The sequence below is a fragment of the Grampus griseus genome, assembly GCF_964374135.1.
Source record: "Grampus griseus genome assembly, chromosome: 10".
NCBI classification, from domain to species: Eukaryota; Metazoa; Chordata; class Mammalia; order Artiodactyla; family Delphinidae; genus Grampus; species Grampus griseus.
This window is the reverse complement of record NC_139004.1, coordinates 57017125-57143245: the sequence shown is the minus strand read 5'-3', so window position 1 is coordinate 57143245 and position 126121 is coordinate 57017125. Positions and strand designations below refer to the sequence as shown.

The following is a 126121-nucleotide window of genomic DNA, read 5'->3' as shown; positions in this document are numbered from 1 at the left end:
GGGCTCTAGAACGCAGGCTCGGTAGTCGTGGCACACGGGCTCAGCCGCTCCGTGGCATGTGGGATCTTCCCCGACCAGGGCTTGAACCCGTGTCCTCTGCATTAGCAGGCAGATTCTTAACCACTTCACCACCAGGGAAGCCCGATAGCTCATTTCTTTTTAGCGCTAAATAACATTCCATTGTCTTGTTGTATCGCAGTTTATTTATCCATTCACTTACTGAAGGATACTTTGGTTGTTTCCAGACTTTGGCAATTATGGATATAGCTGCAATAAACATCTGTGTTCAGGTTTTTGTGTGGACCTAAGTTTACAAGTTCTTTGGGTACATACCAAGGGGCGCAATTGCTGGATCACGTTTAGTTTTTTAAGGAAGCGCCAAACTGTCTTCCAAAGTGGTGACCATTTTGCACTCCCACCAGCAATGAATGAGAGTTCCTGTTGCTCCACATTCTTGTTAACATTTGCTGTTGTCAGTGCTCTGGATTTTAGCCATTTTAATACGTGTGTAGTGGTAGCTTATTGTTGTTTTAATTTGTGTTTCCCTGATGACATATGAGGTGGGGCATCTTTTCTATGCATATTTGCCATTTGTATATTTCTTTGGTGAGGTATCTGTTCAGGATGTTTCCCCATCTTTAATTGGGTGTCCAGCTTCCATTGCCCACAAGTTTACAGAGAACCTTCTCTGGGAGGTAGACAATACTGCCGCAGTTGTACCAGAGACCCAGCTTGACTTGTTGGCTCAGGGAGAGGCAAGGGCAATGGGAAAACTGACTCTGTGCTACCATCTCCTCAGGCGCCCAGGGCAGGAGGGGAAAAGTGTAGTGGTGCACAGCTGGATTGGCGTAGGGAGGAGAAGGCTGGGAAGGACTGCGAGTGTCAAGGCAGGACAGATGGTTTGTGTTCTAGGACCCCACACTGCAGATTCAGAGGATCCAGACTTTGGAGAGAATGGAGGCTGTGATGGGCTGAGGAGCAAGAGAAGTTATGGCTAGACTTGGGAGAATTTGGGGAAACAGCTACACGAATACAAAGTTCGGGGTCCCATCCTACAGCTGAGGAACTTGGTCAGCTCTCCCCCAGCAGCTCCTGGGACCAGTACTGTGTTAGCTGTTGCCAGTATCTAAGGAAACGTTCAGATCAATGATGATAACTCAATGGTCCCTTCTGTCCCAGCTTCTGGGACCACATATGCCTAAATCACGTTAAACTTGGGGCTGCCATTAGCCTAGAATGATTGTGGGGCAATGGAGGATTCCTAACCTCAGGCCTGGACAGACGCCTTCCGTCTAGCCTTTCTCCTGTCTGAAAGACTTCATGCATAACTTGGGAGAAGCAGTAGGTTGGTGAGAGTAGATGTCAGTCAAAACTGTTTCCATAGCAATGTGAGACTCAGAAAGCAAGAACCTCTGGAGAGACAGGGCCCAGGACTGGGAAAAGAGCCACAGAAGTGGAAGCTTGAAAACTCAGAAGACATGTGTCTTGCTTCCTGATTTGACTGCATTGCCCTGGTTATCTTGAGCCATGCAATCAGATATGATTGCATTTTGCACTGTTTTGTGTCAAATGTGAAAATACCTTTGACCCTTACAAAGTGCCAGAGACTTCCTCAGGAGTTGCAGGACTCCTAATGAGTGAAAGAAAAAATCCTGTTTACTCCAATAATACCTAAAACTACACTGTCCAATGGAGTGGCCACTAATTACATGTGGCTATTTTGTTCTCTTTTTTTCTTTTAGCTGCACCGTGTGGCTTGTGGGATCTTAGTTCCCTGACCAGGGATTGAACCTGGCCCTCGGCAGTGAAAGCGCTGAGTCCTAACCACTGGACCGCCAGGGAATTTCCTACATGTGGCTATTTAAGCTAGTTAAAATTAACAGAAGGAAAAGTTCAGTTTCTCACTCACTCTAGCCACATTTCCAGTGCTCAATGACCACATGTGGCTAGGGGCAGCAAAGCTGTAAAACATTTCCATTATTGTGGAATATTCTTTTCTTTTTAACATCCTTATTGGAGTATAATTGCTTTACATTGTTGTGTTAGTTTCTGCTGTATAACAAAGTGAATCATATTGTGGAATATTCTATCAGACAGTGCTGGCCTTGATATTTGGCTTTCCTAGGCAATAAACTTCAAAATATTTTTTGGACGCTGATATAGATTTGATGACCTTTTATTTTGACAAGTAAGCACATTAGATTAACCTGCTATTTGTTATAACCATTATTTCATAAAATAAAAACCAGAGGTAAGAAACCTATAATCTCAGGATAAAGGATTTCTTCAGAAGAAAGTATAAATGGGCATCTTTGCAGTGACACTGACAGAGAAGCCCTGGAGCCTGTATTGACATTCCTGTGCCATTGTCAGCTTGTAGGACTTGGGCCTCTTTAGTACTGCACTTGAGCCCTATCCTTGAAAAGGGCATCAGGAAGGCCCTTTTGGAAAGTGATGTGCCCATCTCAGTGCATCATGTAAGGAGGTCATGATGTCAGTATGACTTATTACTGGTAATGTTACTTTGATCATTTAGATAAGGTGGCATCTGCCTGGTTTTCCACTGTAAATGAGTTGTTTTCCTTTTGTAATCTCTGGTGGAGATATACTTTGAGACTATGCAAATAGTGATTTTTTCAGCATATTTCTGGCCACTAATTTTGACATCTTTTGATGAATCTTTCCAACACCACTTAGGTATTTGTTTACTATGGCCTCTGTAACAAACTATCACAAACTTGGTGGCTTAAAAGAACAGAAATGTATGCTCTCAGAGTTCTAGAAGCCAGAAGTTTGAAATCAGTTTCATTAGGCTGAAGTCAGGGTGTTGGCAGGTCTGCCCTCCCTCTGAAGACTTTTGGGGAGAATCTTGTTTCTTCCAGCTTCTGGTGGCTGTGAGCATTCTCTGCCTCTCTTCACATTGTCTCGTCTGTGTCTAATCTCTGTCTGCTTTTCTCTTACAAGGAAATGTGTGATGGCTTTTAGAGCCTCCCCAGATTATCCAGGATTCTCTGAGAGCCTTAATTTAATCACACCTGCAAACTTTACCACGTAAGGTAACATTCACAGGTTCCAGGGATTAGGACCTCTCTCTTAGGAGGCTGCCATTCAGACCACTGCAACTTATTATTGTGGAATTTTCCAAATGGTGATTTTCTTTTTCTTTTTTAAAAAAATTTATTTTATTTTTATTTTTGGCTGCGTTGGGTCTTTGTTCCTGCGCACGGGCTTCTCATTGCAGTGACTTCTCTTGTTGCGGAGCACGGGCTCTAGGTGTGCGGGCTTCAGTAGTTGTGGCTCGAGGGCTCTAGAGCACAGGCTCAGTAGTTGTGGCACACTGGCTTAGTTGCTCCGCGGCATGTGGGATCCTCCCGGACCAGGGCTCGAACCCGTGTCCCCTGAATTGGCAGGCGGATTCTTAACCACTGCGCCACCAGGGAAGTCCCTCAAATGGTGATTTTTCTATTTCCATCATTCCTCCTACATTTATTAATTGGGATTCTACTGCAAGGAAGACCTAGCCCTTCTCCTCCAGGTGTGTCCTTTTGACATGCCCCCATTATTCTTTGAGGACCGCCTTACTTTTGGGCACAAGATGTTCCAGGCTTGTCCTTTTACTATTCCTGCCTCAGCCCTGGGATTACATTACTGGCCTATTTGTCTAGCCCTGCTCCTATGGTCCACTTCTGAGAAGCAAGGGGATAGTTCGTGAGGGAAAAGGACTAGCCTCTCTTCTCTGGCCCCAAACTCATTCACCTTTCTCTGCAATTAACAGGACCCACTGTTCTTAGAAAGCAGTTTACAGAGGTGAAGCAATTTTCTTAAGGCTGCTTAGCAGATGTCACCTGACACCCTACCTTGGTCTTGGGCTTTCATCATGAGATATGCTTCCTGGCTGGTAATACTTACACTTAACATTGTTAGAAATATCACCTACAGTAAAGACTTCATCAATATGATAAGTTTCAAGATTTAAGATCTTTTAAATAGTCTTTCATGTTGTTTAAATTTTTTGTTTTATCTCCCTTATAATAGGCTTTATCAGTATTTCTCAAATTCGAGTGAGCATCAGAACAACCTGGCAGACTTGTTACAGAGAATGCTGGGCCCTACACCTGAAATTTCTGATTCTCAGGCAAGGCCTGCAAATTTGCATCTTTAGGTTTCCAGGGGTGCTGATGCTGCTTGTCAAGGATCCACACTTTGAGAACCACCAGCCTGTTAAAAAAAAAAAAATTAAACACTCATTTATTCTAACTATATTTATTCTGCTCTTAATATGTTAGGTACTGTTCTGGGTACAGAGGATACAGAGGTAAGACAAAGTCCCTGCCCTCAAGACTCCCACCTGTAAATGATAAGACATACTAACATTTACAGTAATTAAAGCAGTGGGGTGTTGGTACAAGAATAGATAGAGCAATGATACAGATTAGAAAAAACCCTGGCTTGTTACGTGGGTATACATTAAAGATAGTACTAGAAATGGCTTCGGGACTAGTTTGTATAATTTAGAGAGCCTATTTCAGGACTCACTAGCCCACTCACATGAATCACTTTTGAGGATTCTTTACACTAGGTCTTAATATAGCTGAAAGATAGATGTGGCGCCAAATTCATAACATGGAATCTGCAATTCCTAATTTCTGGCTGGTGAAGAATGGGATCTTGACAAGTCTCCAGTTTTGGTTGACTTGCAGTAATGAGGAAAATTATTAGGTAACATGAAAAACAGTTTAGCTTCCCTGGTCAATCAAAAAAAAATGCCAGTTAACTATAACTATTAAACACCATTTTCAAAGCATCAAATTGAATGCATCATGGATGAGATGATGTGGGCTATTGTAGATGGTATGAATAAAATGGTAAAAACCACCTAGAAAGCAATTTGAAAGAAAGCATGAAAAGCTTTAGAAATATTCAAATACTTTGATCTAGTAATTCTGCTTCCAGCAACTCATTCTAAGGAAATCATCAGAAATACACTTGGAGGTTTCTGTGCACACACATTCTACCACTGTATCATTAGGCTGCATGTAACAGAAACCTGACAGAGGCTTAACTAAGATGGTGTTTATCCTCATGTATCAGGAAGTCCAAGGCTAGTACAGCAGCTCCTCCAGGCATGCCATCACGATCCAAGCTCCTCGAGTCTTTCCACTGTACCACCCAGAACAAGTGGCTGTCTTCTTCATGCCCCAAAATGGCTCTGGTACTTCTTGGTTTCATGTTTGTGCTCCAAGCAGGATGGAGAGAGGACAAAGGTTCATGCTTGCCAAATCTGTCCTTTTGTATCAAAAAACCTAGTAAGCAGACTTCCACTTTTATCTTTTTTTTTTAAACCATGTAATCAATAATAGTCACCATGTGATTCAGTAGATCCTAACTTGTATCATGGTCACCTGTATTATTACTTGTTCAAGATCCACTTGTATCTCTTAACTTACCAGAGCTGTCACATGGCTACCCTTAGCAGAAGCTGGGGAAGTATTGGTAACTAGGCACATGATCATCTCCCTCATCCAAAGTGAGGTTCTGTTGAAGAGGAAGATAAAATACAGGATCTGTTTAATTACAACATTCTCTGTAGCTATTGTCAGGATTTTGAATTGTATTGACCTAGAAAAATGCTCATGATACAACGTCAAGTGAGAAGCAGGACTGAGAACATACAGAATACAATTACAATTTTGTTTAGAAAAATATAATTTACATACACACACATCCCACACACAGGAAATAACAAAATGTTAGTGGTAGTTAATGTCTAGAGAGTTAGCAGTTCAGGTCAAAAGGGTATTGATGGATAGATATGTTTTATCTTACTGAATGTTTTCTGTATTTTCTAAATTTTCTCCAGTGAATGTGTATTATCTTTTTTTTTCCTTTTAATGTTTTATTTTTATTTTTTGGCCATACCGTGCAACATATGGAATCTTAGTTCCCCAACCAGGGATCGAACCTGTGCCCCCTGCAGTGGAAGCATGAGGTCTTAACCACTGGACAACCAGGGAAGTCCCTAAACTTGTATTATAATAGGAAAAAAAGATGTTATTTAAAAAAATACTCCGTATGTTCTTAAAGAAGACTAAGTCCAAAATATTTATTTACACTTATTCATTTTCATCTTCATTGTCAAAAGAAAGGAGGCTACTATTTTTGATTTGCTTTTGTGAGTTTTTTTTAACTGAATCCTGCTTATTTATTTCATCTTCTTCATTTGTCTTCTTCTTTTTTGAGCTTGCTCTTAAACCGGAATATTTTTCATCTGAGGAACGCTTGACTGGTTTTCGATACATAATTCTTCCATCAGCTGAAGCTGGTTCTTCATCTGCAGCAAAAAACAAAGTTAAAAAACTTTCTTTCTCTCGTTATTTTGACTTTATCGGAGAGTCAAACGGCAAGAAAATCTCATACAGTATTTATGGATGTCCTTGAGTCAATTCAGTCTGGTCTTTTCCACTGCCTCTAGCTATATAGCCACAAGACATGCAGTGACTTAAGAAAAACTCATGTACAGGGCGCAGTGGTTAAGAGTCCGCCTGCCAATGCAAGGGACACGGGTTCGTGCCCCGGTCCGGGAAGATCCCACATGCCGCGGAGCGGCTGGGCCCGTGAGCCATGGCCGCTGAGCCTGTGCGTCTGGAGCCTGTGCTCTGCAACAGGAGAGGCCACAACAGTGAGAGGCCCGCGTACCACAAAAAACAAAAAACAAAAACTCATGTACCGAACGAAGTATAGTGTAATATTGCCAGTCCCCAATTCATTACAATCAGGCTATATTTTTTAAGTATCTCGAAAAGCGATTGTTTGGAACTCCAGCATTTCCTCCTAAATCAATGTAATAAATACTACAAATAATGAAAAAAATACTATATAGCATACCACACACCAGGCACTAATTAAATACACCTCTGTTGACTAGTTTGTAAACCTAACCAGGTATTTTTTTAAAAAACAGGATGTTTTTACTTAAATTTGCACTTAATCCTTATAACAGCCCAATAAAGTGGGCACAACTTGTCCCCATTTTACTGATGAGGTAACTGAGGCTGAGAGGTGAAATAACTTGTTCAAGGTAACACATCTGGTAAGTGTTAAAGCCAAAGTTTGAACCTAGGACTGTCTCTTCAAACATACCATACCACTGTATAAAATGATTTCATACCTAACTCATTAAGTTGGTAGAAAAACCAGCTTACTTTCAGACATACCTGCTTTGGCAGCCTTTATTTCTGTTTTAATTTTCATGACTTCTTCAACTGATAGGTCTCCCTTTTTTAAAACCACCACTTGGGGCTGTTCATCTTCTTTGTCACTGTGATCACCATCTTCATGTGGGAGCTGAAGCTGGATTCTCTAGGAAAAAACACAAACATAACATTTAAGTTGCTGACCTTGAACTAAATACAACCACTGTCTCTGTGAGAAACTGTAATTACTAGAGTGAGAAGGGTAACATTATTGACTAAATGTGTTTGGCAATGAATTTTCAAGTAACTCTTAAAAATCTAACCTCACCAGAGTAGGGAAGAGGTCCACCTGCCAGTTATCCTGGAGTGCCTGTCCAAGGGAGCTGGTTTCCATTTCAGCAGGACCCCAGCTTGCAGTTCCTGATGTCAGGGGCCCTCTGCTTCATGTTCTGCCAGCATTCAGCCTACTCAGGGTAGTGCTGACTACAGCTGTTCTCTCTGCTCTTCATCAACCCTTTTCATGTACACCTCTTCTCAAAGTGTGACAAAAAATAAACACCACCAAAGTACAGAAAACGGCAAGTAAAAGGTCCTCCTTCACCTACTTCTGCTTATCTTTACCCCCTTCCAGTAGCTTGTTTGGTGGGTATCCTAAGTGTTATTCTAAGTGTATAAAAATACGGAGGTACAGAAAACATTTTGTATACAAACAAGACACGGAACATACTACTATATGACTCGCTTCCTTTTTTCTTTTTAAATTATGAAATTTACCAAACATAAAAAAGTACAGAAAATAACAGAAACCATGCACTGACTCTACAGGTGCAACAAATGGTAATATTTGGCTAGTTGACTGAGATTTTTAAAAATGTCAGACATCATATAAGCCCCACTCACCCAAGTTTTTTACTCAAAAACATCTTTGCACAATGCCTTGAGATACATATGGCATCATCTATTTTTAAAAATCACGGCCCAGTATTTATACATATGGTTATCTCATGGTTTATTTGACCAATTCTTTTTAAGTAAAAATTTTGGTTGTTTCTAGTTTTTTTCTACTATAATAAAATTTTTGCACATGTTTTTGTTCACTTTTGCAAACTTACATATAGATAAATTCCTCGAATGGAAATGCTAGGTTGAAAGGCGTGCACACCCACCACACATTATTCAAATAGATGTCAGCCCACCTCTCACAGAGCCTTCATTGTCTCCCAAACAGGGCAACAAAGCCCTGCAGCTGTCCGACCACAGCTGTAATCTTAAACTATAAACTATAATTATATAGTGATTTCCCATGAAACTCTTTTCTTTTTGTTAACAGATTCCTAGAATGATTATACTGCCAAGATGATTAAGAATGAAGTTGGTTTCGCAAACACAGGAACCTGGGACATCTGTCTACGGAAAAGTCTGTTGATCAAATGTGTTAGCCCGAATGACTGATATTAATTGGAAAGTTCCCCCCCCCCCCGCCGCCCCGAGTTCTCCTAAGATAGCATTCTAAGCTGCAATCTTCAAGGTGTTAACTAGGCACACACATGATCATCACTAGGGCCTGAAGCAAACTATAAAATTAGGTCCATATTCTCCTCATTGCTGAAACCATGTCCCTTTTCTCAAACTTCATCCTCTTTGCCATAGTCACTGTTTTTGGTCCTGGGGACCAGTCACTCCCTGATCATGTTATCTCTATCCAAACATGCTCCTTGTTGCCTACTGAATAGTCCATATGGCCTCACCTCTATCAGTCCCTCAATCACTTCTAAACACAGTCAGTCCGTGACTCACTGTCTCTACACCTTTACCCATGCTGTTCCTTCCATCTCTACCTGCTGACTTACCCATGCTCAAGATTCAATCTAAATGTCCCTTCCTCCATGAAGCCTTGCCTGACGATAAACCACAGTCATCTAACCAATGTAACTTGTCACCCACTACTTGGTGCCACAGGCACTGTACTAGGAAAATATAGAGGGATTAAGATACTTAGAGTACTCGTTCGATTTAGTGGTGGAGATACCCAAGAGAGTAAGTAGTTGCCATGCATAATGATGAGTATTGCAGATAAGATGCGGATAGAGTGAAGAGAAGAACAGAGGAGGAGTTACTGTCTGGGGGAGGTTCAAAAGGCTTCACTGAGGTGGTGACCTGTGAAGGCTGAGATGAGGCAGGCAGGAAGGTGTTAAAGAACAGGGCATTTTGGAGATCCATCTCTTTGTCCTTTCAGAGCCTGGCCCAGGGCCTGGATTTAGCACATACTCACTGGATTAACTGCACTTAAGTCAATCTTGTGACCTTCTACTAAGTGACTTGAGGGGTGGGTCTTTGTGCAAGTGCTAGACACAAAGTGCTAAATAAATTCTCTATTTCTCCACACATGCCCTAAGCATAATAGTCTCTTTCTACTAAAAAAGGTAGGGCAGATTTTGATGTGAATCAGTTCGGGTAGGAGCCTGGGGGAGCTTAGAAGTTGCCTCCCACCGATCCCCATTTCTAAACTATCCAGGTGTGGCTCCTTCCTGAAGCTCCTCTTCTTCTATTGAAAGCCAAGATATAAAAGGTTTTTGCTTTCCGTTTTTTTTTTTTTTTTTTTTGGTGACAAGCACAGAAGTAGATCTAGGGCATTCGTTAAGGATGTTCCAGACTCAAGGCTTAGGATATCAGGTCATTTGATCGAGTGGCCTTAGTTTCTTTACCTGGAAAATGGGACGACGCTACCACCCACACTGCTAACTACAGGTTATGCGATAAGCAAGTAAAAACGAAGAGAGACGAAAATGATCTTTCTTAACTGTCCACCAAGGACGAGGCGCTTTACCTGCGTGAAGTCATTTTCAAAAACACAGCAGCACTGTGAAAACGACAAATAGCTTCCTGGGCGAAAGAGGCAGTAGTTTGTTTGAAGATGACCAGCCTGGGGTCTGAGGACACTCGGACTAGGGGCCGGGCGCGGGTGCGAGGAGGGACCCATCAGTATCTGGCCTCCAAGTCAAGCCAGAAGCTGGAATTGGCGGAGCGGGCCGCATTTCTGCGGTAACGGGACTGGCCCGGGCTCACCTTGGTTTCTACCGTGGGCCCTTCCTCGTAGCCGATCCGTTCCTTGAAGCGGGCCAGGAACGCCGGCTCGGCTGGCCGCACGTACGACACCTGGTTCCGCTTGCTCATAGCCGCGCTAGGGAAAAACAGGACCCCAAAGCCGCCTGAAAACTGTACAGAGGCGACAGCGCTTACTCGTGACGTCACGTCGGCCCCGCCCCTGACACAGGGCCTGGCAACATGGCAGCCTCCGTGCTGGCGTCAACGTCCGACCTGAGCGCCAAATTTAAATTCGCGGCCATCTTGAGTGGGCGGAATCTCCGTGCGCGGCTGGGCTGGAAGTGAGGGCGGTCGCTCCGTCGATCTCGGGATCGAGGGGTGAGGGCACCATGGCGTCCGGCTGCAAAAGTAAGTGAGAAGCCCAAGCTTCGTGACCCCGTCTCCGTCCCCAAATACGAGCTTTCCTGCTGGGCGGGAAGGGCAGGAGCGGACTGAGCGGCGGGGGATGTTTGAAATCTCCCTCTGTCTCTCCAAGATAATACACTAATGGAACAGCTCTCTTCCCTTCCGTCTATGTGTTGGGCGCACGCTACGAGCCTGGCGCAATTCTAAGCTCTGGGGCTGAGCAGAGAACCGGAACCGAGCCCTCATCCAGGCGCTTGGCTCCTAAGTGACCTGCTGGTTCTTCCCTCCTGTTCTCGGTCCTGCCGTTTCGTCGCTGGCCTCTTCCCGAGTCCGGACCCGGGCTGCCTCTCTAGGTATCTTCGCCTGAGGGTCGGCCCCAGCTCTCAACTACCTTCTGCGTATTTCCACAATACTGACTTTCCTGAAGGGAAGAACTTATTCTTGTTCCAAGCCTGTCGTTCTCTTTTGGAGGGTCCGCTGTGGACTCTCCTTAGGTAAGGGACTTTTAAAGCACAGAATTCAGTAGTGTCTTTATATTCTCACAGTCCCTTTTTTCTTCTCCAGGAGACCCCTTCAGTTTCTTCCTTTTTCTCATGGAAGGGAGCCTGTCATTTTTGCTTTTGATAAACCGTTCAACTTTACTAATTTCTTGGTCCTTTGCTGCACCTGTATACGTGCCTCTTACATCGCCTGACCCTTTACGGAGTCTTGGTTTTTTAAAGCTGATTTTGAGCTGATTAGATGGATCTTTGTGAATGGTATGAACGGTAACGAGGCGATGCCTATGTTAGAAGATTGAACAAATGGTGAATTTTTGGTGTTTGAACCTTTCGATAACGTTAATGCTTTTAGCTGTCAATTGCAATTCTTTCCTGATACGTTTGTTGTTTTACTTACCTTTTAGGTCCATTATACCATTAACACCTCATTATGCTCTCTTTTTCCAACTAAAATGTTCCTTTTCCTCCCCCATTTTCAGTATTCAGGGAATATTAGCACACAAATTGGTATGTTATTGGAGCAAAATGTTGATCGCGCTTTCTGCACAATCACAGTGTTCAGTAAATCTGGACTCAAGCAAGAGAATTGATGTTTGTGATATTAGAGCATCTGTTTATTTAATGGAAAGTGACATACGTATGTGACTGTGTTAAAGGACTCTGTCCTGTCTGTACACATCAAGAAGTCATGGGAGAGCTTCCCTGGTGGCACAGTGGTTAAGAATCCGCCTGCCAGCGCAGGGGACACGGGTTCGATCCCTGGTCCGGAAAGATCCCACATGCTGCAGAGCAACTAAGCCCGTGCACCACAACTACTGAGCCTGCTCTCTGGAGCCAGCGAACCACAACTACTGAGCCCATGTGCCGCAACTACTGAAGCCCTCATGCCTAGAGCCATGCTCCGCAACAAGAGAAGCCACCGCAATGAGAAGCCCGCACACTGGAACGAAGACCCAACACAGCCCTAAATAAATAAATAAATAAATAAATAATTTTTTTAAAAAAGTGATGGGAGCAAGGGTATTCACAGCTCCCCTTTATGATGGTGGTGATTTCCATGGGGAACTCTCCTGCTAACTCTCCTAACTTTGTTAGCAAAGTTGAGGTTGATGACATCCCAGGTAAGTGCATTCCCAGCAGGCTTAGAGACCGGGAACACGAAGTGGGAACACAGGGAAGGAGAGAGCCCATGCAGTGCTCCCTGCAGCTCTTACTTTTGTGCTCATGAAGGTTATTTCTTGTGACAACACTGGCACCATGGGTTGCTGACTGAAATCAGAGAAATGAGAATGTGAAATAACCCTCATGAAATTGACTGAGTTTAAGAGTCCCTTTCTGAACTTAATCATATTTGGCTAGATGATCCATAGCTATCTGGACTGCAGAGTAAGCATCTAAGGTTTGTTTGTTTGTTTGTTTTTATTGAAGTATAGTTGACTTACAATGTTTCAGGTGTACAGCAAAGTGATTCAGTTACATATATATATATTTATTTTCTGATTGTGTCATCTGCCCGCTCTAAATTCTTTTTTTTTTTTAGCTTTTAATTTTATATTGGAGTATAGCCAATTAACAATGTTGTGATAGTTTCAGGTGCAGGGCAAAGCGACTCAGCCATATATATACATGTATCCGTTCTCCCCCAAACTTCCCTCCCATCCAGGCTGCCACATAACATTGAACAGGGTTCCCTGTGCTATACAGTAGGTCCTTGTTGGTTATCCATTTAAAATATAGCAGTGTGTACATGTCAATCCCAAACTCCCTAACTATCCCTTTGCCCCACCCTTCCCTCCTGGTAACCATAAATTCATTCTCTAAGTTTGTGAGTCTGTTTCTATTTTGTAAATGAGTTCATTTGTATCATTTCTTTTTAGATTCTGCTTATAAGTGATATCATTCTCCTTCTCTGTCTGACTTAACTTCACTCAGTATGACAATCTCTAGGTCCGTCCATGTTGCTGCAAATGGCATTATTTCATTCTTTTTAATGGCTAATATTCCATTGTATATATGTACCACATCTTCTTTATCCATCTTGTTGCTTCCATGTCTTTGCTATTGTAAGCAGTACTGCAATGAACACTGGGGTGCATGTATCCTTTCGGACCATGTTTTTCTCTGGATATGTGCCCAGGAGTGGGATTGCAGGGTCATATGCTAGCTCTTATTGTTGAATTGTCTATTTCTCCCTTCATTTCTTGTCATGTATTTTGGTGCTTTGTTACTAGGTGAATATATATATATATTTTTTTTTTTTTTCTGTATGCGGGCCTCTCACCGTTGTGGCCTCTCCTGTTGCGGAGCACAGGCTCCGGACGCGCAGCCCCAGCGGCCACGGCTCACAGGCCCAGCCGCTCCGCGGCACGTGGGATCCTCACGGACCGGGGCACGAACCCGTGTCCCCCGCATCGGCAGGCGGACTCCCAACCACTGCGCCACCAGGGAAGCCCTGTTATTTTTTTTTAAGTAATTAATTTTATTTTTGGCTGCGTTGGGTCTTCGTTGCTGCATGTGGGCTTTCTCTAGTTGAGGTGAGCGGGGCCTACTCTTCATTGCAGTGCGCGGGCTTCTCATTGCGGTGGCTTCTCTTGTTGTGGACAATGGGCTCTAGGTGCGTGGGCTTCAGTAGTTGTGGCTCACGGGCTCTAGAGCGCAGGCTCAGTATTTGTGGCGCACGGGCTTAGTTGCTCTGCAGCATGTGGGATCTTCCCGGACCAGGGCTCGAACCCATGTCCCCTGCATTGGCAGGTGGATTCTTAACACTGCACCACGAGGGAAGTCCCTAAGTATATGTTTATATCTGTGTTATCTTCCTAGTCGTTTGACCCTTTTATCATTATAAAAAATGTTCTTCTTTATCTCTGGTAACTTTGTTTTAAAGTCTGTCTGAAACCTGTATAGCCACTCCTGCTTTCTTGTGATTGCTGTTTGCATGAGATAATCTTTTTTCATCATTTTACTTTCCATATGTTTATATGTTTGAATCTAAAGTGTGTTTCCTTTAGATAGTATATAGTTGGAGCATGTTTTTTCATCTTAGTCTGACAATCTCTGCCCCTTGATTGGGTTGTTTAATCCATTCACATGTTATTGATTTGGTTGTATTCACATCTGCCATTTTACTTTTCATTTTCTATGTGTCACATGTTTTTTATGTTTCTCTGTTCCACCTTTACTGCTTTTTTTTAAAAAAAATTTATTGGATTATAGTTGATTTACAATGTTGTGTTAGTTTCAGGTGTACAGCAAAGTGAATCAGTTATACATATATATAATGCATATATCCGCTCTTTTTAAAATTCTTTTCCCATGTAGGCCATTACAGAGTATTGAGTAGAGTTCCCTGTGCTATATAGTAGGTCCTTATTAGTTATTTATTTTATATGTAGTAGTGTGTGTATGTCAATCCTAATCTCCCAAGTTATCCCTCCCCACTTGTTATGCCCTGGTAGCCATAAATAATTTGTTTTCTACATCTGTGACTCTATTTCCATTTTGTTACTGCTCTTTTTTTTTTTGGAGGGGGGCCACACCACATGCAGGATATTAGTTCCCCGACCAGGGATCGAACTCGTGCTCCCAGCAGTGGAAGTGTGGAGTCCTAACCACTGGACCACCAGGGAACTCCCTGCTTTCTTTTTTTGAAGTTTTTTTTTTTAATGATTGCTCTAGGGTTTAACATATACATCTTAACAGTGTCAGCTTTTATTTTTGGTTGGGTCTTCGTTGCTGTGCGCTGGCTTTCTCTAGTTGCAGCGAGCAGGGGCTATGTAGCTTTATTCCCTTTCACCCCCTTCTTTGGTATTATTATTAAACAAGTTACATCTATTGTTAAAAACCCAACAATACATTACTTTACCATCTTTAGTCATTTCCTTAGGCTGTTACAGCTTTGTTCCTACCCACCTTCCTTGTGCTATTATTGGCAAATATACATATGTTTCTATATGTTGTAGGCCCAACAATACATTATATACATATTATTTTATACAATTGTTTTGTAATTCAAGTAAGGGGAGGAGAAAATAGGCATTTCTATTGTTTTTTATAATTACATAATCACTGTTACCTGGTGCTCTTTGATGTTTTTCATGTAGATTTGAATTTTACTGTCTGTGGTCACTACTTTCAGGCTGAAGAACTTCCTTTATTATTTCTTGTAAGGTGGGCCTTCTAACAACAAACTCTCTAATTCCTCTGGCCTCTGTTGTTTCTGCTGAGAGTCAGCTGTTAATCTGATTGGGGTTCTCTCATAAGTAATGACTCTCAGCATTTTTACTATGATATATCTGTGGATCTGCGTGTGTTTATCCTTTTTGGAATTTGTTGAACTTCCTGGATGTGTAGATTACTTTTTAATGAATTTGGGAAGTTTTTGGCCATTATTTCTTTGAATTTTTTCTGTTCTTTCTCTTTCTTTCTCTTCTGTTCCTTCTCCTGATACTCCCCATTTATGTATGTTGGTATGCTTAATGACGTCCCACATTTCTCTGAGTCTCACTTCACTTTTCTTCATCCTTTTTTCTCTCTGTTCTTTGACTTTTATAATCTCTATTGATCTATCTTAGAGCTTGCTTGTTCTTTTTTCTGCCAGTTCAAGTCTACTTTGAGCCATTCAAGCGAATTTTTATTTCACTTGATACACTTTTCAACTCCAGAGTTTCCATTTGTTTCTTTTTTATAATTTTTCTTTATTGCTATTCTCTATTTGGTGTGGACATTGTCCTCATACCTTCCTTTAATTCTTAATTTTGATTTCCTTTAGTTCTATACATGTTTATAATGGCTACTTTGAAGTCTTTTCCTGACAAACCCAGCATGTAGGCACTGTCACAGGCAGTTTCTGATGCCTGCTTTTTTTCTGGTTTATGGATCATACTTTCTTGTTTCTTTGAATTCCTTGTAATTTTTTTGTTAGAAACTTGACATCTTAGATAATATGTTGTAGCAACTCTGGGTACTGGTGTCCCCATCCTCTAGGATTTATTACTTACAGCAAGAGGAGAATGAATACCTGGATCTTTCCCAAAGCAGTCTCTCCCTGAACAGCAAAATTGGGGAAGTCTTAAGCTAAGCCTACATACATATTCATGGAGGGACTTGATTGAACTGAGGAAATTTATTATGTATATCCCTTGAGGAACCTGGACGCTGCCCCAAGGCTGCACTGTGGTTTCTCGACTGCTCCTCCTGGTTTCTACATTTCCTCCCTTAAGGTCATTAATTATTGAGACCTGTTTGAGGGCAAGCATTGCGCCAGGCTTAGACCACAAAATGGCTTAGACCAAAATGGGTTCTCTTATGTCAAGAAAGCCATTCCTGGTTCTCTTTCTCCGGGGACCCCCTAACCTATCTGCTTACAGTTAGAATGGAGTGGAAGATCTAGGCTTGTCCCCTGTCACGCCCAGGCCAGGGAGCCGGGAGACTGAGGAGTGTCAGCAACTGAAGAATAGGCTAGAAGAATGGGGTTTTCATGTTGTACTTTTAAAAACCTTTAATGACTTCTTATCTTTTTTTCTAGCTGAGTTACGCAGTGTGACAAATTGTCAGTCTAACCAACCAAGGTAAGGAAAAAATCTTATTGATGAGACCAAAAGAATTAGGGATGTAGTATTCCTAAAACAACCATTTAGCATAGTAAGTAAGGGTTCCTTGTTTCAGCATTAAGCTTTGTCCTCGGCTACCTGGAAATATGGAAAAATCACATCTCCTCCCCAGCCCCTGTCCCCTCACCTTACAGGCTAAAAGATGGAATCAGTAACATAATTCTCCCTTGGGATGACTTACTTTATTATTGCTATTAAAAAGGAAGTCAGAGACAAGCAGAGCTTAGAGCTGCCTTTCAGATGATTTCAAGTAAAGGCTTTTGAAGTTGGCTGATGTGAAGCGAATCAGTAAAGGGTGTGGGTTATGGGAGACTCTTGATAAAAGGTAAACATAAATGGGTAGATCTCGTACTTTACTGGGGAAACTCAGACTAGAAACACTAGAGGCAATATGAGGTTTAGATCCTTTTTCTCCAGTAAACTTAGCTGCTATATTTTTTTGTCTTTAGTAATGAAGGCGATGCTATCAAAGTTTTTGTGCGAATTCGCCCACCTACAGAGGGTTCTGGATCAGCTGATGGAGAGCAAAACTTATGCCTATCTGTGCTGTCCTCTACGACTGTCCGGCTGCACTCCAACCCTGAGCCCAAAACCTTCATATTTGATCATGTGGCAGAAATGGACACCACTCAGGTAATGATGATTTTGGGAACTAAACTTTTCATTTGGAACATATAAGATTCTGTTATTTGGGAGGATTTCACTTCTGGTCTCTTTGGTTTGACAGATCTCAGATAAGGAAGCTCAAACATTCCATAAATATTTAAAATTTAATATTATTAAATATTTTTCTTCCTTCATCAGACTTTGTACTAGAATGACAAGCCTGCTTTATTTTCCCTCTCCAACCTGTGATGGAGGTTGGTGAAGGTGTACTTTTCAGAGCCACTTGGATGATTGATAAGTAAAGTTGAACTGCCTAGTTTAAGAAGAATGTCTTTTTTTTTTTTTTTTTTTGCGGTATGCGGGCCTCTCACTGTTGTGGCCTCTCACTGTTGTGGCCTCTCCCGTTGCGGAGCACAGGTTCTGACGCGCAGGCTCAGTGGCCATGGCTCACGGGCCCAGCCGCTCTGCGGCATTTGGGATCTTCCCGGACCCGGGCACGAACCCGTGTCCCCTGCATCAGCAGGTGGACTCTCAACCACTGCACCACCAGGGAAGCCCAAGAAGAGTGTCTTAGTTCTGGCTGCCATTACACAAATATCATAGACTGGGTGGTTTAAACAACAAGCATTTATTTCTCACAGTTCTGGAGGTTGGGAATCCAAGATCAAGTGCAAGAGATCCAGCGTCTGGTGAGGACTCACTTCCTGGCTTGTAGACAGCTGTCTTCCACTGTGTCCTCACACGGTGGAGAGAGAGAATTCTCTGTGTCTCTTCTTATAAGGGCACTACAGGCGTACCTCACTTTATTGCACTTTTTAGATACTGTGTTTATTTACAATTGAAGGTTTGTGGCAGCTCTGCGTCGAACAACTCCATTACCATCATTTTTCCAACAGCACTGTTCACTTCATGTCTCTGAGTCACATTTTGGTCAATATTTCTTGAAATATTTTGTTCTTTTTTGTTATTATTATGGTGATCTGTGATCAGTAATCTTTGATGTTACTGTTGTAATTGTTTTGGCATTTTTTAGCAATAAAGTATTTTTAAATTAAGACATGTACATTGTTTTCTTAGAAATAATGCTATTGCACACTTACTAGACTACAGTATAGTACAAATATAACTTTTATATGCACTGAGAAACCAAAAAATTCATGTGACTTGCTTTATTGCTATATTCACTTTATTGAGCTCATCTGGAAACGAACACACAGTATCTCCGAGGTGTGCCTGTACTGCTATCCTGAGGGCTCCACTCTCATGACTAATTACCTCCCAAAGGCCCCATCTCCAAATACCATCACATTGGGGATTAGTGTTTCAACATATGAATTTTGGGGAGACATTCAATCCATAGCAGAGAGTGATTGATTTAAGATTACTATGGTGTTGGGACTCCCTTGGTGGTCCAGCGGTTAAGACTCCGCGCTTCCAATGCAGGGGGGCACGGGTTTGATCCCTGCTTGGGGAACTAAGATTCCACATGCCACAAGGCATGGCCAAAAAAAACAAGATTGCTGTGGTGTCAATAACTTTTTCTAATTAAGGACAATTTAGTTAAAATCTAGCTAGCACTATTCAATAGAACTTTCTGCAGTGATGGAAATGTTCTGGAAATGTGCTGTCCATTACATTAGCCTCTAGATACACATGGCTATTTAAGTTTAAATTAATTAAGATTAATTAAAATTTCAAATTCACCTTTTCAGATTAATTTCTCAGATGCCCTAGCCACATGTGGCTGTTGAGCACTTGAAATATGACTAGTGCATCTGAGGACCTGACTTTTAATTTTTATTTAATTTTAATTAATGTAAGTAATAGCCACATATGGCTAATGGCTGCTGCATTGGACATCACACATCTTGATTATTCCCTCATACACATGGATGTTTTTGGTGAGACATGTAGGTCTTTAGATCTTTTTTCATTTAGGGCATGGCTGGACAATGGAAATAGAAAGTGAGGCATATACATAATTTAACATTTTCTAGTAGCCACATCTTTGGTCGTGCTGTGCTGCTTGCAGGATCTTAGTTCCTCAACCAGGGATTGACCCCGGGCCCTCAGCAGGGAGAGCGCAGAGTCCTAACCACTGGACCACTAGGGATTTCCCTAGTAGCCACATTTTTAAAAAGTAAAAAAGAAACAGGTAAAATTAGTTTTAATTCTGTATCTTATTTAACCCAGTATATCTAAAATACCATTTTAACATGTAAGGAACATAAAGCAAGTTATTAATGAGATATTTTTCCATTCTTTTTTTTTTTCGTGTTCAGTCTTCCAAAACTGGTGTATGTTTTATACTTAAAACACATCTCAAGTTGGACTAGCCACATTTCAGATGCTCTGTAGCCATATGTGGCTCATGGCTTCTATACTAGACAATGCAGATCTACGAATTCTTGCATTGTTGATAAGGCTGCATCTATTTATATATAAAAATGAAAATAAAAATCAGATATTGATTATTTAGTATAAGCTTGTGGGAAAAGTACTGAAGAACATATAGGGCTATGTATTTTATGCTAATACCAGTATAATATTGCGTGCAGTATGCAAAATTCTATATAAACTCTAGATGTGAGGTTTAAATCTATAATTGCATAGGAGATTAATGGACATTATTTTGTTTACAGTTTTATCATCTTAGCTATTTTAGCCTTTTTCCTATAGTAGATATAATTTTCATGTTATTGCAAATGAAAATTTGCACACAAATTTTATTATATTTTAGAATGTAGTTTAGGAAAAATGTTTTCATTTTTGTGAAATGTTAACATATTTGGTGCTTAACATTTATAGGAGTCTGTGTTCTCAACTGTGGCCAAAGGCATTGTGGAGTCTTGCATGAGTGGCTATAATGGTACCATCTTTGCATAGTAAGTTGTTCACTGTTTCCTTATACAAGGGTACAATAGTAAGTGCTTCTGTTTGTTTCCTATGGCTTCTGTAACAAATGACCACATACTTAGTGGCTTGAAACAACACAAATTTATTGTCTTACAGTTCTGTAAGTCAGGAGTTTGACGCCAGTCTCTGAGCTAAAATAAAGGTGTCAGCAGGACTGTGTTCCCTTCTGAAAGCTCTAGAGGAGAATCTGTTTTCCGACTTCTAGAGGCCATCGACATTATTTGGCTTACAGCCCCCTTTCTCCATCTTCCAAGCCAATGACATGCAACTCTTGCTCTTCCTTAGTCATGTTGCTCTCTGACTGAGGTGGGCACGTTCTTTAATTTTAAGGGCTCATGTAATCTGATTGGCCCCACCTGTGTAAGCAAGGTGGAAGGGATTAAACTCTACCTCCTGGAGAGGATCTACATGTTATCTGGGATTCTTCTGTAAGGAAGATTTGTCTTTTTGCCCCCATTAATTAATTAATTCATTTGTATGGTAGGGACTTACATATATTTATATCATACTTTGGGTTATAATCTAATGCTACATTATGTTTATCTTGTTGCTTACATTGTTCTAGCTTGGCCATTGGGAGCTTTTAGGGGTTGGTTTCTGTGTCCCTTTGACATGTCACATCCTTTTTTTTTTGAGCACTTCCTTTATGATGCTACAGTACGCTCCTGGCTCATCTTATATTTTCCCTGTCTGAGACCTAGAATCAGCCATTTTGGCAAGGAGCCCTGGTTCCTTTTGTTGGAGAATGGTGTTTAGAAACTAAGGCACTCGGTGTGTTTGTTGCTACTGGAGTGTCATTGCTTCTAGGCCTTTTCAGCAGACAGAGCTAGGTAATATATGTATGTATACTAAGTCATATATACAGACATATCTATAATTGTTTCTGTTTCTATCCATTTCTATATACAGTAGGGTAAACTTGAGTTCATACTGATGTCTCTGACTCTAATCCAAGGGTTTAGAATCCACATGGGTTCATTCTAGCCTTCCTTTCTTGTTTATCTGTAACTTCCCTTGCTGACAGTGAGAAACCCGGGCTCCCACTGCTACCATCCGTTTATTTATTTGTTCATCCCCAGTACACATGTAAAGCAGTTTCAGAATTGTTAGCCTGTATCCCTGTGAAGAACAGATTTACTGCATGCAGTGTTTATGTACAGATCCTTTTTTTTTTTTTCCTTAAGTCCTACAATTTCTAGTCAGAACCTCATTTTGTAAACTTACTTGGGCCAGCCCCTTTTCCACCTACACCTTTCAGTGCAGTATGTCATGAACTTGTAATTCAATTAGATACATTCCATCCTGGGGTCTCTGACATCCTAGTTGATGTGTTTTGTTTGTTTATTTAGTTTGCATGCTTTAAAGTTCACCCTTTGTGATGTACAGTTGCATAGTGTTTTGACAAATGCAGAGACCCAAGCATTTAGCACACCTATTGAAGAGAACAGTTTCTCCACCTTCAAAGTTCCTCCTGTTTGTCCCATTCATAGTCAGCTACTCCCCCCCCGCCCCCCCCAACCTCTGGATACACTAATAAATTTTCCATTCCTATAGCTTTGCCTTTCCCAGAGTGTCATATGATTGGAATCATACAATATGTAGCCTTTTGGTTCTGGCTTTTTTCATTTAGGATTTGTCTATGTTGTTGCATGCATCAGTAGCTTTTGCTTTTTCTTTCTTTCCTTTTTTTTTTGCCGAGTAGTATTTTACTGTGTGGATTTACCACCGTTTTTTAATTCACTCCCCTGTTAAAGGATATCTTGGTTGCTTCCAGTTTTTAGCAATTATGAATAAAGTTGCTACAAACATTCAAATATTGGGTTTTGTGTGAACATAAGTTTTCAAATCACTTGAGTAAATATGTAGGAATACATTGCTGGGTCATATAGTATAAGAAACTGTCAATCTGTCTTCCAAATATATATTGAAAGTGCATGATGATGGGAATTCCCTCGTGGTCCAGTGGTTAGGACTTGGTGCTTTCACTGCCGAGGGCCTGGATTCAGTCCCTGGTCGGGGAACTGAGATTCTGCAAGGCTCACAGCGCAGCCAAAAAAAAAAAAAAAAAGTGCATGATGATTCTGAATTTCTAAATGCTGGCAGCCTTAAAATACTGCTCTAGGTTTAATGTTGGAATGTAAGCTGACAACCTTGGCAGTTCTAGAAGGTCAGTTTTTTTTACAAGGTGAATCATTTCAGATTTATTTCATAAATAGGAATATAATTTGTAGTACAATTATTTTTTCCTTTTCTTCTAGCAATAGACTTCCTAATTTTATTTAGGACCAGAGGTTTTTAATAGGATGTAGTGAATTATGTAATTAATTTTGAGCAGCTGATGCTTTTTTTGTGTGTTTGCCCTTGGTTCATCTGTAATTGGCTCAAAATAGAAGAAAATAAAAAATAAGAAGTTTAAAGCTTGGATTCATCTTGTGCACAAATTCTTCCTTGAAAATTTGCCTTTGCCTTTCATGCTTACTTTTCAGTTGTGTTCAGCAGAACTAAATATTCTCTCTTGACCCATGAAGCAGATAACCATTTTCTCATGTCTTCTCAAGAAAAAAAAAGATTTTTTTTTCCACAGAATATTTTGAGTGGTAGAGCTCAAAAATCAATTTGAAATAAGAGCCACAATTACCAGAGATTATATATCTTCAGAACTGTTTTCTTTGAAGATCCTTAAGCATACTAATTATAATATTTAATTTGAAAATTGCTTTTGGTAGTCAAGGGCAGAAATGAGAAACATATGGAGAGAAGTGAGCATTGGTTTATTGGTTGGTTGAGCATACCTTCTGGTTTACCTTAGACAGTCTCAATTCTAGAGTTATTGTTAATAGTGTCCCATTCACCTTCAAGTAGGACGCTCAACAGTATCCATTTCTTATTCTGAGTTAACTGAAGAACTTTTTTCCCCCTACTTCCGAAAGAAAGAGGTAACCAACTAGATTATACTGTTTTCTAGCTCTTGGGGCATTGAACCAAAAAGTAAACTCAAAATTTTATATTTGTGCCATGAGTCCAATGTAACCACATTTAACATCCTAACTGACATCTATCTTCAACATAAATTTTTATTTTGTTTTTATTCTTTTAATATTTATTTATATTTATTTTGGCTGCACCAGGTCTTAGTTGCAGCACGTGGGATCTTTAGTTGCGGCATGTGGACTTTTAGTTGTGGAATGCATGCAGGATCTAGTTCCCTGACCAGGGATCAAACCTGGGCCCCCTGCATTGGGAGCATGGAGTCTTACCCACTGGACCACCAGGGAAGTCCCTAAATTTTAACTTTAGTTTTTTGTTTCTCCTGTTTCTTGGTGTACCTGAGGAGATATGGCACTATACAAAAAAAAAAAGAAAAATCAAGCCTATAGCATAAGGATGTTTTTAATTGCTTTATTTTTAAATGAAGACATCTTAGTATCTTTTAAAGGCAGAATTTAGGAAGAGAATTGCTGCATTATTTAGAATAGCAAAAATTGGAAAAAAATTTCTAGTTGGTTCTGATTAAATAAATTATGATACATTCATGGAATACTATGTAGCCATTAAAAATAAAGAGGCAGATCTCTATTTACCAGCATAGAAAGATGTGTGAGATAAAAATTAAGGGAAAAAAACAGGTTGCAGAGAAGTATGAATAGCATCATTCCAATTTTGTAAATAAAAATTAAATGAAAACTCTGATGGCCATGTCTGTATAATCCAGAAGCATTTATTAGACAGTTAAGAGTGGTTAAGTCTTAGTGGTAGAATAGGAGAGAAAGAACATGTATCATTCACTTTTTACCTGATATAATTTTAAAAACGAAAGACAGTTCTTTGTGGGGAAAATTTATATACTAGTAGACCATATTAAAATAGGGTAGTCTTCTAAATTTCATGTGTGAAAATAATATATGAAACATTCTTTTTTACAGTGGACAGACTGGTTCAGGGAAAACATTTACTATGATGGGTAAGTAAATTAGAGATTAACATTTACTGGCTTAGTCTACTCTTTTTGTGATGACAGAACTTAGTATATTTTTTGGAAAGGAATACTTTCTGGTATATGATGTTGACCTCATAAAATTAAGGTTATTTCCCAAGCTTCTGTCAGATTGCGACTTCCGTTACAGCAAAGTCTGTGTTTTTAGCTATGTTCCCAGCTCAATGCTTAGCACAGAGTATGTGCTCAATGAACAATTTTTGAAGTGGGTTTAATGAGTTTTTATATATTATGTACCTGTATAACCACTACCCAGACCAAGATTCCTAGTCAGTAACTACTCCCACTGCTGTCCCCTGACATATGTATTACTCTGACTTCTGTCATCACTAGTTTCACTTGTTTTTGCACTTCTACAAAGGAAATTTTACTGTATTTACTCTTTTATGTATGGCTTCTTTCTCTCAGCCTGAGGTTTGTCAGATTCACTAATGTTATGGCATGTAGTAGTAGTTTATTTCCATTACTGTATAATAGATTATTGTATGAATATAACACATTTTCTATTATTTTTTTAATAGATCTTTATTGGAGATAATTGCTTCACAATACTGTGTTAGCTTCTGTTGCACGGCAAAGCGAATCAGCCATATGCATACATATATCCCCATATCTCCTCCCTCTTGAACCTCCCTCCCATTGTCCCTATCCCACCCCTCTAGGTCATCGCAAAGCACCGAGCCGATCTCCCTGTGCTATGCTGCTGCTTCCCACCAGCCAACTATTTTACATTCGGTAGTGTATATATGTTGACGCTACTGTCACTTTGCCCAACTTCACCCTCCCACCACATGTCATCAAGTCCATTCTCTATGTCTATCTCTTTATTTCTGCCCTGCAACTAGGTTCATCAGTACCATTTTTTTTTTTAGATTCCATATATATGTGTTAGCATATGGTATTTGTTTTTCTCTTTCTGACTTACATCACTCTGTGTGACAGACTCTAGGTCCATCCACCTCACTACAAATAACTCAGTTTTGTTTGTTTTTATGGCTGAGTAATATTGCATTGTATATATGTGCCACATCTTCTTTATCCATTCATCTGTCGATGGACATTTAGGTTGGTTCCATGTCCTGGCTATTGTAAATAGTGCTGCAATGAGCATTGGGGTGCATGTGTCTTTTTGAATTATGGTTTTCTCAGGGTGTATGCCCAGTAGTAGGATTGTTGGGTCATATGGTAATTCTATTCTTAGTTTTTTGAGGAACCTCCATACTGTTTTCCATAGTGGTTGTATCACTTTACGTTCCCACCAACAGTGCAGGAGGGTTCCCTTTTCTCCACACCCTTTCCAGCAATTATTGTTTCCAGCTTTTTTGATAATGGCCATTCTGACCGGCATGAAGTGATACCTCATTGTAGTTTTGATTTACATTTTTCTAATAATTAGTGATGTTGAGCATCTTTTCATGTGCCTCTTGACCATCTGTATGTCTTCCTTGGTGAAATGTCTATTTATGTCTTCTGCCCATTTTTTAACTGGATTGTTTGTTTTTTTCGTATTGAGTTCCATAAGCTGTTTGTATATTTTGGAGATTAATCCTTTGTCTGTTGTTTCATTTGCAAATATTATCTCCCATTCCGAGCATTGTCTTTTTGTCTTGTTTATAGTTTCCTTTGCTGTGCAAAAGCTTTTAAGTTTAATTAAGTCCCATTTGTTTATTTTTGTTTTTATTTCTGTTACTCTTGGAGGTGGATCAAAAAAGACCTTGCTGTGGTTTATGTCAAAGTGTGTTTTTCCTATGTTTTCCTCTAAAAGTTTTATAGTGTCTGGTCTTACGTTTAAGTTTTTAATCCATTTGGAATTTATTTTTGTATATGATGTTAGGTAGTGTTCTAATTTCATTCTTTTACATGTAGCTGTCCAGTTTTCCCAGCATCACTTGTTGAAGAGACCGTCTTTTCTCCATTGTATGTTCTTGCCTCCTTTGTCGTAAATTAGGTGCCCATATGTGTGTGAGTTTATCTCTGGGCATTCTATCCTGTACCACTGAGCTATATTTCTGTTTTTGTGCCAGTACCATACTCTCTTGATTACTGTAGCTTTGTGGTATAGTTTGAAGTCAGGGAGCCTGATTCCTCCAACTCCATTTTTCTTTCTCAAGATTGCTTTGGCTATTCGGTGTCTTTTGTGTTTCCATACGAATTGTAAGATTTTTTTGTTCTAATGCTGTGAAAAATGCCATTGGTAATTTGATAGGGATTGCATTGAATCTGTAGATTGCTTTCGATAGTATAGTCATTTTCACAATATTGATTCTTCCAATCCAAGAACATGGTATATTTCTCCATCTGTTTATGTCATCTTTGATTTCTTTCATCAGTGTTTTATAGTTTTCTGAGTACAAGTCTTTCACCTCCTTAGGCAGGTTTATTCCTAGGTATTTTATTTTTGTTGCAGTGATAAATGGGAGTGTTTCCTTAATTTCTTTTTCTGATTTTTCGTTGTTGGTGTATAGGAATGCCAGAGATTTCTGTGCATTAATTTTGTATCTTGCAACCTTACCAAATTCATTGATTAGTTCTAGTAGTTTTCTGGTGGCATCTTTAGGATTTTCTATGTATAGTATCATGTCTTCTGCAAACAGTGACAGTTTTACTTCTTCTTTTCCAATTTGTATTCCTTTTATTTCTTTTTCTTCTCTCATTGCTGTGGCTAGGACTTCCAAAACTGTGTCGAATATGAGTGGTGAGAGTGGACATCCTTGTCTTGTTCCTGATCTTAGTGCACATGCTTCCAGTTTTTCACCACTGAGCATGATGCTTGCTGTGGGTTTGTCATATATGGCCTTTATTATGATGAGGTGAGTTCCCTCTATGCCCATTTTCTGGAGAATTTTTGTCATAAATGGGTGTTGAATTTTGTCAAAAGCTTTTTCTGCATCTATTGAGATGATCATATGGTTTTTATTCTTCAGTTTGTTAATATGGTGTATCACATTGATTGATTTGCGTATATTGAAGAATCCTTGCATCACTGGGATAAACCCCACTTGATCATGGTGTATGATCCTTTTAATGTGCTGTTGGATTCTGTTTGCTAGGATTTTGTTGAGGATTTTTGCATCTATGTTCATCAGTGATACTGGTCTATAATTTTCTTTTTTTGTGATATCTTTTTCTGGTTTTGGTATCAGGGTGATGGTGGCTTCGTAGAATGAATTTGGGAGTGTTCCTTCCTCTGCAATTTTTTGGAAGAATTTGAGAAGGATTGGTGTTAGGTCTTCTCTAAATGTTTGATAGAATTTGCTTGTGAAGCCATCTGGTCCTGGACTTTTGTTTGTTGGAAGATTTTAAATTCTGGTTTCAATTTCATTACTTGTGATAGGACTGCTTATATTTTCTAATTCTTCCTGGTTCAGTCTTAGAAAATTGTACCTTTCCAAGAATTTGTCCATTTCTTCGTGGTTGTCCGTTTTTTTGGCATATGGTTGTTGCAGTAGTCTCTTATCATCCTTTATATTTCTGCAGTGTCAGTTGTGATTTCTCCCTTTTCATTTCCAATTTTATTGATTTGCATCCTCACCCTTTTTCTCTTTCTTTTTTTTTTTGCGGTACGCAGGCCTCTCACTGTTGTGGCCTCTCCTGCTGCGGAGCACAGGCTCCGGACGTACAGGCTCAGCGGCCATGGCTCACAGGCCCAGCCACTTTGCAGCATGTGGGATCTTCCCAGACTGGGGCACGAACCCGTGTCCCCTGCATCGGCAAGCAGACTTTCAACCACTGCGCCACCAGGGAAGCCCTCCCTTTTTTTCTTGATGAGTCTGACTAAGGATTTATCAATTTTGTTTATCTTCTCGAAGAACCAGCTTTTAGTTTTATTGATTTTTGCTATTGTTTTCTTCGTTTCTATTTCATTTATTTCTGCTCTGATCTTTATGATTTCTTTCCTTCTACTGACTTCGGGTTTTCTTTGTTCTTCTTTCTCTAGTTGTTTTAAGTGTAGGGTTATATTGTTTATTTGAGATTTTTCTTGTTTCTTGAGGTGAGATTGAATTGCTGTAAACTTCCCTCTTAGAACTGCTTTTGCTGCAACCCATAGGTTTTGGGTCATCGTGTTTTCATTGTCATTTGTTTCTATGTATTTTTTAATTTCTTCTTTGATTTCTTCAGTGATCTCTTGGTTATTTAGTAGCACAGTGTTTAGCCTCCAGTGTTTTTTACACTTTTTTTCCTATAATTGATTTCCAGTCTCAGAGCGTTGTGGTCAGAAAAGATGCTTGATATGATTTCAATTTTCTTAAATTTTTCGAGGCTTGATTTGTGACCCAACATGTGATCTGTCCTGGAGAATGTTTCATGTATACCTGAGAAGAAAGTGTATTCTGCCAGTTTTGGGTGGAATGTTCTATAAATATCAATTAGATCTATCTAGTCTGTTGTGTCATTTAAAGCTTGTGTTTCCTTATTTATTTTCTGTTTGGATGATCTGTCCATTGGTGTAAGTGAGGTGTTAGAAAGTCTCCTACTATTATTGTGTTACTGTCAATTTCTCCTTTCATGGTTGTTAGCATTTGCCTTATGTATTGAGGTGCTCCTCTGCTGGGTGCATAAACATCTTTAATTGTTATATCTTCTTCTTGGATTGATCCTTTGATCATTATGTAGTGTCCCTCCTTATCTCTTGTAACAGTCTTTATTTTAAACTATTTTATCTGATACGAGTATTGCACTCCAACTTTCTTATGATTTCCATTTGCATGGAATATCTTTTTCCATCCCTTCACTTTCAGTCTGTATGTGTCCCTAGGTCTGAAGTGGGTCTCTTGTAGACAGCATATATATGGGTCTTGTTTTTGTATCCATTCAGCCAGTCTGTGTCTTTTGGTTGGGGCATTTAATCCATTTACATTCAAGGTTAATATCGATAGGTATGTTTCTATTACCATTTTCTTAATTGTTTTGGGTTTGTTTGTTTGTTTTTAACATCTTTACTGGAGTATAATTGCTTTACAATGGTGTGTTAGTTGGGTTCGTTTTTGTGTGTCTTTTTCTTCTCTTGTGTTTCCCACTTAGAGAAGTTTCTTTAGCATTTGTTGTAAAGCTGGTTTGGTGGTACTGAATTCTCTTAGTTTTTGTTTGTCTGAAATGCTTTTGACTTCTCCATCGAATCTGAATGAGATCCTTGCTGGGTAGAGTAATCTTGGTTGTAGGTTTTTCTCTTTCATCACTTTAAGTATATCCTGCCACTCCCTTCTGGCCTGCAGAGTTTCTGCTGAAAAATCAGCTGATAACCTTATGGGGATTCCTTTGCATGTTATTTTTTGTTTTTCCCTTGCTGCTTTTAATATTTTTTCTTCGAACTTAGTTTTTGTTAGTTTGATTAATATGTGTTTTGGTGTGTTTTTCCTAGGGTTTATCCTGTATGGACTTTCTGTGCTTCCTGGACTTGGGTGACTATTTCCTTTCCCATGTTAGGGAAGTTTTCCATTATCTCTTCAAGTATTTTCTCAGACCCTTTCTTTTTCTCTTCTTCTTCTGGGACCCCTATAATTCAAATGTTGGTGCATTTGGTGTTGTCCCAGAGGTCTCTGAGATTGTCTTCAGTTCTTTTCATTCTTTTTTCTGTATTCTGCTCCTCGGCAGTTATTTCCACCATTTTGTCTTCCAGCTCACTTATTCCTTCTTTTGCCTCAGTTATTCTGTTACTGATTCCTTCTAGTGTATTTTTCATTTCATTTATTGTGTTGTTCGTCTCTGTTTGTTTGTTCTTTAGTTCTCCTAGATCTTTGTTAAACATTTCTTGTATTTTCTCAATCCATGCTTCCATTCTATATCTGAGATTCTGGATCATCTTTACTGTCATTACTCTGAATTCTTTTTCAGATAGATTGCCTATTTCCTCTTCATTTATTTGGTCTTGTAGGTTTTTTTACCTTCCTCCTTCATCTGTGACATATTTTTTTGCTGTCTCTCTTTTTTTTTTTTAATGAGTGGGATTGTGTTCCAGTTTTACTGGTTGTTTGGCCTGAGGCTTCCAACACTGGAGTTTGTAGGCTCCTGGGTAGAGCTGGGTCTTGGTGCTGAGATGAGGAACTCTGTGAGACCTCACTCTGATGAATATTCCCTGGGGTCTGAGGTTCTCTATTAGTCCAGTGGTTCAGATTCGGAGCTCCCACCACAGGAGCTTCCGCCCAACCCTGTGCTCACAAATCAAGATCCCACAAGCTGTGTGGGGTGGCAAAGAAAAGAGAACAATAACGAAGTAAAAAATAAAATTAGACTAGGAAACTAATAGATATATTAGAAAGAATGTAAAAATAAAAATATAGATGAATCAACAACTGGAAGGTACGTCAGTACCACAATAGTAAAAAAGAGGAGGAGGGAGAAGAAAAAAGAAAAAAAAAAAGGAGCGAGGGGAAGGCCTTGGCTGTGGAGAGCAGGGCCTAAGCAAGGGTGAGGTTTGGGCGGTGGGTGGGGCCAATGCTCAGCACCCACAGGGCTGGAAAAGGCCCTGGGGGCTGTGGGGGGGTGGGGCTTAGGCTCAAGGACCAGAAGGGGCCCAGGCATGCCCCCCACCCCTGGTCTCAGAGGGCAGGGGACCTCACCTGGGAGCCCAGCAGGCTTCCTGGGCTTGAGTGGGTGGGGCAAACGCCCTCCTCTCCTCTGCTGCTCCTCTGGTCTGGGGTCTGGGAGGGCCCCTCCTACCTGCCAATCCTGATCTCCTTGGAGGGCAGGAAACTGGTCTGGGAGCTCAGTAGGCTCCCTGGGCCCGAGTGGGCGGGGAAAACACCCTCTGCTTCTCTCCCCCTCCTCCTCGGTGACCCCTCTCACCTGCCACTCCTGATCTCCCCAGCAGCCCTCCTGTGCCCCCAGAACCCATGTGGCCTGGATGGGGCTTTGTTGGGGGGAACTGGCTTGGGAGCTCAGGAGCCTCCCCGACACCAGTGGGCCAGGCGATCACCCTCTGCTCCTCTCCCACTATTCCTGGAGAGTCCCTCCCACCTCCCTCTCCTGATCTCCCCAGCCTCAGGGGAACCGATCCTGTCTGGCCTCCATTTCTCCTCCCTCCTTGGTCCCCCTACATCCTACCGGTTCACTCTGGGATTCCTCCCATCTCTTTGGGGTCAGAGCCCCCCACCAGCGGCTGGCAGGTGCCCTAGTTGTGGGGAGACGCTAACTCTGTGTCTTCCCACACTGCCATCTTAAAGGAGTTCCACATTTTCTATTCTGCTGTTGCTAGAGAGTTTTAGAGCACATGAATAGTACTGTTATGGACATTTTTTTCTCGTGTGGGTCTTTTATAGTACATATCTATTGAACTTTAAACTTCTGGGCATGGACTTGCTGGGTTATAGTATATGTATGTTCAGCTTTAGTAAAAAGGTCACGATGGAGATGCATAGATGTGGAATTTCCCAGTGCTCCACATCCATGTCCACACTTGGTATTGTCCGTTTTAAAAATTTTAGTTCTTCTGGAGTATGTATAGTACTATCTCATGTTTTTATTTGCACTTGTTTGATGTCCATTGACTACTAAGCACCTTTTATACATTTATGGGACATTTGAATAGCCTCTCTGTAAAATGCCCATTCAAGCTTTTATCTCTTTTTTTAAAATAAATTTTTTTAAAATAAATTTATTTATTTATTTATTTATATTTGGCTGCATTGGGTCTTCTTTGCTGTGGGCAAGCTTTCTCTAGTTGCAGTGAGCGGGGGCTGCTCTTCGTTGTGGTGCGCGGGCCTCTCATTGCTGTGGCTTTTCTTGCTGTGGAGCACGGGCTGTAGGTGCACGGACTTCAGTAGTTGTGGCATGTGGGCTCAATAGTTGTGGCTCGCGGGCTCTAGAACACAGGCTCAGTAGTTGGGGCGCATGGGCTTAGTTGCTCTGCGTTATATGGAATCCTCCCAGACCAGGGCTTGAACCCGTGTCCCCTGCATTGGCAGGTGGATTCTTAACCACTGCAACACCAGGGAAGTCCCTCAAGCTTTTTTCTTATTTAAAAATTATCTTGGGCTTCCCTGGTGGCGCAGTGGTTGAGAGTCCGCCTGCCGATGCAGGGGACACGGGTTCGTGCCCTGATCCAGGAAGATCCCACATGCCGCGGAGTTTTCTGTCTGTAGATAATATTCTAATATTATCTGTCCTCTGTGTTCATTTACTTGCATTTCTCTGCCCTGTTCTATATATTTTTTATTCTTTTTTTTTTAAGGTATAGCACACCAAGATGACAATAATATTTTTAAATTTATTTTCTGTAACTTTCTAGCATACGCCAGCATTTGTTAATTCCTTTGGTCTCTAAGGCATATATATATTTTTAAAATAAATTTACTTATTGATTGATTGCTTTTTGGCTGTGTTGGGTCTTCATTGCTGTGTGTGGGCTTTCTCTAGTTGCGGCGAGCGGGGTGCAACTCTTCGTTGCAGTGCACTGGCTTCTCATTTCGGTGGCTTCTCTTGTTGTAGAGCATGGGCTCTATGCACATGGGCTTTAGTAGTTGTGGCACACGGGCTTAGTTGCTTCTTGGCATGTGGGATCTTCCCAGACCAGGGCTTGAGCCCGTGTCCCCTGCATTGGCATGTGGATTCTTAACCACTGCACCACCAGGGAAGTCCCTCTAAGGCATGTTTAACTAATACATATAGTAACTTTTGGATCTTTTCTAACTTTATAGTTTTTTTCTGACAGATATAACTATAGCTTGAATTAGTATCCAAAAAATCCTGCTGTTTACATATCCACTCACATCTCCCCTTTTCCCCAACGTTAACAAAATAGAGATTGGATTGCTCTTCAGTTTTCTGTCTGTACAGATATCTTGTGAAGAATTCCTATAGTATCTTTCTTACCAGCTTGGCTTTTATTGCCCGATTAACAAAATACTAGCTAATGCTAATTTTTATACTCTGTGAGATAGTTATTACCATTATTCTTTCCATATTATAGTTGAAAACTCCAAGAGATTTAAGTAATTAGCCTGTGGCCCCACAGCCAGTGTATAAAGATCAGCCTAGGAGACAGAATGTCTTATGCAACAGTAAAGTACAATTGTTTGTTATTTCTGCTAATTTTGGTACCTGCAGAAGGAAAAATTTCAAGCTTGGGACTGAAATGGATTTTTTAATTTATCAAACAACAACTACTTTTAAAAATTGCTTAGTGGCTATTGTGGGCCCTTCTCTTCAGTCCCATTGATAGGCAGGTTCTATTATGCCATCTGTTACAGACCACGATTTATCTTGTTTGGGGCCTGAAAGAAACTGATTATACAGTTTGTCTTTTCTATATGAATTGCCTTTCAGTGTTGCTGTTTTGAAAGACTCCTGTTAACAGAATAAAAATGAACAGCTATATATATATATTTTTTTACATTTTTTTTTAGGACCATCTGAATCTGATAATTTTTCTCATAACCTGAGAGGAGTAATTCCACGAAGTTTTGAATATTTGTTTTCCTTAATTGAACGTGAAAAAGAGAAGGTAAAACTTATTGTAAAAATAAAGCGATTCAATGAACTACCTAGTTTTGAGTAGCTAACTACCAATAATTAGCTCATGATACATGGAGGGGCATCACTGGGAGTCTACAGTGTGGTTAGGCTAGAGTCATAAAAAAAAAATCTTTCAATTCTTAAGATTAAATTAAGGATTCTGAGTTTATTATTTTCTAAAAGTTTTTAGTCTATAAAACATGCATCATCCATGAACCCACATGGAAAGAAAGAAGAATGTAGTGCTTCTTAGGCTCTCCGATTTTACAAGAGAGAAAGTGTAAAGAAAATCTTAACTGAGGAAAACAAACTCATTAAGTTCCATCACCTACCTGCGCCTAGGCTCACAGTTGACTGCAGCTGTCCCTACATCTTCATGACAGCCACTAGTAATGGGCCCATCTGTACCTCCTTTGCAGCACCTGCTACCACCTGACTATGCTCCCCTTGCTTCACACGTGGTGTGGCTCCATCATCCTAGCGATGTGGCCTTCCATTTTCCATTGGCTCCCAGATTGGGTCATTCTGTTGGTTGTGCGTCTTTAGCTTAGGGAATTCCAGGCTTAAGAGCCATTAGTGTTTTATGTTCTATTACCTATGTGCCAAGGAGTCTGATATATAGCATTGGTTTACCCCTTACTCCTTTGCAGAAACTATGCCTGACCATTGCAGTTAGACACACATATTATGTGCCAGTGAAGTAAGTTTAGTGATGTGCATTTCTGTGGTTAAAAATCCTATAGCGAGGCTTTTTAAAGAAAACTTTTATTTGTTTATTTTTTTAAAGAGAGACTTTTAAAATACATTGTTTTCAGTCATTTGAGGAATATAACACTTGATTCGTATATAAGACAGGTGAAAATGGAATTGCTATTTTCATCACAAGGGAAAAAAATTATGTAACTATGTATGGCGATGGATGTTAACTAGACTTATTGTGATCATTTTGCAATATATACAAATATCAAATCATTATGTTATACGCCTGAAACTAGTATAATGCTGTATATCAATTATACCTCAATTAAACAAAAAATGGAATTGCCTAATTGGAATGCTCAAGTGCCACCTCCCTGTCTTTGCTCTGAGGCACTGGTGGGAACTTTAGGGCTCCTGGGACCACAGTTCGATGCCGCTTTAAAGTGTACTGATGTGCTGAAACTAGTAGTCTGTATTTTAAACCTGACTTTTAAGTGTCCTGTATTGTGTAAAGGATAATGTTGTAGGAATTTTATATGTTGTGAAGTGAGTGAAAGATGAATGCTTATGAAAGGTAAGGATGAACTCATGAAAAGAACATAGCTACACCAGGCTTCTCTTTTACAGGCTGGAGCTGGAAAGAGTTTTCTTTGTAAGTGTTCCTTTATTGAAATCTACAACGAGCAGATCTATGACCTCCTGGACTCTGCATCGGCTGGACTGTACTTAAGGGAGCATATTAAGAAGGGAGTCTTCGTTGTTGGTGCTGTGGAGCAGGTGGTGACCTCAGCTGCTGAAGCCTATCAGGTACCCTGCCTTGAGCAATTTGATTCATAGGCAACATAGCATGCTGTGACGAGCACCTTGATCTCAAAAAAAGAGAAAGAGTTGAGTTACTAAAAATGTTTTGTGAAGCCATAACCAGAATGTTCATGAGAAGAAATGAAAGAAGGATATGACACTGTTTTATAAATTTCCCCTTAGTTAAAATAGAAGTTTGACCCCTGATTTTGTGTTATTTTGGTGTTGTTCATTCCGGTCATAGACTCCTAAAAACCACCTTACATGTTAATGGGGGACAGTTTGTTAGTGACCATATCCCTTTAGTTGTTCCTCCTGGGAGCTGCCCTTTTTTTTGGGGTTTTTTTTTAAACGATATAGAGTTACAGTTTTATTTTATTATTATTTATTTATTTAATTTATTTATTTTATTTTGGCTGGGTCTTCATTGCTGCGCACGGGCTTTCTCTAGTTGTGGCGAGTGGGGCTACTCTTTGTTGCGGTGTGCGGGCTTCTCATTGCGGTGGCTTCTCGTTGCGGAGCATGGGCTCTAGGCACACGGGCTTCAGTAGTTGTGGCATGCTGGCTCAGTAGTTGTGGCACACGGGCTCAGTAGCTGTGGCACACGGGCTCAGTAGCTGTGGCGCATGGGCTTAGCTGCTCCGCGGCATGTGGAATCTTCCCGGACCAGGGCTCGAACCTGTGTCCCCTGCATTGGCAGGCAGATTCTTAACCACTGCGCCACCAGGGAAGCCTGGAGTTGCCCTTTTGAAGAGCTCCTAGGATCTCTGCCCTTCAAACCAGCTGGCTCTGCTCTCTATTTTCCACCCTTGTTTATTATTTGTTAGGTGTCAAAAGGCAACCTCTTTTGGCCATTCAGCTCAGGACAAAGAAACCTTTTGACAGGAATTTGAAAAATATTCTATTCACGTTTTTTTTTTTTGAATTTTTTTAAATTTATTTTTTTATACAGCAGGTTCTTATTAGTTATCCATTTTATACATATTAGTGTATATATGTCAATCCCAATCTCCCAATTTGTCACACCACCACACACACACACATACCCCGCCACTTCCCCCACCTTGGTGTCCATACGTTTGTTCTCTACATTTGTGTCTCTATTTCTGCCTTGCAAACTGGTTCATCTGTACCATTTTTCTAGGTTCCACATATATGCATTAATATATAATATTTGTTTTTCTCTTTCTGACTTCATTCTGTATGACAGTCTCTAGATCGATCCACGTCTCTACAAATGGCCCAATTTCATTCCTTTTTATGACTGAGTAATATTCCATTGTATATACATGCCACATCTTTTTTATCTATTGTCTGTCAATGGGCATTTAGGTTGCTTCCATGACCTGGCTATTGTAGATAGTGCTGCAATGAACATTGGGGTGCATGTGTCTTTTTGAATTATGGTTTTCTCTGGGTATATGCCCAGTAGTGGGATTGCTGGGTCATATGGTAATTCTATTTTTAGTTTTTTAAGGAACCTCCACATTGTTCTCCATAGTAGCTGTATCAATTTACATTCCCACCAACAGTGCAACAGGGTTCCCTTTTCTCCACACCCTCTCCAGCATTTGTTGTTTGTAGATTTTCTGATGATGCCCATTCTAACTGGTATGAGGTGATAACTCATTGTAGTTTTGTTTTGCATTTCTCTAATAATTAGTGATGTTGAGCAGCTTCTCATGTACTTCTTGGCCATCTGTATGTCTTCTTTGGAGAAATGTCTATTTAGGTCTTCTGCCCATTTTTGGATTGAGTTGTTTGTTTTTTTAATAATGAGCTGCATGAGCTGTTTATATATTTTGGAGATTAATCCTTTGTCCATTGATTCGTTTGCAAATATTTTCTCCCTTTCTGAGGGTTCTCTTTTCGTCTTACTTGTAGTTTCCTTTGCTTTGCAAAAGCTTTTAAGTTTCATTAGGTCCTATTTGTTTATTTTTGTTTTTATTTCCATTACTCTAGGAGGTGGATCAAAAAAGATCTTGCTGTGATTTATGTCAAAGAGCGTTCTTCCTATATTTTCCTCTAAGAGTTTTATAGTGTCCAGTCTTACATTTAGGCCTCTAATCCATTTTGAGTTTATTTTTATGTATGGTATTAGGGAGTGTTCTAATTTCATTCTTTTACATGTAGCTGTCCAGTTTTCCCAGCACCACTTATTGAAGAGACTGTCTTTTCTCCATTGTATATCCTTGCCTCTTTTGTCATAGATTAGTTGACCATAGGTGTGTGGGTTTATCTCTGGGCTTTCTGTCTTGTTCCATTTATCTATATTTCTGTTTTTGTGCCAATACCATATTGTCTTGATTAGCTTTGTAGTATAATCTGAAGTCAGGGGGTCTGATTCCTCCAGCTCCAATTTTCCCTCAAGACTGCTTTGGCTCTTCGGGGTCTTTTGTGTCTCCATACAGATTTTAAGAATTTTTGTTCTAGTTCTGTAAAAAATACCATTGGTAATTTGGTAGGGATTTCATTCAATCTGTAGATTGCTTTGGGCAGTATAGTCATTTTCACAGTATTGATTCTTCCAATCCAAGAACATGGTATATCTCTCCATCTGTTTGTATCATCTTTAATTTCTTTCATCAGTGTGTTATAGTTTTTTGCATACAGGTCTTTTGTCTCCCTAGGTAGGTTTATTCCTAGGTATTTTATTCTTTTTGTTGCAATGGTAAATGGAAGTGTTTCCTTAATTTCTCTTTCAGATTTTTCACCATTAGTGTATAGGAATGCAAGAGATTTCTGTGCATTAATTTTGTATCCTGCAACTTTACCAAATTCATTGATTGGCTCTAGTAGTTTTCTGGTGGCATCTTTAGGATTCTCTATGTATAGTATCATGTCATCTGCAAGCAGTGACAGTTTCACTTCTTTTCCAATTTGTATTCCTTTTATTTCTTTTTCTTCTCTGATTGCCGTGGCTAGGACTTCCAAAACTATGTTGAATAATAGTGGTGAGAGTGGACATCCTTGTCGTGTTCCTGATCTTAGAGGAAATGCTTTCAGTTTTTCACCATTGAGAATGATGTTTGCTGTGGGTTTTTCATATATGGCCTTTATTATGTTGAGGTAAGTTCCCTCTATGCCTACTTTCTGGAGGGTTTTTATCATAAATCGGTGCTGAATTTTGTTGAAAGCTTTTTCTGCATCTATTGAGATGATCATATGGTTTTTATTCTTCAATTTGTTAATACGGTGTATCACATTGATTGATTTGCATATATTGAAGAATCCTTGCATCTCTGGGATGAATCCCACTTGATCATGGTGTATGATTCTTTTAATGTGTTGTTGGATTCTCTTTGCTAGTATTTTGTTGAGGATTTTTGCATCTATATTCATCAGTGATATTGGTCTGTAATTTTCTTTTTTTGTAGTATCTTTGTCTGCTTTTGGTATCAGGGTGATGGTGGCCTCATAGAATGAGTTTGGGAGTGTTCCTTCCTCTGCAGTTTTTTGGAAGAGTTTGAGAAGGATTGGTGTTAGCTCTTCTCTAAATGTTTGACAGAATTCGCCTGTGAAGCCATCTGGTCCTGGACTTTTGTTTTTTGGAAGATTTTTAATCACAGTTTCAATTTCATTGCTTGTGATTGGGTCTGTTCATATTTTCTCTTTCTTCCTCTATTTACATTGTATGGATTCTAACCTGGCCAGTTGATTTTAAACAATTTTTTTGTATGTAATATTTGATGCATATACAGTATTGCCACATGCATATAACTTACTAAGCATAATGTTAAAATGAACTTGCAGGACCCCATTAGACAATTTAAAGTTAAATATCACCAATATTATCATTCTACCTGTGTGCTTCTTTCTATCTCATATCCCTGGTTCCTCCCTAAACATAAGCACTGTGCTGAATGTCATTATCATTTTCTTCTACTTTTAAATCACATATGTATGTATTTCTTAAAATGTTAGTATTGCCTGTTTTTGAGTTTTAAAAAGAGTTATGTGTATTGCTTTCTATAACTTTTTAAAAGTCAACACAGTGTATGAAATTCATCTATGTTGCCTTTTTTTCACTGCTGTATAATCCATTATATGAATATTTATAAATAAATATATATATATATATATATCAGGGTTCATTAATTTATTCTTCCATCTTCAGCAAATCTTTTTCAAACATCTTAAACTGTGACTCTCATAGTAAGAGATAGGTTTTACTTGTGATCCGGGGTATCTATATATGCATATTCAAAACATAATGTTGAGATTTTGATTAGAATTGCATTGCAGTTAGAGACCAGTTTGATTAGAATTGCATTGCAGTTAGAGACCAGTTACAATAGAGTTCATACATGAACATGGTATGTCTCTTCATTTAATTGGGTCTTTAATGTCTTACATTACAATAATTTTCACCATAAAAATCTTACCTTTTTTTTGTTACCTTTATTCTAATATACCTTATATTTTTTATTGCTCTGGTGGGGGATAACTTCTTTTTAAAATTACATGTTGTCGGGCTTCCCTGGTGGCCCAGTGGTTGAGAGTCCGCCTGCCGATGCAAGAGACGCGGGTTTGTGCCCCGGTCCGGGAGGATCCCACATGCCGTGGAGCAGCTGGGCCCGTGGGCCATGGCTGCTGGGCCTGTGCGTCCGGAGCCTGTGCTCCGCGGCGGAAGAGGCCGCAGCGGTACTGGAAAAAAAAAAAAAAAATTACATGTTGTCTGTTATGTATATAAATGCAGGTTTTTTAATAGAATGCTTTTATAATCAGCCACCCTGTTAACTATCTTATAAAATCAAGGATGTGTGTTAAATTTTGTCAGATGCTCTTTCTACCTCTACTGAGATGATCACGTGGTTTTTCTCATTAACATGTTAACATGATAAAATATTAGATTAGGTTTGTCAGTATTCTGTTTATCATTTTTCATCAGGGCTTAAGATTGAGATAAACTTGTAGTTTTCCTTTTTCCTACTTTCCTTGTCTTGCTTTATTACCACCTTTATGTGTTTTCTGGAAATATGTGTGATTAGAATGACCTGTTCTTAAAAAGCATGTAGCACTCATCCCCAAAACATCTGGGCCTTGTGTTTAGTTACATTGATTATTTGTTTATTTATTTATTTATTTGGTAAGAAGATTTTTAACAACAAATAAAAATTCTTTAATAGACCTATGCAGGCATTTTGGGTCAGAAGTCTTGATAGGTTGCGTGTTCCTAGAAAAATTTTAGTTTCCTCTGAGTTTTCAAATATATTGGCATAAAGCTGTTCCTAGTATTCTCATTTTAAAAATCTTTGCTGTAACTACAATTCTGTTCTCTTTTTGAATAGTTGTGATGGTTTATATGGCCTTACTCTTTAATGTTTTATTTTTACTTTCTTTGGGTTTATCCTACTTTCCTTCCGACTTCTTAAGCTCGATGCTTAGCTCATTTTGGCCTTTCTTTTGTATTTAATGCTATAAATTTACTTAATATTACTTAAAGTTTATACAAGTTTTAATATCTTAACTGTCATATAGATCTAAGTATTATTCCGTTATAATTTCTTTTTTGACCCATGATTTACTTAGAAATGTGATTTTAAATTCCCCAATTTATGGGAAATTTAAATTTATTTTTCATGTTGACTGTTAATTGCATTGGGATCAGAGAATGTGGTCTTGTGTGATTCCTAGTCTTTGAGATTTATTGAGAAATTATTTATAGATTAATACAATGGCCAACTTTTATAAGGGTGTGCTTGAGAAGAATGTACATCCTTGGATATAGGGTTTTATATTTTTACAAATATTTTTTTGTCTGTATAATCTGTCAATACTTGAGATATATTAATCTCCAACTAAAGTGTTGGTTTTGTCTTGACTTTTGTCTATATACGTAAATATATATGTATACATATAGAGATAGACTTTTATTAGGGGCATATGCAAGTAGTAGAATTAATATATCTTCCTTTGATTTGAATTCGTAGTTTTGTATTTATATTAACACAGTTTTCTATTTTTTTTTTAATTTTTATTTTTGGCAGCGTTGGGTCTTTATTGCTTTATGCGGGCTTTCTCTAGTTGTGGAGAACGGAAGCTACTCTTCGTTGTGGTGCGCAGGCTTCTCATTGCAGTGGCTTCGCTTGTTGTGGAGCATGGGCTCAAGGTGCACAGGCTCAGTAGTTGTGGCATGGAGGCTCTAGAGCGCAGGCTCAGTAGTTGTGGCACATGGGCTTAGTTGTTCCGTGGCATGTGGGATCTTCCCGGACCAGGGCTTGAACCCGTGTCCCCTGCATTGGCAGGCAGATTCTTTTTATCTTTTTTTTCTTTTTTTTTTTTTTTTACGGTACGCGGACCTCTCACTGCTGTGGCCTCTCCTGCTGCGGAGCACAGGCTCTGGACGCGCAGGCCCAGCGGCCATGGCTCACGGGCCCAGACACTCCGCGGCATGTGGGACCATCCCGGACCGGGGCACGAACCTGCGCCCCCCGCATCGGCAGGCGGACCCCCAACCACTGCGCCACCAGGGAAGCCAGCAGGCGGATTCTTTTCCACTGCGCCACCAGAGAAGTCCCTAGTTTTCTATTATTAGCACAGTTTTCTGTTAACATATTTTGCCTTAAAAATTTATTTTGTCTGATATTGACATACCATTCAGCATTCTTTTGATTAGTTATTTGCCCGGTATATGTTTTCCCATCAGTCCTCTGTGTTTTAATGTTTTAAGTTTTTCTACAAGAAAAACCACGTAGTTATATCTTGCTTTAAAAAAAAAAATTTTTTTTTTGACAGCATCTTACCTATCTTTACGTAAGTATGATTGTTGATATTGTTGGACTGGTTTCTACTATCTTTCTTAGTGTTTTGTGTTCTGTTTTATTCAATGCTCTTTCCCCTTTCTTCCTTTCTTTTTAAAAAATATTTATTTATTTATTTGGCTGCGTCGGGTCTTAGTTGCAATATTCAGGATCTTTAGTTGCGGCATGTGAACCCTTAGTTGCAGCATGTGGGATCTAGTTCCCCAACCAGGGATCGAATCTGGGCCCCATGCATTGGGAGTGTGGAGTCTTCACCACTGGACCATCAGGGAAGTCCCTCTTGCTTCTTTTTAAGATGAGCAATTTTAGGTTAACAGCAAAAGTGAGGGGAATGTACAGTGATTTCTCATATATCCCGTGCTCCCCCAAATGGGTAGCCTTCCCCGTTTTAAACATTCCCCACTAAACTGGTTCAATTGATGAACTTACATTGATATCGTAATCACCCAAAGCCCATAGTTGACATCAGAGTTCACTCTTGGGTTGCCTTTTTGGTTTTGATCCCGTATGCAGCACCATTTGTTTAAAAAAATTTTTCTCATTTGGTTGCCTTTGCACCTTTAAAGAAAATCAATTGACCGTACGTGTATGGGTTTATATCTGACTGTATTCTGTTTCATTGATCTATGTGTCTGAATCAGTTACCAATACACAACTGTCTTGATATTGATATTGTTGCTCGATATTAGGCAAACCTGAGGATATCATAGGTTTGGTCTCCCCCCCACAATAAAGCAAATATTGCAATAAAGTGAGTCACATGAATGTTTTGGTTTCTCAGTGCATATAAAAGCGCTCTTCTGTAGCTTATTAAGTGTGCAATAGCATTATGTCTAAAAAAACAATGTATATACCTTAATTTAAAAATATTTTATTGTTAAAAAATGCTAACCATCCTCTGAGCCTTTAGTGAATCATAATCTTTTTGCTGCTGGAAGGTCTTTCCTCAGTGGTGATGGCTGCTGACGGATAGGGATGGTGGTTGCTGAAGGTTGGAATGGATGTTGCAATTTCTTAAGACAACAATGAAGTTTGCTGCATCAGGGGACTCTTACTGTCATGAATGATTTCTCTACAGCTGTTTGGTACCATTTTACCCATAGTGGAACTTCTTTCAGAATTGGAGTCAGTCCTCTCAAACCTTGCCCCGCTTTATCAACTACGTTTATATAATATTCTAAATCCTCTGTTGTCTTTTCAACAATCTTCACAGCATCTTCGCCAGGAGTAGATTCCATTTCAAGTAACCACTCTCTTTGCTCATCCATAAGAAGCAACCTCTCATCTGTTTTATCAGGAGATTGCAGCAGTTCAGTCACATCTTCAGGCTCCACTTCTAATTCTACTTCTCTTGCTATTCCTACCACATCTGTGTTATTTCCTCCACTGAAGTCTTGGACCCCTCAAAATCACCCGTGAGGGTTGGAATCAACTTCTTCCAAAGTCCTGTTAATGTTGATATTTTGTCCTCTTGCCACGAGTCGTGAATGTTCTTTATGGCATCTAGAGTGGTGAATCCTTTCTAGGAAGTTTTAGTTGACTTTCCTCAGATCCATGAGAGGAATCACTATCCATGGCAGCTTTAGTCTTGTGAAGTATATTTCTTCGATAATAAGATTTGAAAGTCAAAATGACTCCTTGATCCATGGGCTGCAGAATGGATGTTGTATTAGCAGCCATGAAAACAACATTAACCTTGTTGTACATCTCCACCAGAGCCCTTGGGTGACCAGGTGTATTGTCAATGAGCAATACTATTTTCAAAGGAATTTTTTTTTCTGAGCAATAGGTCTCAACAGTGACCTTAAAATATTCAGTAAACCATGTTGTAAACAAATGTGCTGTCATCCAGGCTTTGTTGTTCCAGTTATAGAGCATAGGCAGAGTAGATTTAGCATAATTCTTAAGGCTCTAGGAATTTTAGAATGGTAAATGAGCATTGGCTTCAACTTAGTCACCAGCTACATTAGCCTCTAACAAGAGAGTCAGCCTTGCTTGACACAGGGTTGCCACAAACCTTCAATTTGTAAAAAACATAATATCTGCAAAGCACAGTAAAATGAGTTAGGCCTGTATTGTTATTGCTGAGAAGTACATCTTGAGATCAGGTAGAGTAAGTTCTCTAATTTCTTAACAATTAGTTTGGTTATTCTTTAGTCCTTTGCATTTTCATATACTCAGATTTAGTTTGTTAGTTTCTACAGAAAAGACTGCTGGGATTTTTGAGTGGGATTGGGTTGAATCTGTCGATCAATTTGGGGAGAATTAATATCTTAACAATATTGAGTCTGCCAATCCATGAATATTCACCAAATAGTTTTGTGTTTTGTTTTTGATTTTTGTTTGTATTTGGCCTTTGCATAAGTATTTAAATAAGCAGACTTGTATTTGCTTTTTCACCTTATATTGCACAAATGATAGCATATTTTACACTTTTACACTTGCTTTTTTAAAATTTTTATTTTTATAAATTTATTTATTTATTTTTGGCTGTGTTGGGTCTTCGTTGCTGTGCATGGGCTTTCTCTAATTGAGGCGAGTAGGGGCTACTCTTTGTTGAGGTGCACAGCCTCCTCATTGCAGTGGCTTCTCTTGTTGCGGATCACGGGCTCTAGGCACGTGGGCTTCAGTAGTTGTTGCACATGGGCTGAGTAGTTGTGACTCGCGGGCTCTAGAGCGCAGGCTCAGTAGTTGTGGCGCACATGCTTAGTTGCTCCGCGGCATGTGGGATCTTCCCGGACCAGGGTTCGAATCCGTGTCCCCGTCATTGGCAGGCGGATTCTTAACCACGGCACCACCAGGGAAGCCCTGCACTTGCTTTTTTAAGCTAATAGTATTTTGAAATTTGTCCCGTGTTTGAGGATCTCTCTCTCTTTCTCTTTGCAGCTGTATGAATGTATCATTATCTACTATTTAATATACAGTATTTAGTGTTGTGAAAAGGAAGCATGAACTACTAACCAAAAAAATAAAGATATAAACAATTTCATTTTTATGCTATGGCTGGTTAATAGAGAGGGTTATAACAGCTCCATTTATTGAGTGTATGTGCTAAGCCCTGTGCTAACTTCTTTTGTATACGTTATTTCATTTAATTTTTTATCTACTTTTTGAGATAAGCTACTAATTTCTTCATTTTATCCAATACATATTATGACCATGCCACTCAAGAATGTAGTTCTCAGACTATGGGTGTCACATAGGAGGTTGTTAGAAATGCAGGATCTCAGTCTCTACCTCACGTCTGCTGAGTCAGAATCTGACATTTAACCAGATCCTAGCTGATTAGCATTCATATTACAGTTTGAGATGTTCTGCCCTGTGAGGTAGGTACCCATATTCCCATTATACAAATATAGGACTGAGCCTTGAAAAGGTCAACTGGCCCCCAGACCACACAACTGGTAGATAGTGGAGCCAAGAGTTGAACTCATGTTCATCCTGTTCTAGAGTCTGCAGTCTGAACCTTCATGTATCTGCTTGCCACAGGGAATAGGGAGGGAAAACAAATACTTTGTAGACCAAAAGAGCTAATAAAACTTTGGGCTTGAAGGTAATTTTAAGATTTATTTTATCTAACTTTCTCATAGTCTCGGTAAAGAAGAGGGTTCAGAGAGATTTTGCGATTTGCATTGAGTTAATACAAATAGAGAAATGGCAAAACCCATTCTAGATCCTATGCCTTCTGATTTCCTGCTTGTTTTCTTTCATGACATGGAGAAGAATCAAAAAAGGAAAGGGAAAGGAAAATAATTTGAGTGTATTCCTCATTAGATAGTCTCTCACCACTCTTTGCAAATCCTACTGATGTTCGTGGCTGTTGTGACCACTTGGAAGTCGTGATAACGTATTTTCCTTTTGCCTAGGTGTTGTCTGGAGGGTGGAGAAACAGACGTGTGGCATCAACATCAATGAATAGAGAATCCTCTAGGTCTCATGCAGTCTTTACAATTACAATAGAGTCGATGGAGAAAAGCCATGAAACTGTGAACATACGGACCTCCCTTCTCAATCTGGTGGATTTAGCAGGATCTGAAAGGCAAAAAGATACCCATGCAGAAGGGATGAGATTGAAGGTAAGAATGGAATTATGGTCTTCAATTCTTGACTGAATTATTACTAGAAGTCAATACCAAGCTAAGTGTTTTGAGGGCTACAAAGGCTTAAGAAATTGCTTTCATCCAAAAGGTTATAGAAATTTTTGTTGTGGGGTAGGGACAGTAAACATACATGGGATATGACAAGTGTCAGTAGCAAGAGTATTTGAATTCATGCCAGAAGGGGTGATATTATGAGTGGTAGCAGGGATCAGAGGAAGAAGGGTGTGACATGGCCTGCTTGGGGGAAGCATGGCAAAGTAGTTCTTGAGTTAAGGGTTAAGGACCTCGTTCTAGGCTAAGGTATTACCAGAAGTTCTTGCTAATATGTATTGCTAATGTTTATATGTATATGTATGGTAATATGTACTGTCAATAAAATGTGTGTGGCGGTCCAGTGGTTAGGATTTCGCTCTTCCAATGCAAGGGACACAGGTTCAATCCTTGGTCAGGGAACTAAGATCCCACATGCCCTGCGGACAAAAAAAATAAATAAATAAAATGTGTGTGGATTCTACAGTTTAGAATATATAAGGGCGGGGCAGGGAGAAGAGTCAGAAATGGTAGAGGAGAGGGTCTTGTTTGCCTTAAAAGTGAGGGTTTGAGCTGCTTGAGCTCTCAGGCAGTTTCAGTCTGTCTCACATTTGTGTTTCTATGGGGACATGAAGCAAAGAAAAATAGCATAAGTTCAAAATAGGACATATGCTGGGCCCATTCTAAATGCTTTATATATATTAGCTATTTAACCGTCCCAACAACTCTGGGAAGTGATCCTATTATCCTTTCTATTTTGAAGAAACTGGAGGAAATTTTCCAGGGGCACATGGCTAAGAGTCGCTGAGATTCAAATGGTAATCCAGCTCCACAGACAGGGCTGTCAACTGTGACCCTAAACCACCTTTCCGAATGGTAACAGATAGTGGCAACTCCGAACTCATCACATCTTGCTTAATAATTTCTATTCCTCCTCTCTTTTTTCTATTCTCCCACTTCTGCAGACCCAGTTATCGAAATATGCTCCCTACGGTAAAAATCCAGTGTAACACGTTTAACCCAAACATTTTTCTTTTCTCCTGAAACCAGTCTTTTAAAGGGGTTTTATTATACATTACATTGTAGAATTAGACTGAATGTTCTCTTGTAATATGCTAGGTATATTTTAATTCAAAATACTAAAAAGACACCAGTGCACCTCAATTTTTTGTTCTTTTTCCCAAACGCCCTAGGAAGCAGGTAACATAAACCGATCGTTGAGCTGCCTGGGCCAGGTGATTACTGCGCTTGTCGATGTGGGTAATGGAAAACAGAGACACGTTTGCTACAGAGACTCCAAACTTACCTTCTTACTCCGGGTAAAGTAGATCATTGGGTTCCTGGGCCCCTGTTTTGGTTATGCTCACTATGGTTGGTAGTCGGATAATCTCTCAGCCTTGGTGCTAATAGTATACATTTTCTTTGTTTAAAAAACATCTTGTGGTTTCTCCCCTGAAAATTTGTACCATTCATATCATTAAACAGGATTCCCTTGGAGGTAATGCCAAAACAGCCATAATTGCAAATGTTCATCCTGGATCTAGGTGTTTTGGGGAAACCCTATCAACGCTTAATTTTGCCCAAAGAGCCAAGCTGATTAAAAATAAGGTAAAATATTGAGTATGCTTAAGTAAATTATAAGAATATTTAAGCTTGCAGTATCTCACTTTTGTGATTGCCCTCATATTAACATTAGCTTTTAGTTATTGTATTTCTCTGTTGCGAAAGCCTAACTCTAAGCAGGGTTTCTATTTTATCTTTCCGAGCCTTCTATATCGCTCATGTAATTTGAGACTAGAATAGGTCTTGTGGTCATTATTGTTTGGCTAGTTTTTTCTGAAGGGAAGGCAAAGTTTTTCTTTTGTAATTGGGCTGGAGACTAAATTTATTTACCTAAACCACGCTATCGGAGCTGGGTGCTGGGAGCAGGAGGATCCGCTATGAATGTAATTTGATGCTATTGACCAACTTTGTCTTTCAAGTTGTCTGTAACTCTAAGGATTCCTCATTTTTCTTTATATACAAGAAGTTTCCTTGATACTTGTGTACACCAGTGGTCAGAAAACTTCCTGTAAAGGGCCCAAGAGGTAAATAATTTCGGCTTCTTGGACCATATGGTCTCTGTCCCAACCATTCAGCTCTGCCTTTGTAGTGAGAAAGCAGCTGTAGATGATATGTAAACATATGGGCATGGCTGTGTTCAAGCAGCGCTTCGCCAACCCCTGGTGCAGACTGTCAAAAGACCAAGGAGTTCCCCACTTGCTTTGGAGAGGTTGGAGGGCTCTTTGGTTCTAGACAAAAGAATCAAAGGGCATAAATTGGCAAATTAATTTCCTTTCTCTTTCAAAGGAGAAAGTGGTCATTGTTACCTCCCAAAATAGACTCCCTGGTGATCTTATCATGGTAAAAGCAAAGAGGTCCATGTTGCCTCTTCCCTTGGGTAAGGCAGAAGAGTATAGGTCTGGTTATTCATTCATTTTATTGGAGTATGAACCCCCTGTGGGATATTTGTAATATGAGGAGGAAAATCATTAGAGCTTCCTGACCCTATCTCTTGGGACTTACTAGAAGATTTTGGAGAGTGGAGAACTGCAGGGATAATTAGAATTATGTCACTGATGTGACAGTGATGTCACAGTGTATAGGAATGCCTTTTAATGAGGCTGTCCATAAGAATCAAAAATAACTAGAAATGGCTTCTTAACACATGAAATAACAAAACCAGGAGCCTTATACTAGTCCCTGCCAATGGTGAGTCCTCTGCTGCAGCCTACCAAGGGAAAGTGGCTCGGATGTCTGGAATTTGTTTAAGGGTGAACAGTCCTTCCCAGTGGGCAGACCCAGCTACAGACAGGAACATGGGGACCTTGGGGCTGTCAGAGGTTTCTCCCTCACTCTGGAGTATTGGGTGTTTGATTTGGTTGGGTCTCAGCTCTTGACTCTTGTTATCACCCTCTAGGTTTTGTGAGACTTTATGAACTTCTTAGAAGTCATCTCAAATAAGACATTTCTTTAAAACAGCCTTTAGTTTGATAATAAAACAGAAATGGAGTTGTCAAACCAACTCTCCCTTCCAGGCGACTGTTAGGAAATACAGGGTTGGATTTTTCTGGAGACGGTGGTTTCTTCCAAGCCAGTGGAGCTCAGGTCATCTCTGCAGTTCCTTACACCTCTTTAGGGAGTGAAGACAGGGGGAGGTGACACTCATGGAGGTATTTGCTCTTCATGGGGTGGGGTTATCTCAGGAAGAAGCCAGTGTTAGATGAATATACGTTGATCCCAGAGGTGACCCAGCCCAGCAGGGCCCAGGGCTAGTCAACAGAGCAGAGACCTAAGTGGGGGCTTGGGGAGGGGAGGGGAAAGAGTCTCTGGCTCTTGGTGTGAAGGCAGAGGGGAAGGAAGCTCCCTCCGCACTGCAGCACACTGATTTTGGAGGCCTTTGGACTGTTTGTGAGATGCAAGTGCAGTTTTGTTTGGTCTTCGTCAGTCCAAATCATACAAACAAATATAAACACGAGACCGTATGACTCAGCATTCTTTTAATGCTTTTTAAAAAAATTCTTGAACAGGCAGTGGTAAATGAAGACACGCAAGGAAATGTGACCCAGCTCCAAGCTGAAGTGAAGAGGCTCAAAGAGCAGCTGGCCCAGCTTACTGCAGGGCAGATACTACCAGAAAGCTTTCGGACCGGAGGTACGACGAGCGCGGTGTCCTCTAACCTGAGGAAATCCAGGTGTGGGTATTAGTATGAGAGCCCTCCAGTGACAGACACAACGCAGTAAGGCTACCCAGATTTCCCACAAGTGTCTGTTCCTGTTTATTTCACCTACATAGGAACATGGTACTTTGTAACCAGACACAGTTACCACAGGTACTGATTTCTGTGAGATGTGGGAAGGGGGAATAGAAATAATTTTGAATAATTTATCCCTAATAAGTGCTAAAAAGAGATACTAGTAAATTTCATTTAGATCCACTTCCAAGATTCTGTCATATGTAATCTTTATATGTTTACTAAATTGGATATGAGAGACTTACTTTTCTTCAAAGAATAGGTAATTTGTAGACTGGGTTAATTTGAAATTCATGATCTGGTGATGAGAGTCTGATTCTTTAAGACGAATTGAGAGCAGTCCATCAAAGGCTATTTTAGCTCATTTCTTGTTCTTAAAATTTGGGAGATAAAACATTTTTCCTCTTTCCTTTTCTTTCTTACTGGACCCGTTACAGGCAAAGACGAGACTGACTACATGAAGTATTTCCGAGAGGCAATGTTATTTTTTAAGAAATCTGAACAGGAAAAGAAGGTAGGAAACTGAATTAGTAAAAGGGGATTCAAGATATTTTAGGCTTTCACTATGAGGAGCTTTTCCGAGTGAAATAAATGGCACAAGTAAATACAACGAGGACTGAAAAACCTAATTTTGCCTTTGAGATTAAATGTGAAGTTAGTGTTTATTGCTTGTTTTGTGAAAATTTAGGGAAGCCCAGTTATTTTTTATGTTTAACCAAATTATGAATTTCTTAAGTCTTTGGTAGAAAAAGTTAGCCAATTGGAAGACCTCACCCTCAAAAAAGAAAAATTTATTCAATCTAATAAAATGATCATGAAATTCCGAGAGGATCAAATAATGCGCCTAGAGAAGCTCCACAAGGAATCCCGGGGAAGTTTTCTGCCCGAGGAGCAGGATCTTTTGCTGTCGGAATTGAGGGATGAGATTCAAACTCTGCGAGAACAAGTGAGTACATGACATTCGCAGTAACTGTAAAACTAAAAGAAGTTCAAGGCAAGTATGAATCAGTCACCAAGTTGGTCAGTAAATTTTTCTAATTTAATACAAGAGAAAGTGTTTTTTTTTTGGTTTTGTTTTGTTTTCTTGCGGTATGCGGGCCTCTCACTGCTGTGGCCTCTCCCACTGTGGAGCACAGGCTCCAGACGCGCAGGCTCAGCGGCCATGGCTCACGGGCCCAGCCGTTCCGCGGCATGTGGGATCCTCCCAGACCGGGGCACGAACCCACGTCCCCTGCATCGGCAGGCGGACTCTCAACCACTGCGCCACCAGGGAAGCCCGAGAAAGTGTTTTAAATGAATTCAACTGACAGTATGATTGCATAATGTGCCCCCCACACACACAATTTTCTAAACTAGTAAAACCTGAAGGGAGAAGGGAGGATGTGGTGGTGGTGGTGTCACTGCCCTGGCAGTTAGCCCCAGCAGGCCAAGCACACTTCCTCCCAGTGGGCACCTGGGGTTATCGGAGCCGGTAGTCTCTTCACAGCTGAGCCCTTTGAAGTGTTGTTGTTTTTCCTTTTCCCTGAGAATCTGGATAGTTGACACAGGTGCGTAATTAAAAAACAGGATAATCTCTCACCAGAGGGGATATCTTTTGAGAGTTTTTCTGCATTTTCCAACTAATATTGATAGATGTTTTTACTTTTATCCCTTTTGTGCACAGAAGACAGCATACGCACTTTTCTGTACCTTGCCCTTTTCATTTAATGTGTCTTTGGGGGGCATTCCACCCTGGTCAGTAGAGAGTTTCCTAATTCTTTTCAGTGTGTTAATTCAAGCCGTCTACTTTGCAGGAAGAGCCTGCCACAATGTGCACCCTGTGCTTATCACCGCAGGTGCCTGGGTGAACGTTTCAGGGGTAGACGGGGAAGTTTCGAGTTTCCAGACCCGAATGTAGAGTTCAGAGTTGTAGGATATGCACGTATTCAGTCTGATGGTAAAAGCTGAAGTGCTCCCCACCCCCGCAGTGCCTGCGGCGTCCACAGTGTTTGCTGTTGGCTTTCAGAAAGACTTGTTCACTGAGGTCATGTTTGTAAATACGTAGGTCTCTAATTCTTCCATGTGACAGGTAGAGCACCACCCCAGAGTTGCAAAATATGCTATGGAAAATCATTCCCTCAGGGAGGAGAACAGAAGACTGAGATTGTCACAGCCTGTGAAAAGAGCCCACGAAATGGATGCCCAGACCATCGCAATCCTGGAAAAAGCTTTCTTTGAAGTATCTGGCACAGAGAAAAATGACAAAAGTAAGACGTGATAGTTGTAAACATGCCTTCTAGGGGCGAAGGGACTGTTTAAAAGGGCATCGATATTGCCTTGCATTGAGGGTTTTCATTTTAGCCTCTAGACCTGGTGTACAAACTTCTTATATACATACTTATTCTTTATGAAGGCTAGTAGATACCCATTAGCAAAGGAATACTCAGAATATCTCTGTCTTACAGATAAAAGATTGATACAGATATTACTTTACACTTTTATTAAATGGAATTTTCCTATTTTAAGTATTTGAAATGAAAAGTACTTAACTAATGACAACATGAATGAGTGTAGAGTTGAGATATTTATTCACCTGACGAACATCTGTACAGTGTGAGAGATGTCAGAGTGATCAGACTCACGGTCCAGCCAGCACAGTGATTGGTCCTGATGTCATGGTTGCGGGTCATGCTTGCCAGTGTACGTTCTGCTCTACATTAGTTCTGTAAGTTTACTGTTACTCTCTGAAAAGTGGTTTAGTTACTGATGTGATTTACACGCGTGGCAGCTATTGGTGTTAATGCTCTGGGATTTGGTAACAAAGTCTATGTTTGCTCCATTCTTAGAGTGAATATCTTCATGGTCTTTTATCACACTCTGTTTCAGCCTTTGTTTCTCTTTAGGTTGAAATTGAGATCGTTCTAATCTTTTTATACTGCAATGATAAAGGAAAAAAATACTTTTTAAATTTCCTTTTCCAAGCCTTCTTCCATTCTGTTATGAATTAACAAAAGAATAAAATTCACAGAATATGGGTTGTAGAGAGACCACAATTTTAGATGCAAAGTTAAAATCAGGTTTTCTATATTAACTATTTTTTCCTACAATGCTCTGTATTTTGTTGGCCATTTTGCCCTCAGTAGTACCTTAACTTACTATCTTTGAAAGATACTAATGGTAATTTCTGGACCTCACCATCTTCTAAACATACATCATTCTCTAAACAATTTCTTTTTTAATAAGCAGTTTGGGTATTTACTTCAATCTTTCTTTTTTTTTTTTAAACATTTATTTTATTAATTTATTTTCCTTATTTTTTTTTGGCTGCGTCGGGTCTTACTTGCGGCACATGGGTTCTTTGTTGAGGCATCTCTGTTGAAGCATGCAGAATCTTTTCATTACAGTGTGCAGTCTGCTCGGGTTTCTGTCTAGCTGTGGCACATGGTCTTCTCTCTAGTTGTGGCATGCAGGTTTTCTCTCTCTAGTTGTGGTGCACAGACTCCAGGGCTCATGGGTCCTGTAGTTGTGGCACGTGGGCTCCAGAGCACGTGGGCTTCTCTGTAGTTTGCGGCAGGCGGGCTCTCATTGAGGTGCACGAGCTCAAGAGTTGTGGTGCATGGGCTTAGTTGCTCCACGGCATGTGAGATCTTAGTTGCCTGGACAGGGATCGAGCCCACGTCCCCTGCATTGGAAAGCTGATTCTTTACCACTGGACCACCAGGGAAGTCCCTCTCTAAACATTTTTACATGTTATTTCCCATACTGAAACTCAGTGGCACTCTTTTCAACAAAATCAGCCTTTTAAGCAATCCCTGAAAATTAATATATTCTACCTGGTAGATGATACCAAGTTCTTTCAGTTGGCTGCCATTGCTATTTGTTTCTTTTGCTAAAAATTCATTGACCGTTGGCACTAATTCCTGCAAGATTCAATTGGTGATGTTTCTCTGTCCAGCAGTGTGGGTGTTATACTTCAGTCATTGTTTGCTCTTTTCACTTAATGGAAAAGGTGTTGGCTTAAATATGCCCCATCATCCTGTGGCTTCACAGCTTCTCAGAAACAACTTCTGATACTCTTTGATGCACTGGGTTGTGTCTTACGTCTCCTCTTGAGTTACAGGCTCTTGTATTTTAGGGTCCACTTTCCAGTGATTTCTCTTTTTTCCTCCTTGTGCTTCAAAATTGATACCTGGCAAAGAACTTAGAATATGTATTCTGTTATTTTTCTCTTTCAAAGACCAGGTTGTTTCCTTATTATCAGGTCAGCAAAGATTCTCTCCTAAAGCTCCGAAAGAGCCATGTTCGTTAGCAAACACTGAGAAGTTAAAAGCACAACTCCTGCAAGTTCAGACAGAGCTGAATAATTCAAAGCAAGAATATGAAGAATTCAAAGAACTAACTAGGTAAAGTATAAATACACATTCATGCTTACTATTTCTGATCTTTTAGTGTTGGTTTGTTTTGGTGTTTAGCATTGATGATTTAATTGAGCATTTACCTTAAATATTCTAATATAGCAGCTAACTTGTTTTGACATGAAGGAAAAGGGCTTGCATCTAGCTCTTTTTCTTTACTCATTTTTAAAAATTGAGGTACAGTTGACATAAACTTCTAGTCTTTAATAATATATTCAATGAACTAGATGATACAGATGTTTTAAGGGATATACCTATTGAGATGAGTATCTGTTAAAGTTACTTGTAAATTCTTTATCTGGCCAGCAAATTTAAATCACCACTGTTATGAATTAGATCAGGATTTTTAGAAATTACAGGTTTGTTAATATCCTTTTTTTTGACATTCAAGTTCTATGCAGTTATTTATTTTTTATTAAATTTTTCCTGTTAATATTGTCACTTGATATTCTTTGTAAAAGAAAACAAAGATAAACCACATTCATATTATAACTAAGATTAATCCTATTCTAAAATATATAGAAATGTTTGTTTTAAAAATAACATATTACATATGGAATCATTGTGGATTGTTTGGGCTTTTGAATTGGAGTGCTACCATTTGTTAGTTGAATACCTTAAACAGTCATCAATCTCTGAGCTGTATTTTACCCAATTGGAAAATCCCAGTAATAATCTGAAAATATCTCTGATTTAAAGAGATAACTATAAAGTTTTGTGAGAATATAAACTGTAAAGTACTCTACAAATGTATGACATTACTTATTACCTGAAACACTCAATATTATAATATGTATTAGGAAAAGGCAGCTGGAATTAGAATCAGAGCTTCAGTCTTTGCAAAAAGCGAACCTTAATCTTGAAAACCTTTTGGAAGCAACAAAAGCCTGCAAGCGGCAAGAAGTTTCTCAGCTGAATAAAATTCATGCTGAAACACTTAAGGTAGGTAATCTGAAGCAATACTTCAACCTTAAGTCAGTGGTGTCTCATTTTGTTAATAATGGAGAGTCTGCACAGATTATCTCCAGATACAGATAGAATCCCTTGCCAACAGTTAACCCCAGGATAATACTAGTCCTAGGGTTCTGATGTATACCCCCAGTGGCAGGGTCGTGTAGGGAAGATTACAGCATTTGGAATCAGACCTGGGTTCAAATTCTAATCTGTCAGTAACCTTAGGCAGGGTTTCCTAACTTCTGAGCCTCATTTATTGCCTCTGAATTGGAGACGAGGCCAACTTAATAACAGGGTTTTTCGAGCATTAAATGAGGTAATAAAGTTCCTGGCACCTGATGGCTCTCAGTATATGGCAATTGTTGCTATAATGTGTTGTGTGCTCAAAGCTTGCAGTGGAAGAATAGAAATCCTAAAGATAAAGACCACTAAAGGATCAAGGGTAACATGGGGGATAATAGAAGGGATGGTTCCCCTAAATAACCATAGCCCTCATGAAAGAAGAAAACTGTGAGCATCTGAGAATGAGGAGAGGGAAGGGGAATACATAAGGAAGGCAAAGGTTAAGAAGCTGATGCTGCTCATCCTGGTTATTTTAACTTTTGGACCAAATTCTCTGAAGGCTTGAAAAAACCCTTTCCTTATACATCTTAAAAATAATAGGTGTTTATCTCTAATGGTTATCTTTATCAGTGATGCTTTTTGTATCACTTAATAGGATACTGCTTTTCAAAGTAATTTTATTTGTTTGAATAGGTAATCACATGACGGGAATTTTTTTTTTTTTTTCTTTGCGGTACGCGGGCCTCTCACTATTGTGGCCTCTCCCGTTGCGGAGCACAGGCTCTGGACGCACAGGCTCAGAAGCCATGGCTCACGGGCCTAGCTGTTCCACGGCATGTGGGATCTTCCCGGACCGGAGCATGAACCCGTGTCCCTTGCATCGGCAGGCAGACTCTCAACCACTGTGCCACCAGGGAAGCCCGGAAAATTTTTCTTTCATATTATTTATTTGGTTGCACTGGGTCTTAGTTGCAGCAGGCAAGCTCCTTAGTTGCGGCTTGCCGGCTCCTTAGATGCAGTACCTGGGCTCCTTAATTGTGGCATGCAAAGTTTTAGTTGCAGCATGGATGTGGGATCTAATTCCCTGGCCAGGGATCGAACCCAGGCCCCCTGCATTGGGAGCGTAGAGTCTTAACCGCTGCACCACCAGGGAAGTCCCATGACTGGAATTTTTAAAGGTACAAAGTGACAAGTCTCATTCTGTCTGCTGTCCTTTCAGCCAACCAAGACCCTCCTTGGAGGCAGACAATGTCACGAAGTTTTTTTGTTTTTTCTTTCTTTTTCATATATTTTTTTTATTTTTCACAAACAGTAGCATACACATACACATCATTCTACACCTCAATTTTTTGTTTAAACATAATGATATTTTAGAGTTTGTCCCATGTCTAAAGGGAGAAAAACAAACTTTATTCTCATTTATTTATTTTTTGGCTGCGTTGGGTCTTTGTTGCTGCGCACAGGCTTTCTCTAGTTGCGGTGAGCGGGGGCTACTCTTCGTTGCAGTGCGCGGGCTTCTCATTGTGGTGGCTTCTCTTGTTGTGGAGCATGGGCTCTAGGTGCGTGGCCTTCAGTAGTTGCAGCACGCAGGCTCAATAGTTCTGACACACAGACTTAGTTGCTCCACGGCATGTGGAATCTTCCCGGACCAGGGCTTGAACTCGTGTCCCCTGCATTGGCAGCCAGATTCTTAACCACTGCGCCACCAGGGAAGTCCCTCTCTCCTTTTTGTTTTGTTTGTTTTGGCAGCTGCACAAGAATATACTGTATGGATATATCATGATTTAACTTGATATATATCAAGTTAAATACTATTATTTAACTTGAAAATACTATTTTCAAGTAAATACAAGAAAAATACTATTTTTTCTTATAAAGGTAGAATTTTTAAGGTTGCTCTTTTAAAAAGGCAGCCTTTAAAATCTGTGCAGGAAATTATTTTAAAATACTTGCAGAATATCACCAAATGTTTCATAATTTGAGTTTGTAGCCCCTTAGCAATAGAATTATAGAGCTTGAAGCACTGTGGCATTCTAGTCTACTTCTTTTTATAGCTGAGCAAACAGGATGAAGGGGATTAAAAGGTTTGCCAAGACTAGCATAGCAATTCAGGTCTTGTTGTTGTTGTTCATTTTTAATTATGTGAGAACTTTATGGATACATTATCCATGTTTAAAGGAAGTATACATATGTATACAAGTTTTGGTTAAAGTTCCTTTTGAGTACCACTGCCAATCTGGGTCTAATCTGGTCCTTCATCCCCCATCCCCATCCCCAGGGGTAATTTATCATCAATTTGGGAATCCTTTTTCTTAGCAATTTTGTACAGTAAATATACATAGTCTGAGAAGATATGTGGAGTTATTTCATAGAGTTTTTTTTTTCTTTTGTCGTACTTTGTTTTTAAAAATAAATGGAATCATCCTACATATGTTATTCTGCAATGGGCTTTTGTTAACTCAGGAATATGCCTTGGGTCTTTCCACATGAACTAGTACTTAGAACTCTACCTCATTTTAAACCCAGGCTTCTGTGCTTTGGAATAATTCCGTGGCTTATTTAGGTGGTTTCCAGTGCAAGCATTCTCCGGGGCGGGTTTTATGAAGGAGAAGTGGTAGTTTTAGGATGTTTCAGCATCCTGCTGAAGTGCCCTCCAAGTGGCTGCACCACATTCCTTCCCAGGAAGCCTGGGAGCACTCCTTCCACAGCACCGGCCCCAGAACTGGCATTGTTCGACAGTCTGATGGGTGAAAATGCTTTTAATTCTACTTCCCCTCATTTCTAGTGAGGTCAGACCACATCTTTTCCTATGTTCATAGCCATTGGTTGGAACATAGGAAAAGATGTTTGACCTATGAAAAAGTGCCTACTTTCCTCCTAGTTATTTATCTTGTGATTTGTAGGCGTTTTACGTGTTAATCTTTTGTTTGTTATGTATACTGCCAGTATATTCTGCCATCATGTTCCTTGTCTTTCATCTTTGTATGTGATACTTTTGTTATACAGAAGTTTGAAAATTTTGATATAGCCAGGTTTATTGATCTTTTATCTTTGCGACTTTCTTTTTTTGGCCGTGCCAAGTGGCTTGCTGGATCTTAGTTCCCTGACCAGAGATCGAACCCGAGCCCCAGCCGTGAAAGTGCCAAGTCCTGACCACTGGCCTGCCAGGGAATTCCCCCTTTGTGACTTTTTAAATACATTTTTAAAGGCCTAGACAATCTCAAGAGCATCAGTATATTCTACTTTCTTTTACTACTTTTATTTTATTTTATCTTATTTTTTTGCTTTAAAATACGCTGTTTATTTTTTTCTCTAATTATAAAAATAATATATTATGCAAACAGATAGTTTAGGAAACACAAAAATCCACCCAGGAAAACGACAACAAAAGCCCCTCCATTCCATTAGCCAGAGATAAGCGCTGCTGGTGTCTGTGACTACAGCACATCTGAGGCCGTGCGCCCAGCCCCGGCCTCTGCAGAACTGAGGTGGGGCTGCAGGCCAGGAACAAACAGCAAGACACATGTAAGACAGCCGGGCAGGATAAAGCCGGAGTCTTGTCTTCCAACATCTAGAAGCTGTTTCTCCCTCCTTGGCACACGGTGAGGGCCAGCGTCCCAGGCCCCGCAGGGACCACCCCCCCCACCAGCAGCTTCCAGGGGAGCACAGTTTACCCAGATGCTCTGGAATGATTTTAAAATCTGGAGGGGATTCACGGCTACCCCTGTGCTAATCTCACTCATGGCTTCCAGATCTGCTCCCTGGGCCAGAAGCGGGTGGGGAGAGGCCTCAGGCCGGGGTGCCTGAGGGGCCTGGACACGGGCCCCTCATGTGCAGAGAAATGCCCGGGAGCCACGCATCTCAGGGGGGACTGGCCTGCCTGGACCTCACCACATACAGACGATGCCTTTTAAGTCTGGGCAGAAGACAGAAGAACTCACAATAAAAGGAAGGCTGCAGTAAGGCTCCAAAGTTTCTGCACATGGAACGGTGACCATTTTTGATGCCGCAGAGCCCCACCCACCAGGGGACACAGGAAGAGCATGTCCCGGCGCCCTGAGGACAGGGCTGGCCTCTCCTCCTCTCAGCCAGACACCCACGTCTGTGGCCACAGGGGATGCCCCAGGGCTCCCCAGGGCACAGCGGGTACCTGCGGGCAAGGACCCTGAGCCTGTGGGTGCGACCGCACAGTCCAGAGCGGGCACCAGGAGACGGGGGAGAGAGCCGGGTGCCGGGGTTGGAGTCCCAGCTCTACCGCCCGCTGCCCTTGGACCAGGCAGTCTGTTGGGTCTTGGTTTCCTCATCTATAAAATGGGAATAATGCCCACCTCATGGGCTCCTGAAGGGACTAAATAAAACAGGAGAAGCAGGTCACAGCACTGGCACATCTCAAGGGTAAATAAATGTCACAGTACCCATCACTCCTTCCCATTAACCTGCTTCGTGTCAACCCTGTGGCTCTCACTTTTTTTAAAACTGTCCTTCTGAGCGCTGACCAAAGCCTGGGGGGTAAAGGGGAGGTTTATCCTATCCAGAGCCAACCCGAATCTAGATCCAGCCAGGCCTGCCAGGTGGCGAGAACCTGTGAGCCAGCGGCCTGGACCCTGGACCAGAGAAGAGCAGCCCCGCGAGGGCTCTGCCAGGGCCGCGTTCAGACTGCAGAGCAGACAGGGCCCAACAAAGGACGGGCTTGTGTGGAGGGGCCCCGTGGGGGGCACTGAGGCGATGCAGGCAGACCTCAGGGGAAGGCACCGGCCAAGCTGGAACTCTCCCCGCAACACTGAATCCCTCATCATTGTTTTGCCTTTAATCACATTTTTAAACACTTAACATACAAACATCTGTTCCTTGATGTTTTGTCTTTGTTCCTCTGTCACCCTCAAAATGAAAGTCCAGAACTTTCCGCACTAATTTTAAAGTTGGGCTGAACGTTTAGTAATGAACAAGGCTACTTAAATTTCCCTCTAATTTTGTCTGTCTTCGTGAAGTTTATCATGAGTAGGGTCATCATAAGGGAGTTTCTGAATCATTCCAATCAATGATTCTAAGACCTTCATCTTTTTGCTGTCTTTCTCAATGGTGGAACCGTGCAGGAGACATCTCCAAGCAAAACCAAAACCTTGGTAGCACCTGATCTCAGATCTGATTTTAGCTCCATGTAACGTGTTATACTGTCTTCCTTCAGTCATACCCAAACTACTTCCTTATTCATAGCCTTCCTGATACCCCTCCCTGTGAAACCTCTCATCCGCCATCACGATGGCATCGAACACGTCCTGACTCCCAGCCGTGGCGGCAGCCGCCCCGCCCCTCGGACTCGGCCGCCCCGTTCTGCGGCCACAGACCCGCAGAGCCTCGGGCACGGATGCCTCTTTTACTACTTTTATAATTTTCTTTTTACATTGAGATTTTTAATGTGTCTGCTATTTTATTTTTAAATGGCATGACATACAGGTTTACCTTTTTAAAAAAATACACCATGTTTTATATATGGAATCAAAAAAAATGGTTCTGAAGAACCTAGGGAGGGGCAGGACAGGAATAAAGACGCAGACATAGAGAATGGACTTGAGGACATGGGGAGGGGGAAGGGTAAGCTGGGACGAAATGAGAGAGTGGCGTGTACTTACATATGCTACCAAATGTAAAATAGATAGCTAGTGGGAAGCAGCTGCATAGCACAGGGAGATCAGCTTGGTGCTTTGTAACCACCTAGAGGGGTGGGATAGGGAGGGTGGGAGGGAGGGAGACGCAAGAGGAGGAGATATGGGGACATATGTATATGTACAGCTGATTCACTTTGTTATAAAGCAGAAACTAACACACCATTGTAAAGCAATTATACTCCAATAAAGATATTTTTAAAAATAATAAAATAAAATAGACCATGTTTTTCTCATTAATTTGAACTTTCCACATATAAATTATTCTAATTCTGGACTTTTTATTTTCTTCCAGTGTTCTGTTTGATTATACATATGCTAATAATGCATTGTTTTAGTGACCATACACTTCCTAATTTGTTGTCTTTTTGTCTCGCACTTTTTTTTTTTTTGTATACAGTTTAGAGTCGACTTATCAAGTTCCATTTTTAAAAATCTTACAGCAATTTTTGCTTGAGACTGCTTTGAACTGATAGGTTTGTTTCCACAAGGGCATTTCTATGCAGCCTCTCAAGGATACATTTTCTTTTCTTTTTTTTCTTAAATATTTGCTTATTTAGCTCCTCCAGGTCTTAGCTGCAGCATGTGGGATCTTTAGTTGCGGCGTGTGAACTCTTAGTTGTGGCATGTGGGATCTAGTTCTCTGACCAGGGATTGAACCTGGGCCCCATGCATTGGGAGCGTGGAGTCTTAGCCACTGGACCACCAGGGAAGTCCCAAGGATACCTTTTCTTTTCTCTTGATGAACAGAATTTTAATTTTATCCTCTCTGTTCACACAATTATAAATATGCTATTTTCATGTGTGCTAATGTTGTTTTCCTAATAATTTTTGCTGCAGATCATAACGACACCAACCAAGGCTTATCAACTTTGGTCTCGATCAGTACCAAAATTAAGCCCTGAACTGGAGAGCTTTGGCTCTGCACACACTCAGAATTCTAGCAGATTGGATAAGGATATCTTAAATGAGCCATTGCCACCTGAGATTAGTGAACAAGCTTTTGAAGCCATTTCTGAAGAGCACAGAATGGTGCAGGTACCTGTTTAGTATTAAAATCGTATATTTTTAAGGATGAGTGTGTAAAAATCCCTGGGTTAGAAATCAGCCTGCTCTTGTTCTTTTAATCTGCTTTGCAGTATTTAGCAAGTCACTTTCCACTTTCCTTGAGCTTTGGTTCTCTCGTGTGTAAAAAGACCAGTTTGCTACTAGCTTCTAGTTCCAGAACTGGTTTACACGGCACAGTGTTGTATCTGCTAAAGAAGATTAAATAGTTGAAAGAATCTTGTGATCAAATTTTAGACAGCTTTTGGTATATTTGAAATAACATGTGAAGTTTGTTTATCTCAGAATTCAGTGATTTATTTTTTCTTTTAAGAAGTTTATCTACTGTCTAGTAAAACTTACAGGGAGCCACGTCACCCCAAATTCCAAAATTTTGCCCTTCCACGGGTATGGAGACCTTTCTGGTGAAAGTCACTTCATATAGGCCTGAGAAAGTTTCTTAGAAGTCTCAAGATGGCTCTACGATTTAATCTATGATTTTAATTTTTATTACTTCTTTCCTTTGTGTTTGAAATTATCCACTTTGATGGGCCACAAGTATAATTCTGAAACATGAGAAATCATTAGTGTAGTCTTTTGAAGTGGTTTTCTGGCTCCAAACTGGCCTTTGATACCTTTGTCCATATGAGGTTTTGAGTTTTGTATTTTTAATGCAGAAGAAATTATGGAATGTTTAAGATGTCCATTAAAAGAATTTTTGGCCACTGAAGTTCTTGTGTTGCAGGAACAAATGTGTGCCCTTCAAGTCAAGTTGGATGAAGAAGAGCATAAAAACCTAAAGCTTCAGCGGCACATTGACAGACTGGAACATCATTCTACTCAAATGCAGGAGGTGAGACCGTGAGCATTGCCTCAGGAAAGACATGAAACAGATCCTCAAAGTAAGAGCATCCCAGGAAGGAAATGACTTTATGAAGCCTTGGTCAAGGTTTATTTGAGTTGTATTCTCTATTTTGTTACTTCACCTACTATAATGAGACACACATCCCTAGTCTGAATTTAAGACTAGATTGTAAAAACAGAAACAAGGTGATGATTTGGAGTGTGTCTTAACATGCTAGTATTTTTTTTCCAGTAAATTTATCTCTTTCCCAAAGCTTTTCTCGTCGGAAAGAACTGATTGGACCAAACAGCAGCAAGGGTATCTCTCTCAGTTGAATGTCCTTGAAAAGCAGCTTCAAGACACTCAGACCAAGAATGACTGTGAGTCTGAACACTGGAAGCTTCCTAATCTGAATACTGTAACTCAGTATCTTTTTACTCATATGGATAAAGTGTTGTCCCTGTGTTTTTGGTTGGTTGTTTCTGTTTGTTTGTTTTAAATTAGACCAGATGAGTAATAGCAATGTATTATAAAGGGTCATTTTTTCCAGGACTGCTCTCAAACAAATGATACAAATGTTTGCTTAAAGTTTTAATACTGCTTTGAAAACGAAGTGTCTTGAATTCATAAGATGAACGTTTTACTAGTGACAAAAAAGCATAAAATATATTTGTATATATTCATAGATGTGGGAATATCATTTAATTCCCAGTTCTTTCAGTTTCTTCTTTCATCAGAGTATTTGCAATAGCTTATGATAAAGCTAAGGCAAAAAAGACAGCCGTTTCCTTTTCTTTGATCTAAAAAGTAACCTAATTTTAATTCCAGTTGGAGTTTCCTTAGAAGACCAGAGTGTTTAACCTATTTTGGAAAGTTCTGGTGCATCTCCAAGGGTTTTCAATAAGTAAGATTAGGTCACTTAAAATACGTTAAATCTCTTGTCTTTTTTTCTTATTTGAAGAGTTTTGATGTACATTCTGCAGGAGAAATGTAGAAAAATCAAATGACCTAAATGTGAGGGACAGGTGTTAACTTTTTTTTTTTTGGTAGAAATATACCAAAAACCTTGAGCAAGGGAGAGGAAGAAAATAGCAATCTCAGTGCTCCTAGATACCTCCCATTTAGTTGTTCAAAATTTTTACACTTAAAATGGTCTCTTCAACTTGTTTTTGCTGATTGTGTGAAGGGTACGTATCAAATTTATTTGCCTCCTTTGTAAAACATACATGTAAAGAAAAGTCTGTTAAGAGTTATTATGTGTTTGTTTGTTTGTTTTAGTTTTGAAAAGTGAGGTACATGACCTGCGAGTAGTTCTTCATTCTGCAGACAAGGAGCTGTCTTCGGTGAAACTGGAATATATTTCATTCAGAGAGAGTCAGGAGAAAGAACTCAACAGCCTTTCTGAAAGACACATGCATGTACAGCTTCAACTAGATAATGTCAGGTAGAGTTGTTCCGTTATTGTTTCAAGTTGCCTGATTGGCCTGTAACCCAGGACTACTTGAAGTACAAGTGCTATAAACCCAACTCAAACTAGTTTAAAAAACTAAGAGGTAATTTATTGGAAATTCCCTGGCTGTCCAGTGGTTAGGACTCTGTGCTTTCACTGCCGAGGGCCTGGGTTTGATCCCTGGTCAGGGAACTAAAATCCTGCAAGCCGCATTGTGCCCCCGTTTAAAAAAAAAAAAAAAGGTAGTTTATTGACTCACGACATTGGGAAGCCCCAGAGGTGGTTTTGGTTTCATGGACAAACTAGATTGAATCTCAAACAATATTGTCAGTGTGCATCCCCATCCCCCCACCCCCCCCCAGCTTCTCTCCCTCACTTCCTCTTTCACTCCCTCCCTCCCTTTCTCTCTGCTCTTCTTCCCTCTGTGTATTGCCCTTATTCTCTTCTACTGTTGAGGACCTTGCTCTATGTGATGGAGAACAGATTGCCTCAGACAGCTCCATCTTCTGTCTCCTGGCATAACAATCCCTGCGAAGAAATTCTCTCTCCCCATTGCCGTATATCAATCCCAGAGAAAACTGGTATTGTTCTTGCTTGAGTCATCTGCTTACTTTTGGATCAGTCACTTGCCAAGTGTTGGCCCAACAGAGGTGATGTGTCTGTTTCCTCTCCAGCGGGAAAGGTGTGCTCTTACTAGAAGGGACAGTACAAGGTAGACCAAATATGTAGTTGCCACCCTTGTCCACAGTAACTCCAGAGGCTGGCGAGTTAGTCAAGTGCTGGCAATCTTGAAACAAAGTAATCTAAGATGTAAATTGTTTGGTTTTTTTCCTCACTAATTTCAACCTTTTGTAAAACGTAACGTAAAACCATCTTGTGGTTTTGATGCTATTTCCCAAGTCTATGGCAATAATTTAATAATGGACATTTTGATTGTGATACTGTGAGTGTGATATGAGTGTGACTGCTTACTCTAGAAAAGCTGCTAATAGACAACCTTGAATTTAGTTTTTGTAGACATTGCAAAGACTAAAACCTGTAAGCCTTGAGTGTTTTTTGAATATGCAACAAGGAATTAAAAATAGAGGAAGAAAACTTGAGGTCTGCATGTCTCCATAGACATGTTTTTGTTGGGCCTGCCCAGTATGGTTTTTGAAAACAATTTAGCATAAAATTTTTTAAATTGAGAACTTCCTAATAAAGATCCATATTTCAGCATCCTGTTAAAAATCCGACAAGTTGGTGGCACTGGGCCCACATTCTTGTATGGCAGCCATCCTTTAGAGAGGGGCCTGTGCTAAGTCAGCACAGCCTGCACTCCCCGGCACCGTTTCCCCAGCACCAAGACTGCTGGTCAATGGCTATTTGTCATCACAGGTGCACTGTTGTTTTTTCTTACACCTGGTATTAGTTTTTAACATCCGAATCACTAAATCTTATCTTGGCTCTGTCGTAAACTAATTTTGTGTGATTTTTTTTGCACTCAACGTGACGTACATTGAGTATATCACTTACTGGGTTGCTTAAACTGTCATGGCTCTCAAAGGTTAAGGCCTCTAAGTGAAACCACCCAACCGCCGTGTATTTCTTGAATTATTTTACCTGCTTTATATATACAGTTTGTATCGTAAATCATATGTTCTCCCTCCCTACCATGTATTGTCTGTATATCTATCTTTAGCAACTGATTTATCTTACTTCGTAATTTGCCACTTCTGCTCTGCATGGTTAGTGAAGCCAGATAGATCCAGGTCTCATAGGCCTCTGTGTACAAGCTGGGACATCTGTTTTGGGTGGTCCAGAGGTCATGTTTACTAGTTTTTGGATGAACTCTGTTTGGGCATGTCACAGTATGTTGCTAAGTAGAATAAGAGGGTGAAAACCTAAAAAGCAATAAGTAATAATCATGTGACTTAAAAGATAGTTCTATCCTAAAGGAGTTTATTCTCTTGCTCAGATCAAAGCCATATTTGCCATCTTGAAAAACCTTCCTAGAGTCGGGAGAATAGGTGTTGAGTCTATAGAGTTCAGCTATCAGCAAAATTAAATCAATGGGCAGTCTTTAGTTTACATGAGGGTTAGGTCTGGAACCCCCTAAATGAGTCTCATCACCCAAAATTGCCAATCAATTAAGCATGTCTGGTTGAAATCATGGGAGAAAGAATGAAGAAGTAAATGGCTGCAGGCTAACATGCCCAACCTGTCTTTTCCATCCCCATCACACTAATATTCGTGCATCACATCATAATGACCATTTCACAGAAGTCCGTGAGGAGCTTTACATCAGTCAAGCCTGGAAATGGCCTGTAGATGGATAAGTTGGAAATGGCCTGTAGATGGGATAAAGTGAACTGCAGATAAATCTGACTAGCAGAACTACATTTAATGTCTATATTTACATTTGTAAAAATGTTTTCCTGTTAAAGATTAGAAAATGAAAAGCTTCTTGAGAGCAAAACCTGCCTACAGGATTCCTATGACAACTTACAAGAAGTAATGAAGTTTGAAATTGACCAACTTTCAAAAAACCTCCAAAACTGCAAAAAAGAAAATGAGACTCTGAAATCTGATCTGAGTGTAAGTTAAGAAGGATATTGGTTATTGATGAACTTGTTCTGGATGTGTGACTGTTTGACCTCTTCCTAACTTCTGTACTGGCCCATTGTGCCTGCCACGTAGAAGGTACTCCATGTGTTTGTTGACTGCACCTTAAAATCTAATATAACATTGTCTTTTAGAATTTGATGGAGCTTTTTGAGGCAGAGAAAGAACGCAATAACAAATTATTATTACAATTTGAAGAAGATAAAGAAAACAGTTCTAAGTGAGTGCTATTTACCTTTTCCGTAGTTGACTAGAATATCATTTACTACCACATTCTTTATCTTGCGGGTTTTCTTTTTTTTTTTAATTGGTAATAGCTTGTTAAGTTTTTTTTTTAAAGCATTCCAAAAGGAATATCAGATTTTTTTGTATAAATGGCTATGAAGAGAAACTTAATTTTTCAAAACATTTAATAATTAGCTACAGTACTTTTTAAATGAATAGCAGTTGGTGGTGATCAGAACTCAGGACCTTCTGTAAACAAATCACAGTATTTATTATTGAAAGGTGGGGACTGATTTATTTCTATCTCTACTATTTGATTTCTCTGCTCTTTTTTTCTTCTGGTCCCTTATATGAACACCATTGTCTTTCTTTCCTCTCTCCAAATTCTTTTCCTTGGTGATCTCTCTCAGTCTCTTCATTCCAGCCAACAGGAGGATTATTACTCTAATAAGAAGAATTTGTATTAGTGTATTCAGCAGATACTTGTAGAGTTCTTACCATGAGACAGATTCTCTTCTAGTCCCTGCTATATACTGGTGACTCCATCTAATTGGGAAAGACAGTTAACATTTAGTCGCTCATTCAAACGCTTAGTGATATCCAGCAAGCCAGGCACTGTTCTGGTAAATGCCAGGACATTTAGAGGTAAGACAGTGAACAAAATAGCCCTGTCCTTTTGAGGTTCACATTGTAGCACAGAGAGATGGGTAATAAGTAAATAGTATAAATGTTAGAGAGTCCTAAGTACTCTGGAGAAAAATAAACTGTCCTGGCACAAAACTGGGTTTTTGTTAAATAACTGTTGAAGAAACTGGTTCAAATTTCTGATCCTACTGGAATACAATTCCTAACACCAAGTATGTGTCTAATAAAGTTCAGTTGCATTGCATCGAATCTCTTCTGTACGAATGGACTCAGTTCCTGTTTCCATTGAATGAGTCATGAGTAAAAGATAGTTCTTCTTTTCCAGAGAAATCTTAGAAGTTCTTGAAGCTGTACGTCAGGAGAAACAGAAGGAGATGGCCAAGTGTGAGCAGCAGGTAAAAATGTGCTATACTCTCACTCTGAAATTTGAGGTTTATAACTTTTATTCCTGATGTCCAAAGAGATTTGTTATAAAAACTGTTTCAGCTTTCAGATGTTGAAAATTTATAATAAAAAGATGGAATTTTTGGTTGGTTGTATTATTTTCAACTCTTGTTTTTCTAACTCCCAGATGGCTATAATCATAATTTGTTGGTGGTTTCCTGATAGAGACCACAAAATCATTCTCGTTTAACCCAACTTTTTATTTTCAAATATTACTCCTTAGTATACACTGTTTAATATGAAAAGCAGATTTCAACTCCTTTTATGCTTTTTAAAATACATGTGTGTGGTTAACTTTGTGATTTAATTCTTTTTCTAAAAACATTGATTTTTTTCCCCATAGATGGCAAAAGTACAGAAACTAGAAGAGAGTTTGTGTGCTACCGAAAAAGTAATCAGTTCTCTGGAGAAGTCTAGAGATGCTGACAAGGTAGGTAGAGGTTGAGGCTATAGCCCCCTGCATTTTCCTTATAAACGCTGCCTTCACATTCCAGTCTCCTGCTCCCAGGGTTAGCTAGCATTTCTGTACGCACTTAGGCCTTGCTCATCTTCCAAGGTTGCTAGAGAATGAAGTCTTTAAGTTAATTTTCCTCATAACTTCAACCCAAACTGTTCTATCACTCTTGATGGCAGTGTTTCTAAAACACATCCCTGCCCCCTTTAACTAGGATGCCGTCAGTGCGACCTTTTCTCATTGATTGTGAGTGCCACGATACAAATTCTCAAATCCCTGGTGTTGGCTTTAACTAGAATAATAAACATTAATATGTATGTCTGAACATAAAATTAGGTGTACATTCCTTATATGTCTAGCTCTTATTCATTCATGAAACCAAAGCAAATGATTAACTAAAATATTAGAAAACCAATAAAATATAAATTGGTAATATTAATAATGTAATGTGACACATGGTATTTTGCTAAAATAAAATTGACTTCTATTGTCATTTGGAAAGATAAATGATTTATCATTAAAAAAAGATCTCCTTGCTGTCATTGGGTATGAAGATATTGTTTCTGTCCTTGTCAGGAAGTTGTAGCTGACCTCATGAGCCAGATCCAGGAGCTAAGAACCTCAGTCTCTGAGAAAACAGAAACCATAGACACCCTGAGGCAAGAACTGAAGGACATCAATGTAAGTTCTGTCGCCAACAAGATATGAAATTTGAGCAGGAGGCACAGTTCACAGACTCAAGTGGTTAACCAGTGCCCCACAGAAAAAAGGGTTCTGTGGTCACCCACGTTTGAAAATATGTAGTAGTGAAAGCTCAGCAGGCTTGGGTATCTGCAGAACCCGCAGGGCCTTTAATATGCTGACGTGTGTGCTGTGTGCATCTCGGGAAGACAGAGTTGGCTGCAGCATTTCTCAGATCTCACTGACCTGGGAACAGTGCTCTCTGTGCACATTTGGGAATTGCTGATCCAAATCAGATCAGAAACAGACTGGCTGTTGCCTCTGATGGTTAAGGGTATGTGGTGTTCCTTAATTGCTTCAAGAAAAAAAATAGCACATCTTAGTTAAGTTCAGAGACATCAGTGATTTAGAAAGTGAGTTTGTTTCCCCATTATTGGACTTTATCATTTCCTAAAGTAACTACTTACTCTTCCTGCATATAAATGGTGAATGCTTCCTCCGTCCCTTGGGTCAAGGTAGTTTTTTGTTAATGTTCGTCACTCCTGTGCTCCAAAGGGAGCTTGCTGCGCTCCACTGATTTCTGATAAAGATGACAAAACCAGATGTTTTTTCACTGATACCTGTGGGACTTTTCCACTTCTTCTTGCCGTTCATCCATTAACTCTTCCACTCCTTCATTCAACAAGTGGTTATTGAATTTATTTGTGTTGATTTGGTCATCACCTTGGAACTCAGATTCATTCTTCAGTTATTATAATCTAAAAATAAACTGATAATAAAGCAGACAGATCTTGTATCATCATTTTCTTTTCTGTAGGGCAAATATAATTCTGCTTTGGTTGACAAAGAAGAGAGCAGAGCATTGATTAAGAGACAGGAAGTGGACATTCTGGATCTGAAAGAATCCCTTAGACTGAGAATACTCTCCGAGGACATAGAGGTAGATGTTAACACATCATCACCCTTTTTGGTTTAATACTTGTCAGTATGTTTCTGTGTGTTATTAATGAATAAATAGAAGACTTTTAAAAAGGAGTAAGTCATAATTTGAGCCACTTTCCCTAAGGTAGTTAGGCAACTGATAGATAATACTAAGATTGTTATATTTTGTTTAGTTGATTCATTTTCATTCATTTGTGCTAACACCATGCTAAGTTCCTGTAACTCACCCTCTTCTGAAAAGGAAGCAGAGTGGAAACTGCATTTACTTGGATGCAGTGGTAGCAGCAGGGAGCAAAGAAAGGGCTGGTTAACCACAAAATTGCTTCTTGTGTTTTAGCTAAAATAAGTTTTAATTATCTTGTTGTTGATGTAAATGTATCTTTTAAAAAATTAAGCAGTACTGTCGTGTGGTTCAAAATTCAAAATATATAAAGCAATATACATTCCCTCTTGTATATCCTTCCAGAGATATTTTTGGCTAATCCTATATACCTTGAGTTTTCCTTTTTTCACACAGATGGTAACCCACTGTGTATACTGCTCTGAACCTGCTTTAGAAATAGTTTTCTTGCTATCCATGAAACAAATTCAACAAATATTTATTGAACCCACCTGCCATACAACCTGTACCTGTTTGTCATTTGGGAATGGAAGAATGATTGAAACACAGTTACTTACCTTGAGGCATGCAATCTAGCTTAAGAGGTAGATGTATTATGATGTGACAAATGACTTGGGAGCACAGAAAAGGGAGGGAGAGGAGCAGTTATGCCTGGAGAATTCCAAAGAGCTTCCCGGAGAAGATAGTACTAGTATAAGACTTTGCTAGGGAGGGAAGCCTGGCACCTGTGAATGTTTGTGGAGCATCCTCATAAAGGGGAACAATTGGGTGTGACTGACTTGAGGCGGTTGGCTTTTTGGACAACCCAACAATAATCTAGATATGAGAATTAGATGCATATAATAGTGAAAAATTCAAATCAACTGAAATATTTAGTGAAGGGTTAAATGGTGGTGCATCCATAAGATGGAATAGAGCCCACTCGATGAAAATGATATAATAAAAGAGTAAGTGTATGTGGAGATGTTTGTGATCTATCAGGTACATGTGTGCAATACACATATTGTATCTATGACATATATAATACTGTATGTTTAATGTATATGTAATGTACACTATTATATATATCTGTGCACATATACATGCACGTTTGGAAAGTTAGGGGGAATAGATTCTGCTCTAATTTGGTAGAGATTACATACACTGTGTACATAGGAATTATGTATGCAACCTATAGGACTTCTAATTCTCTCTGCCACTTTCCATCAAGCTACTCCCCTGAAAATTTGATGGCCTATGACACTGTATCACAGCCTGGTGAACTGGCCAGCCCCTCCCCAATTAGCTGAGGGGTACTCATCTTTACAACTGTTTACCTTCCCGTGTATAATGGACTAGAATCTATTGGTGAGACAACAGGTAAACTAGAGACCCATGCCTGGAGTCCTCCCAAGGAAGGAGAGATCAGCTGTAAGAGATTACCTGGGGTTGAGGGGAGAGGGGAGCAGAGGGCAGTTAGACCTCAACTGGGATACTTATATGAATTTACTGTAGTATTTGTCTCTGGACCTCATGACTTAAGTATTAACTGCTTGGTTTGTCTTGGAATGGATTAGCATACAAGCAAAAAAAAAAAAAAATTCTCACTTAAAACTTTCTTAACGTTTTAAAAATCATACATGGTAATGATTTTTAAATCGATATTGGAGCACCACAATTAAAGAGAGTCTTCCCCTGTGGGGATTGTCCCCTAACAGAGGGACATGCTCTGTGAGGACCTGGCTCACGCCACTGAGCAGCTGAACATGCTCACCGAGGCCTCGAAAAAGCACTCGGGGCTTCTGCAGTCGGCCCAGGAGGAGCTGACCAGGAAGGACGCCCTCATCCAGGAGCTCCAGCATGAGGTGAGATGCAGGGTGATCGTCGCTCAGGATGGGCTTTGGGGGTTGGGGGAGCAGGACTGTGTGGCGATTGAGCTCATGAGTTCCCTGCCTCGGCTAATTCTCTGCATTCAGAAAGGTGGGCTAGCAGGGCGAGTAGGTAGTGGGGCAGCAGCGCTGTCCGACTCTTAACAACCTGGTTGCTTCTGTGTGTTCAGACTTGGTGGCTGTCCTCCTGCCCACCCTCTGCCCTTGACACGTGCCAGCAAGTTCTAACCACTGTGGCAAAGGTTATGCCTGACTTTGTTTTTTTTTAAATTTTAATTTTTGTCTTTGGCTGCGTTGGGTCTTTGTTGCTGCTCATGGGCTTCTCTAGTTGCGGCGAGTGGGGGCTACTCTTCGTTGCGGAGCACAGGCTCTAAGCGCTTGGGCTTCAGTAGTTGAAGCACATGGGCAGAGTAGTTGCGGCACGTGGGCTCTAGGGCATGCGGGCTCAATAGTTGTGGCTTGCAGGCTCTAGAGCACAACCTCAGTAGTTGTGGTGCACAGGCTTAGTTGCTCCGTGGCACGTGGGATCTTCCTGGACCAGGGCTCGAACCCGTGTCCCCTGCATTGGCAGGAGGATTCTTAACCACTGCGCCACGAGGGAAGTCCCATAGCTGACTTTTGTCCTCTTTTTTGGCTAGTGTAGTTTTATAATATATTTTGTAACTTTCCTCAAATGACCCTTTGATTACTTGTGAAACTTAAAAAAGAAGTTTCTTTTAAAGTGTAAATAAATTTGTGAGAGAAATGTCAAATTATCAATCAAGCCCTGAAAAAATAATGGAAGAAGTCCATTTCTGCATGCCTTGGGAGGATTGTCTGGTCTAATCGGACCATGTACGTGTATTATTTTCTAACTTGTAATCTTATAATCTGTTCAATTTTCCCAGCTAAACCAAAAGAAAGAGGAAGTAGAACAGAAGAAGAATGAATATAACTTCAAAATGAGGCAGCTAGAGCATGTGATGGATTCTGCTGCCAAGCATCCCCAGGTACTTCTCATAAGAAAGAGTGCATTTCAGGAAGAATAAGCAATTTTGTGAGCGATGGAAGTTGGAAATTGCTAAGACCAGCTTTGTCTTTACAGAAAAAGATTTTCACTAACAGCTTTTCTGCTTTTTTTGATAAAAAGGTACCAGTGTTTTATTTGTTTTACTTGGACAAGAATTAGAATAGCGAGCTATATATGTAGCCTGTGTATTTTCTACGTGCTTGGCAAGTATATTTACAATGAAATCTTTATAACCACTCAATCAGGTATCTGGGTGAAATTTGATTTTATTTTAGAGCCCTAAAACACCACCACACTTTCAAACACATTTGGCGAAACTCCTGGAAACGCAAGAACAAGAGATAGAAGATGGGAGAGCCTCCAAGATTTCTTTGCAACACCTTATAACAAAGCTAAATGAAGACAGAGAAGTCAAAAATGCTGAAATCCTCAGAATAAAGGTAACTGGGTAATTTTTTTCAATGAATTTAATGTTTCAAAATAAGCAGTATCTTTCATGGTGACTGAGGATCCAAAATTCAAAAGGGACAGAACTCCAGGGTAGATGGAGAAAAGTCTTCCTCTCACCCCTGACTCCAAGCTGCCTAGTTTGCTGTCCCTGTAGGCTTCAGGTGTAGCTAGTTTCTTAGTTATCTTCTGAGAACTTTTCAGCAGCACCTATAACCAGGCGCGTAAGCATTGTCTCCCTGCCCCATTTGTTTTTCATGCTATGGTGTCATATCATACAGGCTGCACTAACTACTCTCATGACAGTGCTGTCCAACTTTTAGATTTTTGCCAGTTTAATAGCTGAAGCACGTTATCTCATTGTATTTTTAAATTTGTATTTTTCTTATTAGGAGTCAGATTGAGCATCTTTTGGTTTTTTGTGTCTATGAACTATATCCTTCACCCATTTTTCTGTTGTTGGACTTTTTCTTAATGAGGTACAAGCATTCTTTATATGTTAGAGAGATTTGCTTTTGTCTGTTTCTCTTGTTTGCCATTTCTTTCAACTTCCTTCTAGTGTTTTTCGCCCCGTACTTGGGGGGTATGGTTTTTGTGTGTGGGAGAGTATATTTAGGGCGGTGTTGGGGTGGGAAGTGCGTGGAGAAGCGCCTGGGTAGGTGTAGTGTGGGCGCAGAAGGGAGTGTAGGGAGGATGCGATGCCCCATAGCAGATAGTCTGTGACCTCATGGCTCTGCAGTGAGTTTTTGTTTAGGAACAAAATTAGCCTTCTGTGTAGGAAGACAGTATCACTCTTAAGCTTTGTTTCTCATAGAGGGGATCATTCCTGGCTTCTTTATTCAGGGCGGCTCTCAGTATGCTGCTATCTCAGGAATGTGGCATGATCTTGGTACTTAGAAGAAATTGGATCAGGTTAAAAGAAATCAAACAATAGATAAGCAGAAGTAAATCAAAAAGTTCACTCCTTGCAGACGAGTATTTATTTCCTCTGGGTGGTTATGCTCATGATTTTCAAGTCAGAATCCAATTAAGTATTTTGAGGCTGTGGCACATCAATTTTTAAAAATTAGAATCTAATAAATAGAATCAAATAGAACATTTACCAAAGTAGTAGATGCTTTTGTTCATCTTTTCTCATAAAGGAATTTTAATGAATTGAGGTTTGTTTGGGGGTTTTTTTGGCCGTGCCGCCTGGCATATGGGATCCTAGTTCCCCAACCAGGGATCGAACCCGTGCCCCCTGTAGTGGAAGTGCAGAGTCTTAACCGCTGGACTGCCAGGGAAGTCCAAATTATGTGATATTGATAAGAGACTATGTTTAAGACAATGGGGGTATGAAAATTAATCACATTCGGAGCCCCTGAGAGCTTCTCATAGTCTACTTTTTCTCCAGTGATACCCAGAGCAGTGTTCAGTGTGTGGAGGGAGCTTAAAAGAGGAATACTTGTCTCCTCACGGCCTGGGGAGCAAAATAATGCCTACTATAAGGTGTTTTCTGAAAAGACCTGATTTGATGTTATTAGGAGCAGTTGTGTGAAATGGAAAACCTACGCCTGGAAGCCGAGCAGTTAAGAGAGAAAAACTGGCTCCTGCAAGGTCAGCTGGATGATATTAAAAGACAAAAGGACAACAGGTGAGAAAGAGCCACGAGCAGTCTGTGAGCTAAATCTTGGCCTGCCTGGGGATAGTTGAGTGAATGAGGTCAGCATAGGTTTCACAGTGTGTGTGATGTTTCTTGCTGATCCAGGAGCCGCTCCAGGGGTTGCTTCTCAATCAGGTCTGATGAGGGGGTTGTTTTACCAGAGAGGGAAAATAAGGTCATCACCATCTTGCCCACTCTGTTAACTTTTGTATTGCTATAGAGCTATTGAAATGAATTTCAAACACGTGAAATACTTGAACCAATCTGTCTACTTGTATTTGAAAGGGGTGAGGCGGGAGCAAATATGTCAACAAGACAAGGCTCAAGGTTCTGCCAGCAGAAAAAGGGAGAATTTTCTTGGTTTTGCTTCTTGGCTTCTGGTGAAGGGCACGTTCCTAGGAGAAACTGTACAGGGGGGTGTTCTGTTAGGTCTCTGTGTGTGTGTGTGAGGGGGGTGTGTGGGTGTGGATGTGGATGTTTGTGTGTGTGTGTGTGTGTGTGTGTGTGTGTGTGTGTGTGGTGTGTGTTTTGGCCTCAACTCAGTCTTCTAGTTGTATCTGATAACGGCACAGCGTCTTGTCAAGGGCAACCGCACCCAGGTTATATCGTGTCTCTGACACTTGAAAGTTGTGTGACTTTGGACACATCTTTAAACCTCTTAGTGCCTCAGTTTCCTTAGCAATAAAGTGAGGGAGATGACACCTCTTATACAAGGTGTTTTAAAGACCAAAGATAACGTGTGTAAAGTGCTCGTTACAGTGCTTCGGAGAGGGGAGCCACTCGATAGATGGTGGCTGTTAAGTAGACACGGTAGATTTATGATCCCACCCCTGAGTGAGGGATGGAGATGAGGGTGGTCTATGAGACTACGCAGGAAGTTGAGGTTTGTCAAAGGGGGTCTGTATTGGGGATGGAAGCCCTTTGTGAATTCAGCATCCCAGGTTAGGGGTGTCTGCTTCTGCTGCTGTTGTCAGAAGATCTTAACAGGCGCTTCCTACTCCCGCTGCTCCTCATCCCTGTCCAGAAGCAGCCCTGACGTGCACTGTCCAAACCTAAGTGAGACAATGGATATTTGAGGTTGGTGATGGTGGCTGTGCTAACAACCTATTCCTAAATGTTTCTTTGCTGGGTGGCAGGGTGCAGGGGGATCTTAGTTCCCTGACCAAGGACTGAACTCGAGCGCTCGGCAGTGAAAGCTCAGAGTCCTAACAATTGGACTGCCAGGGAATTCCCCTAAACGGTTCTTTTCAAGTTTTAGTGAGCATAGGAGGTGCTCATTTTATTAAGCATCCTCTTGTAGGGATTTCACTTCCCCTTCTGGGTGATTTTGATGCAGGTAGTCCACAGTCTGCTCACCTAGTTTCCATATGCTCCACCCCCATGTCCAGGCATATTAAAGAAAAGCTTTGTACCTTTTATCAAGAGTTAGTTTGAGCATGGAACTTAGAACGTTACCAGATCATGTATAAAACCACAATTTAAAATACTTTATTTCATAGCCTTATGTCCCATTTGTGAGGAGCCATACAGAACCTTCTTCATGAAAGATTAGAAGAAAATTATAGCCCAGGGGTCAGCCTGTTTGGTTAATGAAGTTTCATTGGAGCAGTCCGGTTCTTTCATATAAATATCACAGTGGCTGCCTTTGCATTACAGCAGCCCAGTTGCATAGCTGTGCCGGAGACCTTATGGCTCCCAAAACCTATGTCTGGTTCTTGACAGAAAAAGTTACCCACCCCCCCAGATTAGACAACAGAAAACACATCTGCCCTAATGTTTTGGGGTGTTTTCCTCTCTACCATTTTTATCTAGGCTGTCAGGTTCATTAAGTGGAAGAAACTAATGTAGCTTCTGTTTTCCTTCAAGGAATGATCCTTTACTCACCAGTGAGAGAGAGATTTCTAGAGAAGCCAGAGGCCTTCAGGCAGGTTCTCCTAGGGGGGGTGTCTCCTGATCCAGGGGCTGCCCACAGAAACTCAATTTATTATCCAACCTGGTCAGGCTCACAGAGATGGCCTCACATTAATCAAATTCACATGATACTGATGTATAGTCCAGAATGTAATTTTCTTTGTACAGAGGAGTGTTTCTTTTCCATGACGGGATTTATGTCTGGTGCTCAGAGAATCCCCTTCTTGGTGTCAGCATGTATGGGAAGCCCGAGTGGCATCAGAAAATCTCCAGCTGACTATGATATCCAATATCCAAGATTCCGCACACCACGTATCGTTGCCAAAAATAATAAATAAAAAGGGCTACAGCAGTCCCAGACCTGAAATCCAAAGCAGAGAGGGGGCATCAGAGGCTCCACAGGACAGGACAGTGTGAGGGGCCCTCCCCGCCCCCATGTGTGTCCTGTGTTTCCCCCACCATCCCGACCCAGCCAACCACATTCATGCCAGGCACCTGGACTGTCCTTTCAGCCCCATTTTGTTCACATGTGATCTTCAGATGGTACCACTCTAAGTTAATACTTTATTCTCAACCAAACCCTGTAATTAGATTTCCCAGCTTTGCTCATCTCACTTTTGTATGGAAGGAATCCCGAATGCTGGGGAGGTACCTTATTTCATCTTCATGTGTTGATCACGCTTATTGACTGTGCTAACTTGACCTAATCACCATAGAATTAGCTCTTCTTTGCACATTTTGGCATTGCTGTATGTAATAGATACAAAATCGATACTTGAATATGTTTGACACTTTTCCCATCCTCCCTTCCTAATCTAACGCAGTGAACAGAATCATTCAGACACGCAGCAGCTGAAGAATGAACAAGAAGAAATCAAAGAAAGACTTGCTAAAGTATGATTTTTTTTTACATAATAGTTGTTTTTTTCTTGTGTGAAAAATGCTTTTATAGTTAGCATTTATGGTTATATATTTTAGAAACCATTTTATTATTGAAATTTTGTCTTTTTGTCTTCCTGTTAAGTTTGATATTTACCATCAGTATTTAGCTATAGCTGAGAATTAAGAGTGAATTAGTCTTCATGCCTAGACAGTAAGCCTACTGCTCACACAGAATTCTCCATTTAGAAGCAAGTATCGAGTACCTATTTGAGGCCTTAAAGGGCACAATACATGAACGGTTGTAAATAGGTACCCCCTTTATGTGTGTGTAGCTGGGATTGTGGAAAAGGATGTCCCTTTTTTTTTTTAATTGAGGTATAGTTGATTTACAATATTGTGTTAGTTTCTGATGTACAGCAAAATGATTGTTATACCTATATGTGTATTCTTTTCCATTATGTTTTATTAGAGGATATTGAATATAGTTCCCTGTACTATACAGTAGGACCTTGTTGTTTATCTGTTTTACGTATAGTAGTTTGTATCCGCTAATCCCAAACTCCAAATTTATCCCTCTCCCCCTTTCCCCTTTGGTAACTGTAAGTTTGTTTTCTATGTCTGTGAGTCTGTTTCTGTTTCGTAAATAAGCTCATTTGTATCTATTTTTAGATTCTGCCTATAAGTGATACCATATGATATTTCTCTGACTTACTTCACTTAACATGATAATCTCTAGGTCCATCCATGTTACTGCAAATGGCATTATTTCATTCTTTTTTATGGCTGAGTAATACTCCATTGTCCATATGTACCACATCTTCTTTATCCATTCATCTGTTCATAGACATTTAGGTTGCTTCCATGTCTTGGCTGTTGTAAATAGTGCCATTGTGAACATTGAGATGCACGTATTGTAAAGGAATTTGCTTTAATTGGTTTTATTACCATTAGGGAGAGTGGACTGATTACTTTCAGTCTTTTGTTTAGCAATGTTAAGAACTTAAGTCATTTGTTCTTTCTCTTTCTTTAATCTTCTTATAGAATAAATTGGTTGAAGAAATGCTAAAAATGAAAGCAGAGTAAGTACACTCTTTTGTAATTCAAGTTCTTGTTGATCGTTTCTTTATTAACACCAACCAGTATTCCTCTAAAGGAAGAAATGCTTATAATATCCACAAGGTAAGTAAATTCTTTCCTTTCTGCAGTAGTATGTGAACATAATAGATATTTACAAAATTCTTTTCTTAAATACCACTTGCTAAAGGGGTTCCTCAAATGAAACCATTCCAAAAACAAACTTAAAGAAATAAGTGCCAGGAAAACCTTAGCTTCCCTGGGGGAATTGATGGGTTTTCTCCTCATGGACAATGAGAACTATATAACCGACCAGGTTTCTTTCTCACTTCTGGTTTCCTCTGATTTAAAACCTTGAGGCCCTCTCAGACCCATGGATCAATACTATGAATTCTTCTGGTCTTGACCTTATGTCTCTTTATATGTTTTCTATGGACATGATTTTATTTTATTCATATAGTTCTTATATTTTAATTTATGTAATCTTATAAACTGCCTCATTCTGTGATAAACAAGATACACTGTATTTTCTGTCAAGTTCAAAATAAGTAAACTGGTTGGTATTAACAAAGTGATAAAATGTTAGAAAGATATTTTACTCTCTGAATAGAATAGATCTGATCAGGAACAGCGATTCTCAAACATTTTCACTTGTTTTACCTCCTAAAAGAATTTTGAAACACCATATACCCTCTTGCACATTTTTGGAGTTGACTGTGTCTAAAATTTTTCATTGTAAGTTTAAATTATTGCAAAGGATAGAAGTTTTGACCTACTGAAAATAGTGACATTTAGAAATAAAGCTTTTGTGGTGTTCTTTTAAAAGTTATCCAACTGATTTGGTACTTTCTACCCATTTAAAAAAATACTTGAAGAAATTCGTAAGTCTAAAATTTAACATTTTTCCTTTTTCCTTTGAAATTAAGTTTCCATTCTATACCCATGCAGAATTATATCCTAATTTAATATATTGTTTGGAAAATTTTTTGTTGACTTCCCTATCATAACTCAGCAATGAAAATATGTATGCAAATTACAAGTAATTTGTAAAAATTTATTATATTCATATGGCTCTAAGTGTTATATTTTTTCTGGATTGAGTTTTCATGACAATTATTAAACTATCCTGAATTTATTGTAAATTTTTATGAATAATTATTATACAAGTAAAATTTTATTGGAAATGCATCTCTCAATGCATTTTATCTTAATGCTTTTTCTTTAATTAGCTCATTCTGTTGCACTTAATTCTGGAATCAGACAGTATTCACTATCAATTCTGTTCTTACTTTTTTGTTTTTATAGATATAAAGGCTGAGAAATCTTATTCACATACTAAGTAAATAACAGTGGAAGTTTTGTTAGAATATTGTCCTTCAATTATTTGAACTCTATCCAAGTTAATATGCCAGAAGTTACATAGTGATATGTCATCAAAAATTCTTTTTAGGGACTTCCCTGGTGGTCCAGTGGTTAAGACTCTGTGCTTCCACTGCAGGGGACATGGGTTCGATCCCTGGTCAGGGAACTAAGATCTCACATGCCGCATGGTGTGGCCAAAAAAAAAAAAAATCTTTTTAATGATCAGCTGACAAAGACCACCCAACTTGTGAAAGATTTGTTACTCTGTTATTGAGTCATTTGCACCATAGAATCATATACTTAATAGAATATAGGTGTGGAACAGAACTTTGTTCAACACTTTCATCTGCATTTGAGCAGTTTGGGGACTGGTTCCTTGCCAGTTAGCTGTAGGGCTAGGACAGAAATCTGGATCACTTACAGGATCTATGAGAATCCACCTGTATAGTTTGTAGAAGTATAGATAATACCCATTTGAGACCTTCTAGCAAAAAGAATAAAAGCTATCTAAGCTGATACGTAATTTATTTCATGATCTAGTAACCAGTGCTACAGTGTCCCTGGGACTACAGGAGCCCACACTGTTGCAAGGGAAGCAACCTCCAGAAAAGGGCACACACGGTTTTATCAGTCCCAGCCTACAGTAGCAATTTTAAACATTGCGTTAGCCACACGTGTATGTGGCAGTGCTTTTAAAAAGCTACAAAGAACTGAATACCAAGCCAACAGTGGTGTAGGCAGATGTTTAATTTCACATAACAAGAGGTCTGGAGGTGCATTGACTCAGTGATGCCATCACTGACCCAGACCCTTCCCATTCTTCTGCTTTTGCTACTCTTGCTTGTGGCCTATTGACTACAAGATGGCTGCTGCAGCTCCAAACAACATAAACAGGATCACAGCTTGCAGTGTTGTGGGTTCAAAAGGACTTTCTTTTTTCAGGGAAAAAACCTCCCAGAAACCCTCAAGATTCATTGTGTCTCCTTATCCAGAATTAGCATGCCTGCAGGGCAACCTGAGAAAACCAGTATCTGGCAGTGGGGTAGAGATAACCATGGTTTTAGCTCAGACCAGTTATTATTTACTAAGCTTTGGGAACTGGGTGTGCTTCTCCTCTCCCTTTCTTGTCCTCTGAATAAACTGAGTTTTTATAAAAAGCAAGGGGTTGGCTGTTGGGTAGGCAGCTGCAGTGTCTGCCATGCCACAAAGCCTTTTCATGAAATGAAAGCAAAACACATAAGACAAAAGCAGAACAGCTCCAGATGAATTGGGAGAACATCAGTGCCCTCACTCCCACACTGTCCTCCTGAGGTTCCACAGAATGTAGTCTGAAAACACCGCCCAAGAAATTGTTGGCCTTAAGTGGTATTTTTAATTCTGTGTATTACATCACTTAAATCATCAGCTTTCTATTCCATATGCATTGTAAAATAAATAAAAAACATTTGTTTCTTTGGGGAGCTTATAGGATTCAGTTAGTTTTGTGAAATTCTATATAATTGTTTGGTAACCCCTTTTTTTTTTCCCCTTTTGAACACTATTCTTTTTTTTAACATTTTATATTGGAGTATAGCTGATTAACAATGTTGTCTTAGTTTCAGGTGTACAGCAAAGTGATTAAGTTATACATATACATGTATCTATTCTTTTTCAAATTCTTTTCCCATTTAGGTTGTTACATAGTATTGAGCAGAGTTCCCTGTGCTATACAGTAGGTCCTTGTTGGTTATCCAACACTGTTTTAAATATAGCAGTGTATACATGTCAATCCCAAACTCCCTAACTATCCCTTCCCACCTCCCTTTCCCCCTGGTAACCATAAATTCATAATCTAAGTCTGAGTATGTTTCTGTTTTGTAAATAAGTTCATTTGTATCATTTTTTTTTAGATTCTGCATATAAGTGATACCATATGATATTTGTCTTTCTCTGTCTGACTTAACTTTACTCAGTATGACAATTTCTAGGTCCATCCATGGGTAACCCTTCTTTTTAATGTTTATTTTCAATTGATAGTTGCATAAAGTGTATACATTCTAAATAGCACATCCTTGAAGAAATGACTAGTGTCCCACCATCTGAGAACCAGTTTTTGAAACCAGAAATGATTAGTCTAAGATATGGGGCACTGAATAAACCATGCAGACTGTAATAATGCTTAAGTAACAGTTTGCTCTGAGGGCTAGATCTAAAAGTTTCCATTCTAAATTTTTGTTGTGTAAAAAACGGTTTGTGGAGCTTTCCAAAATGAAAGTTTTGGGTAAAACAACCATAAAAAAAGTGTATCTGCAGCTCTTGCCGTCTTCCTGTGCTGTCAGAAAGGGGAGGGCTGAATATTAGTGATACTTTCAAATAAAAATTCTGGGCTTGGGTGGCAAGTGTCTGATTTGAGTACTGTTTTATAATTACGTGCCTTTGGGAGACCATAACGCTATAGTTACTGTTACAGCCTAGAACAGCTCCAGAGTGCCCTTCAGAACAAAGAGACGGACTACGTTACAATGACTGAGGAAGTTGAACGAGTTAGAATGTTGGAGTCTAAAGCGTTCCAAGAAAAGGAACAACTAAGATCAAAGCTGGAAGAATTGTATGAAGAAAAGGAGAGAACGTGCCAGGTGCATTTGTGTGTTGGTTTTTATTAACAGAGCCGATCAGCATAAGTCTCCTGGCTGTGATTGGGCATCCCGTGGTTCACAGTTGCTCCGGTGCACACAAAGATGTGTGGTCACGAAAGCTGGGAACCTGGGCTCTGTCTCTCCCTCCCTGTGCTCTTGGAAGGCACGAAATAATGTTATTTTAAAATAAAAATTAAAAGCAGCTCATTTACCCTTCCCTGGATTGATTTACCTGCAGGAGATGGAAATGTTAAGGAAGCAGGTGGAGTGTCTCGCCGAGGAAAATGGGAAGTTGGTAGGTCACCGAAACCTACATCAGAAGATCCAGTACGTTGTGCGGCTAAAGAAGGAAAACATCAGGCTTGCTGAGGTAAACTGAAAATTGTGCCGAATAAACTCATTCTGGTTTTTAAATGATGATTTAGTTAAAATTTAATTTAACTATTGAATCACTTAACTGCTTTCTTCAGGGAACCTCCTGAATTAAAAAAAAAAAAAAATTCAGCCATTGCTATTGTAAGCATAATTCAGTCAGTTATCATACACATGAGATTCTTGTTTACTGTTAAAGTAGTTTACAAACGGAAAATTATAGTCGTAGTTTGAAATTTAAAGTTAATGAATGCCAAGAATAACTCTTCCTGCAAGCATTAGAGCCTTAATTTTTTTTCTTTTCCTTTTCTTAAAAATTACTGACCAGGAGTCAGAAAAGTTGCGTGCTGAAAATTTATTTTTAAAAGAAAAGAAATGAATGAATCATAAGGATCCCGATCAACTACCTACCTTGTTTGGAGACTTCTTTCCCTCTTATAGAAGTAAGACCTCTCCTTGTGCACTTAGCAGAGCTGAATTAAGAGCCACGACTATTACCTGTGTATGTGGGGGTTGGGGGGCTGACCCTCAAGTTTCTTATGAACTCTCTGCACCTGTGCACACCTGTGGCAGCCCGCAGCCTGCAGTTAGAGGTTACCGTTTCAAAGCTGTAAATATTGAGAAAACCTTTTGTCTTTTTAAAATAAAAGCCCGTAGCTGCAGTTTTACAGTGGATGTCGGCCAGATTATTTTTTTCCTTCAGTACTGCCATAATCTCCTTTGAGTCTTGCATCAGAAGCTCCAACAATATGCAGGTTCCAAAACTTACAGTGAGGTTAGTGATGGTGCAGTGTGCATGAATAGCAAACTTGTTAATATAGATTATTTTTGTATTCCTACTTGAAGTGTTCTCATGGGCCTTTTTTATGACTGTTAATATGGCCATTTTTCGAAATGTAATAAAATCTTTTAAAAATAAATTGTTTAATAAGGTGATTTATATTGTTCATTCACCATATGCTTATTGAGCAACTATTATATGCCAGGCACTGGTCATCAGTGAACAAGGCAAACAGAAACCCTATCCTCAAGGAACTTCTGTGTATCAGCACTTCATTCTTCCTTATTGAGAGTAATATTCCATTGTATGGACATGCCACATTTTATTTACTTACCATTCGATGGGCATTGTGTTACCAAACCAAACTTGGGTCCATTCACCCTCGTGCAGCCAATCTACTGACACCGTGTTTGTGGGGTTTTTTTGTTTTTTGTTTTTTTTGGCCGTGCCGTGTGTCTTTTGGGATCTTAGTTCCCCGACCCAGGCCACCACAGTGAACGAGCCAAGTCCTAACTACTGGACCGCCAGTGAAGTCCTTCAGCAAAGCATTTTTTTAATTAATTAATTAAGTTACGTATTTATTTATTTTTGGCTGTGTTGGGTCTTCGTTGCTGCGTGCAGGCTTTCTCTAGTTGTGGTGAGCGGGGGCTACTCTTCATCGTGGTGCGTGGGCTTCTCATCACAGTGGCTTCTCTTGTTGCGGAGCACAGGCTCTAGGTGCGCGGGCTTCAGTAGTTGTGGCTCATGGGCTCAGTAGTTGTGGCTTGTGGGCTCTAGAGTGCAGGCTCAGTAGTTGTGGCACACAGGCTTAGTTGCTCCGCAGCATGTGGTATCTTCCCAGACCAGGGCTCGAACCCATGTCCCCTGCATTTTCAGGCAGATTCTTAACCACTGTACCACCAGAGAAGTCCAGCAAAGCATTTTTAAAGGCAAGATGGTACTTCCCTGGTGGTCCAGTGGTAAAGAATCTGCCTTACAATGCAGGGGACATGGGTTCGATCCCTGGTCAGGGAACTAAGATCCCACATGCCATGGGGCAAATAAGCCCGTGCACCACAACTACTGAGCACCTCAACTAGAGCCTGCATGCTGAAAACTACAGAGCCCATGTGCTCTGGAGCCTACATGCCACAAGTACAGAGAGAAAAACTAGCACGCCACAACTAGAGAGAAGCCCACGCGCCACAACAAAAGATCCCGCATGCTGCAACTAGGACCCGGTGCAGCCAAAAATAAATAATAAATAAATCCTTAAAAAAAAAAAAAAAAAAAAGCAAGTTGTGGGAGAGGCATCTCAGGGTTTGTGATAAGTTCGTGCCCAGTTCTCTGACTGGTCGATGGTGAGGTAACAGGGCAGTGTCACAGGGGTTAACACTATCAGTCCTTAGGTCTGGGGGCTATGCACTCAGGGTTATCCAGTAATTAACTTCTTCCATTCGGTGGGGGTTTTAGCATCTATAAAACAACTCAGAGAATGTGCCATCAGATACTATTATCTAGGTGCTTAGAGAGGAGCTAAAGCAGAGGAAGTGGAGGAAGGGTCTGTCCCAGGAAGGCCCTGTAGGGTCCTGCTCGGTTACAATTTGAACTGTTGGCAATTTTGGGCTACTGTGGATAACTGTGCTCTAAATACTCCTTGCTATGAAAATGTTTCACATCTCTTGAGTAGATACCTAGGGGTGAAGTTGATCTCAGGTGGCCTCGGCCTGCAGCGGCTTGAAGCAGGATTTCAGTTCCCCAGCCAGAGGTTGAAGTCAGGCTGCAGCAGTGAGAGCGCTGAATTCTAGCCACTAGACCACCAGGGACCAGTGACCAGTCACAAGGCCCTGGCCTGTCAGCAGTGTAGAAATGAATTTCTACATAGAGTCAGAAAGTAGTGAAACAAGTAAAGCATTTATTAGGAAAAAGAGTACATGTGGATAGACACATGGGCGGGCTCAGAGAGAGAGTCGTGCTCTCATGGTAGTTTGAATCACTTTTATGGGGCATTTCTTCTGGTTTTCCTTGGCCAGTCATCTTGCTTTGCCTGGTTCTGAGTCCATATTTGGTATATCTCAGTGTCTTCGCCATCTTGGAGAGGCAGCAGCGGGCAGTGGCTTGAAGCAAGATCTTAGTTCTCTGCCCAGGAATTGGACCTGGGTAGCCTGGATGAAAACCAGGAATCCTAGCCATTAGTCTACCAGGGGCTAGAGGCTGGAAGCTAAATTCCCCTGGCCCTTGCCTCCATTGAAAAATGCATTTCTCAAGGAGGCAAAAACTGCAAAAACAGGTACAAAGTTTATTATTAGAGACACAGCACAACAAGTGGGAGAGCACACAGAGAAACAGTTTGTTTAGTTAAGACAAGCAAGGCACAGATGCACACCCGGAGAGAAAGGGTGTGGGCGTCCCCCCTAATGAGGGGGAGTACAGTAAAGAGGCAGTTAAGTCATTTATATAGAGCAGTTCTTCCGGGTCTTTGTTTGCCTTTGGCCAATTATCTGGTTTCTTTTTCCACACCTGACCTGCCCTAGGACCCTCCCTGACATGCGTGCACAACTTTTTTCCAAGATAGATTCCAGCCCAGAGACCTTGGCATCACCTATTATGGGGTGGCGCCCCCTCCTTTTTAACCCCCAAGGAGCCTTTCTGTGCATGTGCAGTGTCTCCCTTGCCCCAAGGATGGGGAACATGTGACCTCTCGATCCTTTACTCAGTGTTTAGCCTCTTTCTTTCTCCGCTGTGACTGTTATCTTAAAGTGTCCTCATGAGACAAAGTCCCGTTATTTACCCTGTTGCTGTTGTTATTGCTATCTCGTAGTGCAAACAGGAGGCTGGTTGTAAATACCTAGCCTAGAGCCCACCTGCCTCCTTCCTCAGGAAATGTAAACAGGAGGCCAGTTGTAAATGCCCAGCCTGGAGCCCAGCTATCTCCTGCCTCACTCCCATGTGTGCACATGCATCTCTTAGCCAAGGTGGATTCTAGTGAAGAGGCCATTGGGTAGCTTGACATCACCTACTATAGGGTGGTGCCCCCACCCTTTTTGACCTTCAAGGAGCCTTTCTCTGCACGTGCGCACGTGTGTGTGTGTGTGTGTAGTTGGGATGGTCTCCTTGACTTCGAGAATGGTCTCTTATCTGGGAAGGGCTTAGCTTCTCCTCTCTCCTGCTGTTTTGGAGTATCTGTCCACAGGGGACACACTCCAGCTGCTCATACTGGGGCCCATCTATCTCCTGCCTCAAAATCGCTGGATCCTTTCAGCCTCTCCCAAGTTCTCCCCATTACTTTTCGGCAGCAGCACCATGTTCCTTATCGGGAAGGGACCTTGTGTTGTGAGACAACTCATGCAAGCGGTTTGCATCGTGCCTGGCCAAGGAGGGCAGTTTTGGTCAACAGTTCCCTCACACAACCGTTCTTTCTCCTGAGAAATGGACTCGGCTTCAGAGAATGCACATCAGAGATGAACCTAAAACCAGGGTCCCCAGCTATCTGCATAGAATGAGGCCTGGGCTTCGTGAATATATATATTTTTTCCTTTTTCTTTTTGTGAGTGTGTATGTGTATACTTCCTTGTGTGATTTTGTCTATGTAGCTTTGCTTTTACCATTTGTCCTAGGGTTCTGTCTGTCTGGTTTCTTTTTTTTAGTATAGTTTTTAGTGCGTGTTATCACTGGTGGATTTGTTTTTTGGTTTGGTTGCTCTCTTCTTTCTTCCTTTCCTTTTTTTAAAATTTTTATTTTAATAACTTTATTTTCTATTATCTTATTTTTTCTTTCTTTCTTTCTTTCTTTTTTTCTCCCTTTTCTTCTGAGCTGTGTAGCTGACAGGGTCTTGGTGCTCTGGCCGGGTGTCAGGCCTATGCTTCTGAGGTGGGAGAGCCGAGTTCAGGACTTTAGTCCACAAGAGACCTCCCGGCTCCACACGATATCAAATGGCAAAAGCTCTCCCAGAGATCTCCATCTCAACGCTAAGACCCAGCTCCACTCAATGACCAGCAAGCTACAGTACTGGACACTCTGTGCCAAACAACTAGCAAGACAGGAACACAACCCCACCCATTAGCAGAGAGACTGCCTAAAATCATAATAAGGTCACAGACACCCTGAAACACACCGCCGGAGGCGGTTCTGCCCACCAGAAAGACAAGATCCAGCCTCATCCACCAGAACACAAGCACCAGTACCTTCCACCAGAAGCCTACACAAGCCACTGAACCAACTTTAGCCAATGGGGACAGACACCAAAAACAACGGGAACTACGAACCCGCAGCCTGTGAAAAGGAGACCCCAAACACAGTAAGTTAAGCAAAATAAGACAGAGAAACACAGCAGATGAAAGAGCAAGGCAAAAACCCACCAGACCAAACAAATGAAGAGGAAATAGGCAGTCTACCTGAAAAAGAATTCAGAGTAATGATAGTAAAGATGATCCAAAATCTTAGAATGGAGAAAATACAAGAAATGTTTAATAAAGACCTAGAAGAACTAAAGAGCAAACAATGATGAACAACACAATAAATGAAATTAAAAATTCTCTGGAAGGAATCAATAGCAGAATAACTGAGGCAGAAGAACGAATTAGTGACCTGGAAGATAAAATAGTGGAAATAACTACCACAGAGCAGAATAAAGAGAAAAGAACGAAAAGAATTGAGGCCAGTCTCAGAGACCTCTGGGACAACATTACACACACCAACATTCGAATTATAGGGGTCCCAGGAGAAGAAGAGAAAAAGAAAGGGACTGAGAAACTATTTGAAGAGATTATAGTTGAAAACTTCCCTAATATGGGAAAGGAAATAGTCAATCAAGTCCAAGAAGGGCAGAGAGTCCCATACAGGATAAATCCAAGGAGAAACACCAAGACACATATTAATCAAACTATCAAAAATTAAAAACAAAAAATATTAAAAGCAACAAAGGAAAAACAACAAATAACATACAAGGGAATCCCCATAAAGTTAACAGCTGATCTTTCAGCAGAAACTCTGCAAGCCAGAAGGGAGTGGCAGGACATATTTAAAGTGATGAAACGGAAAAACCTACAACCAAGATTAGTCTACCCAGCAAGGATCTCATTCAGATTCGACAGAAAAATTAAAACCTTTACAGACAAGCAAAAGCTAAGAGAATTCAGCACCAGCAAACCAGCTTTAAAACAAATGCTAAAGGAACTTCTCTAGGCAGGAAACACAAGAGAAGGGAAAGACCTACAATAACACCCAAAACAATTAAGAAAATGGTAATAGGAACATCCGTATCGATAACTAACTTAAATGCAAATGGATTAAATGATCGAACCAAAACACATACACTGGCTGAATGGATACAAAAACGACCTGTGTGTACGTTGTCTACAAGAGACACACTTCAGACCTAGGGATACATACAAACTGAAAGAGAGGGGATGATAAAAGATATTCTATGCAAGCGGAAATCAAAAGAAAGCTGGAGTAGCAATTCTTATATCAGACAAAATAGACTTTAAAGATTATTACAAGAGACAAAGAGGGACACTACATAATGATCAAGGGATCAATCCAAGAAGAAGATACAACAATTATAAATATATATGCACCCAACATAGGAGCACCTCAATACATAAGGCAAATGCTAACAGCCATAAAAGGAGAAACCGACAGTAACACAATCATAGTAGGGAACTTTAACACCCCACTTTCACCAATGGACAGATCATCCAAAATGAAAATAAATAAGGAAACACAAGCTTTAAATGATACATTAAACAAGATGGACTTAACTGATATTTATAGGACATTCCATCCAAAAATATAGAATACACTTTCTTCTCAAGTGCTCGTGGAACATTCTCCAGGAAAGATCATGTCTTGGGTCACAAATCAAGCCTTGGTAAATTTGAGAAAATTGAAATCGTATCAAGTGTCTTTTCTGACCACAACGCTATGAGACTAGATATCAATTACAGGAAAAGATCTGTAAAAAATACAAACACATGGAGGCTAAACAATACACTACTTAATAACGAAGTGATCACTGAAGAAATCAGAGGAAATCAAAAAATACCTAGAAACCAATGACAGTGGAGACACGACGACCCAAAACCTATGGGATGCAGCAAAAGCAGTTCTAATAGGGAAGTTTATAGCAATGCAATCCTACCTTAAGAAACAGGAAACATCTCGAATAAGCAACCTAACCTTGCACCTAAAGCAATTAGAGAAAGAAGAACAAAAAAGCCCCAAAGTTAGCAGAAGGAAAGAAATCATAAAGATCAGATCAGAAATAAATGAAAAAGAAATGAAGGAAACAATAGCAAAGATCAATAAAACTAAAAGCTGGTTCTTTGAGAAGATAAACAAAATTGATAAACCATTAGCCAGACTTATCAAGAAAAAAAGGGAGGAAACTCAAGTCTAGAATCAGAAATGAAAAAGCAGTAACAACTGACACTGCAGAAATACAAAGGGTCATGAGAGATTACTACAAGCAACTCTATGCCAATAAAATGGACAACCTGGAAGAAATGGAAAAATTCTGAGAAAAGCGCAACCTTCCGAGAATGAACCAGGAAGAAATAGAAAATATAAACAGACCAATCACAAGCACTGAAATACAGACTGTGATTAAAAATCTTCCAACAGACAAAAGCCCAGGACCAGACGGCTTCACAGGCGAATTCTATCAAACATTCAGAGAAGAGATAACACCTATCCTTCTCAAACTCTTACAAAATGTAGCAGAGGGAGGAACACGCCCAAACACATTCTACAAGGCCAACATCACCCTGATACCAAAACCAGACAAAGATGTCACAAAGAAAATTACAGGCCAATATCACTGATGAACATAGATGCAAAAATCCTCAACAAAATCCTAGCAAACAGAATCCAACAGCACATTAAAAGGATCATACACCATGAGCAAGTGGGGTTTATCCCAGGAACGCAATGATTCTTCAGCATACGCAAATCAATCAATGTGATAAACCATGTTAACAAATTGAAAGAGCAAAACCATATGATCATCTCAATAGATGCAGAAAAAGCTTTCAACACCCATTTATGATAAAAAAAATCCTCCAGGAAGTAGGCATAGAGGGAACTTACCTCAACATAATAGAGGCCATATATGAAAAACCCACAGCAAACATCATTCTCAATGGTGAAAAACTGAAACCATTTCCTCTAAGATCAGGAAAAAGACAAGGTTGTCCACTCTCACCACTATTATTCAACATAGTTTTGGAAGTTTTAGCCACAGCAATCAGACAAGAAAAAGGAATACAAAGAATCCAAATTGGAAAAGAAGTAAAGCTGTCACTGTTTGCAGATGACATGATACTATACATAGAGAATCCTAAAGATGCCACCAGAAAACTACTAGAACTAATCAATGAATTTGGTAAAGTAGCAGGATACAAAATTAATGCACAGAAATCTCTTGGATTCCTATACACTAATAGTAAAAAAAATCTGAAAGAAATTAAGGAAACACTCCCATTTACTATTGCAACAAAAATAAAATACCTAAGAATAAACCTACCTAAGGAGATAAAAGACCTCTATGCAGAAAATTATAGGACACTGAAGAAAGAAATTAAAGATGATACAAATAGATGGAGAGATATACCATGTTCTTGGATTGGAAGAATCAACATTGTGGAAATGACTATAGTACCCAAAGCAATCTACAGATTCAGTGAAATCCCTATCAAACTACCAATGGCATTTTTCACAGAACTAGAACAAAAAATTTCACAATTTATATGGAAACACAAAAGACCCCAAGTAGCCAAAGCAATCTTGAGGAAAAAAACAGAGCTGGAGGAATCAGGCTCCCAGACTTCAGACTATACTACAAAGCTACAGTAATCAAGGCAGTATGGTACTGGCATGGAAACAGAAATATAGATCAATGCAACAGCATAGAAAGCCCAGAGGTAAGCCCACGCACATATGGTCACCTCATTTTTGATTAAGAAGGCAAGAATAGGGCCTTCCCTGGTGGCGCAGTGGTTGGGAGTCCACCTGCCGATGCAGGGGACATGGGTTCGTGCCCTGGTCCGGGAGGATCCACATGCCGTGGAGCGGCTGGGCCCATGAGCCATGGCCACTGAGCCTGCACGTCCAGAGCCTGTGCTCAGCAACAGGAGGGACCACAACAGTGAGAGACCCGCGTACCACAAAAAAAAAAAAAAAAAGGCAAGAATATACGATGGAGAAAAGACAGTCTCTTCAGTAAGTGGTGCTGGGGAAACTGGACAGCTACATGCAAAAGAATGAAATTAGAACACTCCTAACACTATACACAAAAATAAACTCAGAATGTATTCAAGACCTAAATGTAAGGCCAGACACTGTAAAACTCTTAGAGGAAAACATAGGTAGAACACTCTATGAAATACATCACAGCATGGCCCTTTTTGACCCACCTCCTAGAGAAATGGAAATAAAAACAAAAATAAACAAATGGGACCTAATGAAACTTAAAAGCTTTTGCATAGCAAAGGAAACCATAAACAAGACCAAAAGACAACCCTCAGAATGGGAGAAAATATATGCAAATGAAGCAACTGACAAAGGATTAATCTCCAAAATTTACAAGCAGCTTGTGCAGCTCAATATCAAAAAAACAAACAACCCAATCCAAAAATGGGCAGAAGACCTAAATAGACATTTATCCAAAGATGACATACAGATTGCCAACAAACACATGAAAGGATGCTCAACATCACTAACCGTTAGAGAAATGCAAATCAAAACTACAATGAGGTATCACCTCACACCAGTCAGAATGGCTGTCATCAAAAAAAAAAATGGCCATCGTCAAAAAATCTACAAACAGTAAATGCTGGAGAGGGTGTGGAGACAAGGGAACCCTCTTGCACTACTGGTGGGAATGTAAATTGATACAGCCACTATGGAGAACAGTATGGAAGTTCCTTAAAAAACTAAAAATAGAACTACCATATGACCCAGCAATCCCACTACTGGGCATATACCCTAAGAAAACCATAATTCAAAAAGAGTCATGTACCACAATGTTCATTGCAGCTCTATTTACAGTAGCCAGGACGTGAAAGCAACCTAAGTGTCCATCAACAGATGAATGGATAAAGAAGATGTGGTACATATATACAATAGAATATTAGCCATAAAACGAAAGGAAACTGAGTTATTTGTAGTGAGGTGGATGAACCTAGGGTCTGTCATACAGAGTGAAGTAAGAAAGAAAAACAAATACTGTATGCTAATACATATATATGGAATCTTAAAAAAAAAAAAAAGGTTCTGAAGAACCTAGGGGCAGGACAGGAATAAAGACACAGATGAAGAGAATGGACTTGAGGACATCGGGAGGGGGCAGGGTAAGCTGGAACAAAGTGAGGGAGTGGCATGGACATATATACACTACCAAATGTAAAATAGATAGCTAGTAGGAAGCAGCTGCATAGCACAGAGAGATCAGCTGGGTGCTTTGTGACCACCTAGATGGGTGGGGGTGGGTGGGAGGGAGGGAGATGCAAGAGGGAGGAGATATGGGGATATATGTATATGTATAGCTGATTCACTTTGTTATAAAGCAGAAACTAACACACACACACATTATAAAGCAATTATAATCCAATAAAGATGTTAAAAAGAACTGCTGGGTCATCTGGTGAATATGTGTTCGTCTTCTTTTTAACATATTGTCTAACTTTTCCAAACAGACCATTTGGCTGCACTATTTTATGTTCGCAACAGCAGTGTGTTCCAGTTTTTCCATATCTTCACCAACACTTGTTACCGTCAGGTTTTCCTGTAGTCATCTTGGAGGGTATGAAGTGGCATATCACTTATATTTTCCTAATGACTAATGACATTGAATACTTTTTACATGTAGTAGTCAGCAATAAAAAAAGAGACAAACTGATACATGTTCCTACAACATGCAGGAACCGTGGGGGTGTGGGGGGAGAAAAAAGCATGCTAAGTGAATGAAGCCAGACCCAAAAGACCACATATTGTATGATTCCATTTATGTGAAATTTTCAGAAAAGGCCAGGTGATAGAAAGCAAATCACTGATTGCTTGGGGATGGGCACAAGGGAAACTTCTTTTTTTGCTGTGCTACACGGCTTGTGGGATCTTAGTTCCCCGACCAGGGATTGAACCCGGGCCCTCAGCAGTGAAAGCGTGGAGTCCTATCCACTGGACCTCCAGAGAATTCCCACAAGAGAACTTTCTGATGTCGCAGAAATGTGGTTTTCTTTTGCAGAAATGTTTTAAAAGTGTTTTGTGGTGATGGTCGCACAACTCTATAAATTTATAAAAATTAAACTACATTCAAAATGGATTAATTTTGGGACTTCCCTGGTGGTCCAGTGGTTAAGAATCTGTCTTCCAGTGCAGGGGACATGGGTTCAATCCCTGGTTGGGGAACTATAGATCCCACATGGCGAGGGGCAACTAAGCCAACGTGCTGCAACTACTGAGCCCACATGCTCTGGACCCCAAGAGCCACAACTGGAGAGAAGCCTGCATGCCACAACGAAGAGCCCAAGCACCACAATGAAAGATCCCACGTGCCGCAATGAAGGTCCCGTGTGCCGCAACTAAGACCCGATGGAGCCAAATTAAAAATTTAAAAAAAAAAGGCAAATTCTTAATGAACTGATTCAGGAAATGAAAAAAAAAATTTTTAAGTTACTTTTATGGTTTGTAAATTATACCTCAATAATACTGAAGAAAAACTATTTTAGAAAATTAATGCATAGTTGAACTTTCAAGGAATAGTAATAGTAAATCCCTAAGAGCCAGAAATGAACAAACTGAAATTCAGTGTAAGGTAAAGAATAGACACTGACTGCCTTGGAGGTAGGAGAAGGTGGTGCAGTGAAGCTGGTAATAAAGAGGCTTGGATCTTATCACCTCGTGAAATAAAATTCATATTTTATGGCAAGACAAGGAAAAACAGCACTTCCTGGTGGCACAGTGGTTAAGAATCCACCTGCCAATGCAGGGAACACAGGTTTGACCCCTGGTCTGGGAAGATCCCACGTGCCGCGGAGCAACTAAGCCCACGCGCCACAACTACTGAGCCTGCATTCGAGTCCATGAGCCACAACTATGAGCCTGTGTGCCACAACTACTGAAGCCTGTCTGCCTAGAGGCTGTGCTCTCAACAAAGAGAAGCCACCACAACAAAGAGTAGCCGCTGCTCGCCACAACTAGAGAAAGCCCATGTGCAGCAATGAAGACCCAACACAGCCAAAAATAAATAATAAATTTTTAAAAATATATACATAAACAAAAAAATCTTCTGTGCCCTTTGGCCTCCTCTCTCCCCTGACTCTGCATTTTTTTTTTTTTTTTTTTTTTTTTTTTGCGGTACGCGAGCCTCTCACTGTTGTGGCCTCTCCCGTTGTGGAGCACAGGCTCCGGACGCGCAGGCTCAGCGGCCATGGCTCATGGGCCCAGCCGCTCCGCAGCATGTGGGATCTTACCAGACCAGGGCACGAACCTGTGTCCCCTGCATCGGCAGGCGGACTCTCAACCACTGCGCCACCAGGGAAGCCCTCCTTGGTTTTTAGATGCATCACTCCAATCTCTGTTTCCATGGTCACATGGCATTCTCCCGTCTGCCTTTTCTAAGAACACTAGTCAGGTTAGGGCCCACCCTAATGATCTCATCTTAATTTGACTACATTTGCAATGACTCCGTTTCCATATAAGGTCACATTCACAAGTGCTGGGGATTAGGACTTCAATATCTTTTTAGGGGGCACAATTCAACCCATAACGTCACTCACAGCAAGGAAAAGGAGATAAAGCTTTAGGCCAGCTAAGGACAGGGAGCTAGAACTGAAAGTTTTACAAAAAGCCAGAACCCAAGGAGTGCAGGGATCTTAGTCATCCTGGCAATTCTGCTGCCTGGAACAGTCCTGATCCTGAGTACGTATGTGCTCATTTGTTTAACTGGGCAAAGAACGGACACAAGTTGGAAGCGAAAAGAAGCCCCTGTGTCCTTGTCTTGTTGAAATGAGGTTTTTATTTTCTGACAAACAAGGAAAATAAAGGAACAATGAACAGGCTAGAGAAGCAGCATAAATTGGCCTGAAAGAGTTAATCAATCCTAGTTTTATTTTAACTGTTACTGATCTGTAGTGTCTGTAATTAGCTTTGTCCTTCACAAAGCTAACCTCTAAGACTCTCTGACTCTGTGAATTACATCCTGCCCCTGGTATATACACCCCCTACACTCCCTTGTAACAAATAACCCCTTGGAGTGTTCTGCATTTCAGCAAGAAGGTCCTGGGCCAATAACCCAGAGATGAACAGACCCAATTACCCGGCTGCCTGACGCCAGCTGTGACCATTTTGAAATAAAGCAGAGAGAAGAAGAATGCAAGACCTTCACTACTTTGATCCTTATCACCTACCCCAGACTGCAAGCCCCACCTATAAGACATTTCCTGATTCCCCAGGGAGGAGGGCACAGTTCTTGAGGCGCCAGCCTGCTATGTTCTCTCTTTGCTTGGCAAAGAACAAAGCTACTCTTTCTTTTTCCTCCAAAACTCTGCCTCTGTATTTCTATTGAGTGTCTGTGCAGAGAGCTAATATTTTGCCATCAAAGTGAGGGGAGGAAGAGACTGAGGTAAGGTTGGAGAGAGGGCATAAAAGAGACAAGACAGACTCCCAGATGGTGCTAGGTCATCACAGGCCACACCCATCCCTCCTGTCTCATGGGGAGGGGGGTGGGGAACTTCACACATTTAAATTCCCTCCTTGGCCCCTAAGGCCTCTTAAATTTGTGACTTTAGGCCCTAAATTTGAGGCAGAGTCTGAATGGGTCTCCCAGAACTCGATAGGTCATCTTTTGTCCACAAGCCATCTTTGATGTCTGTTTTCATTGCTTTTTAAATAAATGTGGGGACTTCCCTGGTGGCGCAGTGGTTAAGAATCCGCCTGCCAATGCAGGGGACACGGGTTCGAGCCCTGGTCCAGGAAGATCCCACATATTGCAGAGCAACCAAGCCCGTGCACCACAACTACTGAGCCTGCGCTCTAGAGCCTGTGAGCCGCAGCTACTGAAGCCGGGGCGCCTAGAGCCCATGCTCCGCAACAAGAGAAGCCACCACAACGAGAAGCCTGTGCACCACAACGAAGAGTAGCCCCCACTTGCCACAACTAGAGAAAGCCTGTGTGCAGCAACAAAGACCCAATACAGCCAAAAATAAAATTAATTTTAAAAATACCATTAAATAAATGTGGGATGAGGTATTCCTTCCCCTTCACACTCCCAGTTAAGGGTGCTCTAGTTAACACCATGGTGCTGTTAGTAAGTTTTTTAATTTTATCTTTTATAATCAAATCATAGTCTGTTCACTCAAACTTTCGTAGCAGGACAGGAGCCGGTCACAATATTGGGCACTGTGGCAGAACAAAGAGAAAACATGCATAACATCTGCCTGATGGAGCCCAGTTAGGGAGGCAAGTATGTTGCAAGGCGTGTGAGTGTGCTGAGGGCAACGATTAATCACAGACTTGCTACTCAGTGTGGTGTGTCCCCCGTCCCCCGTCCCCCCCCCACTCCCCCTACCACCTGCAGCGTTAGCACCATCTGGGAGCCTGTTAGAAATGCAGAATCTTAATCCAGCTCCAGACCTGAGTCAGGATCTTCATTTTAACAAGATTGCTAGCAGGTGATATGTGTGCACATGGGAGCTTTTGTCCAGGAGGCAGAAATTACTTCCTAGCTGGGTGTCCAAGGATGGTATCAATTCAGCCATCATCACCAGGACAAGGCCCTGTGCTGGGCACTGGGGACCTAGAGAAGAAAGAAACATGTCCCTGCCCTCAAGGAGCTCACAGGCTAGCAGGGAGGCAGACAGACAACCACATGAGTGGTGTAAAGGTAGGGGAGTAGCAGAGTCTGCTTTACAGAGGAGGTGGCTCTGAGATGCTCAACCTCTAATGCTAGTAGAGGCATCATTTGTTCTAAGAAAACTTATAAAGCAGGCACAGTTGATCCAGCACAGCACCACTGAATTTCCTGTCGGTTCCAAGTAAGGTAAGAGCTTTCTGATGGGATCATCTTTGCGCTGGGGTTCACACAGCTCTTTGCAAAGTGGCACAGTGCCTCTCAGAGCCTCGCTTTTCACAACTACAAAAATTGGCCAGTTTGAAATTTTAATAGGAGTTATCAGGGTTATCCATGCTTTCACTGGAGCCACAAAGCCACGTTGTGAGAGGATGGCACGTAAGTACTAACATGAAAACTTACTGAATGGAAAAAAACAATGCTGCTGGACAGTATGTGCACTATGAGATCATGTTTAGAAAAATAGTCCCATACATGGTATATGCACTATTTTTTAACGTGTGCTATATATAAAACTATACATGTAGAAAAAGTACTGTAATAACTGACTTTCCTGAAGAGTGTAATTGGCCTTTATACACTTGAACAGCACTTCATTTTCAAAGAAACGTACTACTTAAACGAAAACATTTTAAAAGTAAGTACATTGGAAATTGGAAGTAATGTTAATCCCAATTATCTGAGTGGAGTGATTATGGATGAAATTTTCTAATATACTTTCTAAATTTCTTGCAATGAGCATATATCCATCAGGGCCTTTTGAATTGTCAGAAGCCCTAACCCTAGCCCACTTTCTTGCTGAGTCTGCAGGTCTCTGGCGCCCTCTGCCGAAGTATCTCTAAGGTGCATGTCGCTCTCCTGGGGGTCTTGTTAAAAAGTAGATTCTGTTTCAACGGGTGTGGGGCGGGAACTGGGAGTTAAACAGATTCCCAGGGGACCCGATGTTGGACCACACCTAATGACAAGGATTGAAACTGCTAGGCCACGAAGAGTTAGTCTACATCAGCAACCACAGTACCACCGCCACTGTCAGCCTTGGACATCGGTCCAGGACTGAGCCAGGGAAAGCCTAAACCTAACGCGCAAAGAAGCCAACGCCGGGAGAAGGAGGCCTAGGACTCTGCCGGCGGCCCCGCCCCTCTAGGCCCTCGGGGAGCCTCTATTGGCCACCGCACCCACGTGAGCGTCGCGTCACGTGAGGCCGCAGTCCAACGCTGAGTGTGCTGCTCCGGGGGTCCGTGGCTGGCGCAGCGGGCTTCAAGGTGGGATGTCACAGGCCGAGAGGGGCAGTGTGTGCGCAGCCGCCTGCACCGACGTCTCCGCCAGCTTCCATCCGCCTCCCCAGGCCAACTCGCTGCGGCGCCGCGTCTGGGGACACCTAAAATCTGTTCTCCGATTGGGTTAGTTCGCTTTTGGGGAAGATGCACACCTCCTACATCCACTCTCTACCTTTTTTAAAAAATATGTATTTATTTATTTGGCCATGCCGGGACTTAGTTGGGGCACGTGGGATCTTTTTAGTTGGGGCACGTGGGAGCTAGTTCCCGGGGCCAGGGATTGAACCCAGGCCCCCTGCATTGGGAGAGTTTTAGCCACTGGACCACCAGGGAAGTCTTCTCTATCTCTCATTTTGACTGAGAGAAATGTTCTGGACATTCCTCCCAATGCTGAGAACTCCTGAACTACCTCCCCATGTCTGCTAAGGTGTACGTCTTTGCCGCTTCCATCCCGAGTCACAGGCCAGCTTCTGCTTGTTAAAGAGGTTTCATTGCATCTGCAACCCAGGGTTAGGCCCTGACCTAAGAATCAGTAGACAGGCTGATTCTTTAGGTGTAAGCCTATTTAGGGCTAACCCAGTGGGAGCTGCCATGCTTGCGGTTGGTATCCTGCTGGCTGTAATTGTTGGAGTAAGTGGTCCAACGTAAGATGAGTGACTGTGAGCCATGAGGTTTTTCTTGTCTTCTCAGTTGTGCAGCGGACCTTCATAAGCCTTTACATAAGCAGGCTGGCACTGGCATATACAGTGCTTCTGTGTAAATCACGCAGAGGCACTCTTTCCTCAAGACACTATATATTCAGTTGCTGGGAAACTGTTAACGAGAAATGAGCGTATTAGGTTTAGATGGAAACCATCCCCAGAGGAAGCAGCTCTGTCTGCAGGCAGGTTTAAAACTCAAAACCAAGGAAGGGGTCTGCCTATCCTTTGTGTAGGAGGCTTCTGAAGGTCCTCTCTTCTCTCAAGGCTCTCCTTTAAAAAAGAAATCTGCAAGTTCTCCACGTGATGCTTGGGGTCGCCCTTCAAATAGTCCCAGGTGTGGTTTCCCCAGGAATGGCTGTGTCCTGGTTCAGAGCAAGGAGCCACACTGCCTGGGCTTGAATCCTGGCGGCTCCCCCCAGCTGTAGCACTTTAGGCAAGTTACTTAATGCCTCAGGATTTTTATCTGTAAAATGAAGTTAAGGAATAAATGCAAATGTACTTAAAACAATTAGCAGAGGGCCTGGCTCAGAGTAGAAGCTCAAGAATGCCCGATGGGACCGGCCCGAGTGGGATGCAGCCTTCACAGCATGGCAGGGAGACGGGACTTACACATGCTTTACCTGCTCCCGGGAAGGGAGGACTCTGCCCCCGATTTACTCATCCCTCCTATCGAGTAATAAGTACTTGGCCCTCCGGGATTGAACTTCAAGCCTTGGTCACTGTGGGGGCAGTAAGAGACTGGTGTTCAATAGAAAATAACTGGATAGGAATTCGCATTTGACCTCGGCCCAAGGTCACATGGCTGGCAAGATGGCCAAATATGGGTCTTCTCTGAGGTTGTTTCAGGTGTAAAGTGGGTGTGCGCCCTGCTGAGGGTTAAGTGAAGCCCTGTGCAGGAAAGCTCTGAGGACCCCCAGGCTGTGGTGGCCCGGCTGCCAGCAGTAACCATGACCCTGGCTGCTGTGAGGAGTCTGCCGGTCATGCTGCCCAGGGCTGGCCGTGGCTGCAGTGACACTTTCTCCTGCAGGTGAACGTGGGCTTCTGCGTCTTAGGCATTATTGTGATGGCCGCCACCAATTCTCTGATGTGGACGTTCTTTAGCCGGGGCCTCAGTGTCTCCATGTCTTCAGCCACTGCATCTGTCACAGTGACTTTTTCAAATATCCTCAGCTCGGTGAGTAGCCTGAGCGTACAGTTTCTCTGTCCCAAACCTGGGCTCTGGGAGGGTTCTGGGTGGGTTGTCCTTGGGCAACCCCTGCTTTCTACATAGGAGAAGGGCCAGGAACTGAAGCAGAGGTTGGGCTGTGTCTTGACTCCTGGTGGCTGCCCCTCTAATCTCTAACTTGGAGGAATTCTCAAGTTAGATGGGGATGAAGTCCAACTGTCAAAAGCCTACTTGCTTGCTGCTCCTCAGGGGTCTGTGAACTCAGGCAGGAGCTGTGGAGGGTCGAGGTTCTTCTCTCCCAGGTGGGGCTGAGCCACTCAGCCCTGCAGTCCAGGCAGGGAGGACTTGGTGGACCAGTTGTGTGCTGGGCCTGGCTGCCGGCCTCTGCTGGGCTTTCTTGTGCGCTTTGCTCGGTCCGATGCTGTGAGGAGGTACCCTCCCCACTTCCCCAGGTGAGATACGCTGAAGGTAACAGATGGGTTTCAGGCCCAAGACTTCCAGCGCCAGACCTTCCCTCCCGCCCTAGGAGGGCACTCAGCCACAGGGGAGTCATGTGGTGCCCACCCACTGTGGTCGCATCCTGTGGGCATGTGCCTGCCCAGCCTCACAGCTGTCTCTGTCCTGCAGGCCTTCCTGGGTTTTGTGTTGTATGGAGAGTGCCAGGAGGTCTTGTGGTGGGGAGGAGTCTTCCTCATCCTCTGCGGACTCACCCTGATCCACAGGGAGCTCCCACCACCCAGGAAGGCTCTTCCACACAAGCAGCAGTAGCGCCAGCGGGCTGGGCGGACCCGCTGGAAAGAGCGATGGCGGCTCAGCTCGGGTTGGTGTGTGGGGACTGCTTCTCAGGGCGATCTGGGTGTGCAGCCTTCTGACCCTCGGCCAAAGAGAGATGCTTCCCAGGGAACCAGGCCTGTGACCGAGCAGCCTTGCGGGTGGACAGCTTCAACTTCGCAGCAGTGTTCTGCCCGAAGCCTTCTCGGTCCGTCTGCTCGGTGCTGTTGATTCTCACGCTCCACAACCCACCCAGTGAGCCATGACAGGTGTGGGAGACCCTGGGGTTGGTGGGCTTCCTGTATGGACTTGAAACCATGCTGTAACTGCAGTCCTGTTGCCTAACAAAGGCCAGTCATGGGATTTTGGAATCAGTGACTGGTGGGGCTTTCGACAACTTCACACTGATATGTCAGGCCGTCAGCGTCATGCTTCTGGATTATGGCAAGAGAAGGAAAATTAGATTAATAAATACCTTTTTTGTAAGTTAAAACTGCCAGGTGTGGAATCTTAATTCTTTCCTACTTTTTTCCTTTCCTAAGTTTTTGGAGTAAGAGCAGCCAGGGTGAGCTGCAATTCCCGGAGGGGGAGTTGAAACTCCTCCGCTTCCAGACCTGCGGCCTGACTGCTCTCTGCCTGCGTGGTTCCTTCCTGACTTCACGCAGGCTGGTGCTCTTCAAATTCAGGAGCATGTGTCCATTCTCTTGGTCCCAAGGAGAAAGGCTTGACCTCAATTTGGGGGCCTAGTTTTATTTTACTTATTAGGAAAGGAAACTGGCCCAGAGGTTGCTCCCACCCCCTCATGTTACCTCTTCTGCCTTTTGGTCCCATGACATTTTTGTATCTTATGCCACGTGAATCTAATTCCTAGTTCAAAACAGTCTGTTTGCTGCCTGCACCCTCTCCCCGTGCATAGCTTCAAGTGCGATGCTCACCTGCCCCAGTTCCCCGGGGCTCCCCTGGCTGGCTGAGAGCCCTCTCAGCTCTCCTGAGCCTGACTGCCGGCCTCAGGAGGTCTCCTTTCACATCCCCTGCAGGAGAGAGGGCCTTCTTAGCCACGAGGCTGGGGGAGAGAAGGGTCGTGTCCAGCTGGCCCCTCCTCCCCATGCACGTAGCACCTTCATTGCTCTCCTCCATTACTCGTGGCAGTGGCCGGATGCTCTCCAGAGCTGTTCTGTGACTCCCAGTGACTTCGCTGTGGCCCAGCCCCCTCTCCAGCTGCTCCCTTGCTGCCTCCTTCCCTCCCCCACTCACCGTGCCTGAGTCACCCACATGTCTGCATCTCAGCAGTTCTCGAGGCCAGCACGGTCAGTCGTGCCTCCATGCTTTTGTGCCTGCTTTTCCCTTTGCCTTGGATTCCCTCCCCCTTCCCCTGTCCCTGGAAAACTCCTTCATATCCAACAGGGCACAATTTGCTGTGCTTTCTGAGCTCCCACAAGGGCCAAGACCAAGCTGTGAGTCACAGAATGATAATTGACTAGCCCCACTTTGACACATTGAAGCCTCCCAGCCTCACTGGGAAGGGAGGTACTCTTGTTACTCTCATTTTAGAGGTGAGCAAACTAAGGCTCAGAGAGGTTGGGTCATTTGCCCAAGGTCACACAGCTAATGAATGCCCGAATCACTGTGTGACTCCAGGGTTCGGCTCTTAATCCATATAAGCATCCTGCCTCCCCCTTCAGCACGTTAAAGCCCCGGAGAGGTCCTGTGGACGAGGAGCCTGTTTTCCAGTGTCTAATAGCACTCCCCAAGTCTCACCTCCTACCCCTCTGAAGGTGATGCTCCCTGGAACACTCTTCACAACTCCATGATCAAATCTGACCCCATTATTCTACCTGTGAGGAAGATGAAGACCATTCAAGGCTCTGCAGGGTGTGTTCACATATGTGAGTCAGACACCCTGCCAAGGCCAGACGTGAAGACTGCTGAGAGCTGGTGGCCGGGCCTCCCTGAGCAGTTCACGAATAGGGCAAGAAGAGGTCCATCTCAAAGCAGACGTTGTCCTGAGGGGACCCAGCCTCCCATCCAGACGCCTGCTGGATACATAAAGATGCTTGGTGCTGACCCAACCCTCTCACTCTCAACAGATGTGCCTGCAGGAGACCACGGGACACAATGAGATGTTTGTCTAAGAGGAAGGTTTGTCATTTTTCAAAAAGCAGAGAGACACGTGTCTCCACCTAAGAAGATGAGGAAGTGTTCACTGTGTCTCTTTACTCATTTCAGAGGTATCGTATCATTTTTTTTTTTTTTTTTTTTTTTTTTTTTGCAGTACGCGGGCCTCTCACTGCTGTGGCCTCTCCCGTTGCGGAGCACAGGCTCCGGACACGCAGGCTCAGCGGCCATGGCTCACGGGCCCAGCTACTCTGCGGCACGTGGGATCTTCCCGGACCGGGGCACAAACCCGTGTCCCCTGCATCGGCAGGCGGACTCTCAAGCACTGCGCCACCAGGGAAGCCCCAGAGGTATCGTACCTTGATACGAGAATGAACTGTGTATCTGTATTTGTCTTTCTGGTGTGCACCCTGGATGATGGGTTGGAGTTTGTTTGCTCTGGAGCTGACAGTTTGACGTCCAGGTTCAACAGCCAATAACCTGATTAGTGTTACTAATTTTTTTTCTGGTTTTAAAATTTTACTTATTTCTTTTTTAATGTGTATAATTCAGTATTTTGTTAGTATATTCACAAAGTTTTCAACCATCACCACTGTCTAATTCCAGAACATCTTACCACCACAAAAAGAAACTCCCACACCCATTAGCAGTCACTCTCCATGCCACGGTACCCCAGCCCCCTGGCAATCACATCTGTTTTCTGTCTCTATGAATTTGCCTGTTCCGGACACTTCATAGGCATAGAATCATACAGTATATGGCCTTTTGCGTCTGGCTTCTTTCATTTAGCATAATATTTTAAAGGCGCATCCAGGTTGTAACATGTATCAGTACTTTATTTCTTTTCATGACTGAATACTATTCCATTGTGTGCACGTACCACATTTTGTTTAGCCATTCACCTTGTGATGGACATATGGGTTGTGTCCACTTCGTGGCTATTGTGAGTAATGCTGATAAGAATATCTGTGTACACGATTTTGCGTGGACTTGTCGGATTAGAAATGAGCTTATAGCTTCTGATACAAGAAGACAAGATTTTGCTCCTGCAGATCTGTGGATGTGGATTTACTAACTCCTCCTCGTCTCCACAAGAAAGGCAGGAAAATGTATCAGGATGCAACGTCTTTATGATTTAGACAGGGCCTCGCCCCCCTTCTTCCTCAGAACCGGGAGATGCTCACAGAGCTTGGTCGGGGGCAGGTTTGAATCCCCAAAGCAATGCTGATGAGGCTGTCCTTCCAAAAGAGACTACCAGCTTCCTTTGGAAGAAGAGGACATAGTTTTCCCCCACCTCTGGGGGGCGCACCCGTGCCATCAGCACACAGCGACTTAGGCCCTACGGTGTGCCAGGCGCTGGCGGCACTGAGATTCGTGGCGCAGAGCCTTCCCTCACACATTATCCCAGTTAAACGACAGGTCTCTGAGCTGCTCACCCGTTCGTTGACGCGTGCATTCATTCCTCTGTTGAGCACTGACTGTGTGCCAGGCCATGGGCTGGGGACACAGATATGAGAAGATTCCATTCCTGGCTATAAAATCAGTCCCCTGTGAGTTTCATTTTGAAATGTATACCCATCTCTCACCCCTCCTGTTGTTTTCAGGCCCTTCTTCCCTGCCTTTCTCTCTTCTCCCTTCTACTCATCCCATCATCTCTGGGTTAATGTGAAATTCGGTCCATGCCTATCTTTCTAGGAGAGTTTGCATTTTGAACTTCCTGTCCCATGGTAGGGCCTGAAGCCTGTCCTCTCTGTGAGTAGAGAGCAGAGGGTCTTAAGTGGGATGTCCCTGACCCCAATATCCCAGGAGTTGGCTGGGATCCATCACTTGGGAAGGCCAGACCGTGGCGTGGTTTGGGAGCTGCAATACTGGGGCCTCAGAGTCCCAGTGGCCTGTGACCAGACCCTGGTGTCACCTGTGCCAGGCAGGGAACGTGAAAATAGACGACTCTTTAGGACCAGCTGATGGATAAAATGCCATCACACAAGGAACTGAGTTAGAGCCACATCTCCTGAGGCCCAGAAGTTCTGGGCAGGAAGAGAGAAGGAAGGCGTGCTGGGTTCCTCGGCTGACAGCCAATATATCCCACCCTCTCTGCACTGCCACTTTGCATCTGTAAACTGAGGATGTCAGAATGGACACTCTCTCTAAGGTTCCCCGTAGAGCTCATTTTCTGTAGAGTACTTGGAATTGCCCTCACCTGATTACAGCACCTTTTACTGAGCCTGGCACCATAGAACCTGCTTTAGACACATGACCTCCTACTCCCCCCAACAAACCTGTGACATGGGTGTTCTTATCTCCATCTTCCAGATGAGGTGATGGAGGCACAGAGAGGTTGAGTAACTTGCCCAAGGTCACACAGCAGGTCTGTTGAGGGAACCAGGACTCAGGCCCAGTTCTGTCTGACCCCAAAGTCTGTTCCCCTTGGATGCTTTTACACTCACTCTGGCTTGGAACCAGAGAAAGTTCATCTTGTTCAAGCCCCTCACTGGTCAAAGGAGATGAAGGAGGCCCAGAGAAGTGAAGCAGCTAAAACCCAGACCTCCTCCCTCCCAGGCCAGGATGCTTTCCAGAAGGCTTCTCTTTGTTTCTGTTCTAAATAGTGAATTTAACTTTTGAATAGGTAATTCATGCACATGGTGCTAAATTCTAATGGTGGAAAAGGAAATACAGAGAAAAGTAAGCATCCCCCTCCCATCCCTGAGCCCCCAGAGCAGGACCAGGGCCTCCCTGCAGACAGACCCCAGCCCCAGGTTTTTGTAAGTGCTGTGTGCACTAGGCCTTGGTTTCTTTTATTCGGAGAATTGCAGAAAGCTGCTGACCCGGTTCTCATTATTCCAAGGGGTACCTCTGCCTCTCCTTATGGCAGCAAAGGTGACTGTCGGGTCCTGGGCACCTTACTCATTTTTTTTTCAGCTGCGCCACAGGGCATGTGGGATCTTAGTTCCCCAACCAGGGATCGAACCCACGGCCCCTGCACTGGGGGCACAGAGTCTTAACCACTGGACCGCCAGGGAAGTCCCTGGGCACCTTACTCAGTCCCTTTACTTCTCAGGCGAGGAATCAAACAAAGCCGACTTTCCCAGGGACATGCAACGCGTTACTGCAGGGTTGGGGCTCCGTCTCAGATCCCCTCTACCCTGGTCTGGGACTTCTGCTGCCACACCAGGCTGGCTCCTTTCAGTAGAATTAACATCACTTAAGAAAATGACAAGTGCCCCTGTGGAGAGCAGAGCATTAATGTCTATCAATATTACAAATGTTTAAGCTCTTTGGCCCAACATTTCCACTTCAAGGCATTAAATCCTTCCTATAGATAATACACACAAACAGGTAAAATGATCTCTGTACAAGCTTATTCTTTGCAGTGCTGATTGTACTAGTGAGATGTTGAAAGCCACCTAAATGCCTATGGATAGGGTGCTAGTTAAATAAATGATGGGCCAGCCATACAATGGAACACTATGCAGCCGTGAAAAAGAATGGGCCAGGTCTCCACATGCTGATGGAAAGATCTCCAGTGTTTCCAAGATACAGTTTCCATGGAAAGACTCAAAGCGCAGAACACATTGCTCCCCTTTGTATGAATTAGAAGGGAAATTATGCATAAACATATTTGCTTCTCAGTGCATATAACATCTCTGGAAAGCTCTAAAAGAAACTAGCAACTAGGATGCATTAAAGTGGCTAGGGGTACTTTTAAAATTTTGAACCATGTGGAGGCATTATTTGTTCAAAATATAGAACAAAATTTTAAAAATCACAAGCATCTCTAACTTTTCAACTTGAAATGAAAAAAACAAAACTAGAAAGTTAGTCAAGGTTAGTCCAGCTCTTCTAGAGTTGATCTTGACGGTAGCTCGAATGGCCAGCCACACGCAGGTGAGGTCATGGGGCCTGGCCCTATTTTGGGGTCACATATGAGACAAACGGGTGTCAGTCTCCATTTTCTTTCCCTTTTAAATTGGCTCATCTTGGCTCCCGGTTCCTAGGTCTGATATGTAAGGTTCCAAGGTTTTATTATTCGTAATCAATGCCCCTTTCCCAAAACCCACCCATGGCAGCCAGGGCAGGATCACGACTAACCCAGGACCGCATATTTAGGGCTCGTTTCCTCCCCGGAGGGCGGACTCCGAGGAAGCCCCAGACATCAGGGCTGGAGTCTCGCCCAGAGAATGCAGGAAAGAAGCTGAAGGGCTTGTGGGCACACCCAGCAGTGAGTGGGTGAAACCTTGCCTTGGCCAACCACCTCCAAACCCTTGTCTTTCATCTGGAGGGTATGCAGGGCCTCCACCCTCTCACCCCAACTTGTGGCTGTGTGGCCCTGCGCTGCTCCCTGTTTTATCCCTCTAAAAAATCTTTATTTCAGCATAATTTCAGATGCACAGAAATCTAGTCAGCATAGTAGAAGATTTCCCATATAACCGTCACCCGGATTCCCCAAATGATTCCACACTTGTGACTCCCCCGACTCCAAGCCCCTGTGACCTCCTGGCAGGCTGTGCTCTGCAGACTCCACTCTTGTTTGAGAAGCATCTCCAAAGGCAAGGAAGGCTGCTCTGGAAAGCTGCAGAGAGACAAACTCAGACCCTCCGGGCTTCCAGCTGCTTCTTTCTTGGAGTGACATTGAAGAAGGAGACGAAGGCAATATGAAAAATTATCTTAGAGTGAAGGTGTTTCACAGGAAACAGGAAACCTAGGAACAGAAAGAAAAAGGTAAATAAAATTGACTTCATAGAAGTTAAAATATACGTGTGGCAAAGCCTACAGAGTCAGAAGGTAATGGTGCTGTGAAAAGTACTTCCAATACACCTAATAAGCAAAAGCTATCCTGTAGTATAAAAAGAGCTCTTGTAGATCTATTTAAAAAATGACCAACATTCCCAAAGTTAAATGGACTAAGAATAGTACTAGGTACTTCCAAGTATAATATATGAAAAGGTCTTCAATCTGAGTAGTAATGAGGGTGATCATGAAGCCAAATTGCAACAGCTATGAGATTTCATTTTTTCACCCATCAGATTGGCCAAGATTAAAAGTTTATAGTAAGCGGTGTTTTCATTTTTGTTTTTAAGGCATCTTCCCATCTTTTTATGGGAGTGTCACAATGAAGTCTCTGGAAGGCTCTTTGGCAACATTTCCTGAAGGTAAAGATGCACATATCATGTGACACAGCTGTTCCACTTTGGAAGATTTGTTACAAATAAGTGCAAAGACACATGTCCAAGAAAGTTATAGATGCAATAGTAGCTTCCAGAAACTACGGGACCTACTAGGGTGGTTAGGAAATAAATTCCATGGTATGTTGAGAAAGCTCCCACTTGAATAAATAAATATTTGTCTATGGCAGAGAAAACTGGAAAGATACTTAGATGCTTCATATCGATTGCCTCGAGAGAGGATCACTGGGGTGGAGGAGAGATTTAATTTTTGCAGTGGACATTTCTCACTTTCTGTCTGACCTGCTTGGGATTCTTTGTGATTCCTTTCTTCTTCTTCTTCTTTTTTAAAATATTTCTTTTATTAGTTATTTGGCTGCACTGGGTCTTAGTTGCGGCATGCAGGATCTTTTGTTGAGGCATGCGGGATCTAGTTCCCTGACCAGGGATCGAACCTGGGACCCCTGCGTTGGGAGCGCGGAGTCTTAGCCACTGGACCACCGGGGAAGTCCCTTTTTCTTCTTAATTAGAGAGGAACGGTAAGACAACTTTTCTTCAGTTATTGTTTCTTCCAATTCTTATAAGTGACATTATCAAAGTTATCCACTTTACTGTGACAATTTGACCAGGTGAAAACCTGCAGAATTCCTAAGTCATGAGGTTGTTTAGGCATTTACATGGAGTGAACAAACACACATGACGGTGATGGGTGTATAGTAGATACTGTATAGTTAGGAGAAAAATATTCCAATTGAGTAATGCTGCAGCATGACGTAAGAGACAGAAAATGTATTAAATGTACAATTGCATAAACTCTGCAAGTGGAGAGAGGATAGCTGTTCTCTGGTCGCACAACTGACACTCTGAATTTAGGAGAAAAATCGACTCGTTTCACTTCCTAATTATTTCCAGTTCTTCTGTGTAACCTCATTGTCATCCTTGCTACATATGAATGCCAGTCATTGTCCTTCTTTGCCTTTTGTTAAGGACACAGAGTTCTCACTGCTCTCCTCACCCCCAGTCATCCACGCAGGCCCTGGTAGTTTCTGATGTGTGCTTTCAATATTTTTCTAAAACAATGAGAAATTTAAGTGACGAATTAAGGTTCACGTGCAACACTGTGATCACTTAATTGTGGTAAGAGTGGAGCAGCTTCAATGGACCAGAATCTTAACTCAGGCAGTTAGCGCTAGGAGATGTGTGAAGACTGATAAGATAGGATAATGGTGTTTTTCTTAGAGAGACGCATAAGACTTGTTGAAAGTAACTATGGAGAGTTCTTTGGAAATGGAGGGAGGAAACTGCAAGGAAGCTCCCGTTAGTCACTCCAAGGTCTTAGGCCCCTAGTGGTGGTGTGTTCTGATGTACAAATGATGGAGATGGAGACTTGGCAAATGTGCTGGGTTTCTGAGAATCTGGGAAATCAGATTCTGTCCTTGTGATTTAAACAAATTTCTAGGCAGAAAGACTGAAGACTAGATGCTGTTGGTATACAGAGATTATTACGTTTTCCCAGGCTTAGATTGGTGGCAGTTTGACGGAGAGGGGGTGTTGAATGAAACAAACTTTGTGAATATAGCTTTAAAATATCACGCGGCAACGTAGATGTTGGAGATGAGGAAGCCTCCGGACACTGTAATAGGCAGGTCAGCAAGGCGTGTGCTGTGCTTCATAGAAAATGAGGTGCCAGGAACATAACTGCAACATAAATTATGTCCACTTTAAATAAGTGACCTTCCGCCCACACGTGGCAGGGACCTTTCTCTTAACAGAGTGATAGTCTTGTCAAGAGTTCTGGGTTCTGGGGACTTCCCTGCTGGCGCAGTGGTTAAGAATCCACCTACCAATGCAGGGGACACAGGTTCGAGCCCTGGTCCTGGAAGATCCCACATACCGCAGAGCAGCTAAGCCCATGCGCCACAACTACTGAGCCTGCGCTCTAGAGCCCGCGAGCCACAACTACTGAGACCACGTGCCACAACTACTGAAGCCCACATGCCTATAGCCCGTGCTCTGCAACAAGAGAAGACACCGCAATGAGAAGCCCACGCACCGCAACCCGCTCGCTGCAACTAGAGAAAAGCCACACAGAGCAACGAAGACCCAACGCAGCCAGAAATAAATAAATAAATAAATAAAGTTCTGGGTTCTGCATGAGGCGTCACTTAGTTGTGTGAGAAGTTCACCAGTCAGAGGCAGTGAGCCTTTCTTTTTTTTTTTTCGCTGTACGCGGGCCTCTCACTGTTGTGGCCTCTCCCGTTGCGGAGCACAGGCTCCGGACGTGCAGGCTCAGCGGCCATGGCTCACGGGCCCAGCCGCTCCGTGGCATGTGGGATCTTCCCGGACCGGGGCACGAACCCGCGTCCCCTGCATTGGCAGGCGGACTCTCAACCACTGCACCACCAGGGAAGCCCGAGCCTTTCTTTTTTAAACAGTTTATTTAGTTTCTAGACTAGAAGTTCCCAAGTTTTTCACAACCCACGTTGTCTTTGTACTTATCTTGACTGGAGTGGAAGGAGGATTTTTTTCAGTTGTGGTAATTGATACAGTGGAGTTGGGTAGCAGGTTATGCTCACATTTAACGTTGGTATAAATGAAATATAATAATGTGTCATTTTCTGTAGCTGGTAGTTTGTTTTCAGCTATACCAAGAATGGACTAATGCATATGTATAAGAAAGAAGATGTACGTTTGGTGCTACGTACACAGGGAATAGGTAGGTGCTCATAGCTGATAAAATGGCTGTGAAAACTTATAAGGTGCCTTTTCATTTTTCACTTCTCTCTGGCATTGTCTACATGCAGGCATTGTGTGCATTTTTGTTCTCTCATAATTCCAGTGTGGTTGCCCCACTATCAAGCATCGAACCATGTTCCATGCAGCAAGAAGGAGCATGTGTGAATCTCATAGGACATAATAGAGGTTTTGATTTGAAGCCACTCCTTTTCGACTTGGGAGACATAATGCTCCCCTGATCTTCTCTTTCCATATCATTGGTCAGAATTCTATCGCATGGCCACTCTAAGAAATACATGTTCTGTAGCACATGTGAGGAGATATTTGTGAATGGCTGACGTTACCTGAACTCTTTCACAGAGCCTGACCCAAAGGATATTACAAATGGTTAAATGTTTGAATTCAGGATTGTGTGGCTGGTACCCAAAGGAGTGCTTTGTAGGGGACTTTGGCTTCATTTGGGCCAGTTCCCTTCCTCTGTTGTGTGTGAGTCCTGATGTCACCCCTTGAAGGGGCCGTCACCTGACAGGAGAGGTGATGATGTTATTGTTGATGATGATGATGATGACTTGCATTTCTTTGAACTTGTTAAGAATAAAATAGCTTCTAGTATAATTGTCCCAGAAAATTGTGTTTCTGTTAAAGTGCTTTTTATCTTATTTTTTAAAACAGGCAGGGAAGGGACTAAATGGGTTAAAAGAATATGAACTCTGAAGGTTAAGTTTGTGTTGGGCAGGTTTAGGAAAGACAGTGAGGGGAAATGCCCCAGAGACAGGGAGAGCAGTGCACACAGGGGGCTCCTTCCCCAGCCCCGCCCAGATCTATGCCCTCAGGAGGCTGTGTCCAGGTCTGTCCTACCCTGGGCCCTCCCCTCCCTGCACAGGTTACAGGAGATCAGTGTTGGGCTGGCTGCTCCTCCCACACCTCAGCGGCAGATGGTCACATTTTGCTGAAACCCAAAAGCAGATGTGCGGGAGCAAAGACCTCTATGTTTTGGAGTCTTTTTTTTTTTTTTTTTTGGCTGTGCTGGGTCTTAGTTGCAGCATGTGGGCTCATAGTTGCGACATGTGGACTCTTAGTTGCAGCATGCGTGTGAGATCTAGTTCCCCGAGCGGGGATCAAACCCGGGCCACCTGCACTGGGAGTACAGAGTCTTACCCACTGGACCTCCAGGGAAGTCCCCGAGTCTTTTTTTTTTTTAATAGAAGTGTAGTTGATTTACAATGTTGTGTTAATTTCTGCTTGGAGTCTTAATTTCTCATTAAATCCTGCACTTCATAAGCCATGCCATCTGGCACCCTGCTTTCCATTTCTGCAGATCCAGTATTTGTACAAGTTCAAAAATGTAAATAAACATGTATGTTGTGAAATGATTACCACATTCAAGCTAATTAACATACCTGTCATCTCACTTACTTCCATTTTTTGCTGGTGAGAACACTTGAATACACTCTCCTAGCAAACCTCAAGTATAATATACCCTATAATTGTTTCACCAGGCTGTACTTAGATTTCCAGAATTCATCCATCCTGCATAACTGAATTTTGGTACCATTTGAGCATCATCTCCTGTCTCCCCCATAGCAAGTTCCAGACAGTCAAGATTCTGCTGTTTCATGAGTTGGTCTTCAGTATAATTCCACATATAATTGAGATAATACGGTATTTTCCTTTCTGTGTTGGCTTATTCCACTTAGCATAATGTCTTTCAGGTTCATTCATGTTGTCTCAAATGGAAGGATGTCCTTTTTTTTTCCAGGCTGAATAATATTCATTCTCTATATCACATTTTTCATCTATTTCTGCTAGACACCAGGGAAACAATAATAGGACGGCACGTCAAATTTCTAGATGCCTAAATTAAATACAAAAATAAAACAAAAATTGGTAACATCAAATTTTACTGAGACCGGGGAGGAATTTTTTTTAAATTTTTATTGGAATGTAGTTGCTTTACAATGTTGTGTTTCTACTGTAAAGCAAAGTGAATCAGCTATACGTAGACATATATCTGAGAATGGGGAGGAGTTAAAATTACCATGTATTGCTGATGGAAGTATAAAAATACAGCCAGTTAGGAAAACTGATTGGCTTTTACTTATAAACTTAAAACCTTACCATATTAGGAAGGAAATAAAAGTGTACATAAAACAATGAAAACTCTCTGAACTTCTAAGACACCCTTCCTTTCTGTATTCCTCCAGCCACCTATAGGTAGCTTCTTTTTTTAAAAAAATATTTATTTATTTATTTAATTTATTTATTTTGACTGCGTTGGGTCTTCGTTGCTGTGCACGGGGTTTTCTCTAGTTGCGGCGAGTGGGGACTACTCTTTGTTGTGGTGTGAGGGCTTCTCACTGTTATGTAGCATGGACTCTAGGCACGTGGGCTTCAGTAGTTGTGGCATGTGGGCTCAGTAGTTGTGGCTCACAGGCTGTAAAGCACAGCCTCCGTAGTTGTGGCGCACGGGCTTAGTTGCTCCACGGCATGTGGGATCTTCCCGGACCAGGGCTCAAAGCCGTGCCCCCTGCACTGGCAGGTGGATTCTTACCACTGCACCACCAGGGAAGTCCTATAGGTAGCTTCTATTGTATGCAAACAGTTTTTAAAAAATCAATGATAGGGAAACAGAAGAAGAGACAAAAAGGTGAGTCCCAGTATCTACACCCTCATGGTTATTATGAGCCTCCTAGTGCCAAATTCCCAGGGTATTATGAAGATGAACTCCCATAAGAGCGGTGAGGTTTCCAAAACAGTGCACCATAAACTACTTGTAAACACAGAGTAGATGCTCAGTAGTCATTGCACTAATGACTATATACATGTTGTTTTCCAAATAGAGACTTTTTCGGATGTTATAGCCTTTATTAGCCTTCTGTAAACCTTAAAGTGCCAGCCAAACATGGGATCCTTTAAGACCATGATGGTGGTTTTTAGTGAAACCAACAGTAGCTGTCTTGAGATAAGGTGGTTGGTGGAAGGGGCTGAGGTGTGGTGTGCCTGCTTTCTCTAGTGCTACTAAAAATGGGTCTGGTGGGCAGCACCAGCACGAGGAAGAAGCTTGTTAGAGCTGCCAATTCACGGGCCCCACTTCAAGCCTGCAGAATCTCAGTTTCTTCCGTGGGTGCTAGAATGCTTTGTATGCATATTAAAGTTTGAGAGGCAAGAGTTACATAAGTGCTTATCACTCTAGACTTACAATAAAGATGACGTGGCGAGTTTCAGTTACTACTATTACCTGTGACCTCCTTCACAGATTCTGCCTGAGAGCACATGTTTAAGAATATGAAATGTACATGACCTACAATATTATATTTGATTCAGGTGTACAACATAGTTTCAGGGGAACAACATAATTTATATAGATTACAAATAAATCTGTTTTAATTACATGTTCCAGGCAATTCCAGGGTGAAACCAAGGTTATGCAAGAGGGCTCTCAGATATTTTTGTGGTGTGAGAGTTGAGGTCAGCCTTCAGTTCAAGGAAAGGTAATAGAGTCTGTGTGGTGCGTCAGGTGTCTGCAGTCCACGTTCCCCATTGCTGCTGCAGAATTAGTGGCTGACTGTGGAAACAGGACAGGAGAAAATCATATTTTGGTCTCCACGTAGGAACTCATTTTTTTCTGAATCTCTCAGGTGACAAAGGATAGGAGAGTGTGGCCTTTTCTGCATTTCGAGGTCATCCTGCCTCTGAGAGTGGGGATAGCAGATGAAGGGGCTGTGTTGATGTCCTCAAAGAGGTACAGGTGGGCTTCCCTGGTGGCGCAGTGGTTGAGAGTCCACCTGCCGATGCAGGGGACACGGGTTCGTGCCCTGGTCCGGAAGGATCCCACAGCGGAGTGGCTGGGCCCGTGAGCCATGGCCACTGCCGCGGAGCCGCGGAGTGGCTGGGCCCATGAGCCATGGCCACTGAGCCTGCGTGTCTGGAGCCTGTGCTCTGCAATGGGAGAGGCCACAACAGTGAGAGGCCCGCGTACCACACACACAAAAAAAGAGGTACAGGTGTGATTTCTCTACATAATATCGCCTGAGAAAAATCTAGAAATGGAGGAGGAAGAGGAAGGTTCTCAGGTAAATATTGTGACCCAGGTCAGTGGCTGTGTCCCCTTTTCTTGCTGGAATCCCATGTGTTTAGAACTTGTAAACATTTATTTCTCTAACTCTGATGGTCCTGCCTAACAAACTTGTGTTTCAGCTACTTTATTTTCCTAATGATAGCCAAGGTTAGATCTTTAGAATATTCCTCTCTTATAGCCTAGATCCTTCTTTCATTCTCTCTGTCCAGGCTCCCTTTACAGCATGAAGAATTCCTACCATGAATTACTGATGTGCAAATGTTGAAAATGTTCCCTTTTTGTCAAATTAACGTGGGGATGTCTTTATACACAAGATTCCCACTGAATATGGGGTTGGGTCCTGGGATATCAGTGAAGACGGAGAATATGTAAGGTCTAGGTCCTGTCTGGATGCAGCATCAGTCTGTGTAGCCAAAGATTATGAATATGCACCAATAAAGCAGATGGTTTTATGGTTCAGAATAACCCAAAGTTCTGAAAAACAGAGCTCTCGATTACCTCAAGGGAAGACTTACCATTTAAAATACACAAGAGTACAGAATATGAGAGTTGTATGTGGCTTTAAATTTGCTTAACACTTTTCTCATGATTAGATTTTTATTTTATTCTATTTTATTTTATTCATTTTATTTTATAAAGTATCACGGCAATGATGATGAGTCCTGTATGCATGGGGCAGCTGATATAAATTTGTCCCAGTATAGCTGATGTTAATTTTGTTCACTTGGTTTAGGGGCTGTCTGCCAGATTCAACTGGAAAGCTAATAATTTTCCAATTATCATTAATAGGGTCTTGGAGGGATTTACTGAGAGATGTGTATAAACCATTGCATTTCATGCGAATACTCCCCCTGTCTACTTCATTTCCCTTTACTTGTAGATTGCTTTGGAAAAGGATGACTCTCACCTTTGTTCAGTGGAGATATAGGCTTTTGTTAGTAACTGTTCTGTAAATTTCCATTTTATTCCACAGTCATGTCACAGTTTTTCTCTTCTTTATTACTTTCTGTATCTTCAGGAAAAGAAAACGAGTCTTACAGTATATGTTCAAGTATCCTAAAATGCTATTATAGGGCTTCCCTGGTGGCGCAGTGGTTGAGAGTCCACCTGCCGATGCAGGGGACGCGGGTTCGTGCCCTGGTCCGGGGAGATCCCACATGCCGCGGAGCGGCTGAGCCCGTGAGCCATGGCCGCTGAGCATGCGTGTCCGGAGCCTGTGCTCTGCAATGGGAGAGGCCACAACAGTGAGAGGCCCGTGTACCGGAAAAAAAAAAAAAAGCTATTATATAGTCAGCACAAATGAGAAATGAAATCATTTCAAGGAAATAGGGATTTGTTGATGCAAAGAAAATCTTCACGATGTTTCATCTTGTTCTCATTTCTTGAGTTGATCTGCATCTTTCACTCTAGATGAGTGATCATTCTAGATGTTTATAAAATGAAATAAGATATTGTTGCCCACATCGTAAAATCGGCTATCCATTCCTTATTTTTGATTGAGTAGTACTTGGAAGTAGAGTTAAGGATCTGCAAATTAGAAATGCTTCCTAAGTGTTTTAAAGGGGCTGTCAGGAAATGCTATTTGGTGAAGTAATTTTCTATAACTTATAGTGTCCTCTCTTCTCTACTGAACACAGTCCTGTATTGGAAAGTGTAGAATTCCTGGGATGAGTCATGTTCCTTTTTTTTTAATAAACAGTTCTTGCTGTCTCTAAGCTGAACCTGGTCACCTTTTTTGAGCAAAGGAAAGAGCCCTGGGATGTGAAGGAAAGGAGACAACAGTTCCTACACCCAGGTAGGTGGGAATGAATAAAGCAGAGAGCACAGGTATGATGTCCAAAGATGAAGGAGGAAGCTAGGCTTTAAAATGTTATTTAGGAAGCTTTGCTTCAATGGAAATTATTTTGAGAAGCCTAGGTTTATGTGTCTTGCTGTCATAAATGGTAGACCTTTGAAATATCATGCTTATTGAGATAGACTAACTTACTGAAATCTTTTCAGTAAACAGTGGAAAAATGAGCGTAGGGTCACTACAAAGAACACAATATGTTTCAACTGAATTTCAAGAAAACAGCACATGGGAGGCCACAATTCATTAGAGATTTGGTGTATGGGAAAATGGCCTTTTATAATTTGTAGAAGGAAGATTTTCCTGTGTTATCCCCTTTGTTGACAAGAAAGAGGTTTCAAGATGGACTCCTGAACTGGAAAATACATTTCTTTTATTTTAATATTTATTTATTTATTTGGTTGCCTGGGTCTTAGTTGCGGCTTGTGGGCTCCTTAGTTGTGGCATGCGAACTCTTGGTTGTGGCATGCATGTGGGATCTAGTTCCCTGACCAGGGATTGAACCTGGGCCCCCTGCATTGGGAGCATGGAGTCTTACCCACTGCACCACTAGGGAAGTCCCTGGAAAATACAGTTATAGAGGAGCTTTTCATTAAATTTGGAACAACATAGAAGGCAGAATAGATGAATCTATTTTGTTTAATAAAGAGTCTGATTATTTTTGAAAATCAAGAAAATGGTCAAGTGCCTTCCAGATAAAGTAAAAAAGGAAATAAATAAACTCAAACAGGTAATCAGTTAATATAACTATTTGTAATTAAATTATAAACTTTTACAGAATTTTAAGTAAATATTTTATTTTGAAATAATTTTAGAATTGTAGAAAAGCTGCATAGATAACAGAGAGGTCTCAAATATGTTTTCATTCCGTTTTCTCTATAGTTACCCTTGTATATTACCATGCTGCATTTGTGAAAACTAGGAAACTAGTTACTTTACTATTACTGTACTCCAGATTTTATTTGCATCTCACCAGGGTTTTTTTATATCTTTATTGGAGTATAATTGCTTTACAATGTTGTGTTAGTTTCTGCTGTTTAACAAAGTGAATCAGCTGTATGTATACATATATCCCCATATCCCCTCTGTCTTGAGCCTTCCTCCCACCCTCCCGATCCCACCCCTCTAGGTCGTCACAAAGCACCGAGCTGATCTCCCTGTGCTATGCAGCAGCTTCCCACTAGCTATCTATTTTACATTTGGTAGTGTATATATGTCAGTGCTACTCTCTCACTTGTCCCAGCTTCCCCTTCTCCCGCCCCGCCCCCCCGCCTGTGTCCTCAAGTCCATTCTCTACGTCTGCGTTTTTATTCCTGCCCTGCCACTAGGTTGATCAGTACTGTTTTTTTTAGTATATATAAATTTATTTATTTATTTATTTATTTTTGGCTGCGTTGGGTCTTCGTTGCGGTGCACGGGCTTCCTATTGTGGTGGCTTCTCTTGTTGCGGAGCATGGGCTCTAGGCGCATGGGCTTCAGCAGCTGTGGGACGTGGGCTCAATAGTTGTGACTCTCAGGCTCAGTAGTTGTGGCACACGGGCTTAGTTGCTCCGCGGCATGTGGGGTCTTCCCAGACCAGGGATCGAACCTGCGTCCCCTGCCTTGGCAGGCGGATTCTTAACCACTGTGCCACCAGGGAAGCCCCAGTACCGTTTTTATAGATTCCATATATGATCTCACCAGTTTTGACCTTGTGTCATTCTTCTCTTCCAGGACCCAGTCCAGAACACTACAGTACATATAGTCATCACATGTTCTCTGTCTCTTCTGCTGTGTTAACACTCTTTCAGTCTTTCCTTGTTTTTCATGACCTTGGCAAGTGTGAGGAATACTGATGAGGCCCTGCTTAGAATATCCCTAAAGTTGAGATTGTGATATGTTTTCCTCATGATTAGAATAAGTGAGATGTGGAACCTTTCTCCAGAATAGCTCATCATGTCATATCATTTGATAATTGACTTAATTTATCATTAAGGTGGTGAATCACTTGTGTAAAGTATTTGCCAAGTTTCTCCAATGTGGAGTGACTGTGGTTTTCTTTTCCATATTCGCTTCTTTGCCAGGAAATTACTAAGTGTTTTTCATACTCAACGTGGGGCTGGGGCGAGGGGAGTGAAATAAGCTTCCCTATTAGAAAAGAGGAAAAACTCCATATATTAGTCATCATTTTTAGGTAAGGAATATATTTCTCTTCTCCATTCATTTCTATAGTTATTTTTCTAACGTTGATATGGAATCCTATGTATTTATTGAATATTTTATATTACCATTCGGTACATTTATTACCATTTATTTTGTTGTTCAAGTTGATCTACATTTGGCCATTTGGGAGCTCTTTCAGTTTAGCTCTCCTTCCCCTTGATGTGCCACCTTTTGATTTGAGCCTTATTTATTGCCTGTATAAGATCTTCCAGGCTCCTGTGTATTTCCGGTTTCCACAGTCAACTCAGTAATTCCTGCTTCCCTCACATGAGACTCTGACTTTTACTTTTGGGATAAAGTAAAAAAAAAAAAAAAAAAGGAGTCTCTCAAAACTCTTCAATAATCTCCTTGGAAATAACTAGACTAGTAGGTTGTAGTTTTTGGTAATTAACGACGAGGGTAAAGTTTTTCACAAATACCCTCCGTTCCCCAGAACTGTTCTCTCATTGCATACTTGCCGTACTGCAGGGAGATGAGGTCCCACAATCACAAAACCGCACCTAGGCTTATGACTGCCGCCTTCCAGCATAAGTACTGGCTGTCTTGACCACACTGAGCCCACCATTCTGGCACAGAAAGGAGTCCGGTGACAATTTTTTCTTTCAGTCTGAAAGGATGACTGTCCATGGAAGGAAGCTTATCAGGAATTTAGGTATGTGCTCATGTCAGAAAAAGTGATTCTTCAGAATTTCATTCCGGTCCAGTGCCAAAGCCACACAGGAAGATGAAATAATTCTGAAGCTTGAGCTGAACTAGCAAAGAGAGATTGAGATTATAGTTCCTACATCAATCCATTATGCTTCAAATGTAATTAAGTGTAATTCGCAATGACACTCGCCGTAAATCACAGGGGATTCTTGGTGTTGAATCCAAGTAACACTTCAACCGGACATTTAATATAATCTTTTAATATACTTTTTAACGTACTCTTTAATATACTTTTAATTGGTTTCAACAGATTGAAACCAATCTATTGTTCATATTAATTACTGGAATCAGAGACTAAATTTTCAGGATTACTGCAGGTATATGCCTGTAACACCACGTGCTTATAATAAAGAGTAAGATGAATGTACGTAAACCATTATGTCCTGTGCAGAAATGATGTATCCAAATGGTGGTTGCTGGAACAGAAATGTGTTCTCTAACTCAGGGTGTATGAAGTGCTTTAATGGAGACAGTGAATTTTTTCTACTGCAAATGTCAATGGTCTGTTCATTTTGATGAGATGGTCTTCCCTCTTGAAGAAAAGGAGTCAAGCCTTAAGGAAATATAAATATATAATAATGAGTTTCAGAGAACAGAAGTCAGGCTCAAATGTATCTTGTGATATTTGCTCTGTTTTAAAAAGTCTACCAACAAAAATATATGACTCCAGTTTAATAAAATGCACCCGACTTTACACGAGAGGTTCCATTTTTGCATAACTATCATGTATGTTAAAATAAAATAAAAGGCAAATCTCTCCTCATTGCTAATAGTTTTACTTCACTCATGCATTAATAAATTGATAAGCATATGATGTAAAATTAGTGATATTTTTCTACCCTACACAATTTTATTAATATTAGTGATTCATAACAACTACTTTAAGGCACACTGTGACATTCAACAATTCCTGTTAGGTGGAATTACATTTTGTTCAGGCACAGAAGCAAAGAAGTCTTTCTGTAACAGCCCTCATATTAAGCCCGTCTTGCGTGCACTAAGTCCAACTTGGTCATGTGGCAGGTTTCTGTAGTATTGCAATGAGAGCATCTACATTAAGTTAATCTCTAAGTCTTTTGCATAATTGATATTGGGCTATGAAATAAATCTTTATACCTAAATGGAAACTCATCAGTACTCAATAAAATAAATTACCACCAACTTAAACTATGATGACAAGTTAGGATACCAGATAAATATATACATAAGCTATTGGAAGAACACAGCTAACTAGATTTGTAAGTACATCATAGTGGTTAACTATGCTAGGTTTGTTACCAGAAAAAGGATTTGGGATTCTTTTATGCTTTATTTCATAACAGAATCACCATCTTATTGGCTGTAGGACTGTTATTATTCCCTGATGTTTCCCGTTAGGTGCTCATGATCTGATCCATGTCTCTATGGTTTTCATCTTGAATAGCACAGGCAGCAGATTCAACACATCCAGAGGACTAACGTCTCCCTTAGATTCCTCCCTGCCCTGAATCTAGAGCCACCCAAAGCATTCCAGCCTTGATGAGCTCTTTTGTGTCTTTGCAACCCTCTCTTCCCTATTTCACATTTCTCTGGCTCCTTGTAATAATCCCAGCTGGGGGATGGTGAAATCTGCTGCGTTGATTACTGTCTGTTTCTTAACTCTAATCCCCTTCATTCTCTTGATTCATAATTGCAGAGAATCCAGACTTATTTTTTTTTTTTGGCCATGGCACACAGCTTGCAGGATCTTAGTTCCCTGATGACCAGGGGTTGAATCTGGGCCATGGCAGTGAAAGCGCCAAATCCTAACCACTAGCCCACCAGGGAACTCCCTTTATTTTTTTTTAATAATAATTAGAGAATTTCCTAATCTTGTGAGATATATATAAATTGATTGTTTTTGCACATTGGTCAGTTTTTAATTTATTCATTCCTCTGTAATTCCTAAGTATAATTATTAAACCGTCATTTATAAGAGAGTGGCATATAAAGCAATTTTATGCTCCAAAAGAAGGAATAAATCATAATACAATTGTAAATGCATTATCGTGTGATTAACATATAAATACCTATGTAAATATCACTTTATTAATGCTTGTAGTGGAACTTCAGAATCTAGTCAGTGTTAAGCAGAAGTCTCTTAAATAATCTGGGGATTAGAGAGGAGTTTTGACTGTGCAATTATCTATCTGAAATAATACATTTTCCTAGAAATAAACTCGCCCCGAATTGTAGGAAAAGCTGCATGAAATGAAACAGCATGTGAGATGGCCATTCAAAATATACAGGGATTGGGCTTCCCTGGTGGTGCAGTGGTTAAGAATTCGCCTGCCAATGCAGGGGACACCGGTTTGAGCCCTGGTCCGGGAAGATCCCACATGCCGTGGAGCAACTAAGCCCGTGCGCCACAACTACTGAACCTGCACTCTAGAGCCTGCGAGCCACAACTACTGAGCCCACGAGCCACAACTACTGAAGCCCGCGCGCCTAGAGCCTGAGCTCCGCAACAAGAGAAGCCACCACAGTGAGAAGCCCGTGCACTGCAACGAAGAGTGGGCCCTGCTCACCACAACTAGAGAAAGCCCGTGTGTAGCAACAAAGACCCAATGCAGCCAAGAATAAAAATAAATATATAAATATATATATATATAGGGATTATATATATATTCAGTATATAACTGAATTCCCATTAGGATCACATGATCAGTATTAAGAACTAGCATCACGTGTGTGCTCCCCAGAGAATCTGTCTATTGGTCCTGTGGGAGCTTCAGTGTTGCTTTAATTAAGTGCTCCAGGTGATTCCAAAGAGAGATCAGGGTTAAGCACATGGTCTTCTGGGTACACTTGTGAGAGCTGAGGCAAGGCTTTAGTCTAAGGAGAGGCAACAGTCTGCTCTACAGGGGTTTGGAAGGGGAACGTTAGTGCAGCCCACACACCCTGTGTTAGCAGTATTTTGGGACATTTATGAGGAGACAACATGTGTTGACAACAAAGAACAAATTCACAGCTGGTCTCCATGTAGGAGCTGTTTGTTCCTGACTCTCTCCTTAGACAAAGGACAGGAGAGACTGGCCTTTTCAGGATTTCAAAGTTGGCTTTGAAAGTTTGGCCTGTGGATATGGTGGGAACAGATGAAGGAGCTGTGCTGATGCCACAGAAGGCATATTCTCAAGGTGCTGACCTAATTCCTCAACATAATATTGATGAGAAAACGACCCAGAGCAGGCGGAAGAAGAGGAGAAAATGGCAGCTTCTCAGGTAAACGTCCTGTCCTGGGTCAGAGGCTGCGTCCTCTTTTCCTCCTGAAATGCCGTGGATTGAGAACATACAAATCATTAAGTCTCTACTGACTTCTTGCCTAGTGAGGTGGTTTTCAACTACTTATGTTTTTTATTCTGATAGTCACGATCAGCTCTTTAAAATACTCTCTTCTGTCCCAGAGCCTTTTCTCCTCTGTCTGCATCCAGTCTCCCTATAGAGCATGAAGAATTATCACCATGAATTAATAACTTTCAAGTATTGAAAATATTCCCTTAGTGAGACATCAACAAGGGAAAGTATTGGTATCCAAGATTCCCACTGGGATGGAGTTAGGTGTTGGGATTTTAGGGAAGTAGATGAAAATGTGGTGATTACTTTAATCTGGATACAATATTCTATTTGAAACAGGATTGAGAAATTGCACATATAAACAGGATGACCGTAGTAATCTTGAATCCCTCATAAAGTTTTGAAAAAAAAGTAGGAGAGGCAATTTATATGTTGTTAAGAAAGGCTTGCTATTTACATGAACTTTTAGGAATAGAGCATATGGGAGGTTTATATGGATTGAAATTTGCATAAAACTGACATTTTTCGTGATCGATTCAGGTTATGATTTCCTTATTTTTGCCAAAAATGCCCAAGCAGTGATATTGTGTCCTTTGTGCTTCAGTCATCTGCTATCCGTGCATCCTATAACATCTGACCTTTACTGGTTCAGGTGCTTTCTTTGAGATTCCATCGCTGAGAAGTTCATGTTTTTTCCATTTATCTTTAATAAAGGTCTTAGAAATAGTGAAGGATGAGCATAATCCACTTCAGTTAATGTGGTAATGCCATTTCTTTTTAGTTTCCCTTTGCTTGTCGTTGGTTTTGAAATATGAACTCTCAACTGTGTTGAGTAGAGATACTGAGAGTTGAGTCCAGCCTGTGGTTCAAGGAAATGTAATGGAGTCTGTGAGGGTGCGTCAGGGCCGTGCATCCCACATACCCCATTGCTGTAGCAGCATTCCTGGCTGACTGTGAGACAGAAGGGCGTATGAAAACAGGGAAGGAGAATATCCTTGGTCTCCATGTAGGAGCGCATTTCTTCCTGAATCTGTCACGTATTAAGGGAGAGGGGAACGTGGTCTTTCTGCATTTCAGGGGCCTCCTGCCTCTGAGAGTGGAGGTAGCAGGTGAAGGCGCTGTGCTGATGCCCTCAAAGAGGTACAGGTGCCATATATCTACATAATATTGCCTGAGAAAGGAACCTAGAAGTGGAGGAGGAAGAGGAAGAAATGGCAGGTTCTCAGGTAAAATCTGTGACCCAGGTCAGCGGCTGTGTCCCCTTTTCTTGCTGAAATCCCATGTATTTAGAACTTGCAAACATTTACTTCTCTACCTCTGGTGGTCCTGCCTAACAAATTTGTTTTCAATACTTTTCTTTTCTTCCTAATGATAGCCAAGGTTAGATTTTTAGGATATTCCTCTCTTACATCCTATCGCCTTCTCTCCTTTTCTCCATCCAGGCTCCCTTTAGAGCATAAAGAATTCCTACCACGTATTACGGATGTGCAAATGTTGAAAATGTTCCCTTTTTGTCCTATCAACTTGGGGATGTGTTGATACACAAGATGCCCGCTGAATATGAGGTTGGGTCCGGGGATATGAGTGAAGAAGGAGAATATGTGATGTATACGTCCTGTCTGGTTGCAGCATCAGACTATGCAGACAAGGATAATGAAAAAGCACCAATAAAGCTGATTGCTATATGGCCCAGAATAACCCAAAGTTCTGAAAAAGAGAGCTCCCAATTGCCTCAAGGAAAGACTTGCTATTTAAAATACACAAGGGTACAGGACATGAGAGTTATATGTGGTTTTAAATGTGCTTAACCCTGTTCGTATG

General features: G+C 41.4%; 3 protein-coding genes and 1 pseudogene across 5 annotated transcripts; 2 read left to right on the top strand and 2 right to left on the bottom strand.

Moving 5' to 3' along the window:
• Positions 1–5839: 5839 nt before the first annotated feature.
• On the bottom strand, positions 5840–10423 carry KIAA1143. Of its 2 annotated transcripts, none has more exons than XM_082664050.1 (3): positions 10260–10423; positions 7215–7359; positions 5840–6331 (listed from the first exon to the last, which is right to left on the bottom strand). In XM_082664050.1, exons 1-3 carry the CDS (start codon positions 10365–10367, stop codon positions 6114–6116), a joined length of 471 nt encoding a protein of 156 aa, XP_082520176.1. In that variant the 5' UTR covers positions 10368–10423; the 3' UTR covers positions 5840–6113. The 2 variants fall into 2 exon arrangements, with proteins under 2 accessions (XP_082520176.1, XP_082520175.1); XM_082664049.1 differs by lacking the exon at positions 10260–10423 and adding an exon at positions 10021–10244.
• Positions 10424–10627: 204 nt separating this feature from the next.
• On the top strand, positions 10628–84465 carry KIF15 (kinesin family member 15; the record flags this gene model as incomplete). Its single annotated transcript, XM_082663838.1, has 35 exons — positions 10628–10646; positions 16668–16710; positions 17202–17385; positions 20167–20243; positions 24198–24235; positions 33610–33707; positions 35045–35224; positions 45849–46058; positions 47306–47431; positions 47598–47720; positions 49682–49805; positions 50343–50419; positions 50642–50851; positions 51974–52151; positions 54146–54287; positions 55100–55241; positions 61820–62017; positions 62769–62876; positions 63142–63247; positions 64146–64311; positions 66744–66894; positions 67056–67141; positions 68117–68186; positions 68579–68665; positions 69266–69370; positions 70188–70310; positions 72131–72277; positions 73189–73290; positions 73586–73750; positions 75281–75390; positions 78135–78204; positions 79234–79271; positions 83078–83243; positions 83482–83613; positions 83944–84465. The coding sequence occupies 35 exons, from the start codon at positions 10628–10630 to the stop codon at positions 83992–83994; spliced, it is 4152 nt and encodes a 1383-aa protein (XP_082519964.1). The 3' UTR covers positions 83995–84465.
• LOC309829076 (protein LTO1 homolog) lies at positions 60196–61475 on the bottom strand (annotated as a pseudogene). Its single transcript has 2 exons — positions 61421–61475; positions 60196–60693 (listed from the first exon to the last, which is right to left on the bottom strand). The product of its transcript is annotated as a protein LTO1 homolog (transcript).
• Positions 84466–100092: 15627 nt separating the features above from the next.
• LOC309828253 (transmembrane protein 42-like) lies at positions 100093–102135 on the top strand (the record flags this gene model as incomplete). The annotated part of the gene is made up of 3 exons (XM_082663505.1): positions 100093–100131; positions 101230–101376; positions 101995–102135. 3 exons carry the CDS (start codon positions 100093–100095, stop codon positions 102133–102135), a joined length of 327 nt encoding a protein of 108 aa, XP_082519631.1.
• Between the last annotated feature and the right edge of the window lie 23986 nt (positions 102136–126121).

Bases quoted from the DNA above. Each gene is read 5' to 3' on its own strand.
- KIAA1143 (XM_082664049.1), bottom strand. From the start codon at position 10,173: ATGGGTCCCTCCTCGCACCCGCGCCCGGCCCCTAGTCCGAGTGTCCTC. The intron at 7,360-10,020 runs GTAAAGCGCCTC...GTTTTTTCCTAG, and splicing joins TTGAAAATGACTTCACGCAG to AGAATCCAGCTTCAGCTCCC. The intron at 6,332-7,214 runs GTATGTCTGAAA...TTTTTGCTGCAG, and splicing joins AATAAAGGCTGCCAAAGCAG to ATGAAGAACCAGCTTCAGCT.